Source organism: Erigeron canadensis, chromosome 2 (assembly GCF_010389155.1).
Source record: "Erigeron canadensis isolate Cc75 chromosome 2, C_canadensis_v1, whole genome shotgun sequence".
NCBI lineage: Eukaryota > Viridiplantae > Streptophyta > Magnoliopsida > Asterales > Asteraceae > Erigeron > Erigeron canadensis.
The window spans coordinates 32,916,595-33,038,490 of record NC_057762.1 but is presented as its reverse complement, the minus strand read 5'-3'; the positions used below and the strand labels follow the sequence as shown (position 1 = coordinate 33,038,490).

Sequence of the window (121,896 nt, the reverse complement as noted above, 5' to 3'; positions counted from 1 at the left end):
ATTTGTAGGTTATACTTACCCATGTGTAATTTATAAATACAACAGTTCTTAAGTATGTGTACGACATTATTTTTGAACATTCCCCTACCACATCCCGCTCTAGGGTTTAGGGTTTGAAGGTCGAGGGTTAGCCGATAGGCTCACCCTCGGGCTTCAAACCCTAAACCCTAGAGTGGGAACCCTCATCCGTTTTAGGTTTTTTAGGATTTAGCATTTAGGGTTTAGCATTTTAGGGTTTTAGAATGCGTCATTCCCCTACCACATCCCGCTCTAGGGTTTAGGGTTTGAAGGTCGAGGGTTAGCCGGCTAACCCTCGGGCTTCAAACCCTAAACCCTAGAGTGGGAACCCTCATCCGTTTTAGGTTTTTTAGGATTTAGCATTTAGGGTTTAGCATTTTAGGGTTTTAAGTAACTTACCCATGTGTTATTTGTACTTATCCATGTGTAAGTTATAAACATGCCAGTTCTGGTTAACAATTTTGAACTTCATAAATAATTTACCCATGGGCAGGTTGTACTTACCCATGGGTAGGTTATATAACTCACCAGTTTCAGGTCTTTCCTACACATGTGTAGATCGGACTTACCCATGTGTAAGTTATAAACATGCCAGTTCTGGTTAACAATTTTGAACTTCATAAGTAACTTACTCATGGGCAGGTTTTACTTACCCATGGGTAGGTTATATAATTCACCAGTTTCAAGTCTTTCCTACACATGTGTAGATCGGACTTACCCACAACTTGCACATTGAAAACCTAAATTTACATTGAATTTCATTCAAGTAACAAAAGTAAATCAAGTAGCTAGAGTAAATCATCCTATTACATTGCTCACACAAGTTCTTAAGCATGTGTAGGACATTATTTTTGAACATTTGGAAAAAAGAAAAAGAAAAAATTATCAATGAATTACATCTTTTTTATATATTTATCTATCTTCTAATTCAAACATCCAATTGATTACTTCTTTTCAAGTTTTTCAAGAGCTTGAGCCACCGCCTCTGCTTTAGCTTTTTCTGCTTTCTTTTTTTCACAATTCCTTGCGTCGTGGTCACTTGTCAATGTCCCACACTTTCTGCACTTTCTTTTTGGCTTTAGATATTTTTCAGTCACCTTTTCGTTTAGAGACTTAAATCTGCTGTCTTTTCCGCATCCCTTGTATGGTAAAACAGGTGGATTTTGAACATCATTGTTACTTGGCTTGGTAACTCCTAAGAATCTCTCTATTGCCTCATCATGATCGTTTGATCTTGAGTTTGAATGTGCAGCCTCTATCTCATCTTTTAGCGCCCTGACTTTTTCAACAAAATGAGACAGCTTTTCCTCATCCTTCTGCAATATATCTACACAAACATCTACCATAAAATGCAACTCATTTCCCATCCTCTCACATTCTTCACTTGACGCACCTTCTCCAATATATCTTCGTGTTCTCATTCCTGGAGGTATCAAATCCTTTTTCCACCTTCTTAGGATGTATTTTTCTGGAATTTGTTGAACATGCAAGCTCTTGAACACACAAAATATGTGTCGGCATAAAAATCCATATCTCGTGAAAGTCATGCAGCTACAATCAGTGGTTCCATTTTGCTTGTTATGTGTCACCTTAATATCACACAAGAGAATAGGACTTGTTGTTACATCTAAAAAATTCTAATAAACTGTCTTACCCATGCGTAGCATATATTATCAGATGTACCTACCCATGTGTAAGTAAATGTGCTAAGTGAGTTTTTTAGTAGCATACCTGGAAAGTATATACTTTTTCCACAGTTTTGGTTGTGCTTCCCATCCCTGTTTCATTTTCGGTTTCATCTTCAGCTTCTTCTGGATCCACAATTTTGATGTCTTCAACCACTTCAACATTCTTGTCTTTCTTTTTGCCGACCACCACTTTTTGTATGTTTTTCTTAACTTCCCTAATCTCTTTAACCACAATCACATCACATCCTTGCATCCCTGAGGTTACGGAATGCCGAGAACACCGCCAACTTCCCAAATATATTTCTTTTTGCACTAACAAGAAAATGGTACGCGTGTAAACATTGCAAGCGTGTTCTTCAATAAGAAGAGGGGTTTGAAGCGGTGGTCTCTTGTTATGCGTCTGGTGGTCGAGAACCTCTAGCCTACTCCCCTGCCTCTCCATGGCAGACTCATATGACATCATAAATTGAATCAACATTGCTCCACCACTTGTGAAATTGCTGAAGAATGAGTTTTCGCTTTCCGATCTTGAGGTGGTTCTCATCAAACCCGACATCGGTAAGTCTGTGAAGTAAGCTGGTATCCATGTCGACCTGATATCATACATATGCATGAACCATGGATGTTCTTCCAACTTGAATTCCTTCATTATCTCTGCCCATCTTTTCTCAAACGTCTTTGTACTCAATGATATGTTCCAAACTATGTCATTGAACTTCTTCTTGAAATCAGTATTATCAAACATGCGTTTTCCTACCTGCATAAGAAAATGGTTAGCCTACCTACACATGTGAAGGTTGTGCTTTTTTTTTAGAGGTCCAGGCTGTATAATATCGTCCTACACATGTGAAGAATGTCACATTTTTCCATTTTGTACCTTCATAGGCAGCTTCTAAGTGATGTGCCACATGCACAGTCGGTGCCTTGATTCCGTTAAGACGAGTGCAACGGCTTTCTTCATTGCTGCATCTTGATCTGTGACGACCATCTTTGGTTGACTTCCAAATGTATCCAAAAACGCTTTCAACAACCACACATAAGAATCTGTTGTTTCATCCCTAAGCATACCAGCTCCGATAGACACAGTCTTCTTATGGTTGTCTATCCCAGTGAATGGGACAAACATCATGTTGTACCTGAAATTGCACATTATGGCTGTTATTTTACCCCTTGTGCAGGGTACGAATAAACGACACTTTCACACGTGTAAATACAATAATATGATTCCGAATAAAAAAATCATACATTATGACTGTTATTTTACCCCTGTGTAGGACTGTAGGATACGAATAAACGACACTTTTACACGTGTAAATACAATAATATGACTCTGAATAAAAAGATCATACACTTGCCTGTTTGTCCTGTAAGTAGCATCGAATGAAATGATATCTCCAAATTCTTTAAAATTTGCTTTTGTTGTCTCATCGGCCCAAAACATACACTCTAACTCACTGTTATCTTTTACCTTGTATTCGAAGGTAAAATTTGGGACATGCTCTCGTCTGTTTTCCATTCTATTTACCAACATCTGCGCGTCACTTGAGCTTATAAAACAATTGATTTTGTTCTTGTAGTTCTTGAAGTCGTTCACTGTGCCGTGTGTGTTCTTGTAAGAACCTAGCATATTGCTGTAGATATGATGAGCTCTTGTCGCTCCTATATTCGAAGTTGAAACCTTATTAATAAACGTCATTTCAGAGATTCCCAATTTTCTTTGTCTTCTCGACAAGTGTCTATGCTCCACCGAATTCAGTTGATGATTGTGTTTTTCCTGAAACTCGTCTAATATGTACGATTGTCGGCCTTCGATCAGCTTGAATATGACATGTGCTTCACATCCTGTTACTTGCAGTGACGAAATACGTACTCTTTTGCCACTGTTTTCGTGATTCAGTGTATCTATGCTTACACCTTGTGGTTTCCCTTCTTTATTACACAAAATGTACTTCAATCTAACCACTCCACTGTTTGTTTTTTTCTGTGTGGATAACCTAGTGTCAAAACCCGCTTGGTACGCATATCTCTCATACATTTCAATGCAATCATCTATTGTATCAAAAACTTGACCCTTAACTGGTCTTACATCTTCCTCTACTTCCGGTATCCAACATATTTCACCTTCATCTGTTTCTATCATCCTACTGTTATACCAGCTACTACATGGCTTGTTAACCGAACCTGCACGACACACAACATTTAGATATGCACATGTTCTACGTATGTGTAGGACAGACCTTTCTAGTGATATTTTCAGTTTTAGGACTAAAATGATCATATGTAGCTACACATGTGTAAACGACTAATCATATCTAAAACATGCTAACACAAAAGGTGTCCTACTTATGTGTAGGATGAACTTTTTATATCGATAATTTGGAGCTTCAAAACTAATACAATTGTATCTACTTATATTCATATCTGTTAACTAAAACACATCCTACACATGAGTAGACGACTAATACAACTTGGATTTTCATACATACATCTGCTACACGTGTGTAGGATCAACATACATTCAATTTCTAAGCTGAAACTTTGAAAATACGCATACATACATCTGCTACACACGTGTAGGATCAACATACATTCAATTTTAAGCTGAAAATTTGAAAACTTACTCGATTCAGCTTCAAAGAGGTTACTGAACACACTATCTTCTTCATGAATCGTTGAATTGACTTCGTAATCATTCATAGTTGAATCCTCTTCCATATTCACCTGTGTAATTAAAAAAATTTCATATTAAAAAAGTTATAAATAAAAAAAAAACTACTGCAATTGATGATAATCGAATTGATGATTACTTAACTGTTATAGTTCGATCGGACATTGGATCTGAATTTCACAAAAACTGGAATATGAATTTTTAATTGAATTTATGAATTTTTTTTTTTTAGAAATTGAGATCTGAAATCGAATCTAATCGGAATTAATGGAGGTTTGATCGCGATTTCACATAGGATTGATCGGATTATATGAATATTTGAGCGGAATTTTGTAGATTTTGATCGGAATTTTGTTGAGAGCAGAAGGTGGGAAGGTGTGTGTTTTTACACACACTTAAGAACGCGAATGAGGAGAATTAACACGTTATATACTCGTAATTACATGTTAAATGACTAGAATACCCTTCCTGATTAAAATTTGATCTTGATAAATGGATGGCTAGGATTCGTTCTTGGGTTCTTTTTTTTTTAAGGGTTCTTGAAATAACCCACCCCCTATATATATATATATATATATATATATCACAACCATATGACAAAATATTTAAGCCCTATTTACCCAAAATAGTGTTTAAATCATCACATTCCGTCAACGAAACCTAACTAAAATTGGGGAACTAATCACTTTTTACATGATATTAAAGTGTAATAATAATGCCAGTTTTCAACTTATAGTTGATTACAAGGTACTGGGTATAAAAAGTTCTGGCTGGAGAATCCTAATTGAATTATATGCATGAAACAGAAAAAGGTTCTCTATCAAAAAATTTCCCACATGCGTCTAAAGACGCATAGCAATCTCAACGAGTCCGTAGACGAAAATATTTTTAGGATGTTATCATCATTCAAATAATGAGAATTGTGTAACATTCAAGGTATTCTAGCTAGAATAATCATGGTTTTAAAAAAAAAACCCAGTCTGCTATCAAGTTTCCAACTCGAAACTTCATAGTATTATAGCCAACTGCAAAAGTCTATTTGTCTACCTAATGATCAACTCTACTTGCAGGAAACGGTTACAAAGATCGATAAGTGAACTACAAAGTCCATATGACATTAGTCGATCTGTCCATATCGCATTTTACAAGAAGTATCGAGAAGCCGCAAGAGTTTGATTCTGTTTGATTAGGCAATCTTTATAGCTTAATAATCACATTATCATGAAGCTGTCATGTCATTTTCTTCTATCTATCTACATCTACAATATTATAACTTAAGCATTTATATCAATTCTTCATCGTCACATTATACCGATACAATGCTCGTAATCTAAAATAACATCTCATAAATAAAACTGAAAGTCAATGTTGGTTTCTCACATTCAAGTGTCCCAATCAAACTTTAAATACAAAAAAAGAACTAGCCAGTCCTGATCAAGTTATGGTTAAGTAAAAATGATGTCAGTTTAAATGTCACATTCTTAACATAACATGTGGCTGTTGGGAATAATAGCAATGGCATTTTTTTAATGTCTTTTATTTGATCTCACCTCATCAATCAAAGTCTTTGCTTCAAGAAACAGATATAGAAACAGAAACCTTAACAGACAAATTTATAAATCACACAATGAATGTCAATCCCACATGTAGTCTGTATCTTTATGTATATATTTATATAAGCATATTAAACTTCAATATCTAACAACCAGTAGGTAAACAATCTTGTACCTCTATAACAATCTCACACCCAAGACAAAGTTGTGAACTTGCTCTATCCTGGAGGGTGAATCTTTTGTGGGTTTTGTGTTTGAGGTTTTGTTTCAAGAAACACGAAACGTTAGAATGAAGAGTTTTATATGTGCTTGTGTCATTCTAGCATTATGTTCTTTTTCAGGTATTGTGCTTTCAAGTTCATAAAGACTGCATAAGTGTGTGACCTTTTTTGACAATTTGATTGTTTCTGCAGTTGCATTTGATCCTCTAGATCCAAATGGAAACATAACGATCAAATGGGATATAATGTCATGGACTGCGGATGGTTACGTTGTAAGGAACTTAGCATTTTCGAGATTCTTTCTTCTCGACATCTTTTTTAAATACCTGATGTATTTTATGGATTGTCTACAGGCAGCGGTTACAATGAACAATTTCCAGATGTATCGCCATATCCAGACTCCAGGTTGGACACTAGGATGGACATGGGCTAAGAAAGAAGTGGTATGGTCCATGGTTGGGGCTCAGACGACCGAACAAGGAGATTGTTCAAAGTTCAAAGCGAATGTGCCACATTGCTGTAAGAAGACTCCTACGGTAGTGGACTTGCTACCCGGTGTTCCATACAACCAGCAATTCTCTAACTGTTGCAAAGGCGGGGTTGTAGCGGCATGGGGTCAAGATCCATCTGCTGCAGTCTCAGCCTTCCAAATCAGCGTTGGGCTAGCTGGAACGACAAACAAGACAGTCAAACTACCAAAGAATTTCACGCTTTTAGGTCCTGGACCAGGGTATACATGTGGACCTGCAAAGATTGTTCCTCCAACAACTTTTCTCACCCCTGATCGCCGAAGAAAAACTCAGGCATTAAGTAGGTGTTCAATTCCTTCTTCTGAATAATGCATAGTTTGACTTTTACTTTAACTTGAGGTCAAAGACTAATGGGTGGCTGATGTACTATGCAGTGACATGGAACGTGACCTGCACGTATTCGCAGTTTTTGGCTTCAAAACATCCAAGTTGCTGCGTGTCTTTCTCATCATTCTACAATGAAACTATAACGGCTTGTCCTACTTGTGCATGTGGTTGTGAAAATAAGAAAAAATGTGTCAAGTAAGAAACATTTCTCAGGCATATATTTGGGTTTTATCTATTTTAAAAAATCCTAACAGGTTTATTACTGATTATAGGAGTGACTCTAAGCTTCTAAGTGTTGTTGGAGTAAATACCCCGAAAAAGGACAATTCACCATTGCTTCAATGCACTCGTCATATGTGTCCCGTGAGGGTTCACTGGCATGTAAAGCAAAACTACAAAGACTACTGGAGAGCAAAGGTAGCAGTAACAAACTTCAACTACAGAATGAACTACACCCAGTGGACGCTTGTGGTTCAACATCCTAATCTCAATAACGTTACTCAAGTCTTCAGCTTTGACTACAAGCCACTCGTTCCATACGAATCTATAAGTAAGTGGTGCCTAATACATTATCTATTGTTCAGTAATACTTTGAACATTATCTGTCTTCAGCAATCAGATACCATATTCTCTATGCCCCTTAGAGCACCCCCAATGGGTGGAGTGAATACTATCCAATACAGTGCAACATCAACGCCACGTCAGAAAAACCTCTTTCCAATACATTTTCCTCAATTCACACCCAATACCCAATACATCCAATACATACCAATATATATCTAGGACCCACCATTTTAAATAATAAATATTAAACTATGTGAGAGAAAAAAAAAAAACAATCCTCCGTATTCACCACCACAATTCTCCAAATACACTCTCCAATACTAACCCAATACTTAACACTCCCAATGGTATTCATCCGTATTGAAATCCAATACTACCCAATACTACGTACATTGGGGGGTGCTCTTAGCAGCAGGATACATGTGTAAAGCCACATTAAGGAAACCTAGTGACCAAAATACAGTTTTTCTTTTATTCAAGTACTAAGCTGATCTAGGTGCAAAGGATCATAATTTGTAATTATTATATGCAGACGATACGGGTATGTTCTATGGGATGAAGTTCTTCAATGACCTACTAATGGAAGCAGGGCCAACAGGTAATGTACAATCAGAGGTGCTACTACAAAAAGACCAAAACACATTCACTTTCAAGCAAGGATGGGCGTTCCCTAGAAAAGTCTACTTTAATGGTGACGAGTGTATTCTACCTCCACCGGAATCATACCCATTCTTACCAAATTCTGCACATGCATACCCAGTTGGTCCATTAACATTATTGGTTTCTTTGGTTGTTTTGTTACTCATTTAAGGCCAATACCAATTTTACTTTGCACTTTGTTAGTGGTTCAAGCTTTGAAGCTAAAGAATGACACAAGAAACACAGAGTCCAGTCAAGGTATAGAAAGTGTCGATCATATTGAAAGAACACAAGATACTGTATTACAAAGATTTTGTATATTGTTAATATATCCGATTTAAAGCAACAAAAGTTACCAAAGGAAGTTAATAAATTGAGTATTATATTACAAGAGGAGATCAGATAATATGTTCCATTAAACTACAACTTTAGATCTAACAAAACAGTCATGAAACCAGTGAATTCACATGCTTCAATTTCTTTTTAAATTTGGAAAGATGAACTGAATGTGCATTACTTACTCGAAGAGAAGAAAGAAAGCGAAATACATCATCAAGAGAGTAAGTATAGAAAAATTTACACGAGAACCAGAGTTTGGAAGATGCGGGTAGGCGTCAGGCGGCGGCATAACACAATTATCGCCATTGAAATAAATTCGACGTGGAAAAGCCCATCCCTTGTCGAAAGTAAAAGTTGCTTTGTCTTTTCGAAAAAGTAATTCGGACTGAACATTACCCAATGGTCCAGCTTGGTTAAGAAAATCGTTGTAGAATTTAACTCCCCATAGCATGCCAGTATCATCTGTAGAGAAATAAGTAAAAAGTCACCATTAGATGTGTTTTTTAAGTACTAATTAATCAGAAAGAAAATGATCACTTACTTATAGAAGAATAAGGGGTCAAGGGCTTGTAATTGAAGCTGAAAATTTGAGTAAGGTTGTCAAAGTTTGGGTGTTGGACGACTAAGTTCCATTGTGAGTAATTCATCCTGTAATTGAAGTTTGTTATTGTGACCTTTACTCGCCAGTACTCCTTGTAGTTAAGCTTCACGTGCCAATGAACACGAATCGGGCACATATGTTTTGTGCATTGAACCAGTGGTGTTAAGCTGTTCTTACCGGGACCATTAACAACCGAGGCCAGATATGGCGATCTTGGGCTGCAAAACAGTTAGTTGAAGATAAATTAGATATGACAGATAAATACTGGAAACGGAAACGAATCACAGACGACTCAAATTTAAAAGGGAGAGAAAAATTATATTGAAAACGCTTATAGTTTTCTACAACAAAACAGCACAACTTTTTTGATGAAAAAGATACCCTTTCTCCCCACGCTTACAGTCTTATCCGTTTTAGTGACAAAACCACACATGAAGTATATAACTGTAAAAATTGTCGGTTTTATGTTCATTTCTCATCGACTCAAGAATGTAACAAATAATAAAAGAACTGAACTTCCTTTTAAAAAATTTCAAAATCAAATACACTCTCTCTGCCTCACAGACACACACTTAAGGATAAAAAACTTACTCTACACAACTTCCCGGGTGAGTAGCATTGTTTTGACACCCACAAGTGCATGTTGGGCATGGTACAATGGTATCATTGTAAAATGATGAAAGAGACACACAACAGGTAGGCGTTTTCTGAGCCAGAAACTGCGAATATGTACATGTAACATTCCATGTCACTGAAAACAAAATCACAGAAATTAGAAATCTTTGAAGGGTAGCATTATGATTTCACATGACCACTACAAGTTTGATCAAAGAATACTCACTCATAGCTTGAGTCACTCGTCTTCCATCAGCACTTATAAATTTTGATGGTTTACCAACTACAGCCGGTCCACAGGTATAGCCAGGACCTGGTGCAAGCAGCGTGAAGTTCTTTGGTGGTTTAACAGTCTTATTGGTGGTTCCAGCTGCACCAACACTAAGCTGAAATGAGCTTGCATAATTGTTGGGTTCTTGAGCCCACGAGTTGATAACTCCACCCTTACAGCAGTTTGCTATTTGCTGATTGTAAGGAGTCCCGGGTAGCAAATCAACAATGGAAGGTGTTTTCTTGCAGCAATGTGGAGGTGAAGTTTTGTATTTTGAACAATCTCCTTGTTCAGTGGCTTGACCACCCATCATGCTCCATATCACCTCTTTCTTAGCCCATGTCCAACCTAAGGTCCATCCCGGAGGTGAAATGTGCCGATATTGCTGGAAATTGTACATAGTAACAACGGCCTACACACATTATCAAACCGATTAGAGTATAAACAACATTAAAAGCGTATCCATTTCCAGAGCTATGTTGTAGTAAACGGAGGTGTAAAATATTTCAGTATACAATTAAAATTTGAAGGTTTTTGCTCTGGCCTACTAAATAAGAAAAGAACATGGCCATAAACCCTTGACGATAAGGAAATCTAAACCAAGTGAACTTGAGTAAATGATACTTACAACATAACCATCAGGAGTCCAGCTAATAATGTCCCACTTGATTGTAATATTTCCATTTGGGTCAAGTGCATCATAAGCTTCTGCAGGAAGAAAATGATGATATTGACATATGATTATAGAAGGCATTATTTAACAGAAAAGGCCCAAATTGTTCAACAGTAATGCCTCAAAGGTCATACAGGGGATGCACTAAACTAATAGCTCTTTATTCTAATCATGTTACACTAAAAAACATTAACATAATTCTTTCCATTATCTTTATAACACTACTATGCGGCTTCTACAATTAAGCATCCTTTTAAGGATACCATTATAATAAAGTAAGCTAATTTCCTAAACAATGATGATGAAAAATATTTGTTGTTTCCAAACCTTTGTGATTAAATCAGGCTTGGTGTGTTAAACACACAAAAAAGCAAAACCCTACAAATTATAATTTATTAGTATTATATCAGTATTAGAACTCAAACCAGTTCTCCACAAATAAGTTAACAGTAGAACACCCTAGAACTCTACCAATTTATTAGTATTATACTAGTATTAGTATTATTATATCCTTATATCCTTAATATTCTCAAACGCATTAGAAAACCATAAAAAGATCCAAACTTTTTCAATTTTTACACCTTTGAAACCATTTTTGATCAAAGAATGACAATCCCATTTTCACAGAAAAAAAATAAAATAAATAAAAATAAAAAAGCTAAAATCTTGCACACCCATCAGCCACTTAAACTACTAAATTGCAAATCTTCATCAAAATCCCAGAAAGTATAGGGATAAAAAAAATAGTAAATAATTTATTAATATCATAAACCCTTAAGATTTCTCAAACACATTACAAAAACATAAAAGATTCAACCTTTAAGACAATAAAAATCCCATTTTCACCAAGAGCTAAAATCTTGCACACCCATCAGTCAAGTAAACTACTAAAATCACAAATCATTATCAAAAACCCAGAACCCATATTTAGTAAAAACGGCAAAATAAAAATATAAAACCTTAAAATAAAATTGATTAAATAAAAACAAACTAAAATCAATATAATGAGACAAAAAAAAATGCATACCTGTGGAAGTGATACTAAATGTGAAAAGAAAAATGGCAACAAAAATAGTGGAAAGTGATCTAAAAACGCAACTCATATTTACTTGATCAATACTTTTGTAGATTTTGATTGTTTATTTTGTTAAATGGAATGTTAGATTTTGGTGGTGTATTTGGAGGTGTGAAGGAACTTTTAATTATTTATTTATTTTTGTTCTTACAAAAATGAGTGAAGCAAAAGCTTGTTCAAAGACTTTATAAAAAGACAGTGATGACATAAAAATATTTAATATTGAGTATATATAATAATAATGAAATTATTACATAAATCTATCCTGGATATATGCTGTACAAGATGTGTTTTGTTTTGAGCCATCTGACTTGTTCCAAACATTCTTTTTTTTTTTAATCTTGAATCCAAATCATTACTTTATTAAATTTTTATGGTCTAATTGAAGTATGAGATAACGGATTATACAAAATAATATTATGAGTATTTTGTTTTACATAATGTAATTAATCTATTAGGGAAGGGAATATGAGGCACCCAAGTTGGGTAAAAAACCCCTTACATATCTTTTTTTAAAAGGAAAAAATCATGGGAGGCCATGTATTTATTTAAAATATTAAAATATTAGTATGTGAGAGGTTTTTCACCCAAGTTGAGTGCATAACAGCCTCATACTCACTTTTCCCTAAATCTATTACATTTATATGGTCATCGAAATATTATAATTATGTACCAATGTAACTTTTGAGATGGTGCTAAATGCTAATCAAGGACGTTTGAAAGATTTATACCCTAAAAATCCAACTTTGATAACTTAGGGTTATATAGGTTAGATTATTTGATTTTGGGATTTGTTATTTTGTTAATCATACTCGTAACGTTTTAATTGATGTTAAAAAAAAATTTCGTTTTAATTAATTTAGATAACCGGTGATATTTTTTATTTATGTAATATTTACGATATATTTTTTTTCTTAAAGGATCACAATAAAGTCCTCCAATGAAACATGTTTGATTCCTGCAGAGGGGACAAGGTTTTATCCCAATTAAATGTCTTGTCTTCGGTCGTTTAGTTGGGAGGATCTCCTCCTTCTAGGTATTGAGGGTGAGGGGGCTATCTAGCGCGGACCCGGTTAAGACAACGTAAGCTAGATCCCCTGTTGCGAGCAAATGATCCACAACTTTAAAAAAAAAACGTATACTTGCGATATGCAACGAAATGGTGGTAGCGGCGACAGTGTAATGACGATGGCGAGTGTTGATGATGGCTGTTAAGGGTGATAACTACGACGCTTTGGTGGCGACGATAACGATATGATCATTAATGTAAAAGTACTTGATGTATAATGTGGTATTTTAGTTATTTTATGAGTTTAGAGATATAGTATAATATTTTTATAAAACATTTGACATCTGGTATTAATATTTACATTTTTCATTGTAGTAAATTGACTATATTATTCCTTATTATACCATATTATACTTAGTTATATATTTATTCAATGGTTGAAAGGTCATCCGAATATAAGAAATCTTGTGTTTAAGCCTTCGGAAAATATAGGAAGTCTCTTTATAAGGGCTTAACTTGGGTATACTCGGGTTTAAGGCTTGGGTATACTTAAAATTAAACTCTAACTCTTAGCTTATAGATACAAAACACATTATAATCTTATTTGATTGATCGTTTTCTTATTAATAAAATTGTCTCTTTTTCTTTATCAAATCTTCGACTCCTATTATTTATTTTACTTATAATAAGTTAATAACATGAAGACTTCAAAAAATTGAGCTTATGATCCGAAATTACAAAGGTATTTATCATCATCCTCTATGCTTACAAGTTCTGATGTTGATGTGATTTTAAAATTTTAAGGTAAATTCAAAACTTTAACTAAACATATATAATATTTAGAGTCTAATATTTATGAATTCATCATTACTGTTTATTATAATATAACTTCGATCATCGGTTTACTTTAACAACTATTTATTTTATACTCACAAATCATGTATAAGACATATTCGAATTTTTTATAATATAATTTATATAGCTACCATATATCATACGAATATTAGTACTACTTATTATTTCAATAAAGCTCTAGTTTTATCAAAAATCTGGAACCATGTATACGCGTACATCTTTTTGACATTTAATTCCGTGTATTAACGTGTAAGATAGTGATTTATTTTTTCTCACTTTGTCACTTTGGAAGACAGTGCAAAACCAGCACACACTCATGCGTGAATGTGGCCTTTTCGGGAGGCACTTTTTTCCAATTTTTTTTTCCTTTAGAAACTTGTCGCTTAATAACAATTAGTTTATCATAACGTACTCACATAAAATAGCAAACCATGAATTTGTCTTTGTATGATCTTATATATCCACTACAATATATATTTCATTTTCTCACACTTGTTTTTTCTTGGTTATAAAAATTATGAAAAACTTTATTAATTTAGTCACATTTAAAAGTGTGTAGAAATAATTTACATTTAAAAGTGTGAATAAATTTATAAAGTCACAAAATTTCCACACTTATACATGTGGAAAAAAAATTCGCACTTTCAAGTGTGTAAAAATATATCAATTGTTCACACTTAAGCGTGTGAAAGTTAATTTGTAACACTTATTTTCTCCACACATGGAAATGTGAATAAATCACGTGTTACAAATTGACTTTTACACTTTTAAGTGTAAAAATATTTGACAATTGTTCACACTTTTAAGTGTTAACATGTTGTTTACATATTTATAAGTGTGAAAAAATTATAATTTTTGAAATTTGTTCACACTTTTAAATGTAATTTTTTTCTACACATCTTTATATGTAATTAAATTCATAAATTTTTTCACACTTTTTATAGCCAAATGTGAATAAATGTATTTTTTTTTTTTTGGTAGTGATCATTATAATTCTTCATTTGAAATGCTTCCGATCACTATGTGATAATGGTACGCATTTGACTAAGTACCAATGTACCATACCATATCATCATTGTCAAGAACAATTTAACAAAAAGTCATATAAAAGTTCTTTATATCTTACGCAAAAATAAACAAAATGAAGCAATCAATATACAATTACATGAATGAGAAGCAAGATGTGACAACAAAAAAAAAAATATTAACCGGAAGTAGCCGCGGAGTTTTTGAAATGTAAATAAAGAAATACAAATACTAGACTTAACTGGTTTATACCAACTTTAAATCGAAAGGAACCATTCTACCATAAATTTATGTCATTTGGTTGCTAAGTAGTTGAAAAGAGTCCTTAAAATCTTGCTAACTGGCCTCATCAAATATCTATTTTTAAGTCTAATTTAATTTATGAATAACAAATGAAATCAAATATGATGTCACAATAAATTTGTTTAAGGCCGGATATTGGCTCAAGAGAATTATTGCCATGTAAGAATGTTCAAATAAAAGCATTTTTTTAACGACTACATATTTACTAATGGTTTGCATGATTCACAATAGTATGTTTTTTGAGTTTGATGAATTATTGTTTCTTATTTTAACAACAAATTGGAATTACTAATGTACGGTTAGCTTATTCAATCGTTTTCACTTTCCATCTAACATGAAGGTCTAAACTTTTAGATGGAAAATTTAAACTCATAACTTCTATATTATTAAGGTAAAGTTAATATGATGTTGTTAGGTATGTATGTTAGATAAAAAGAAAAAATCACTTGCATAGTAATGTTTTAATGTTTAACAAAACAAAAGCAAAAATCACACGTTTATTTTGTATAATATAAAAGAAGTTAGGCTAAAGTACTTTTTTCGTCAATGAGCACTTTACATTATCGCCGTTAACCTTTGGCTAAAATCGTCCTTGTGGTTTGCATTTCGTCCTTGGATCCGTTAACCCCATCACGCGCCTTGCACGTGAGGGGCATTTAAGTCTTTTCACCCATTTGTCCTATGTTTAAGTGCAAAAATCATCCTTATAGTTTGTTGTTTTTTCATTTTTCATCCTTATATTTAACAAACAAAAATTTAATCAAAAACCAAAACAAATTTAAATCAAAAACCTATATATACATCTACATATGAGAAACTAATTTAATACCGGCCGGCACAACTAATTTAGTTTATTTTAATTTTTAAAAAAATGTTATAAAACTTACTACAATTTAACAAAAATAGTCAAAATATAATTACAATTCACTAAAAAAATATAAAAAAATAGGTACTTTATAATAAAATATAAAAAAGTTCACAAATGACAAAAAAATATAACATTAAAGTATTATAAAAATAAAGTTTGAAAAAATTCAAAAAATAAAAAATGTGAATACCGGAAGTACCGAAATAGTAAAACCGAAAATATCAGAAATAGTTGTACCAGGGTACCCTCCGTACCGGTATTACGGGTAATACTACCGGTATTTAAAACATTGTATGTACGTATTTACATTTGAAAGTGATTGAGCAGATCCTCAAATGTAGGTATATCGGTTTTTGTTTTGTTTGCATTAAATTGGTACCGGTAATTTTTGTTTGTTTTGTTTTGTTTGAAATTTTTCCTGGATTTGTTAACGGCGATGACGAAAAATGCGAAAACAATAAACCACAGGGACGATTTTTGCATTTAACTCTATAAAAAGACAAAAATGCCTTTCACGTGACTTGTATGTGAGGGGGTTAACGGAAAAGTTATAACGGCATGCAAACCATAGGGACGATTTTAGCCAAAAGTTAACAGCGAGAATGAAAAATGCTTATTCGAAAAACCACAAGAATGAAAAAAGTACTTTGGCCAAAAAGTTATCATGCAAATGATTTTTTCATATTCATTTCTCCATTTTCCTATTATTAAAGTCATTTGGATATCTTACCTCAATTATTTGAATTGTGGGACATGTGTGTAAATCTTTAAGCACAGCATAACAAATTGTTCGATGCAAGTTCGATGCTTTGCAAAACCTATAAAATAGTAAACGTAATACGAACGACTTAATATGATTGCAATACGTTTCCACATATAATAAACCTTATACGTCCACATACATTTATTACGCCTTTTTATAGAACACTTCTAGATTTTTTGACGGTGATCTGGAAGTCCGAAGATGTGAGGATGATGGTGTTTTTATTTCTTATTAGATGACTTTAAAATTAGTTGGAGAGATTAATTTTGTCATGAAAGGATATATAAAGAAAAAATGAGGAACATGAAATGACATGGACAAAAGAAGGTAAAAAGATTTAAAAACTATAAATAGATAAATCACAAATTTTTCTTTCTCATACATATATTTTTTTTCACGCATATATTTATTTGAAAACTCACACTAACCTTTTTTCTTATATAAAATCTTTTTCAAACTTTCTTGTCAAACGTACACTACTCATGATATATATTTATGCCAAAAGCTCGAATATGAAATCTCTTATCATAAGTCTAACAATTACTAAAGCGGCTAATTGTCAAATGTCTTGAAAACATCACAAGATGTATCATGTTCAAAACTCCATGTATTTCTCATTTTAGCTCAGTAGTTGAGCACAAGCTTTACATGCTAGAAGTCTCAAGTTTGAGACATGAAAAAAACATTTTCAAGAATTTTCACAAATAAAGTTTTTCAGTGAAGCAGAATGGGCAGAGTTTTATCCCACTAAAATGTCGTGCTTTCGGGCGGTTTAGTTGGGGGTTGCCCCTCCTACTAGGTATTGAGGGTGACGGGACTCTTTAGTGCGGACCCAGCTAAGACAACGTAATTTACATCCTCTGTTGCGAGCAAATGATACACACCTTTCATTTTTTTTTCAAATCTCCTTAGATAAATATATATTTAAAGGAATTCATAGAAAGTGTTTATGAAAGATAATAAAAAAAATCTCAAATATGGACCTAATTTTTTTTTTTCTTAACAAAGATTGTCAAAGATTAAAAGTAATCGAATATTAAAATATGTTGTTATTATAAATTTATAATAAATTTAAAAAACTTTTTACTTTTTGTATGTAGACATTTATTTTAAAGAACAACAGTGTAAATAAGTTGTGAAAGTCTGACTCATATAATCCGAGAAGGTTTAATTTGAGTCAACCTTGAACTTTTTAAGTAGATATTCGAATGTGAAGCTGAAAATGTCTTTTCGAGTCAACTTTTTCTATTTAGTATTGACATTATTTCATTGATTACCGAACCAATTTTAAAAGAGTATTGATTAGCTTTGCGAGTCCAAGCTTAAAATTTAGCTATAAAATTCAAGTCCTTCAAATTTGATAATCAAATCAAACTAAAACCTAATATTTCCCATGATTAATATCTGTATGTGTCGTTTAGCCCCCTTATTAGAGTTTATTTTTTTTTTAACCGTAGTGATGACTGGACTCAACGGCATTAATAAATTTTTTTTTATTATTTTTGTTAAAAAAATAAAACTATAAAACTTAATCATGGAATGTAGAAGTCGTTAGGAGCGAAAGACTTGACTAACTAACTAACGCGCAGCCTTCCTTTCTTCCAGAAAAGAAATACTCCTACTTTTTCTTCATTTGAGACCCAAAAACCAACCTAAATAAAATTAAATCAATCAACCTAAATAAAGGGAAAATAAAAAAAAAAACAAAACAAAAAAAAAAACAGTTGATTTTTCGTTCAACATCCATTCATTGTCATTCCCCCCTTTTTCTTCATTTATTTGGGGGATCCATTTCTTTCTTATGCAATAATAATAATAATATCGTCACAGGGTATTGTTAGGGTTTTATATATTTTTTTCATTATTATAAACATAAACATATACATATATACACACTTGGAATTGGGATTAATAATAATAATAAATATATAAATAAAAATGGAGACGACGATTCGTAGAGATACAGCAGCAGGATCCTTTTCTCAAACAGAAATTAATTGGGACAAGTAATTAACCTCATCTCCTTCCTTTCTTTTATTCATTTCTTTCCTTTTTGTATATATATATCTATAATTATATATATCTGTATCTATATATTGGTTTTATTTATTGTTATTGTATTGACATTGCATATGAATATTCATTTCCAAGGAAAGAAATAAATCCATTATTTATTTATAGTATATTTTGTAGATGGAAATGTTTAGGGTCTTAGTCATGATTAGATGTTGTGTTTATAGAACCTCGATAATTTTATAACAATATCGTTCATAAGTTAGGTTGATATGCTGCACATTTAGGTGACCCACCCCGCCCCAACTTTCGAAGATGCAAAAGTAGTTTCGTTTGAACTGGTAGAGAAGGTTAAGAATTGTGACAGAGTTGATGTGGCATCGGGACTAATTGCTTTTGGTATAATGCAAGATGTTTTGGATTACGTAATGTCACGTTAATTGCAGACTGCTTTAGCTTGCAAACTGTGTTTTATAGTAAAACGTGTTATAACAATTATTGCTTTCAGTTTAGGTCAGATATCTTATAGCTCCCGTGCTTTTTATCTTTTTGCATTTGTATGCATAGTTCTGCGACTATTCTATTAGATATCTAAAAGACGGATGTCTATTATATAGTATCTTAGTTGATTGGGAAAATGTTTAGTAGGTTTAATTATCATATCCATCTTTCGTTCAGACAACTGTGACATTTCCATTTTTATGGTTAGTTTTTAGGAAGCTACTTACATGCCCTTAAACCATTATGAACGCTCGATGCTTTTGGTTTTGGCCTCCTTGGTCAACATATTTTCTATTTGTTGAAGTTTGTTTAAGACATTTGAAACCATTCGTGTTATTTATATTTTTTATTCGGGTTGTTGTGACCTTTAATACTCACCTCGTATCCTTATGCAGGCTTGATAAAACTAAGTTTTATGTCGTAGGAGCTGGCATATTCACTGGCCTTACGGTTGGACTATACCCAATATCTGTTGTAAAGACTCGGATGCAGGTTGCTACAAAAGACTCTACCGAAAAGAGTGCATATGCTGTTATCCGGGGATTGTTGAAAGCAGAAGGCGTTCCCGGTTTATACAGAGGTTTTGGTACAGTCATCACCGGAGCAGTCCCCGCAAGAATTATATTTCTTACCGCATTGGAGACCACAAAGGTTGCTGCTTTCAAGATGGTTGAACCATTTAAACTTTCAGATCCTACAAAGGCTGCTATAGCTAATGGACTTGCTGGGATGACAGCATCTCTTTTTTCTCAAGGTGTCTTTGTTCCGATTGATGTGGTATGCTTTTCTCATCCCTTCTTCAGCTAATTCCTTTTTATCGTGCATATTTATACGTGGATCTGTGTTTGGCGTGTGTGGTGGATGTTCTTTTGTAATATTTTGTGACTAGGCTGTCTATATGTTGAGTGGGGTTAATTGCGTAAAAAGGTAACTAACTTCGGTTGATTTCTGTTTTGGATAACCAACTCATGTTAGGCTTGAACCTTTGAATAAAGTGCCCATTGAAGAAAAAGTTAACATGGTCAAGAGTTGCATACCGTGAATTGGGATTTTTGAAAGCTGGAAGTTCTGAAAGTTGGTCATAAACATGGATGTTTAGCTGTTAACTTTACCTGAAAATTTTGAAGGTTGATTACCTAAATTCAAGATTTTTGAAACATATACTTGTATATTTTATTTTGGATTAAAAATATTGGTTACCAAGAATAGAATCCGGATTAAAGCTGGTTACCTTTTGATGCAATTAGCCATATCTAGGTTTACTTGTGTTTTGCACGGTAAAGGTAGTAAATTTTTTTATTTAGTGCCATATTAGAAATTTTGGATCCGTTATTGTTATTCTGTTAATAAGATCAAGAAATAGTTATAAGTGTAGGCTGGTAGGCTAACCTCTTGAATGTGGAAACTCAACAGATTAGTCAGAGATTGATGGTTCAAGGATATTCAGGCCATGCTAGCTATAATGGTGGCCTGGATGTTGCTCGGAAAGTCTTAAAGCAGGATGGCATTCGGGGCCTATATAGAGGATTCGGTCTATCTGTCATGACCTATTCCCCTTCTAGTGCTGTTTGGTGGGCCAGTTATGGTTCCAGTCAACGTGTTATATGGAGGTGAGGAATTTTGTTTGCTTTCCTTTGCTTAGGATTTATCTTTGTGTTATATGAACGTGAGTGTTTAATTTGTTTTATATAGTCTATTAGGTCATGGAACTGATAGCACTGGATCTCTTCCCACCCAAGGGACAATAGTTTTAGTTCAAGGAGCTGGAGGAATTGTTGCTGGTGCTGCAGCGTCCTGCATCACAACTCCCCTTGACACTATAAAGACTCGTCTACAGGTACATTCAAATTTATTAGGGCATTCTGGGCTATTTACTAACCTTAATGGCCTGCTAACTTCATGTAGATTCTTATAATCTGTTATTCTTGGCTTGTAAGCTTTTGTTTGTTAATTATTTGTAAGTGTAACTTTTTTAATTCAATATTTACAATCACCTGTGGTATGCTCATTCCACTATCAAAGTCATGCTTTTTAATATATTCGGTCATAACAAATGGTTTGAGGGGAAAAAAGAAAAACGGAAGGAGTCGGGGGGCAAAATCCCCAGAACAGAATAAGAGATTTAGGTTCATTTGTTGTTGAAGAAACAACAAGATCTTTCTTTTCTTCAGGCGAGCGGAAAAAAAAGAAATGGTTATGGTTCATTGCATTTGAAATTTGATCATGTGACATGGAAGAAGGGGATGGATGGGATAGTGTCTCAGGGTGTGTATGCTGTTTGAAGTTGCGATCATCAGCTGTTAGTGTTATTGCTATTCTGATTATAGAAGGACCATAGATAGATGTAAATAATCAGATACAAAATCAGTTTCCCTTCACCTAAACAGTAGAAACTGATCATCTGCAAGCTAAGATTTCAATCGCTGGATAATTACTTTCAAAGTGCAATGTAAAAATTCCCCTGAATCTGAAGCCTTGACGGCTTGACTACCATAAATCTATGAATAACATATAAGTTTGTGCTTCCTATCTTTATATTTGGACAGGGCTTGCTTGAACTGTGATACTCATTGTATGTTTTTGTTAAAGGTAATGGGACACGAGAAGCGACCCACTGCACGCCAAGTTATTAAAACATTGATTGCGGATGATGGCTGGACAGGTTTCTATAGAGGGATTGGTCCGAGGTTTTTTAGCATGTCAGCATGGGGAACATCCATGATACTTGCATATGAATATTTGAGTATGGACTTTTCTTTTTTCTGTTTCATTTACTAAAGTATTTCTCTACATGAGCATTATGACGACCAAAACCTAGAAAATAATCACCTTTATGTATACTTTGAAATAAGGGTTTAAGACTTCAAGCTACATTTTAGACATACTTTTACTTGTCTTGATGCAGGTATTGTAAGTTACAAACTCTAAAATATAACTGGTTAATGGCTGTATTCTGTAACTGTTAAAATAATTTTGTGGCTTTTTAAAAATTATTTTGTAATTCTTGGGAAAAGATGCAAATGCAACCTTTATTTGAATGGTATCAAGTATTAGTCTCAAACCATAGGCAAAGTGGATCATTGCTATTGTCATGGGAAATGACTATGAATTTACTTTGTTTCCTTGGTTCGTTTGCTCCTATACGCCAATTATGCATTTATTCATGGTTTTATTTTATATGCAGAGCGGATATGTGCTCAAGATTCATAGTGAAGTCCACCAACGATCGACCAGCTTCTAGCCATGGTCTTTGTTCAATTGATACCAGATACTTTTATCATTCTTTTACTCTTCTAAGATGCATGTATACACATACAGATATAGTGTCTGTTGACACAAGGCCCTCTTGGTTTACATGATGAGTAGGACTAGATCACATAAAAGCAAATGTATGATTCATACATTATTTTTCTAACCATTTTTTGCTTTAATAGAATTGGATTAATTCAAGGCTGTATTCTGTAATCCCATTCTTAGAACAGAAATGATAAGTAGATGCTTTTTCCTTCTCTCCTGCCAAGTTATGATATTTTTGGCCTTTTTTTTATTTTGTTTTTGTGAAAGCTTTGAGGCCAATAATTACTGGTGTTTTCAATTTATTGGTTGGTTAGGATTAGGATGGTTTGAACTTTACCTGAATCTTGTGGAAAATAAGGGTTAATAGATCTAGAATATATAGTTAATTGTTGTTTTTTAGATCATGTTTTTGTTAAAGTTAAAGAAAGGAAAGAAAGATCAAGTCAAGAGTGTTGCTCCTATACATATCTTTTGTATATAAATAGTGGTATGGATTTTTTCTATATAAGTTTGTATATGAAATGGATTTTTTGTATATAAATAGATGCTAGACAAAAGCTCCTAATGATTCTCTAAAAACTTGTACCATGATAGTAATAATCATCAATAATTTTCTAGTTGACTGCCCATGCTTGAAAAATGATACGTGAATGATAAATTTCATAAAATCCCAAAAACAACTTGTCATTTATAGATTAATTATTTTTAAACTAATCATCCTTATCAAACACTACTAATAAATAGAGTACAAAAGTTGTTATTTGCGGTGATACCGGTTAATATTTCCACGCCGGTATTATCGTGTAAGAACAGATTTTTATGGTTTTCATGGTAATAGCGATAAAAAACCCCGATTTTATAAAAACTTGAAAGTCAGGTATTGTCGTATATTTTTAATTTTAAGTATTTAAAGGGGTGTTTGGCCTAGCTTTTGTTTATGGGCTTATGGCTTTTATTTGCTTATAAGTTTTCTTAGTGTTTGGATTAGCTTAATACCCTACAAGTTAGAGTATGTTAGTAAAATGACCGAAAGGGGTATGTTTACATATTGTCACATAACTTATATGTGTTTACTTTGTTTTTATAACTTATAAGTACATAGAAATTGAAGTGATAATAATAAATTGAAACAAAGTAATTGAAGTGATAATAATTGTTTTCGGGGGTTTAATAAATCAAGTCAAAAGTGATAACAAAATAAATGAGAATTTCGATTGGTTTGCAGTGGTAATTTCCTAACTAATTAATGGTAACTTTAGATACAACCAAAAAAAAGTATCATGGGAAGTGCGATTGGCTTATGCGATGGAATATAAGCCCAAAACCGGCTTATATAAGCCCACATGCTTATACTTGCCAAAGACATAAAATTCTAAATGCCTTATGTGATAGAATATAATGTCAATTAAACCTTTTTCTGATTATTATTTTATCTCCGAAAACTTACACTGTATTCTCGAGTTTTTATTAAAAAAAAAGAAAGGAGAAGATTGACTAGGGGAAGAAAGGATAGATAATTACATAAAAAAGAGGCATTCTCGAGTTGAAAGAAAAGAAAAGAAAGTTGATAGTTAAATGTATTCTTGAGTTAGAAGGGAAGAAAAAGAAAGGATAAAAAGATACAATTTTACATTTATAGCCTTGTAGTAATTAAAACCTTTATATAAGTTTGAGGGGTATAATAATAATTTCACCACTTTTCCTTCCAAATCTTGCCAAAAGTGGCAAGAAAGTTTTGGGATCAAAACATCATATTTTTCTCTTTCTTTCCCTTCCCTTTCTTTTAAAACAAAAACTCAAAAATACAAAAACTAAAAGTTTCTAACCCTTTCTTTTCTTATCTCTTCAAAATAAAAGTATTTATCTGCAACCTTTATTTGAATGGTATCAACTATTTTTCTCAAACCATAGCCAAAGTCGATCATTGCCATTGTCACGGGAAATTAATTTACTTTGTTTTCTTGGTTTGTTCTCCTATTCACTAATTATTTTCATGGTTTTATTTTATATGCAGAGTGGATAAGTGCTCAAGATTCGTAGGAAAATCCACCAACGATCGACCAGCTTCCAGCCACGGTCTTTGTTTAATTGATATCAGATACTTTTATCATTCTTTTACTCTTCTAAGATGCATGTATACAAATACAGATATAGTGTCAGTTGACACAAGGCTCTCTTGGTTTACATGATGAGTAGGACTAGATCACATAAAAGCAAATGTATGATTCATATATTATTTTTCTAACCAATTTTTGCTTTAACAGAATTGGATTAATTCAAGGCTGTATTCTGTAATCCCATTCTTAGAACAGAAATGATAAGTAGACGCTTTTTCCTGCTTCACATTTTCTCCTGTCAAATTATGGTATTTTCCGCGTTTTGTTATTTCGTCTTTGTGAAAGCTTTGAGGCCAATAATTAGTGGTGTTTTCAATTTATTGGCTGGTTAGTATTTAAGATGGTTTGAACTTTACCTGAATCTTGGTGGTGGTGCGTCGTTGCTTTACAAGAACCTTGATATCGTTTAGGTCTGGAGCTATGCTATAGAGTAGGCGTTTTGATCTTGTCATTTTTATACTTAGAACCCTGAAAAGTTAGAAACCTAACAACAGATTTTTCTGTTTCAAAGAAGAATCAATTAACCTAGTTATTATTCTGTTAATTTTGATGCCAACCTAGTTATTGTTTTTATCTAAAATTAATTAAAACATACCACAACAGTTAATTCAACATGATCTAGGATTAATTTAAACTTTGTAATCATAACATAACATGTATATGGTACGTAGATTGTACAAAAATATATCGTCGATATCCTATGCAAATAGAATAATTAAGTTCATAAATATAGGTGGCTCCATCTTCTATCAATCAACATTATTCATATTAAGTCCTGGTTGTTGCCGATAACTTGATGGTTATATAGTTTCAGCCTTAAAACTTAACCAGAAAATAAAGTTTTAACCAATTTTGAATGTCTAAAAAACAATATCATTGCATTTACAGTACTTCAGAAAAGAGATGCAACCCAGAAAAACACACAAAATTGGGAATTTACCATTGAATTAGGCATATATATTTAAAGCAGGAAAGACAAAAGGAGGAAGTCATAAAATCACAAGCCAATAGGACGATAAAGTAACGATATATCTCTTTTGCTGAATGTAATTTCTGGTCATTCCTAATGCTAACTTGATCATATAGAAGAACATTATTCTCAATTGACTACTTGGGTCTCATCTTCACTATCATCCTCATTGTCATCGTCTTTGTTTGCCCCTGCATATGCTTCGAGTGACTCAACTTTGAACAGATCACCAGCCTTGTCTTGATTATCTGTTGGATCCTGTTCTTTTGTTTGAGATTTTCCTTTGTTCATCTGTCATAGGGAAATGAAAATATGCATCAAAGACGTTTAGGCAATAGTAGCATCAACACAATAACTTCTGAAAAATACTACATGATTGCCAGTTTGCCACAAAACCTATTACAAATATAGTTTCAAACAATATAAGGAATCAAGATTTTCTGTATCAGCATCACAAAAAACAGGGCATTAGGAAAAACAAAGTTCTAAAAAACAGGTCTCAACATGATTATTCAAAATTGCACTTTCTTGTATATATTCACTTATTTTTGAATGGTTGTCAAACAATTATTAATAAGGTTGTCAAACAATTATTAATAATTTGGGATCTGCAAATGCTATTATTAAACAATTTCCCTCAATACGCTATCTCAAACACCCTTAAAATCACATTATCATTGTGCAACTTCAAATTCACAATCAACGTAACGTTTCTTTCCCATGGATATAACAGAACTAATTAACAATGATTAATCTAAGCTAAGAGATGAACAAAAGAAACTTACGGCACGGAGCAAGGATCTTTTTTCTCTTTCACGGGCATTACTAATAGCCTAAAATAGAAAAACCAAATACTATATCAATATCAAAATCCGACACTATAGACAACCAAAACTATCGTAAACAAAGATTTGAGTCATCACAAACCGCTTCTAGCATCTTTTTCTCAGCCTCTACTTCACTTATATCTCTGCAAGCAAAATCACACGGATTCAAAATACGTGTCATATGATCACAATTACAATTTTAAAACTTGCCAAATATCAAGAAAATTTCTCGAACCTGCCAACGATTCGTTCCACACGACACGAACACTTAGCACAAACATGGTGCTCCTTAGCACAAGCTGCAAATCATTCTTTATATCAAAATCATTCCACACAAAAATCATACCCAAAAATTAATTATTTTTTTTATATATAAAAAACATACTAAATCATCACAGAAAAAACCCAAACCTGTACAAAGATTATGATACGCTTGACGAACAGCACGCTTTGTACACTTCTGACTGTCACAAAATCATCATCATTATTATAAACATATACATACATATATATATATATACACACACATACAAGTTTTTTCTAAAATATTAAAAATAATGATAATACAGTACCATTTAGCGGGTTCAGAAAGGGGTTTATATTTGCCGTATTTGCGTTTCCATTCGATCTGGTCTCTGCACTTGGGGCACACTCCGGTTATCTCGGATAAGGGTCTGAATCTGCCACCGACTTCAGTTTCGTTAATTTTAACGTTGGCTTTAGGTATCCAAGCGAACTTGTTAGGGTGTTTCGGCGGACCTGTGCGCGGCTTGCTGGTCATGGCTACCGACTGCTGTGGCTTTTCTTGGATGGTTAAACCTAGAGTTATATTTATGTTTTATATTTTTCCGTTTTAGTCCTTCTATTTCTGTTTTTTGACCAGCAATCTCTCGAATTCTTCAATCAGCAAGCCCATTTCTTTTTGGCCCACAAATAAGAGTCCAAGTCCAGCAAGTTAATCACGAGCCCATCACATACATCTTCATTCATACATACCCTAGCGACCAGCCTATAAATACAACGACCAATCAAAATTTCAAACACATATTAAACTTGAACCAAAAGATTGAAACTTAATCATACGTTTAATTAACAGAATTAAAAACTTTATATTCTGACAATCATGGCGTACCTTCCTTCCTTTGAATCAATCATGGCGGTTCCCGAGGTAAACCTATTCATCTATCTATCTGGGTGTTTATCATTTCTTCCTATATAATTTCATGCTATCAATTTTAAAATGTAAATAAATTTTTATTATATATATATATATATATATAAATTAAAGTTATTTTTAGTACAAGGGTTTAAAAAAGTACAAAAAGTACAAGGTATTTCATCCTTTTTCTTCCTTCCATCTCCGACCACCACCACCACCACCATGATCATCTCCGACCACCACCATGATCCTCCGGCGACGGCGACCATCTCCGGCGAGAGTTACACATGTGTAACTAACTTACACATGTGTAAGTACAACTTTTTGTTTAGCATTTTAGGGTCTAAAATTTCTAGGTTTTTTCCTTCGCGAGACAATCACCACCAGCCACCATCATCTCCGACCACCCCAACCACGGCGCCGGCATCAAGGGTTTCGCCCGTACCGTAGCAAACCGTCACCATCTCTTGGATCGCCGCCCATCAAATCCATACGATTCCCATATGCGTCCCTTGACGGTCAGCTTAGATAGGATGAGGGCCTCTAGCCCGTACCGTATCCACCCGAAAACGAACCTGATTCTCGCCGGAAAGTTAACTTACACATGTGTAAGTTGTAGTTACACATGTGTAAGTCTCGCCGGAGATGGTCGCCGTCGCCGGAGAATCATGGTGGTGGTCGGAGATGATCATGGTGGTGGTGGTAGTGGTCGGAGATGGAAGGAACAAGCATGTGTAAGTTAACTTAGACATGTACTTTTTGTACTTTTTTAAATGCTTGTACTATAAATAACTCACCCCTATATATATATATATATATATATATGGAAAAGTGAATATAAGTCTGTCCGACACCTAAGCTTAGGTGGGAAACCCTTTAAATACTAATTTTATAATATTTGTTGAATTTTAATTAAATCACATGGCCCCATGAATTTTATGGATTAAAAAAATAATATGTGAGTGTTCCACACCCAAGCTTAGGTAACAAACACCCTAATATTCCCATCCGCATATACCTAAACTTAGATATCGGACACTTACATATTAATTTTTTAAACCATAAAAATCATGGGGCTTAAACATTTATTCATTAAACAATAAATAATAAAATATTAGTATATGAGGGTTCACACCTAAGCTTAGGTGTCAGCCTTATATTTTCTTTTCCGATATATATATATATCAGGCTATAGTGATCTGTGTGGACAACTCAATTTCGATGGTCTCTTCAGAGAACTATGCGAAGCAATTGGAAGCTATTAAAGTCTACTGCGAAGCTAAATTCGGTGTAATTTTCATCCCTGAGTTTGTTTATTTTACATATATTACAACAGTTGTTCATTATTAATAAGAATATTAATATATTTGTATACATATATGTTTTGTTACAGGCTCATTTACATAGTGAGGTGAGCGTACACTTAATGGGCTCGCCAACGCCCCATCTTGTGCTTTTTCCTCCTACTAGGGATGTTCAAAAAATCATGGAATCCATGAAATGTATGTAGCTCCTTTCTAATTAACTAGTGTTAGATTGTCATACATATATATATTAGACTACACAATTCAATTTACAACTGCTCATTTAATTTTAAATCAAATCTTGTTTTCAGTTGCTCATATTGATTCGGGTCGGTTGAGCTTTAAAGATGCAGTAATGTTTGCCCGGTTTGGTATTGATCCCTCATTTCCCAATATGCATCAGAGGATGCTTTTTTTTGCTGGAGGGTATGTAATTCTCTGCTTAAATGTCTTAGACAGTTAGACTCACCATTTCCATCGCTTTATGGTTGCACACAACACACAACACCACACTTTTCTATAATAAATACATACTATTCTATGATCGGTGGATACACGGGATATAAAATATGTTGTATTTTTTTCCTTTTAATTTTGTTTTTAGGGAAAAATCCATAAAAAGGTAACCTATTTACATGAATTTCCTATTAAAGGTAACCTATTTTGTTTTCATCTATTTAAAGGATCCTATTTTCAAAAAGTTCCTAATAAAGGGTATCTCGTTAGTTTTTGACAGACGGAGCTCGTTAAGTGCCACGTCATCGATGCCACGTCATCGATGCCACGTCATCAGTTTGCTGATGTGGCACTTTGACTTTTACGTGGCACTTGACTTGACTTTGACCGGTCAAAGTCAAGTGTCACGTCAGCAAAACTGATGATGTGGCACTTAACGAGTTCCGTCTGTCAAAAACTAACGAGATACCCTTTATTAGGATTTTTTTGAAAATTGGATCCTTTAAATAGACGAAAACAAAATAGGTTACTGGAAATTCGTGTAAATAGGTTATCTGTTTATGGATTTAACCCTTAGATTTTATTACCCTTTTTTTTGTTTCATTCTTATTGTGTTTGGATAAAATTCAGCCGCATAACAAATGAGTTCTACCAAATATAGTTCACCTAAACATTTCATCGAACGTTAATTAGTAAGAAATATATATATATATTTGTAACTCAATTTTGCCATAATGGGGAGAAGTCAGTTTTTGATGTTTAAGAAACCTTGAAGCTTTGAAGATCGATTATAAGGTTATTCAATCTGCACACCATATTTGTAAGTCAATTTAGCCATAATTTTATGTTCTTCTTTGCTGCCATTCTTACAGATTTGTATAGTTCGGCAGCGGAGGTTTACGGAAAGAAATTAAGAGACTCAGATATAGCTATTGATGTTGTCAACTTCTATCTAGAGGAAGAGCCAGTGGGGCCATATGGTAAAGTCAAGCTTGATGAACTTATTACTGCTGTCAACCGTAATGGCAACTGCCACATCGAACACGTTGAACCTGGAGCTTGTATGCGTGAAGTCCTATTCAAGTCTATTTTAAAAGATCATCCGTGTCACCCCAACGAGAATAAAAATACACATGTTCCCATCCGTTTTGGATCACTACCTCTAGTTTTTATACCCGTGGCGTAGGGCAACGGGAGAGTTTGCTGCTTAATCGTTCATGTTTTTCCACCTCAAAATGACAAACCATCATAGAAAAAGCAACAGGTACTGTTGATAATAAACATGTTCCAAAGGTGAGATTTGACACATTATCTCTAGAAAATGTATCCGTGAAGTAGGGAAACAGGAAGATGGTATCTCGTTGATGCATGTGTGATGCTTAATTGTTAACGTATACCGCTGCTGAATCATTGTTAATGTATGTGTACGTTTTATGTTCTTTTTGCTGTTGTCATCATACTAACACACATATCATACCCCCCTTATTGTGTCCCACTATGAATTTGTGAATTCTGCCACAATGTGCTTTGAATGACTTATCATCATCCTACGGTCTGGTCTTCTAGTCCTTGCAAGCAATGAGAGGTCAAAAGTTCAAATTCATATGTACCTTCTTTCACGTTGGTGGTCGGTGTGTCGTCGTTTATACTATGGTCTTCTACTTGTGCTTTGTTACAGAGAAACCCAAACAGAGCGTCTCTTCCTGGAATGTTCGATCTGTTGAAATGTTTCTGGTTAGTTGTTCTGATAACACTGTTATACGTTGTATTAAGTAGGTCTGTTCTCTTTTGGCCCAGGTGCCAACTTGTTCTCGATGTCTGAAGTTAGAGTTACTTTGTTGGGCGTAATTGGCTTAATTACTCTATGTATGATAAAACACTACTCCCTTTTATTTATGGTCTCTAGGCCTGTTGATTTAGCTCGACCTTCTTTTTCTTTTTTGTTCATGTGCTTAATCCTGTGAAACTCAAAATGGTAAAGTGGTTTTGTGTTATAACTCAAAACGCGTCCTATATATGAGGTGTAGAGGTAGTTTCGCTCTAAACTTGAATTTCAAACCTACTTTTCAATAATAGTAGATCACAATCAAGACCCTTTTTCAAGGATAGTCACCCATTGCTTGTTTAAGTTCTGCAACAATTCTTGGTTGAATTATATTAAAAACAAAGAAATCAACAACTTATGTATACTGTTTTGAGCTTGTTTGTGTAGAAATCGTGATTTAACCTTGAGATTGTTAGTTGTTATTTTATTTACTCGATCAGTTCTCATTGTCAATAAATTAAGGATATTGAAGAGAGACGGTGGAGATTGAGAAACAGAGAAGAAAAGATGCATATTGCACAAATTACAGTACAAATAAAATTAAAAGACAATCAATTACAGTATTAATGTACACATGCACAAGAATGAATACAGAAGGTTAAAATTAATTCTATAAGTTCAACCTTTGCATGGATAATTGTTAACAAAGCATCTCCTACCGGGATTTTGCACCCCTTGTCCGGCGCAGTTATTATTAGCACAAATTGCTTTACCATCTTGTAGACCTCCATAAACGATATGTTTAGGCGGATTTGTTGCAAGAATCCGTCTATGTTCAAGGGTATCCATCAGTAACTCTGTCTCTTCTTCAACTAAACCACCTTGCAGGCACTTAGCCATAGTACCATTAACGTTGCATGCTTCAAAGGAAGCGTCACAACCTTTGATGATCAAGAGGATCATGATGATTGATAATGAAACCATTAGTCAACATTTTTTGGTTTGTTTAGTTTTGTTTTGTTTGTTGGATGATATGATATGTTTAATTGTGTTTGTTTATAAACAAGGTGTGAATATGTTACGTCGGTCGGATGATTTTCCATTATAAAAAACAATGAAGCAATAATTGGAAACGGCCGATCGAACAAGTTGGCGGACATATATGTTTTTATCAAATAATACTCGTAATTAATGGCTTTTGGGTTTGGTGGTCCGTGAATCACTTTGTACTTATCTAGACTAGTATTATGTTATCGAGTTATTTTACTGGTAATAATTCCAATTTATATATCTACTAACGGGGGATGAGAATATAAGACTGTCGGGTATCTAAGCTTAGATGTGGAACACTCACATATTGTTTTTTTAATCCATAAATATCATGGGGCCCATGCATTTATTCATTAAACAAGAAATAATAAAATATTAGTATGTGAGGAGTTCCACACCTAAACTTAGGTGCCGAACAACCTTATATTCCCTTTTCCATTTACAATATTATAGTTTCAAATTAAGGACTCTCTTTCTTGACTTATTTTAAATACACCAAGTGTGGGTCTAACATGGAGAATGATAATTATATTCTTAATATTTTTTTAAACTACCACTTATTGTATTTTTTTAACTTCAGGAACAATTGCATTAATTTTCTCATAATTGATAATTTCATTCTATAATCTTATATATTAAATACCATGATCATACTATTAAAATGATTATTAAAAGGATATATTACTTTCATTAGTAGATATCTATAAATCTTTAATAATAATATATCTATGTTAATACGATTAAAACTTAGAGGGATACTCACACAATGTTTCGACGGTGTGATAACGACCACGATGAGTAGTGTAGTTGTAAAGGTGATTAATGTAAAAAAAATCATGTATGTATTTTTAAAGTTCAATAATACATGATGTAAATATGTAAGAGAGATATATTAGTCATTTCACACATCTTAAAAAAGTAAAAATGATTTAAAATTTAATGTATGATTCTTGATCATTCATTTTAATCCAAAAGTTAAAATTGATCCAACATAACCTATAAATTTGGATATGATCAATTTTAGAGGATCTCTATCCATGGTATCATACAATTTGATTAATTTACTATAGACTACAAGTATTATAACATAGTTTACAAACAGTCACTGCATAGTTGTAATAAATTAATCAAATTATGTGATACCGATATCATTTTCCTATTAAAAATGGGTACATTGAACAACATTGATAAAGAGTATTACTATTGTAGGAGAAATGTTCATTTGAAAATTAAGGGTGCATTTAGTTTAAGAAAACTCTCCTGTTTTTCAATTTCAAGAACTCAAGAAATGCGTTCAAATTCTATTTTTCTATAAAAGTTTTTCATGAAAACAGAAAACAGTGTTTTTCACTTTTTTATGGAAAATTGGAAAACACATTTTTATTGTTTTCCACTTTTCATTTTCCATTTTCTAATTTTTCAAAACCTCAAATTGTTTTCTATTTTTTAGTTTTGAACGTGTTTTCAAAATTTTCATTTGTTTTCTAGAGATGAGAAACTCTTTTCATTTTCTAAAAAATTAAAACTGGAAAACTTTGAAAACGTTTTCCACAACTAAACGCGCTCTAAAATTTTCATGAAAACTAGAAACTTTCCAAAAGACATTGTAATCTGAATCTAACACAATGTGTTTTCTAAAAACACGTTGTGTAGTTTCAAATCACAATGTGGTTTTGATAGCCGAAAAACCACGAAAACTGGTCAAACACATTGTAATTTAAAACTTTACACAATGTGTTGTTAGAAAACACATTAAAAACACATTGTCTTAAGTTCGGAGCACAACATATTTTAGCAAGTTTTTTAAGTTTCAAGAAAATTTTAGTTTTCATATTATCATAAGCCACTATTATAGATAACTAAATTAAGAGCTGATTGAAAGATAATTAGTATCAATCACAAATATAAAAAACCCTTAAAAAAAATAAAAGATGTTTTAAATTGCTTTTTGAGATGATCATGTCATCATGTGATCATTGTAGTGGTATGATGTCATAAAAATATGTTTGGAAAAAGATAAAATCAGTTTCAACATATTAATAAAACACAGTTAAAAATAAAATTGTGACATCTTTTACAAACTTAATTCCAAACATACAGTAGATCTTTACTATTATAAAACATCTCCGGTGACAATTTTATAAAGTTTTTTATAAAACTTATAACTATTACAAAAAGTTAATATAAAGACTTTTTATGATCGGATGTAAAATCCTTTCTCTCTCTTTTTTCTCTCTCTCTATCCTCTCCCTCTCCCTAACGGTAACAAATTTCAAGATCTAAGATCTGAATCTGTGATTCAGAGAGTGGGATCGAGTTTGAGATTGAGAGTTTGACATCGAGATCCGGTTAAGGCTTCTATAACGGTGGATCTAACCCTATTTTTCATTTTTGAGCCGAAGGTCCTTCCACTCCAGTGAATCTGGAAGCAGTCTCTCTATCTTTAAGTAGGAGTAAGGTCTGTCTACATCATACCTCCCCCATACTCCAGCTTTTATTGGGATTGGGTATCGTTACCATTGTCATTAAAAAGAAAGCTATCAATATGTGTGCTAACTACAGTGTCGGACTTTTGGCCTCAATTACAATTTGGGCCGCGCAACCCATACATATGAAAAATTATCATACCTTCATGTTTTCACATTTGGTCCAGATGTAATTGTTACATGTTTTCATATTTGGTCATCTTTCAATACAAGATTCAATTCTAAACATTAAATTAACATCTAAAATTAACGCTTACTTTTTATCAACCATGCTTACTTTTTATTAACCCATATATTTAAATCACTCAAACTTTGTTAGTACTTATGTAATGTATTTTTTACTTTCATAACTTAATTTTTTAACAACCAGTAAATATAATATTGATATAAAATAAACTGTATATGTTTTCTTTTTCTTATAAATATTTTCAGATAATGACTTATGTATTATGTGTTCATAAATTTATTTTTTTACAGGGAAAAATAAGTTAATGTCAAGTCAGTACTTCTAACTTTATGATGTGTTTGAAAAAAAAAAAAATTTACATGTAATAAATATAATGTTTCCTTGGGCAATGTCCGGGTGATATATCTCGTTTAATTTAATTGTAAGAATTTTAAGTTATTTTCAAGCTTTTGTTATTAAAGTGAAAACTTTTTAAAAATTTTTTTTTTTTAGAAAAAACTTTTACCCTGAGTCAAAAGAGAACTAGCATAACCCAAAAGAGAATCATTCTTATTCATAATTTTATACGATGATTATTATTTGATGTTAGCCGTAGTATATAAGGTTCACAAATTAACAATTACTAAAAAACACAAGGTCCACTCAAAAACCTGTATATCTATACATCAAAAATTCCTTGTATAACTATATCCTATATAATATATATTTACCTAATATATTATATATATTTACCTAATATAACTATATTACTTTATTTCTCCTCAAATCTCAACCAATCATTTTTTTTTCTCTTCTCCATAAATCAAATATTCCCCTAATTCATTCAAAATCTTTTATCTCATAAACCGTACATCGATAAATCATAAATCTTATATGGGTGTTCTTTAAATTTCATTAGACATTCGATATACTTTCGACGAATTTTTAAATCTAAGGACGGAACTAAGGCATTGCTCTATGACCCATCACCCGCGTACTTACTCTCGTCGAATATACAACGGGAAATTGTACTTTCCGCTGGTCCTAGTGATTGTACTCGAAGGCGACTTTCGATTCCGACCAAATTTTCCGGCAAACACTCTCTCCGAGATGGTACATTATCCTTTTTCCTTTATTTAACTTGTTTAAAATCAACTACATTATGCTGAATGCAGGACATTATATAGTTTTTATAATGATAATCTTAATATGCCATTTGATGTTACTTGTTATGCGTATGCACTCTAGGTGTTCGATGTTTTGTCTCACTGAATATGCTACATTTTGATCTTAGCTTGTAGACGAGAAGACGAGATACGAGTAAGTCTAGTGAGTCATTGGGTCCATCACATATGTAAGCCGCTCTCTAGCTCGTGTGAGTTAAAGATTTAGTCGTTGATTTCTAACTTTCGTAATGTAGGCTTGTATAACGCGTTTTACTTTAGTAAGATGAACATAGCTTGTTGGTTTGATCATCTAGTTGTTTATATCCGTCTGTTCATGAGTTCATGAGTTACATATTTTTAGAAAAAGTCCAAACCAAACATATATAGGTGATAGCGAATCACATTATCTTGATCAAAAGAGTGTCGATTCGGTATTTACAAATAAGTCGTTTACTAATATTTATAAGCAAGACTTGGAAGTCTTTTGTTGTTTCTGTTAACTAAATTAGTTGCAGACTTTTCAAACTCTCTCTTTCTCTTTTCATTGCATTTTCTGGAATCAATAAGCCTACCAGTTTTGACAACAGTTATTGCACGGTCGAGATCATAAGAAACTAACTGGTTACTTCTAATAAGTTTTATGGGGCCCATTTGATTTTCTACTCAAAGATGCCTGCTAAAGAATCTTAAGTTGAGTGAAGCTGAAATCTGTTCTTTAAGATGGCTTCAAAGATATGTCAGTTCATTCAATGTTAGTTTATTTCCAAAACACTTGTTTTGATTTTCATTTCTGAGAGGGTGCACAAAATAAGGATCTCAGTAAATAGGTATTAATCAGTGGAAATTACTACTAATGACAATCTGATCAGATTTCACCTTTTACTGGAATACATAACAATCTTTATACGGCCTTCTACCTATTGAAGTGAAAAGGATGTTCCCCAATTCAATCAAGTTTATAGCCAATATAAAGCATATTAGCATGAGTGAAATGATAACTAATTGAAGCTTGTTCTTCTATGGCCTAAAAAATCAATTTTGTACATGAAAGGATTCATCTAGATTGTTTGAGTCGTATACTTTGTTGCTATCATCAGTTGACGGTGTGCCATGTCTTAGTGCTACTCTAGTTGAACCAAATAACCCCGATTCATCAGTTGTGGTTGGTTCTCCTTCCTTATAAACTGAAACTTCTTGATTTTCTAACATGGCCTCACCAAACATGCCATCCATTTTTTCAGCATCTTCTTGTAGCTGCAATGCAAACTCTAATCCCGAAACTACATCATCCATAGCCGGACGTTCACTTCCATACTTTTTCAAGCAACTATATGCTACCTCCCCGAACTTCATTAAGCACTTTGGTGCAATCTCACCACTTAGGCATGGATCAATTATCTGATGCAGGGTACCTTTCTGATAATGAGACTTTCCCCATTCTGCCAGATTCACTTGTAGTAAGGGCAACTCTTTATTTTTAAGGATAGGAGGCCTTGCACACAACACCTCTAACAAAACAACCCCGAAGGAGTACACGTCAGATTTGTCCGTGATTTGCTCTGTTTGGTAATATTGAGGATCCATATACCCAAGGGTACCCTTCACCATTGTGGTAACATGTTTTTTTGCTTTGTCCTTTGAGCCTAGCTTTGACAGACCGAAATCAGATAACTTAGCGACCCAATTTTCATCCAGTAAAATGTTTGTGGACTTGATATCACGATGCATTATTACACGGCTTGCACCAGTGTGGAGATGTTGCAACCCTTTGGCTGCACCAATGCAGATATGAAGACGTTTTTTCCATGGCAAAGGAGTGTTATAATTCTTGTAGAGATGGTCACGTAGAGTCCCATGAGCCATGAAATCATACACCAGTATCATCTCTTCCTTGTCATTGCAGTATCCAATCAGGGACACTAGCTGGACATGACGTAATTTGGACAGGAATCCAATTTCTGTTAGGAATTCATGCAAACCTTGTTTGGATTTTGAGTCCAGCCTTTTGATTGCAACAATTTTAGTAGCATTGTCAATGTACCCTTTATACACCTTACCAAATCCTCCTTTTCCAATAACACAGTTCTCATTAAATTCACAGGTAGCAACTTTCATCTCCATAAGTGAAAAGCGACGGCAGCGATCTGATTGTAATGATGGATGGAGAGGCTTTGTGGATTTTGATTTATCGGTAGTGGGGCACAAAGATGACTTGTCACCATCAATATCAAAGAATTTGATTTGCCTTTTCCACATAGCTACGAGAGCTAACACGGTAAAGAAGACTAACCCTCCTACAATACCTCCAATTATGGCGGCATATGGTGGTGTTCTCTTTGTGTCAACAAGAGATGGTAGCCTGGGTAGTGGGGCTGCAGGCATAAGTTCTGGGTTGGGACTAGCAAGATTACCGTCCATGCTTAACTTGAAGACTTCCAAACCATTCAAATAAGCATCAAGATATGCTGCAGAACTGGGGTTAGGGTGCATGGCGACCCACAAATCTTGCTTAGTTTGTCGGCCATCTGCGTCATACGCAAACACTAGGTAATCCTTGAATGTAGGATACCCGCTACCCGGAGTCAAGTAGAATAGATCCATTTGTTTCTCAGCAGTTTGATTATTAATGTAGACAGTAAATAGCACCTGACCTGCTTTTGTGTATTGTGGTATAATGTTGCAAAAATGGAGCCTGAGCTTGTAATAGAACCCTGAATCAACTGGAAGTATCCAAGTCAAATTATACAATTCTGACAATTTGCCCATACTCCTTTGGGTAGCGTAAACTAGCTCAGGTGCGGTATAATTTGGTGTCTCCATGGTGTAAATAATTGGAGTATTAGTAACAGGTGTTAACCCATATGCTGCTCCATATATGTAGTTATTATCTTGATTCCATGATCGGTACATACCCACATCGTTGTTAACTGATATTTGTCCTCCACCAACGTTTAGACGATATATATTTTCGAGAGCCACGTCTTCATTAATCACAGGCCCAGTAATTTGGTCGACGTATTTCATGTTGTTAGATTTAAAATACAGATTTTCAGGCATTGAGAGAATTTCAATACCATTGATGAAGCCATATGAGTTGGGCATGGGTGTAAAAGTAACATTTAAGATTTGGGTATCTTTTACATAGAGGACAAATTCTTTAACAATATGAGGAACCCGGGGACCGCCAGTTCTTCCCATATAGGATGCGGTTAAGAAAGCGCTAAAGTTAGATAAGAGAGTATAGCCATTGGATGACACAGAAAAGAAAGATTGGTTTGCATTGAGACCGGAATAGGTGGCTGGATAGAAATAGAGGCGGAGGAATTTGGGACCTTGTGAGACAGGAAATGTGTAGGTGAATGAGGAAGTATTAAAGATTCGGGCTGTGGAATAAGGGATTTGGGGAACTGAAGGATCTAGGTTGTCTGTGGCGGATGAAAAAGAGGTCGTGGTGATGTTTGAGGGTACGAATTGTGAACGATCATCTCCGTCCCACTTTCTGTCGGAGGTCGTGGCGGTGGATGAACCGCAGTCAAGGAGGAAGAAATCGGTGGCATTGTATGGCTGTGCAATTGTGGTGGTGAACAAGAGGACGATAAGCAAAGAAAAGCACAATAAACTGAAGTTGAGCATGATGGTTGATATTTTTGCTTGTATGCTTTAGGCTGGGAAAAGCATTAATTGTTATTGTGCTTTTATAAATCCAAATGTTAGTTACGGTTAGGGATGTTCTGTTTGACTTTAAAAGTCTTCTTAGTCTTTGCCTTAACTATAAGAAATTAAATATATATATAGTGATTGTATATTTTGCAGTAGGAGTTGTACCATGATACATGAGAATATGAGATGCTACTGCTAACTACTTAATTAGACGTCATTTTGGATTTTTTTTTAATGAGTTATAGTGTTCATACAGACAGACAGACAGAAAAACAGTTACGTGTAATTGTTATCATTTAAGCGTATATAATATTTATTTGTTAGTTAGAGTATTTATAGTGGGTGACATTCATTCTCTAAGAACTAGTCCCTGTCAGCACCATATTAGTCTAATGATTAATCTCCAAAAATGCCCATAATATCAGGACTAGTACATGACCCACTATTTATTTAATTTTACCTTTTTAACCCAATAATAATAATACTTATATTAATAATATAAAATGTAAATAATAATAATAATTATTATAATAACATATATAATATTGAAAATATATTTATTCTAGGTGGTTTTTAGAATTATATATAACTTAAGGGTAAAAACTGAAAATTAATAATAATAATAAATAATAAATAAAGTATACAAATATGGACCACCTACTGCAACTTCTTGTCTTCTTCGTTTCCTTTCCCTTCGCAGCCGCCCACCAAACTCGCCGTAAAAAATGGCTATGCCTATTTTTCACGGCCACCACTACACACTGATATATACATACATAACAAATATATACATACAATATACGCATATATAAAATATCTAAAAAGAAAAAAAATGGAGAGGAGGTCGTCTCTGCGGAAACAGACAAAGCGGAACGAACGGAAGGACGACTCGTCCTCCAAGCTCGAACGAGTGTAGGGACGAGCTAAACGAGCCCACTGGGAATGCTCTTGCTTGACTTCAAAAGTCTTCTTAAGATAATGGGAACTTAAAAATAAGAAAGTCATTATACATTGTGCAGTAGGAGTTGTACCATGTTATATGAGATGCCATTTTGGATTTTCTTTCAATGACTTATTAAGTGCTCATACATATATACATATATACATAATATAGAAAAAGACTTGTGTAGTTGTGTGTAATTATTATCACTTAAGCTACTCCCTATTAAATTGCTTCTATGCAATTTTTGTTTGTTCATATCTTTGTTATGCAAAGAATGTCATGTAGCCTTAGCCCTTAGGTATGTTGAAGCACTTTTCGGCATACATTTGACAGAATTTTTTTTGTAGATATGTTATCTTCAATTATTATTAGTCGTAAATACATATGTCCAATAGTAATGTTATGAATATTAAAAACCCGGCGGCTTACATATCTAGGTGCTTAATTTTCAAAACTAGATTTTATTCATAAAAGAATGTTATTTAAGTTAAAAACGAAAAAATAGCACCTATTCTTGGCTTAAATGTATATATACTGCCAATGTAGTTACCTACATTTCAAACCCAAGTGTTGTCTTTTCATGATTCTTCTAAGTATAAAATGTATGGCCATCAACTTTGACAATATTATTGGGTATGACCATCCAGCTTCAAATGGTTTTGCTGAAGTAACATTACTTAACCTCTTTTGTTCTCATTATATTGTTTATACACATTAACATATATATATATATATATATCGCATATTTAATATTATTATATACCTTTTTCCATCCCAACAATGGTATTAACTTTTTCAGTTGATTTACTTAACTTTAGTTGGTTTGCAAATTGTGAGCTAAAATTGACTTAGAAACATAGCAACCACCTTTAAACTCAGTTGACAATCTTGTTGTAATCTGATCAGGTTTTAGCTTTCTACTCGGTTCAGTACAGCCGGGGCTTTGGGGCGTAATAGTTAACTAACACGATAAATGTCACAGACCCGTATGGAATAGAACACATTGAGCCAATTCTTGTCTGTAACTTTACTTGTAAACAAAATAAAGTTTACCAAACTTCATCGGCTTAATTTTGATTTATATTTGTTCTCTATGCTATGCTATGCTATGACTGTTAAAGCACCAATTCTTAAATGAAAGAACAACATTTAAATTCGATATAGTCTAATCAGAATTCTATAAATACAATAATCGAAATCTAAAAATATAGGATAGATAGTCTGACTCTGTAGGAAAGCAGTACCACCATATATCCTGAATGGTGGCTTTAAGTTCAACATTCATATCTCACCTTCCTTCTGGCTTCAGAATTTCTGAGAAAACTGTTTCTGATTTGAACCCTTCGTAGCTGCTACTAAGCGATGATGTGCCATTTCTTACTGCAGTTGATCCCGAGAACAACTCATCGTCCGTTGTGGTTACCTCACCTTGCATCAGAAATGGAAGTTCCTGATTCTCTGGCACGGTCTCACTAACCCTCCTTTCAGCAGCTTCTTGTAGCTCCAATGCAAACTCAAGTCCCCAAACTACTTCATCCATAGTTGGCCGGTCACTTCCATTATCCTTCAGACAACTAGTCGCGACCCCTCCAAACTTCCTTAAACACTCGGGTGCAATCTTACCCCTTAGTTTTGGGTCAACTATCTGTTTCAGGGTCCCTTTCTGATAACATGATTTTCCATACACTGCCAAACTCACTTGTTCTTTGGGCAGCCCAGGAATCATAACAGGTCTTGCACACAACACTTCAAGCAGAACAACTCCAAACGAGTACACATCAGATTTATCCGTGAGTTGCTGAGTTCGGTAATATTCAGGATCAACATATCCCATACTACCCTTCACCACGGTGCTAACATGGTTTTGTGCTTGGTCTCTTGGGCCAAGCTTAGACAAACCGAAATCGGACACCTTAGCAACCCAATTTTCATCCAGTAAGATATTTGTGGACTTGACATCCCGATGAATGATTGACCGCTTTGCACCCGTGTGGAGATAATGCAACCCTTTGGCCGCGCCAATGCAAATACGAAGACGTCTTTTCCATGGCAGAGGAGGTTTGTTTGTTTTATATAGATGTTCCCTTAGAGTGCCATTAGCCATGTAATCATACACGAGTATCATTTCTTCCTCATCATCACAGTATCCAATCAGGGACACTAGTTGGACATGACGTAATTTCGATAACATAACTATTTCCGTGTGAAACTCGTTTAATCCTTGGCTGGAGGATTCATTTAGCCGTTTGATTGCGACAGTGGATGTAGCGTTGTCTATGTGCCCTTTGTACACTTTACCAAACCCTCCGTTGCCTATCACGCAATTGTCATTAAATTCATCGGTAGCAACCTTTACTTCTCTAAGTGAAAAACGACGGCATCGGTCTGATGGAAGTGTTGAATGGGTAGACTTTGTAGATTTTGATTCACTATAAGCAGGACCATAGGATGACATATCGTCAGCGGCTGTGCCATAGTGTTTGACTTGCCTTCGTCTCCGTAAAACTATAAGAATTAATATAGATAACAAAACTAACGCTCCTACGGCACCTCCAATTATTACGGCATATGGAGTTTTGTTCTTGCTCTTATTACTGGGACTTGCAGGCGGGGATGTAGAGCTAGGTTCTGGGTTGGGGCCTGCAAGATTACCTATCCAGCTGAGCTTAAAAGCTTCCAAACCATTCAGATATCCATCATAATATGCTTCCGAATAGGCGTTGGGATGCAATGCAAGCCACAAATCTTGCTTGCTTGGGCGGCCATCTGGGCTGTCGACATGCACAACATAATCCTTGAAAAAAGGATACCCTCTACCTTGGGTCCCGTAGAATGGATCAAAATCTTTTTCAACGGTTTGATTTTTAATGAAGATATAAAATCGCACCTGTTCCCTTTTTGTGTATTGTGGTATGATGTTGCAAAAATGGAGCCTGAGCATGTAATTAAACCCAGAATCAACTGGAAGTCTCCAAGTCAGGTTGTACTGGTCAGCCAGTTTGCCCATACTCCTTTGGGTTTGGTAAACTTGCTCGGGTGCCGTATAATTCGGAGTCTCGGTGGTGTACGTGATCGGAGCCTGGTACGGATAAGGCGTCAACCCAAACGCTCCACCATATATGTAGTTATCATCTTGATCCCAAAACCGGTACATACCTGTATCATATTTACCGGATATTTGTCCCCCGCCCATGTTTAACCGGTATATATTTTCAAGAGCCGTATTGTTATCAATAACGGGTCCATTAATCACACCAATGGGTTTCGGTTTTATAGGATTATTGAAATACAGATCGTCGGGCATTGAGACGATTTCAATACCATTGATGAAGGCATATGAGTTGGGCGAAGGTGTAAAGACAACGTTTAGTGTTTGTGTATTGTTTACATGGATGAGGAATTCCTTGACAAGTTTTGCATCAGGGCGAGTCTCTTTTTGAAACAACACGTGTAGCAAGGCACTGAAGTTGGTTAAAAGAGAGTAGCCATTGGATGATACAGAGAAGAAAGATGTTTTCGTATCAAGGTTGGAGTAGTTGGTTGGATAGAAATGGAGGCGGAGAAATTTGGGCCCTGGAGACACTGGAAAAGTGTAGGTGAATGATGAAGTGTTAAAGATTCGGGCAGTGGAATAAGGGATTGCATCCACATCAGAAGGATCTTGAGATGAAGCTTTAAGTGAAAAGGAAGTGGTGGTGAAGTCGGAAGGTACAAATTTGGAACTTTCATCACCCTCCCATCTCTGATTGGAATTGGAAATGGAAAAGCTGGATGAACCACAGTCAAGAAGGAAGTGTTCGGTCGCTTTGTAAGGTTGTGCGGTGGTGAAGATGAGGAGGAGCAAAGAGAAGAAGAGTGGTAGACCGAAGGCGAACATGGTGGTTAAAGGAGCAGTAAGGATGTTTGATTGCTTGAGTACTCAGAAAGGTGTAACTCTTAATTAGTGTTTTATAAATAATACTAGCAATAATGGTAGTATTTGTCACAGATGCTTGTCTGCTTGCTTCAAGAGTAGACTTGGAAAGTCTTCTTGGGTGGTCCTTATTTGGATTTGTGTGTTAGTAACTTGTGAAATATCAAATATGAGTTGTGACATTAGAAAATGACATCCTCATAACTTGATATTTGGTGTGGAAAAAGGAGATGCCACAAAAATCCATTTGAATGAGTCAATATTCCAATAAAGAATATATATAATAATGAATAAAGTTGATGGCTATGGAGGGCAATGACCTCCACCCTTCATAATATGAGATTACTTAGATAGCTTTATCCACATATTTCTTGGAGCTGTTTACTTGAACTTTATAAACAAGAAGTATGCTAGAAAACCCATACGATTTTGTATGAAAACAACAATATTACTTGGTGAGATCTATTTCATACAAAGCTTACATTTCCAACCAGGGAGATAGTATTTGTCTGTGTCATGAAGACCACCCGAGATAATTAACAAGAAGTGATTGACTTAAGATCTGAATATACATATAGATAAATCCTTGTTAATGCTTAATAAGGAAATCTAATGTAGGAACTTATTATGGGATAGAGTGAATTTAAGAATGATATCTACTAAATTGGTTAAGTAAACCTCTACTAAATTGCTAAGTTCCACCTTAGGTGGGGTGTGAAAGAGAACAACCTTTTTAAGAAGATTAAAGAGGCGATTATTTTCATATATTGCTAAGTTCCACCTCGATATATTTTCATAATTTTTTTTCAAATAAAAAGTCATTTAGAAAAAAAAAATTCCTCGATGATCATACGGTGGACTTCGTCCGGAAGAGTATTAATAAGGTGTAGTTGGTAGAGTAATATGTAATAACGTGATAGATAATAGGAGATAATAGGTGATAAGGCGATACACCTAACGAGCTCCTTTATCCGTCATGGCTCCACTTTGGATTGGTAGGCTTCGTTTGTTTTACGGGTACGCCCTTTAAAATTTTACATATATTCTTTTTGGAATGAGTTCTTATTAAAAAGAAAATTAAAAAAACAAAGTAAAAAAAATGAAAGAAGAAAGGGGAGAATAAAGAAAAATGTGTTACTAAGATTTGTTTTAACTTTCCTCATAAATTTTATGCAAAACTGTAGAATACCTTCGCTAACTTATGTAAAATGTTGCGTGACATCGAGACATATGCAAGTAAACAAAAGGATAGTAATATCGATATCATGCAGTGACGAATCTAGCATTGCACACAAGGTATGTCCTTACTCCTTAACTTAGTTTAGACTGACAAATTAAAAGGTTGGGATGCGTCCGATGATATTGAAAACATAAAACGTAAGTAATGGTAGTATTTAATCTCTTAGTAATTATTCATAAATTTAAAACATTATCACTTTATCTTTATTTATAACATTTTACATGTCTATCCATTTTCATAATACAAACATATCATTCAAACATTATATATATAGAAGATATAACATATACCCAGATTTGCTAAACTATGCAGTTATTAAATATTAAATTAAATAAATATATATCGAAAATACATAAGGTAGGAAAAATTCTAAGGGTATCTACTAATACACGAAAACAGAATTGAGATATTCTTGAAACGACACGTAGCGTATTCCTTGATCGACACGTGTCATTTTAATTAATTTATTTTTTTTCAATTATTTTTTTTAATTCAAATTTCTTTATGATACAATATATATATATATATAGTTACAATATTTGTAACCACGGTTACAAAGTACAAACACCTTCCTAGATCCCTTATATTAAAACCCCAATAAAATATATGAAACAACCCGGCCACTTTGTCTTCTTGCACTTTATCTTCTCCGGTGACATAAACACAGTAGTCGATTTTCTTTTAAAAGCTATATGAAAATCAAAATCATCAAACTATTATCCCTTCACAAAACCTTAAAATCAAAACCTTAATCATATGAAAACTTGATTGGATGAGTTCTCTCTCAGAAACAGATTTTCACGCAAGGTAGGTCTCGTAATTATATTTTAGGTAGTTCTTCGAAAATTTCTGATGTTACTTACATGTATGCTAGATCCGCCCTTGTATCATGTCTTTTGAATATTTGCTATTATCAATTGTGTAAGTTTTGCTGTAAGCATACAGTGTGATAAATTAAATATCTCAAATTAGACTTTTATTCGATCTACGTACGCCTATGGACTATTGAAACTACTAGAACTTTATTCCATCAAGCAAATTAATATTGCACGTACAAATTACAAATACAATTATGACAGTAGTATTATTACATACATATATATGGCTCTACATATACATACATGCATATATAGATATAAAATATACACCGGCCTAATACGCAAGACAAGGATTAATACAGAAGGGTTAAACAAGACCTCATCACCCCCGGTTCCTTTCTGGGTTCAGCAATGACCATTGATATCTATGCATCTCACCTTATTGACATTGTACGGCACCTTTTTTCCGGAGCAGTCATTGGCAACACACATGGGACCGTCTAGAGCTTTATAAGTGATTTTACTATTATAACCTTGAGCAAGGCTGTCGGAATATGTTGTTACAAGAATCCGTTGATGTTCATGCGTATCCATCAGAAACTCCACCGTCTCTTCTTCAACGAAACCCTGCAGGCCCTCTGCCGCCATAGTACCATTGCTTGCCACATGAATGGAAGCATCACAGTCTTTGATGATCAAGAGTAGGATCATGATGATGGTTGATAATGAAAATAAAGTAGTGATGAAGTTTCTTCCTATCTTCAACATTTTCGTTGTTGTCTTGGTGTGTTTTTTTAGGATATATAATAATATATCTATGCTTGTTGTTGTTTATATATATAAAAGCTGAAAATGGCTTTTTGGTTTTGGGGGACAATAATTCACAGTGGATCCAACTAGACTAGTAGTAATTGGTTAATAGGAGTATCTACAATATTATATTTGCGGTTGGAAATATCCTTGGCATCCTTGGCGATAAGTGTTGCTTTATGGTTCATAATTGTCCAGTGTCCCGTCAAAACTCTACCTTATAACATTGTTAAAGTAAAATAAAATGGGTGGGTAAAGATAAGTGGTGATCACCGAATAGTCAAACTTTTATAATTTGTTGATGCTGTAATATTATTTGTAGTTACTCATCAATAGTTCCAATAGGATAATCAATCAATTGTATGGCTATGGAGTGAACCCTTATCCACCTCTCATAAAATGAGATTATTTAATTAGATGGCAAGTTATCAGCTTAAATAGAATGAATTACAAATAACTTTATCATTTTTTAAGTATATATTCCTTTACGTTGAGAAAATCTTAACTCTTGAATTAAAATCAAGGAAAAAGATTCAAAGATAATCTTTAAATCTTGTCCATTGATTTTGATCCAAAAGTCAAGATTGATTTAACTTGACCCCTCAAGTTATTTCTAACTTGAGGGAATCTCTACCCTTAGTCTTTCGTCAATTGCATATATATTATTTTTAAAGCAACATTAAATTTTTTAGTGACTTAATTTTGGGGAATATGTAGTCACTGAAAATGTCCAGCATCCTAGTGTCAAATTTCTACCTACGCATACATACGCACAATAAACAGTCATGTTAATTTTTTTATTTTGTTTTTGAAAAGTATCTTTCCAAAAACTCAAAGTTTTAGGTCAGAAAGTTTATGGAATTTCGCCAAATAGGTTCTATTTGTTCTCCCTTGAATAAGCTTATTGGACTTTAAACTTCATTTGTTGTCTCATGTGGGCAATAGCCCCCAATATGATTCATACATAAGTATGAATGTATGTATATCTATATGTATATGTGTATATATGGATCATGGATGTATGTTTGTCTTATATAATTTAAAAGCTCAATTTCTAGTGTTCGTCTAATTATTGGGCCTATTAAGCCCAATATGTTTACCACTTGTGTAAATTGACCAAATGGGTTGGGGAATATGTAGTCACCGAAAGTGTCCAGTATCCTAGTGTCAAATTTCTACCTACGCATACATACGCACAATAAATAAAAGTATCATTCCAAAAACTCAAAGTTTTTGGTCAGAAAGTTTATGGAGTTTTGCCAAATAGGCTCTGTTTGTTCTCACTCGAATAAGCTTATTGTACTTTAAACTTCATTTGTTGTCTCAGGTGGGCAATAGCCCCCAATATGATTCATAGATAATTATGAATGTATGTATATCTATATGTATATGTGTATATATGGATCATGGATGTATGTTTGTCTTATATAATTCAAAAGCATAGATAATTATGAATGTATGTATATCTATATGTATGTGTATATATATGGATCATGGATGTATGTTTGTCTTATATAATTCAAAAGCTCAATTTCTAGTGTTCGTCTAATCATTGGGCCTATTGGGCCCAATATGTTCACCACTTGTGTAAATTGACCAAATAGGTCGTGTGTATTTGTTTTTCACTCGAATGGACCTATGTGTTTGTTTTTCACTCGAATAGACCTATTGGGTCTTAAATCTAGTTTTGTTATCTCATGTGGGCCTAATAGGCTCAATATGATGCATCGATATGTATGTATGTATGTATGTATGTATGTATGTATGTATGGATGGATGGATGGATAGATGTCTTATAAAACTCAAAAGCTTAATTTTTAGTCTTCAACTAATCATTAGGCCTATTGGGCTTTCAACACTCATTTATATATATATATATATACACACACACACACACACACACACACGTAGATTCTAGTTAAATTAGAGTAAGTATTAAAGTTTAACAAATAATACAATAGGTTATCTTCACTTTAAATCACCGTGCGCATGAAAATCATCATACATCAATCTACATACTTATGTTTCGTGAATCTTCTTGCATCAGTTTTATCAATTTTTCGATCGTTCGCCTCTACCTAATGTGCCTAGTGTGTATATAACGCATGTATTATGGTTGTATGTGTCCGTTCTTCGCTCGAAGGGGCCTGTTGGGCTTATAACATCGTTTGTTGTCTAAGATATACATACATACATATATATATATATATATATATTAAAACAGTAGTTAACCGAGCTTTTTAAAGTCCTTTTCAAAAGCAAAGCTATGTTAAAACATTACCATGAAGGATTTGAGCGTGACATCTACATTTTATTTTTATTTTTACAATATTTATTTGAGGACGACAATGTCGATGCCAAAAGAAAAGTTGACTTTCCAAGTCAAAAGAGGACCTTTTTTGGTTGTTTAGTGGACTGTATATACGTGTCGACAAAATAAACATAACCACACATGGTTAGAGATGAAACATATAAAAAGATACTCGAAGTCCGGGTTTGAATTGCCAGGTTTTATGATGCAGGCCCAAGCGTAGAAGAACAAGCCTTAGTGTATTTGGATAACCTAGATAGTTGGTTTGGTCAGTCTAGCTTGTCACACCCCCAAAATATTTAATTTTGCGGAAACGAAAGGTGTGAACAATTTGAGTAATCACAATCACACATTATAACAAACGACCTATAAATGAGACGTTATTGGATTTTATTTATAAATGAAGCATTTCTTTACAAGCAAAGTGGATACGTTAATAGAACTTGAACAACTACCTTTAACACAAAAAAAATTAACTAATCAAAATGCTCTGTTTCTCTAATGTATGCATATGAGACTCCAAACCAAGCCTGCTCCGATACTGCCTGAATTTTCTGAGAATACAGTTTAAAAGACGTCAATATAAAGTTGGTGAACTCATAGGTTTAATATAGTGTGGTGGATAATAAGGTTTTAGTGATACCCTCACCAGTATAATCCCAATGATATCCATGATCATTGATCCGAAATCCTTTTGGAAGTTTATTTCCATAATAGATAAGTCATAATATAAAGATAGATAGGCATTCTATCGTAATGAAAACTTAATTGATATTCATCCATAGGTTAACTGTTAATACGGAAACTTAACAGATAATTCACATGATAACAATATATAGGTTGCTACTGCAACCACAAGATTTTCTCAGATAATTCTTATCATAATAATACAAAGGTTTGTGTTAGAATTTTAGAACCTTGTAATTTCCATAAGACGATATATGTATATAAGTCTTTACTGCCATCACAGAACCTTAATATATATATACTTCACATCCTAACAATATATAGGTTTTTACTGTCATCACAGAACCTTAATATATACTTCACGTCTTAACAACATAAAGGTTATCACTGCCATCACAGAACCTTATATATATTTCACGTCTTGACAACATAAAGGTTATCACTGCCATCACAGAACCTTATAATTTTATAATTCATATAATATTTTCTCAAATCCAAGCATATTAAGTCATAATAGAACATACCATTTCCTCAACACCGAGATAGTAGTTTAACACATTTATTCCTCAGATTTAAACCCGTGTGTTCATATAAGACTTTCTTTCACGAAATTTTCCCAGAGTGTATCCATAAAAATGATATCCAATTTGTATATAACGTTTTCTCCAAATAGTGCATCTTAGTATAAAACAATTTAGACAATGTATTCTCAGCCCAAAACGTAAAACAGTTAAATAAGGGGCTATGAGTCTCACCTTAGCAGCAATGAAATGAAGTGATGAAAATGTAATGAGAAGATGAGCAAGTCAAGTAGCCAATTCGAGAGATCCTAAACACAATATGATTTATTTACTTTCTCGTTTCAAACCTAATTAAACTATAAGGTTATTTATTAATACGTTTGTCAACGTAACTAGTTTTAGGTCTTTTCAATAACCTTTGTAATTTATTCTTGAAATATTTATAAATGATATCTCATTCATCTTTATAAAATCCTTAAAAAGGTTTTGTTGAAATGCAGATAATAAGCTAACAATTAGCTAAAGATCAGAATGAGAATAAAGAGACACTTGATAGTATTTCTTTGGATTGATACGGAATGTATTCAGAGACGAATACGAGTATGTATATATATTTAATATATAAAGGAGAGATACTTTAAATAGTAGGATTATATTCAATACAAGAATGTATTAATTATAAAATGAAGAGATACCTTAAATGGTAGGAAAAACCAATATTATATTTCAAGTTGTGTTAGGGTTGACGTGGGTCGTGTAGTATCCATACGGTGAACCAAGTTGCGTTTAGAATGTGAATCGCAAACCGTTTGCGAACTACAATCCGCTCCGTTGGTATACCCCAGAGATGCTAAAGGTCAATGGAAATCACGTTTAGAAATATAGTACGGTCAAAAGCGTATCAAGGATATATTCTATGGGTTAAGTATCTAGGAGTGTAAGTAACTTTTACATTTTTCCTATTGTGTGAATGTAACTTTTATTTGGTTCATTGTATGTAACTAACCTGCTAAATTTGAACGATTAATGTAAAATTTTTACGTTGACCAATCAAAAACTTCAACTTGGCAGCTCATATGGTGTGTCACGTATACACTTTTACATTAAGCGTTCAATTTAGTGAGATAGTTACATACAATGAACCAAATAAAAGTTACATTCACACAACAGAAAAAGTGTAAAAGTTATTTACACCTCCAGATACTAAACCCTATACTCTATCTTTAAACAAGAAATCATAATATGAAATAATTCACAGATTGTGAAATACGATTTATATAAAACTAGAATAGTTAAATATACAATTTTACATTTATTTGTATACCATAATTAGTATATAAAGGTATTTATTAAAAGTGATTTACTCATGTATTTCTACAAAAGTGCCAATAATTCAATATTCGTATAAAAACGTTATTTAACGTATTTAAATGTAAATACATATCATTTGAGTATAAACTAAGTTGACAAGCATTTAAATAAATAACATATAGTTTTAAAATCATAGAGCAAAGTATAGTAAGATTTCGTAGAAACACTTACAAGTATGATGAGCTTATGATTTCTAAGATCAAAATAACGACGTATTGAAGAACACCGATTAATATTGATTGAATTCGGCAAGAGCTTGGAATTGAAATCTTGAAGAAAACCTTAATATCTCAGACCTATTTGGGCATTATAACAGCCCCTCTTGGTGATCTTGGAATACTTAAAGATAACAAGTTTCCATGAGAATTTCCTTGCATTTTAAGATCAAAGTGACTTTTCTTTACTTAGAACTTCCATGAGCTCAAGATCATTATTATTATGATTAAGGGAGGGGAATGAGTATAGAGTTGTGGAATACCAATGGAGGGAGAGAATTTTGGGAGGTGTAATTTGGAATGAAGACATAAGGCTTGTATTTATAAGATAGAAATACTTGGAAGTTAATTATGAATGGTGAAAAAGGTGGTGGTGTGGCCGTGGCTTTTGAACCAGTGGCGAAGCTAGAAATTTTTGAGTGGGGGGTCGGGATCTAAATTTTTTTTTTCCTAACAGTATTTTTCAGGTAATATGTTCGGGTCAGTGATTCGATTCGGGTCGGGTAAAAAATTAGATACTATTATTATAAAAAAAGTTTCAATCACAGCAAAACTAAACATTTGTCCAAGACAAGTAAACATTAAAAATGAGACAAACGGTTGGTACCTGGTTCGATTCACTAAAGAAATTAGAGTTTAGTCTTTCGATCTTTAAGAACCTTGAATTCAGTGTGCTAAATTTTTAATTAAGTAATGAGTTTTAGTTTGGGCTAAGTAATTTTGTTGGCTTATGTAAAATGTAATGGATCAATTTTATTGCTTAGTATATAAAAAAATTTTCACAATTAAGATGGGGGGTCAAAACCAAGTATATCGAAATTTTTCTACACGAAAACAATATACCCCCTACATCGCAAAAAAAATTTCGGGGGGTCGGGCGCCCTCCTGGCCCCTATGTAGCTACACCCTTGTTTTGAACAAAGAAAGGAGAAGATTTTTGCTTGGTTAGCAAGGTGATGAGGTGTTAAACTTGTGGTGGAAGGGTTTAGAGAGTGATGTATTCATTTCTTATGGTAAAACAATTATCTAGTTATATATGTTTATATAGTTTGTGTAAGTATATAAAATATATACTAGCTTTTTATAAACTTAAGAGTAATGGTTATAAAAGATGGTGATGTGTTCAAAATGTGGTGAAAGGATCATATGGAAAGTAGTGATGTGTTCAAAACCTAATGGACTAAGAAATATCTAGTAAAACTAACTAGTTAACCTCCTTACTATTCACGAGATTAATTAAATTTTCCGATTTTTCGAGTGTGTTATTTTATGAATTAAAAATCATAATCGAGTGTTGAAACACTGAATATTAGGTTTCCCTAAGTTTTAAGTTCATACGAGAAAGACTCACGCGAAAACTAAACGTTTTACGATTTCTCATGAATTTTAAACTTTTTATTTTCTATTTGCTCATAATCAAGGTTTTTAAACTTGCTAAGGGAGTTTATATATGAGACTAGATTATCAAGATTTCATCATAATAATCAAATAAAAGTTTAACTCATACTTCAATACTTGAGCAAGCTTCACTTAATTTATAATTAGGAAAAGACTAACTTAATAATTAAAAATTTTTGTTGACTCGATTTTAACAATTGTCACAAGTCTTTAGGCCAAAAACGTCATTTTACTATAAGGTATGGGCCTTTTTATAAGTTTTTCGGGTTTTTTTAAATTTTGTTTTGTAATAACTTTCGGCCCACTTATATAATAGGGCCGGTTCAAATTTTGCTTGTCTATTTATATGTATGCAACTATGCAAGCATGGGAAAGTGATCACACTTCCATATATCAAAAATTCATTTTTCCGTATATACATGTGTGTGTTTTAGTGTGAAATTTCCTAATTTTCGGTATTATCTTTGAATCCACGCATTTTTATAAGAATTGATTAATCAAACAGATTCAGTTATTTATCCAAAGTTTATGTCTGCGTCAATTACCACCGTACCCACAACTATACATTTGAACGGGGTTGACACATAGGCAAAGTCCGACGTTGGTAATGTCAGGTTTTAGCTTATTTGGTATATTGCCGTGTTGGCAACGCCCGATATATATCATTTTGGCTAACTCTTTGAATTGGCTGCAAACAGTGGCGAAGTTTCAATAAGAGACTTAGGGGGTGAAAGTCAAGAGGCCCGGAAATAACATTAAACAAAATAATCGGAGGACCGAAAGTGACGGGTAATCATATGAGCAAGATAATCAGGTAACGCTAAGTATGAACATATCGTATATTTCTTGAAAGTTCTTACTACGAGTCTATGAAAGTGTGGTTCATTTATTGTTGAAAACTTGATTTGTGAAGCTTAGTTTTTACATAATTAGATATCCAGTATAGAAACAAAGCTATATCCGGCCCCAATATATTACAACTTTTTGTTACTCCGGATATATGGATGATGGATCCCTTGTTATGAAACAACATTAGTGTTTTCTTCCATCCCATTGCTGTTCATGGTGGCCAGTTTGAGAAATGGAAGTTCCTGATTATCCGACGGTATACCCGGATCACCAATAGTTTCTTCTTCACTCATTTTATCAGCAGCTTCTTGTAACTGCAATGCAAATTCTAGTCCCCAAACTACTTCCTCCATTGTTGGTCGCTCGCTTCCATCCACCTGCAAACAACTATTCGCAACCTCTCCAAATTTTCTGAAACATCCAGCAGCAATCTCACCATCAGCTAGTTTTGGATCAACTATTTCAGATAACGTTCCCCTTCGATAACAAGTCTTTCCCCATTCTGCTAAGCTCACTTGTTCATCGTCTTTCATCTGTTGTACGATGACAGGTCTTGCACACAACACTTCAAACAAAACCACACCAAATGAGTACACATCAGACTTGTCCGTTATTTGTTTCCTTTTGCAGTATTCCGGATCAATATACCCAATACTACCTTTTACCATGGTGCTCACGTGTGTTTGTGATGGGTCTTTTGACCCTAGCTTCGACAAACCAAAATCAGATACTTTAGCAATCCAGTTCTCATCTAGTAAGATGTTTGTGGACTTTACGTCACGATGTATAATCATACACTTTGCACTTGTGTGGAGATAATGCAACCCTTTGGCCGCGCCTATGCAAATATGCAGACGTGTTTTCCATGACAAAGGAGGGTTGTTTGTCTTGTAGAGATGTTCACGTAATGTCCCATGCTGCATGTATTCATACACAAGGATCATCTCTTTGTCTTCGTCACAGTAACCAATCAGGGACACTAGATTCACATGACGAAGATTAGACAACATCAATATCTCAGTCACGAATTCTTGAATACCTTGACTTGATGATTCGTTGAGCCGTTTGATAGCTACGATATTGGTTATATGGCCCATGTACCCTTTGTATACCTTGCCAACCCTCCGTTGCCAATAACAGAATTCTCGTTAAATTCATTGGTAGCACTTTTCATTTCTTTAAGAGAAAACCGACGGCAACGATCAGATGGAAGTGAGGAATCACTAGAAGTTGGACCCCAAGACGGCTCATTATAGTTGGTACCATAATGTTTGGTTTGTTTTCGTTGTCGTATATATATTAGAATTAAGATAAACATAAGAAACACTACCCCTCCCCCGACACCTCCAATTATCGTGGCATATGGTGGTGTCTTCTTATTAACATTGATGGAAGACAACGGGTTTGGCAGTGGGTGTGCAGGGGGACTAACTTCTGGGTTTAGGCCTGCAAGATTCCCGTCCATGCTTATCTTAAAGACTTCCAAACCATTCAAATAGGCATCGCGATATCTTTCAGATACCTCTATGTTAGGATGCAAGGCAAGCCACAAATCCTGCTTGCTTGGGCGGCCATCCATGCTACTAACCAACACAACATAGTCCTTGAAGAAAGGATACCCGGTACCTTGGGTCCAGTAGAATAGATCAGCTTGCTCTTCAGCAGTTTGATTATTAATGAAAATTGTGAAAATCACATGTTGACTTTTTGTGTATTGTGGTATGATGTTGCAAAAATGGAGCCTAAGCATGTAAAAAAACCCAGAATCAACTGGAAGTGTCCAAGTCAGATTGTATAGATTAGAGAAATTGCCCATACTCCTTTGGCTTTGGTAAACTTGCTCGGGTGCCGTATAAGCCGGTGTCTCGTTGGTGTACGCGATTGGAGCCTGGTACTGAGGTATCCACCCAATCCCAGTGTATATGTAATCATTATCTTGATCCCAGACCCGGTACATACCTGTATCATCTTTACCCGAAATTTGTCTCCCACCCATGTTTAACCGGTAAATATTTTCAAGAGCCGTATTATTATCAACAACGGGTCCATTAATCATACCAACGGGTTTCGGTTTTATAGGATTATTGAAATACAGATCGTCGGGCATTGAGACGATTTCAATACCATTGATGAAGGCATATGAGTTGGGCGAAGGTGTAAAGACAATGTTTAGTGTTTGTGTATTATTTACATGGATGAGGAATTCCTTGACAAGTTTTGCATCCCAGAGAGTCTGTTCTTGGAACAAGACGTGTAGGAAAGCACTGAAGTTGGTTAAAAGAGAGTAGCCATTGGATGATACAGAGAAGAAAGATGTTTTCGTATCAAGGTTGGAGTAGTTGGTTGGATAGAAATGGAGGCGGAGAAATTTGGGCCCTGGAGACACTGGAAAAGTGTAGGTGAATGATGAAGTGTTAAAGATTCGGGCAGTGGAATAAGGGATTGTATCCACATCAGAAGGATCTTGAGATGAAGCTTTAAGTGAAAAGGAAGTGGTGGTGAAGTCGGAAGGTACAAATTTGGAATTTTCATCACCCTCCCATTTCTGGTTGGAACTGGAAGTGGAATTGGTGGATGAACCACAGTCGAGAAGGAAGTGTTCAGTCGGTTTGTAAGCTGGTTGTGGAACTGATGTTGCGGTGGTGAAAATGAGGAGGAGCAAAGAGAAGAAGAGGATGAGTGGTAAAGTACTGAAGCTGAACATGGTGGTTAAAAAAGGAGTACTTATGATTTCTTGAGTCCGATACTTAGAGAGGAGTAACTCTTTATAATTAGAGTTTTATGAATAATAACAAAATAATGGTAGTAATGTAAGTTGTCACAAATGCTTGTCTGCTAATTTGCTTCAAGAGTAGACTTGGAAAGTCTACTTCTTGGGTACGTTGTCCTTATTTGGATTTGTGGCGTTAGAAACTGACATGCTTTATAATATAACTTGATATTTGGTGTGGAAAAAGGAGATATATATGATGCTTTTATACATGACAGAATTCCATTTGAATGAGTCAATATTCCCATTGGGATAATGAAATAAAGTTGATGGGTGTACGTGGAAGGTAACGAATTCCAGGTACCCTTCATAATACTCTATGATCGAGAGATTATTTAGATGGCTCCATCCACTTAATTATTTCTTGTAGCTGTTTACCAAAAACTTCAAAATCAAGGTTTAATTAAAACTATATAAAAACTCGTACAACAAAGCATATATGCATGCTAGAAAACTGAAATAATACGGTTTTGTACGACAACAACAACAATTTTTAAAACTTAATTGGTCGATTATATCTAGCTATTAGTATTGCATATTGAACTTTCAACCAGGGAGATAGTAACCCGGGTTACCCTAGTAGGTAATTACGAGTAGTTAAACTCTTTCTCTAGCTTTTACCTCAAAAGCCTGGTATACTTATGTAAAGATACTTCCATCCAATATCATTTAAAATAGACTAATTAGTTCAATGACAGAGAGCTAGCTCATATATATCTACCATTCCTCCATATGTATAAAAGTGAGTGTAGGGACTTCCAACTATTCAAACTCATACCCTATATAGTCATTAATTAAACTCTTTCTCCTGTATGATAGGAGGTGCTATTATATGTATTCAACTTTGGTTAATTAAGAGGTTAAGTAGTACGATTTGCATAAGTAGCTGTTGTAATAGATTTGAAATAGTTTTTCCATCATCTTCAAGAATGAAGAATATGAGAAGAAGAAAAATGAAGAATTTTAATACAAAACCAAGTATAGCTAGTATAACAAGATATATAGAACAGCCAAAAAAATACCACTAATACACAAGTAGCCATAAGGATTGAAACTATATATAATCATCACCCTAGCTAGCCTCGTTGGCAATTAGTATATATATTACATGTGCGACCAGCAACATTATATGGACCAGCACAATTGTTGCCACAGAACGGATTAACCGGTTGTAGAGCGTAAGTGACAATATTAGTGGTTGTTGCCGCTAGCATCCGAATATGTTCTTCTGTATCCATCAAAAACTCTTGCTCTTCTTCAACGAAAACCAGCTGGCAATCTGTGGGGCTACTGCCATTGCAAGCTGCTGTCGATCCGTGACACTCTTTGACCATTAAGGTTATCATGAGGATGATAAGTGATAGTGATAAGAAAGTTCTGGTGATATACTTTCCATGGGACATTTTGGCCAAATTTCTTGTGATCAGTTTTGCAAAAAGGATCGAGGGACATATAGTGGATATATAGTGACAAATTAAGAGCAGCTAAATTAATTCAGTATTGAAGTGGACTAGTAGTCGTAAATAGTTGGGGGAACATATACGATTAATTTGGAATCTTCTGTGATCGATATCTTCCTATTAATGGTTGTTTTTTCAATTGCTTATGTATCATCCAATTAAACAATGGATTTTAACTTTAATTGGAATTAAGTACTTTCTTCATTTATTTTACACACCTTACTTAGTTGAGTTTTATCAATTTTAACCTTTTTATATATCGTTAATCTTTCAAGTTTAATTGGATTTACAAAATATATCTTTCAAATGTGACTTAAAAGTATGTACTTCGTGTTATTAACACGGGACATAATCTTGTTAATTTGTTAGTAAATTAATCTATTCACTTTACATGCAAGACAACCTGATATACATGGGCGGTACTAAAGGGGGGGCAAGGGGGTCCAATGCCTCCCTCCAAATTTAAATTTTGTCATGTGTTTTTAAATTTTTCATAAAATTTTAAAAATTTTCTATAGGTTTTTAACATTTTGCCCCCTTTTAGATTTATTTTTCATAAGTTTTCTAAGTTTGTCCCCTTTGGAATTTTTTCCTGATACCGCCTCTGTTGATATAAAGTCTTTACTAAAAGAAAACGAGGGACAACATAAATAGTTAAATATTGAACCTTTTTTGTGTAAAAACTCTTGTGATATTATTTCATGTAAAGAAACCCCATTTAGCAAAACAGAATTGATATTAATATCACACTATTTGATTGTTTTATCACATGTATGAAGTGAATACTTATACAGTCTGTAATGATATTTGTACATTGTGATAAGAATATACAAGTAACATGAAGAAAAAAAATGATACAAATATCATTCCCTTTAGCAAAATCTTTCCATTCAACGGCTCATAAAACCTTCTGATCAAATTTGCTAATTAAATTATAAGTAATAACAAGCTGATAAAGTATCCTAACTAACACTCTTAAAATCCTTTCAAACATAAAATCAAACCACATAGAATATTTAGATCTGAGTTAATATGATGCAGAATTCCATTATATTATGTGCAGGTTACATGAGTTGTCAGGGAAAAAATCTGGCTTCAGCAGGGCCGACCCTGGTGCAGGGTGGAAAAAGAAGAAAGTGTTCGGTTGGTCTGTAAGGCTGTGCACCTGATATTGTGGCGGTGAAGATGATCAAAAGGAGCAAAAGAAAAATAGGATATGATTAGTGGTAAACTAAAGCTAAACATGGAAAAATGAGTACTAGTAAGAATGTATGATTTCTTGAGTCCGATCCTTTGAGAGGAGTAATTCTTTATATATAAATTTATTTAGAAATTAACTCTTTAATATATAGTAATTAGTGTTTAATAATAATACGAGTGATGTTGATAATAATGGTAGTAATTGTTAAAATTATTGTTCGTCTGCTTACTTGAAGAGTAGACTTGGGAAGTCTTCTTGAGCGAGTTGTGACATTAGAGAGTCAGATGTTATAACTTGATATTTAGTGTGGAAAAATTGAAGTAGATGAACAAAAATCCATTTGAATGAGTCAATATACCAATTAGGATAATGAATGAAGTTGATGGTTATGGAGGTGCAATGACCTCCACCCTTCATAATATATGAGATTATTCACATGGCTTTATCAACTTATTTCTTGTAACTGTTTACTACAAACTCTTTCTCTGGTAAACCTTGTCCGGGGCAGTTGTTATTATTAGCACAATTTGCTTTACTATCCTATAAACCCTGATCGATATGATTAGATTAAGAATCCGCCTATGTAAATCATGTGTATCCATAAAGTATCCTAACTAATACTCTTAAAATCCTTTCAAACATAAAATCAAACCACATAGAATATTTAGATCTGAGTTAATATGATGCAGAATTCCATTATATTATGTGCAGGTTACATGAGTTGTCAGGGAAAAATCTGGCTTCCGCAGGGCCGAACCTGGTGCTGGGTGGAAAAAGAAGAAAGTGTTCTGGGCCGACCCTGGTGCTGGGTGGAAAAAGGAGGGTTGTTTGTGTTGTAGAGATGTTCGCGTAGAGTCCCATGCACCATGTAATCGTACACAAGGATAATCTCTTTATTTTCATCACAGTATCCAATCAGGGACACTAGATGGACATGGCGTAATTTAGACAACAACTGTATTTCTGTTTTGAATTCTTGAAAACCTTGTTTTGATGATGGACTAAACCATTTGACGGCTACAAGTTTCCTAGAGTTGTCTATGTGCCCTCTATAAACCTTACCGAGTCCTCCTTTGCCAATGACACGATTTTCGTTAAACTTATTGGTAGCAACTTTCGGTTCTTTGAGTGTAAAGTGACGGCAGTCCTGATCTAACGCTAGTGATGGGTTATGGTTTCTCGTACTATAATGTTTCATATGCTTATACTTCCATAAAAGAATAAGAAGTAAAACACTCAGCAAAACTAATCCTCCCCCTACACCTCCAATGATTGGGGCATACCTTGGTGTCGCCTTCTTGTTATGCAGTGGGTGTTCAGGACTAACTTCCGGGTTTGGGCTAGAAAAATTACCGATCATGCTCAGCTTAAAAGCTTCCAAACCATTCAAATAAGCATCTGTTAAATAAGAATCTCGGTATAATTTAGACATGGTATTAGGATGTAATGCAAGCCACAAATCTTGCTTGCTTGGGAGACCATCTAGGCTGTTGACAAATACAACGTAATCCTTGAAAAAAGGATACCCACTACCTTGGGTCCAGAAAAATAGATCAGCCCGCTCTTCAGCAGTTTGATTATTAATAAAAATCGTGAAAACCACTCGATGACTTTTTGTATACTGTGGTATGATGTTGCAAAAATGGAGCCTGAGCATGTAGTAAAACCCAGAATCAACCGGAAGTCTCCAAGTCAGATTGTAGTTTTCAGACAAATTATTGCCCATACTCCTTTGGGTTTGGTAAACTTGCTCGGGCGCTGTATAACTCGGTGTCTCGGGGGTGTATGTGATCGAAGTCGTGTTAAAAGGTGTCAACCCATGCGTTGTGTTGGATCAGGGATTCGCTGAGGAACTCAGCGAGTGGCTCATTCAGCGAGCTGTCAGCGAGCTCACTTATCTGCAAGCATATTCGATCTTCAAAGTCTAAAGGATATGTTCAATGACTCACCGTCCAGTATTTGTTAGTCAAATATGAGCGGGAATTTGAAGATTAGAAGAATGGTCCCAAGGACACGTGTTGAAAAGATCAAGATGAAGACATGTGACCTTGTACTACTTCATTGCAGTGAAGTTTCTCTTTCATACCGTTTTTGGAAACAAACAAGATGAAGGAAAGAGGCTTCTGCAGATCTGAATGATCCACCAATAGATAGTTGACAACCTTCATGTGTCAACATCTACCAGAGTAGTCATGTGATTCCTTATCTGCCTATAAAAGGAATCACTTGACCTAGCCACCTAAAATAGTTGGTGTGTTCCACTGTTTTTACTTTATTCTCTCTAAGTAAATTTGTTAAGTTTTTGTGTGTTCAAAAACTTAACATATATTTTATGTTTATTGTTTATTGTTGTTGTAAAACAACCATCCATTTTTTCATCGTTTAGTTTGATATACACATAACTAAACAAAGTTCTTTACTTCTCATCTCTATTCTTGTTATTTCGTATTTACTTTACAAGTTAGTTAATTAAAACACAAGCAGTGCATTCGTGGACCATTAAGTGGTATCAGAGCCTCCGTTCCTAAATTATTGGAACAAGATCTGTTTGCCTCTTGTGTTTATATTATTTTCTTTCGTTTCTTTACATTTAAATCTAAATTTTTCTTCTTTTCTGTTACTAAAAGATGTTGTCTGTACCCACTCTTGTTAACACACGTGACTTTGGTTACGTTTCTATTCCTCCAAAATTTGAACCAAAGGACTTTGGTTCATGGAAGGAACGAATGTTACTACACATAGTGGATGTAGAACCATATCTTATGACCATTCTAAATGAAGGTCCTTACATTCCAACATATGTTCAAAGGACACCAGGTGCTACACCTGATGCTCCTGAAATTGTAACAGATCTAGTCAAGCCTGAAGTCCAGTGGACTGAAGAAGAGCGAAAGCTCGTCAATCTTGACTCTAGATTGAAAAACATGATCATCACCACCCTTCCCACTTAGGTGATTAAAACCAAGGAAAAAGATTCAAAGATAATCTTTAAATCTTGTCCATTGATTTTGATCCAAAAGTCAAGATTGATTTAACTTGACCCCTCAAGTTATTTTTAACTTGAGGGAATCTCTACCCTTATTCTTTCGTCAATTGCATATATATTATTTTTAAAGCAACATTAAATTTTTTAGTGACTTAATTTTGGGGAATATGTAGTCACCGAAAGTGTCCAGTATCCTAGTGTCAAATTTCTACCTACGCATACATACGCACAATAAACAGTCATGTTAATTTTTTTATTTTGTTTTTGAAAAGTATCTTTCCAAAAACTCAAAGTTTTAGGTTAGAAAGTTTATGGAATTTCGCCAAATAGGTTCTGTTTGTTCTCCCTTGAATAAGCTTATTGGATTTTAAACTTCATTTGTTGTCTCATGTGGGCAATAGCCCCCAATATGATTCATACATAAGTATGAATGTATGTATATCTATATGTATATGTGTATATGGATCATGGATGTATGTTTGTCTTATATAATTTAAAGCTCAATTTCTAGTGTTCGTCTAATTATTGGGCCTATTAAGCCCAATATGTTTACCACTTGTGTAAATTGACCAAATGGGTTGGGGAATATGTAGTCACCGAAAGTGTCCAGTATCCTAGTGTCAAATTTCTACCTACGCATACATACGCACAATAAATAAAAGTATCCTTCCAAAAACTCAAAGTTTTTGGTCAGAAAGTTTATGGAGTTTTGCTAAATAGGCTCTGTTTGTTCTCACTCGAATAAGCTTATTGTACTTTAAACTTCATTTGTTGTCTCATGTGGGCAATAGCCCCCAATATGATTCATAGATAATTATGAATGTATGTATATCTATATGTATATGTGTATATATGGATCATGGATGTATGTTTGTCTTATATAATTCAAAAGCATAGATAATTATGAATGTATGTATATCTATATGTATATGTATATATATGGATCATGGATGTATGTTTGTCTTATATAATTCAAAAGCTCAATTTCTAGTGTTCGTCTAATCATTGGGCCTATTGGGCCCAATATGTTCACCACTTGTGTAAATTGACCAAATAGGTTGTGTGTATTTGTTTTTCACTCGAATGGACCTATGTGTTTGTTTTTCACTCGAATAGACCTATTGGGTCTTAAATCTAGTTTTGTTATCTCATGTAGGCCTAATAGGCTCAATATGATTCATCGATATGTATGTATGTATATATGTATGTATGTATGTATGTATGGATGGATGTTTGGATAGATGTCTTATAAAACTCAAAAGCTTAATTTTTAGTCTTCAACTAATCATTAGGCCTATTGGGCTTTCAACACTCATTTATATATATATATATATATATACACACACACACACGTAGATTCTAGTTAAATTAGAGTAAAGTATTAAAGTAAAATAAATAATACAATAGGTTATCTTCACTTTAAATCACCGTGCGCATGAAAATCATCATACATCAATCTACATACTTATGTTTCGTGAATCTTCTTGCATCAGTTTTATCAATTTTTCGATCGTTCGCCTCTACCTAATGTGCCTAGTGTGTATATAACGTATGTATTATGGTTGTATGTGTCCGTTCTTCGCTCGAAGGGGCCTGTTGGGCTTATAACATCGTTTGTTGTCTAAGATATACATACATATATATATATTAAAACAGTAGTTAACCGAGCTTTTTAAAGTCCTTTTCAAAAGCAAAGCTATGTTAAAACATTACCATGAAGGATTTGAGCGTGACATCTCCATTTTATTTTTATTTTTACAATATTTATTTGAGGACGACAGTGTCGATGCCAAAAGAAAAGTTGACTTTCCAAGTCAAAAGATGACCTTTTTTGGTTGTTTAGTGGACTGTATATATGTGTCAACAAAATAAACATAACCACACATGGTTAGAGATGAAACATATAAAAAGATACTCGAAGTCCGGGTTTGAATTGCCAGGTTTTATGATGCAGGCCCAAGCGTAGAAGAACAAGCCTTAGTGTATTTGGATAACCTAGATAGTTGGTTTGGTCAGTCTAGCTTGTCACACCACCAAAATATTTAATTTTGCGAAAACGAAAGGTGTGAACAATTTGAGTAATCACAATCACACATTATAACAAACGACCTATAAATGAGAAGTTATTGGATTTTATTTATAAATGAAGCATTTCTTTACAAGCAAAGTGGATACGTTAATAGAACTTGAAGAACTACCTTTAACACAAAAGAAATTAACTAATCAAAATGCTCCGTTTCTCTAATGTATGCATATGAGACTCCAAACCAAGCCTGCTCCGATACTGCCCGAATTTTCTGAGAATACAGTTTAAAAGACGTCAATATAAAGTTGGTGAACTCATAGGTTTAATATAGTGTGGTGGATAATAAGGTTTTAGTGATACCCTCACCAGTATAATCCCAATGATATCCATGATCATTAATCCGAAATCCTTTTGGAAGTTTATTTCCATAATAGATAAGTCATAATATAAAGATAGATAGGCATTCTATCGTAATGAAAACTTAATTGATATTCATCCATAGGTTAACTGTTAATACGGAAACTTAACAGATAATTCACATGATAACAATATATAGGTTGCTACTGCAACCACAAGATTTTCTCAGATAATTCTTATCATAATAATACAAAGGTTTGTGTTAGAATTTTAGAACCTTGTAATTTCCATAAGACGATATATGTATATAGGTCTTTACTGCCATCACAGAACCTTAATATATATATACTTCACATCCTAACAATATATAGGTTTTCACTGTCATCACAGAACCTTAATATATACTTCACGTCTTAACAACATAAAGGTTATCACTGCCATCACAGAACCTTATATATATTTCACGTCTTGACAACATAAAGGTTATCACTACCATCACAGAACCTTATAGTTTTATAATTCATATAATATTTTCTCAAATCCGAGCATATTAAGTCATAATAGAACATACCATTTCCTCAACACCGAGATAGTAGTTTAACACATTTATTCCTCAGATTTAAACCCGTGTGTTCATATAAGACTTTCTTTCACGAAATTTTCCCAGAGTGTATCCATAAAAATGATATCCAATTTGTATATAACGTTTTCTCCAAATAGTGCATCTTAGTATAAAACAATTTAGACAATGTATTCTCAGCCCAAAACGTAAAACAGTTAAATAAGGGGCTATGAGTCTCACCTTAGCAGCAATGAAATGAAGTGATGAAAATGTAATGAGAAGATGAGCAAGTCAAGTAGCCAATTCGAGAGATCCTAAACACAATATGATTTATTTACTTTCTCGTTTCAAACCTAATTAAACTATAAGGTTATTTATTAATACGCTTGTCAACGTAACTAGTTTCAGGTCTTTCAATAACCTTTGTAATTTATTCTTGAAATATTTATAAATGATATCTCATTCATCTTTATAAAAATCCTTAAAAAGCTTTTGTTGAAATGCAGATAATAAGCTAACAATTAGCTAAAGATCAGAATGAGAATAAAGAGACACTTGATAGTATTTCTTTGGATTGATACGGAATGTATTCAGAGACGAATACGAGTATGTATATATATTTAATATATAAAGGAGAGATACTTTAAATAGTAGGATTATAATCAATACAAGAATGTATTAATTATAAAATGAAGAGATACCTTAAATGGTAGAAAAAACCAATATTATATTTCAAGTTGTGTTAGGGTTGACGTGGGTCGTGTAGTATCCATACGGTGAACCAAGTTGCGTTTAGAATGTGAATCGCAAACCGTTTGCGAACTACAATCCGCTCCGTTGGTATACCCCAGAGATGTTAAAGGTCAATGGCAATCATGTTTAGAAATATAGTACGGTCAAAAGCGTATCAAGGATATATTCTATGGGTTAAGTATCTAGAAGTGTAAGTAACTTGTACATTTTTCCTATTGTGTGAATGTAACTTTTATTTGGTTCATTGTATGTAACTAACCTGCTAAATTTGAACGATTAATGTAAAATTTTTACGTTGACCAATCAAAAACTTTTACTTGGCAGCTCATATGGTGTGTCACGTATACACTTTTACATTAAGCGTTCAATTTAGTGAGATAGTTACATACAATGAACCAAATAAAAGTCACATTCACCCAACAGAAAAAGTGTAAAAGTTATTTACACCTCCAGATACTAAACCCTATACTCTATCTTTAAACAAGAAATCATAATATGAAATAATTCACAGATTGTGAAATACGATTTATATAAAACTAGAATAGTTAAATATACAATTTTACATTTATTTGTATACCATAATTAGTATATAAAAGTATTTATTAAAAGTGATTTACTCATGTATTTCTACAAAAGTGCCAATAATTCAATATTCGTATAAAAACGTTATTTAACGTATTTAAATGTAAATACATATCATTTGAGTATAAACTAAGTTGACAAGCATTTAAATAAATAACATATAGTTTTAAAATCATAGAGCAAAGTATAGTAAGATTTCGTAGAAACACTTACAAGTATGATGAGCTAATGATTTCTAAGATCAAAATAACGACGTATTGAAGAACACCGATTAATATTGATTGAATTCGGCAAGAACTTGGAATTGAAATCTTGAAGAAAACCTTAATATCTCAGACCTATTTGGGCATTATAACAGCCCCTCTTGGTGATCTTGGAATACTTAAAGATAACAAGTTTCCATGAGAATTTCCTTGCATTTTAAGATCAAAGTGACTTTTCTTTACTTAGAACTTCCATGAGTTCAAGATCATTATTATTATGATTAAGGGAGGGGAATGAGTATAGAGTTGTGGAATTCCAATGGAGGGAGAAAGAATTTTGGGAGGTGTAATTTGGAATGAAGACATAAGGCTTGTATTTATAAGATAGAAATACTTGGAAGTTAATTATGAATGGTGAAAAAGGTGGTGGTGTGGCGGTGGGTTTTGAACCAGTGACAAAGCTAGAAATTTTTGAGTAGGGGGTCGGGATCTAAAATTTTTTTTTCCTAACAGTATTTTTCAGGTAATATGTTCGGGTCGGGTAAAAAATAAGATACTATTATTATAAAAAAAGTTTCAATCACAGCAAAACAAAACATTTGTCCAAGACAAGTAAACATTAAAAATGAGATAAACGGTTGGTACTTGGTTCGATTCACTAAAAAATTAGAGTTTAGTATTTCGACCTTTAAGAACCTTGAATTCAGTGGGCTAAATTTTTAATTAAGTAATGAGTTTTAGTTTAGGCTAAGTAATTTTGTTGGCTTATGTAAATGTAATGGATCAATTTTATTGCTTAGTATATAAAAAAAATTTCACAATTAAGATGGGGGGTCAAAACCGAGTATATCGAAATTTTTCTACACGAAAACAATATACCCCCTACATCGGAAAAAAAATTTCAGGGGGTTGGGCTCCCCTCCTGGCCCCTATGTAGCTACACCATTGTTTTGAACAAAGAAAGGAGAAGATTTTTGCTTGGTTAGCAAGGTGATGAGGTGTTAAACTTGTGGTGGAAGGGTTTAGAGAGTGATGTATTCATTTCTTATGGTAAAACAATTATCTAGTTATATATGTTTATATAGTTTGTGTAAGTATATAAAATATATACTAGCTTTTTATAAACTTAAGAGTAATAGTTATAAAAGATGGTGACGTGTTCAAAATGTGGTGAAAGGATCATATGGAAAGTAGTGATGTGTTCAAAACCTAATGGACTAAGAAATATCTAGTTAAACTAACTAGTTAACCTCCTTACTATTCACGAGATTAATTAAATTTTTCGATTTTTCGAGTGTGTTATTTTATGAATTAAAAATCATAATCGAGTGTTGAAACACTAGATATTAGGTTTCCCTAAGTCTTAAGTTCATACGAGAAAGACTCACGCGAAAAATAAACATTTTACGATTTCTCATGAATTTTAAACTTTTTATTTTCTATTTGCTCATAATCAAGGTTTTTAAACTTGCTAAGGGAGTTTATATATGAAACTAGATTATCAAGATTTCATCATAATAATCAAATAAAAGTTTCACTCATACTTCAATACTTGAGCAAGCTTCACTTAATTTATAATTAGGAAAAGACTAACTTAATAATTAAAAGTTTTTGTTGACCCGATTTTGACAATTGTCACAAGTCTTTAGGCCAAAAACGTCATTTTACTATAAGGTATGGGCCATTTTATAAGTTTTTCGGGTTATTTTAAATTTTGTTTTGTAATAACTTTTGGCCCACTTATATAATAGGGCCGGTTCAAATTGTGCTTATCTATTTATATGTATGCAACTATGCAAGCATGGGAAAGTGATCACACTTCCATATATCAAAAATTCATTTTTCTGTATATACATGTGTGTTTTAGTGTGAAATTTCCTAATTTTCGGTATTATCTTTGAATCCACGCATTTTTATAAGAATTGATTAATCAAACAGATTCAGTTATTTATCCAAAGTTTATGTCTGCGTCAATTACCACCGTACCCACAACTATACATTTGAACGGGGTTGACACATAGGCAAAGTCCGACGTTGGTAATGTCAGGTTTTAGCTTATTTGGTATATTGCCGTGTTGGCAACGCCCGATATATATCATTTTGGCTAACTCTTTGAATTGGCTGCAAACAGTGGCGAAGTTTCAATCGGAGACTTAGGGGGTGAAAGTCAAGAGGCCCGGAAATAACATTAAACAAAATAATCGGAGGACCGAAAGTTACGGGTAATCATATGAGCAAGATAATCAGGTAACGCTAAGTATGAACATATCGTATATTTCTTGAAAGTTCTTACTACGAGTCTATGAAAGTGTGGTTCATTTATTGTTGAAAACTTGATTTGTGAAGCTTAGTTTTTACATAATTAGATATCCAGTATAGAAACAAAGCTATATCCGGCTCCCAATATATTACAACTTTTTTGTTACTCCGGATATATGGATGATGGATCCCTTGTTATGAAACAACATTAGTGTTTTCTTCCATCCCATTGCTGTTCATGGTGGCCAGCTTGAGAAATGGAAGTTCCTGATTATCCGACGGTATACCCGGATCACCAATAGTTTCTTCTTCACTCATTTTATCAGCAGCTTCTTGTAACTGCAATGCAAATTCTAGTCCCCAAACTACTTCTCCATTGTTGGTCGCTCGCTTCCATCCACCTGCAAACAACTATTCGCAACCTCTCCAAATTTTCTGAAACATCCAGCAGCAATCTCACCATCAGCTAGTTTTGGATCAACTATTTCAGATAACGTTCCCCTTCGATAACAAGTCTTTCCCCATTCTGCTAAGCTCACTTGTTCATCGTCTTTCATCTGTTGTACGATGACAGGTCTTGCACACAACACTTCAAACAAAACCACACCAAATGAGTACACATCAGACTTGTCCGTTATTTGTTTCCTTTTGCAGTATTCCGGATCAATATACCCAATACTACCTTTTACCATGGTGCTCACGTGTGTTTGTGATGGGTCTTTTGACCCTAGCTTCGACAAACCAAAATCAGATACTTTTGCAATCCAGTTCTCATCAAGTAAGATGTTTGTGGACTTGACATCACGATGTATAATCGTACGCTTTGCACTTGTGTGGAGATAATGCAACCCTTTGGCCGCACCAATGCAAATATGCAGACGTGTTTTCCATGACAAAGGAGGGTTGTTTGTCTTGTAGAGATGTTCCCGTAATGTCCCATGCTCCATGTATTCATACACAAGGATCATCTCTTTGTCTTCGTCACAGTAACCAATCAGGGACACTAGATTGACATGACGAAGATTAGACAACATCAATATCTCAGTCACGAATTCTTGAATACCTTGACTTGATGAATCGTTGAGCCGTTTGATAGCTACGATATTGGTTGTATGGCCCATGTACCCTTTGTATACCTTGCCAAACCCTCCTTTGCCAATAACAGAGTTCTCATTAAATTCATTGGTAGCGCTTTTCATTTCCTTAAGGGAAAACCGACGGCAACGATCAGATGGAAGTGAGGAATCACTAGAAGTTGGACCCCAAGACGGCTCATTATAGTTGGTACCATAATGTTTGGTTTGTTTTCGTTGTCGTATATATATTAGAATTAAGATAAACATAAGAAACACTACCCCTCCCCCGACACCTCCAATTATCGTGGCATACGGTGGACTCTTCTTATCAACTTTGATGGAAGACAACGGCTTTGGCAGTGGGTGTGCAGGGGGACTAACTTCCGGGTTTGGGCCTGCAAGATTCCGGTCCATGCTCAACTTAAAAGCTTCCAAACCATTCAAATAAGCATCATAATATGCTTCCGAATAGGCGTTGGGATGCAATGCAAGCCACAAATCTTGCTTGCTTGGGCGGCCATCTGGGCTGTCGACATGCACAACATAATCCTTGAAAATAGGATACCCTCTACCTTGGGTCCCGTAGAATGGATCAAAATCTTTTTCAACGGTTTGATTTTTAATGAAGATATAAAATCGCACCTGTTCCCTTTTTGTGTATTGTGGTATGATGTTGCAAAAATGGAGCCTGAGCATGTAATTAAACCCAGAATCAACTGGAAGTCTCCAAGTCAGGTTGTACTGGTCAGCCAGTTTGCCCATACTCCTTTGGGTTTGGTAAACTTGCTCGGGTGCCGTATAATTCGGAGTCTCGGTGGTGTACGTGATCGGAGCCTCGTACCGAGGCGTCAACCCAAACGCTCCACCATATATGTAGTTATCATCTTGATCCCAAAACCGGTACATACCTGTATCATATTTACCGGATATTTGTCCCCCGCCCATGTTTAACCGGTATATATTTTCAAGAGCCGTATTGTTATCAATAACGGGTCCATTAATCACACCAATGGGTTTCAGTTTTATAGGATTATTGAAATACAGATCGTCGGGCATTGAGACGATTTCAATACCATTGATGAAGGCATATGAGTTGGGCGAAGGTGTAAAGACAACGTTTAGTGTTTGTGTATTGTTTACATGGATGAGGAATTCCTTGACAAGTTTTGCATCAGGGCGAGTCTCTTTTTGAAACAACACGTGTAGCAAGGCACTGAAGTTGGTTAAAAGAGAGTAGCCATTGGATGATACAGAGAAGAAAGATTTGTTTGCATCAAGGTTTGAGTAGGTGGCTGGATAGAAATGGAGGCGGAGGAATTTGGGCCCTTGAGACACTGGAAAAGTGTATGTGAATGAAGAAGTACTGTTAAAGATTCGGGCAGTAGAATAAAGGATTGTATCGACAGAAGAATCTTGAGATGAAGCTTTGAATGAAAAGGAAGTTGTGGTGATGTTGTAAGGTACAAATTTGGAAATTTCATCACCCTCCCATGTCTGGTTGGAACTGGAAGTGGAATTGGTGGATGAACCACAGTCGAGAAGGAAGTGTTCAGTCGGTTTGTAAGATTGTGCAACTGATGTTGTGGTGGTGAAGATGAGGATGAGGAAGAGCAAAGAGAAGAAGAGGAGTGGTGAAGTACTGAAGCTGAACATGGTGGTTAAAAAAGGAGTACTAGTAAGAATGTATGATTTATCTGAGTCCCATCCTTAGAGAATAAAGAGGCCTAACTCTTGATATATAATTATTGTTTAATAATAATAATAATAATAATAATAATAATAATAATAATAATAATAATAATAATAATAATAATAATAATAATAATAATAATAATAATAATAATAATAATAATAATAATAATAATAATAGAGTAGACTTGGGAAGTCTTCTTGAGTAGTGAGTTGTGACATTAGAAAGTGAGATGCTTATAACTTGATATTTAGTGTGGAAAAATTGTAGATGAACAAAAATCCATTTGAATGAGTCAATAGTCCAATTAGGATAACAGAGTTGATGGTTATGGAGGTGCAACAACCTCCACCCTTCATAATATGAGATAACTCGGATGGCTCTATCAACATTTCTTGTACGTACGTAGCTGTTTACTGAAAACTTCAAAAAAACAAGGACTATGTAAATCATGTGTATCCATGCATAAAAATCTCATCCGTCTCTTCTTCAACGAAACCACCCTGCTGCAGGGCTAGCTAGCCCCTCCGCCATAGTAGTACCATACTACTTACCATTAATGTTACACGTATGATTAATGGAAGCGTCACAACCTTCAATTTCTATTCTATGTATTGATATGATTGCATGTTAATGAAATAGTGATAAAACATTGTTAAAAAAAAAGGGGGGGAGACTCAGATATATGTTTTCATGTCGGGCCAGCTCCAAAACCCATCGCACTGGCCTAAAAGAAATGGTATCATTTAAAGATAATTTCTCATGATACATTGTAATTTGCTATGTGAAATTTATATGTTATATAACTAAGCTATTCAATGAATACAGTAACTTATACCCTTATTATAATATTAACTACTTACACTTGTCGATAATTCGATTATTTTGGACTCCTCAGATTCTTTGGACGATGCAAAACTTCCCTCATCTTCTGTCCCGTTGTTGTGTGTAGTGTCATGTTCTTGCTTTTTTAACATTTCCTTGCCAACACTTCCATCTATTTCTTCGGATGATGCTTGTAGCTGCAACGCACACTCTAGTCCGCAAACGACCTCCTCCATAGCTGGTCGTGCACTCGCTTCTTCATGTAAGCGACTATTTGCGACCTCTCCGAACTTCCTTAAACACTCTGTTGCAACCTCACCACTTATGTTAGGATCACTTATTTCAATGAGTGTTCCCCTTTGATAGCAAATCTTTCCCCATTCTGCCAAACTCACTTGTTCGCCGCTCACCCATGGATTGATAACAGGTCTTGCACACAAGACTTCAAACAGAACCACCCCAAACGAGTACACATCCGACTTTTGCCTCAGGTGCTGGCTTTTGCAATATTCTGGATCAATATACCCGATACTACCTTTTACCATTGTGGTTACATGTGTATTTGACAAATCATTGGAGCTTACCTTTGACAAACCAAAATCAGACACTTTAGCAACCCAGTTTTCATCGAGTAAGATGTTTGTGGACTTGACATCGCGATGAATTATTGTAAGTTTTTCGCTTGTGTGAAGGTAGTGCAATCCTCTGGCTGCTCCAATGCAGATATTGAGACGTGTTCTCCATGACAAAGGAGGGTTGTTTGTGTTGTAGAGATGTTCGCGTAGAGTTCCATTCACAATGTAATCGTACACAAGGATCATCTCTTTATTTTCATCACAATATCCAATCAGGGACACTAGATGGACATGGCGTATTTTAGACAACAACTGTATTTCTGTTTTGAATTCTTGAAAACCTTGTTTTGATGATGGACTAAACCGTTTGATGGCTACAAGTTTTCTAGAGTTGTCTATGTGCCCTCTATACACCTTACCAAATCCTCCTTTGCCAATGACACGATTTTCGTTAAATTTATTGGTAGCAACTTTCAGTTCTTTGAGTGTAAAGTGACGGCAGTCTTGATCTAACGCTAGTGATGGGTTATGGTTTCTTTTACTATAATGTTTCATACGCTTATACTTCCATAAAAGAATAAGAAGTAAAGCAGTCAGCAAAACTAATCCTCCCCCTACACCTCCAATGATTGGGGCATACCTTGGTGTCGCCTTCTTGTTCTGCAGTGGGTGTTCAGGACTAACTTCCGGGTTTGGACTAGAAAAATTACCGATCATGCTCAGCTTAAAAGCTTCCAAACCATTCAAATAAGCATCTGTTAAATAAGAATCTCGGTATAATTTAGACATGGTATTAGGATGTAATGCAAGCCACAAATCTTGCTTGCTTGGGAGACCATCTGGGCTGTTGACAAACACAACGTAATCCTTGAAAAAAGGATACCCACTACCTTGGGTCCAGAAAAATAGATCAGCCCGCTCTTCAGCAGTTTGATTATTAATAAAAATTGTGAAAACCACTCGATGACTTTTTGTATACTGTGGTATGATGTTGCAAAAATGGAGCCTGAGCATGTAGTAAAACCCAGAATCAACCGGAAGTCTCCAAGTCAGATTGTAGTTTTCAGACAAATTATTGCCCATACTCCTTTGGGTTTGGTAAACTTGCTCGGGCGCTGTATAACTCGGTGTCTCGGGGGTGTATGTGATCGAAGTCGTGTTAAAAGGTGTCAACCCATGCGCGACACCGTATATGTATTTATCATCTGGATCCCATGGCCGGGACATACCCGTATCATCCTTATCGGATATATGTTCCCCGCCCATGTTTAACCGGTATATATTTTCAAGAGCTATATTGTTAAGAATATAGGGTCCTGAATTCATACTAACGGGCTTTGGTTTTATAGCATTATTAAAATACAGATTGTCGGGCATTGAAACGATTTCAATACCATTGATGAAGGCATACGAGTTGGGCGATGGTGTAAAGACAACGTTTAGCGTTTGTGTATCGTTTACATGGATGAGGAATTCCTTGACAAGGTTTGCATCAGAGCGAGTTTGTTCCTGGAACAAGACGTGTAGGAAAGCACTGAAGTTGGTTAAAAGAGAGTAGCCATTGGACGATACAGAGAAGAAAGATTTTTTCGTGTCAAGGTTGGAGTAGGTGGCTGGATAGAAATGGAGGCGGAGGAATTTGGGGCCTTGGGACACTGGAAAAGTGTAGGTGAATGAAGAAGTGGTAAAGATTCGAGCGGTGGAATAAGGGATTGTAGCGACGGAAGGATTTGGGGATGATGAAGTAGCTTTATATGTAACGGAAGTGGTGGTGATGTCGGAAGGTACAAATTTGGAATTTTCATCACCCTCCCATCTCTGATTGGAATTGGAAATGGAAAAGGTGGATGAGCCGCAGTCGAGAAGGATGTGTTCAGTCGGTTTGTAAGGTTGTGCAACCGTGGTCGTGAAGATGATGAGGAGGGGGAGCAAAGAGAAGAAGAGGATGGGTGGTAAAATGAAGCTGAACATGGTGGTTTAAAGGAGTAGTAATTAGCTAGGATGGATGTGTGCCTGAATACTTTGAGAGAAGTACAGTAATCTTAATAATAATTAGTCTTTTTTATCCTTTATTTATAATTTATAAATAGATAATATAGCACTTGTCACAAATGCTTCAAGAGTAAACTAAAAAAAAGGACTTTGAAAGTCGTCTTGCCCGAAAAATGCATATACCCAACAACAACAAAAGGACGAAAGCCTATAAATTAAATCTATGAAGACAAATTAGTCTTCATAATATGAGATTTTTTAGATGGCTGGATTTTTTTTAGCAACTTGTATCATATCGCATTGTAGCTGTTTACTAAAACTTCAACAAACAAGGTCTGAAAATAACTAGCTAGTATATGATAGTAAAAGTTACACAAGCAGCATGATACTAGGCTTGTTTAGAATCAAATTTCGGACAATTTTGATGAAACTAAAAAACGTGACGGTATGAATTTAATGAGAAATTTTATTATTTACATCATGTGTGTATATATGTTTCTTTGCAAACCTTCAAATTTCAAACAACGTGTGCCTTGAACACAAATGTTTTTGAATCGTGCTTGCATGTCTATTTTTGCAACTAGTTGACCATTTTATTATTGACACTATTAACGGATCCTTTTACTTGAATTTATATTCACCTACTTCATCCAATATCAAAAATGTACATTTTTATCATTATTATTTCTATTATCTCATTACTTTCTACAATCCCACCCTCCAAAACACTCAATAAGATGTGTCTTAATCCCCTCATTTTTTTAGTGTTCATCATCAATCTTGTTTTGGGTGTCAAAGGAGACTTACCAGCTCCTTATTACCCGATAGACGACATCGCAGTTAACTGTGGTTCGATTGGGAACTCGTCTGCACTGGATGGGCGGGAATGGACCGGTGATGTTGATACTAAATTCAGGCTTTCAAGAAAGCAAGCTGGGAACTCGGTGAGCTCGAGAGCAGTCCATACATCTCTTTCGGGTGATCCAGTTCCCTACTTAACAGCTCGAGCTTCCCATTCTGCATTCTTCTATACGTTTAAACTACAACCCGGTCCAAAGTTCATCCGGTTACATTTCAACCCTGCTTCTTACATTGGGTTTGAAATGTCTAACGATTTCTTCAATGTACAAGCTGGACCGTACAAGCTGCTACACAACTTCAGTGCTTCGTTAACTGCATGTGCACTGGGCGTGATCTCTTTCTCTAAAGAGTTTTGTGTGACTGTTGAAGAGAATAATGACTTGACCATAGCAATCTCCCCGTCTTATAACAATGCATACGGTTTTGTGAACGGAATTGAAATCATTTCCATGCCTTCGGGTCTTTACTACACACGTGAAGGTGAACCAGGGGCGGACGTAGTTAGCCCTCACAGATACAAGTTCTACATTGACAACACTACTGCACTAGAGACGGTTCATCGGTTGAACATCGGAGGAAGCTCTGTTTCGCCAATAGAAGATACGGGAATGTTCAGACGATGGTCAAAAGACTCAGATTACCTGTTGGAGAAAAACAACAATGTCCAGGTATATCATGCTACTAATATGATCAAATATATCAACATACCAACATTCTCTGCCCCTCTTAAGGTTTATCAAACATCATGGTTAACAAGATCATCTTACACCAAGAAATCGATTACAATTACTTGGAAGTTACCTGCGGATTTAGGTTTCAGGTACCTGGTTCGCCTACATTTTTGTCAGCACGGAAACAAGAAGAAAACCAAAACCGGTCACAACGAATTTGGGATTCTCATCAACAATCACATAGCTGAAACAAATGTTGATGTTACCAAATGGAGTGGCGGATACGGGAATGCTGTTTATAAAGACTATGTGACAATAATGAGAGGAGATAAAATGAATGATAAGGCTGATCTTTTGATCGTTATCTTTTCAAAGAACGGGTTGACGGAAGGAAAGTTGAATGGGTTAGAGGTTTTCAAACTAAGTAATCCTGATGATAGTCTTGCAGGTTCGAACCCTGAAGTTCGACCACAATCGTCATCAAGTTGGATGCCAAAGTTGCCAGTTTTTGGCTCCCTAAACGTGATTGCCACCAAACTGATCGTTTTGATTACTACATTGAACATCATCGTGTACATTCAAAGATGGTTTTGGGAGGAAAAGCTCGTGAAGAAGAACGTACCATTACCATCAGCTTCAGTATCATCATCGGATGATTCGTGTCGTTGTTTTACACTTGCAGAGATCAATGCAGCAACCAGTAACTTTGACAACGCGTTGGTGATAGGCATGGGCGGATTTGCAAAGGTGTATAAAGGTGTAGTCGATGACGGTACCAAAACTGTTGCTATAAAACGAATGACTTCAAGATCACAAGAAGGATCTCTCGAGTTTTGGATGGAGATTCAAATGATTTGGCGGCTTCGCCACAATCATCTTGTTTCTCTCATTGGCTACTGCGATGATGGTACAGAGATGATCCTTGTCTACGAGTATATGCCTCGTGGTACCCTCGCAGAGCATCTTTTTAAGCCCGGTCTAGATAATCGAAGCAGCTTTGAGCCACTCTCATGGGACCAACGGCTCAAGATTTGTATCGGTGCAGCCCGTGGACTAGACTATCTACATACGGGTACTAATCACGGAGTTATTCACCGCGATGTCAAGACATCCAACATTTTACTAGACGATAATTTCGTTGGTAAAATTTCAGATTTTGGATTGTCAAAAGTGGAGAACACGAGTCAATTGTTGGCGAAATCATACGTTAGCACAAATATAAAGGGTACGGTTGGATACCTGGATCCCGATTACTTTTTGTCCCGTAAGCTGTCAAGGAAATCTGATGTTTATGCATTTGGAGTTGTGTTGTTTGAAGTTTTATGCGGAAGACCAGCAGTTGATCCTGGGCTTGAGGAAGAACAGCGCAGCCTTGCATTATGGGCACGGCAGAGCATCCGAGAGAGAAAACTCGATCAGATTATTGACCCATGTTTGAGGGGTGAAATAACGCCTCGTTGTCTGAAGGTATTCACTGAATTAGCGGAAAAGTGTTTAGAAAATCAACCGAAAAGAAGACCGAGCATGGCTAACATAATCTCAGGGCTTGAATTTGCACTTGAACAGCAGGAAATAAAAGAGTGGTTCATACCTGAAGAGCCAGGATATGGTGGTAACCTTTCAGTTTCTAATTCACCAAGATCAGAACAATCACCATCAAATGTGAGTAAAAAGAGTCTGAGGCCTAAAAGGTTGAAGAGCTGGAGATGGGATTTGCTCTGGAACGGAGTGAAAACCGTGAAAATGGACTCATTTGTCTCTATCAGTAGTTCAAAGACGTATGAAGATAGCTGCAGGCGCTTTCTTCTTTCCGAGATTCACTCAGCCACAAATGATTTTGATGAAAACCTCATCGTGGGAACTGGTGATTTTAGCATCGTGTACAAAGGGTACATAGATTACGGAAGTAGAGTGGTTATCATGAAGCGGTTTAAGAAGTTCATGATAGAGAGCTGGTCCAGGAAAACAAACTTTGCATCTGATTTTTGCAAAGAGATTGAGATGTTATCCCAACTCCGGAATCCCCATTTAGTTTCACTTATCGGATATTGTTATCATAAATCAGAGATTATACTGATTTATGAATACATGGTTAATGGTAGCCTACGCAGTCATCTTTATGGCAGCCAAACCATTGATCCGCTCACTTGGCAACAGAGGCTACAAATATGCATTGATGCCGCTAAAGGCTTGGAATTCCTTCAGGCAGGTAATGCCCAAACCATTCTTCACCGCGACGTTAACCCAGGAAACATTCTTTTGGACGACAAATGGGTTGCAAAAATTTCTGATTATGGACTCTCAAAAGTCGGCCCGCTGTATGCTGTTTCAGATAATCTCACCACTGCTCTCGGCAATTGCTTAGGGTACTTAGATCCCGAATGTATGTTCAACAACGGCAACAAACCAACAGAAAAATCCGATGTCTATTCATTCGGTCTAGTTTTACTAGAAGTATTATGTGGTCGAAAACTAGAAGATCACATGCTTCAAAGAGATCAAGTGTTCTTAAGAAGCTGGGTAAAGAGCAACATTGCCAAAGGAACAATTCATAGGATAACTGATCCATTTTTAAAGGGGCAAATCACTCCCGATTGCCTGAAAGAGTTCATCAAGATTGCTGAACGTTGTTTAGCTGACCAGAGTACCAAACGACCATCGATGACCGAAGTAGTTAAAACCCTTCAGTTTGCAGCACAGCAGCAAGGAACTGCAAAACAAAACTAGAACAGTTTCGCTTCTAAAACATGTAAGTTTTATTGAATCAATTGTAGAAACCATTTGGATCAATCTTCCAATTGAGTATTATACAAACCCCTATAATACAGATATTGTTCTCATCATATGTGTATATGATCTTTGTGTATGGTGTACATGTGTAGTGTGAAAGTGTGAAATAAGAAGGTTACAATGAGCACTAGTACATTTCATGTAAAAAAACTCAATTCATAGCTCTTACCCTTCCAATAGGGTTACATTCTGATTATCAAAACTACGAGTCCACATTTTGTGGAACTTGTAATTGCCTCCTTACAAGTGCAGTGTAAATTCCATCCATGTTAAGAAGTTCATCATGATTTCCACTTTCTGCAATCTGGCCATCAGATATCACAGCTACAGTGTCTGCACTCTTTACAGTCGACAGCCTGTGTGCTATCACTAGAACTGTTCTTCCTTGCATTAGAGAATCCATTGCGTCCTATTTCACGCCAACAAAAGAACACATCAGAATCAACTCACAGCTCGGTATATGTTAAGAATAGTGTGTATGTCCATTTCCAGACTTTCAGGTGCACCTGAACAAGATATTCACTTTCAGCATCTAAAGCACTAGTGGCTTCATCCAATAGCAAAACTCTGGGGTTCATCAAGAGTGCCCTAGCGATAGCTATTCGTTGTTTTTGACCTCCCGATAACCTCAACCCACGTTCTCCTACAACAGTTTGATATTTTTCTGGAAATGAAGATATAAAATCGTGGGCATTGGCCATTTTCTGTTGTATTCCACTTCAGTTAATTAGTTCAACAGCATAATTCAGAAAATATAATATCATAGAAAAAAGAAAAATACTTACAGCAACATTCTCTATATCAGAAGTGCTGGCTTTGCCATCAAACCCATATGCAATGTTATCTTCTATAGAACAGTTGAACAAAACAGGCTCTTGGCTCACGATACTCACCTACAAAAATGGAAAAGTCACGGTCAAAGTCAAAGTCTTTACGGAAAGAAACTGAGGGACAGTATAAATTCGTAAAGTATGGTACCTTTTTGTGTAGAAACTCGTGTGATATATCAGGTAAAGAAACCCCATTTAGCAAAACCTTTCCATTCACTGGGTCATAAAATCTTTCGATCAAATTTGCTATGGTGGTCTGTGAAAAAACACACATGTCAAGTGTTAATGGCCCAAACATCTCAAAAGGCACCGAAATAGTGATCTTTAAGATACCTTTCCACCACCACTTGGACCAACGAGTGCTACTTTCGAACCAGGTCTTAGTTTTAACGTTATCCCCTAAACATAGCAACAAATCTTAACATTAGGACAAGATCCATAGACCAGCTTTGTGTTGACTTTGACCAAACAAAGAAGATGGTAATTGGTAAATTAATTTTTCTGAATTTATTACCTTAAGTACCATATGGTTGGGACGAGACGGGTAAGCAAACCAAACATCATCTAGTTCAACATCACCATCCGGATCACTGCAATTAAAAACCATAATTAAAACATTGAATAATTGTTTTATGATTGGTTTATGCAAAAGATAATAAAGGAGAGACCGACCCCACAGGGCACTGGTTTCCCGCTTTTGCCATGCTTGACACACGATCTAGAAGCTGAAAAACTCTCCTACTTGCACCTGCAGCTTTCATGGCGGTTGTATATAATCCCGATAATGAAGATATCGAAGAACCGACTGCACATCAGAAATTCAAGTAGTGTTATCACGGGGAACTTAACAGTAGTTCAAACTTTTTTGGTTTACTAAGGCGTAATAGCACTTCATACCAGTAAGACTGTAGAGAATGAAGGACGTTAAAGAACCAGCAGTCATGGAGCCTATTATAGTTAAATAAGCTCCATATATCACAACTGTAATAACAGACAAAGTTGAGGCTCCACTCATACCACCAGAAAAAACACCCGTGAGTTTCTGTCGTGTAAACATAAAAAATTTTAAAAATTTTTGTTAAGAAAAAGATGGCTTATGCTTAAATAACACTTACCGCTTGTCGGAGCCCGAGTTTTAACGTCTCATCAACCTTTTCAGAGTAGGTTGAGATAGCATAAGATTCTTGTGCAAACGATCTCACTGTTCGAATAGCCCCAAAAGATTCCTGTATGTAAATTGTCAAACGTTGAGACCTAACAGAAGGACATAGTAGAGGTGGCAATTATGACACAATTACTTATAAATGGGTTGAATATCATTTCAAACTAGTCAAATGGGTCGAATCAGAAGTAGAACGGGTTGGAAGTCATCTAAGGTCAAATTTTGATGCATAAAATCCTAAACGTATTATTTATTGTTGTGATAATATTGGTAATAACAATCGATAGACGAAAACTGACCCGAATTCCCCCACCTGACACCTAAAGATCTTGCAACCTCTAGACATAAGTACATTAAAAAATAATAATAATAAAAAAAAAAGAGGCTGATAAAAGTAACAAACCTCTGCAATTGAGGCAGCAACTGCGGCTGCAGCTTGTGTTGCATGTGATAGTTCTCGAAGATACCTTCCAAAATAGCGTACGGCTACGGATATTACTGGTACAACAATAAGAGCCAGCACTTCACACAACAAGAAACAAGAAATTGTTATTAACTGATAAAGGGTACTTTCTTATATTGATTGGAATCTTATAAATCAATTTACACACAAAAACTTACGTGTTAACTTCCAGGAGGACGAAAACATAAAGCCAAGACCAATAAATGCAGTAGTCACATTTCGTAGTGCCTCAGAGAGATTAGTGGTTGCCGCATTCTTAATTATTTGGGTGTCTTCAGAAAGTCTGCTAAGTAATTCCCCTGTTCGAGTAACATCATAGAATGCTATTTCCTGCATAATTGGCAGTATAAGTAACGGGTCAATATGGGCCATGCTGACCCATAGTTGTCTATACAAAATAGCTTTTTCTTCAAGAATAATAGATCAAATTTCCATGATCTAATGCCCAAAAGAAACTTTTTCTCCAGAAAATATATACAAAATAAAAGTCAATAAACTCACCTGCTGCATAAGATGGCCAAACAATTCCTTTCTTAAACGAGCAACAACCCGCTCACTTGCAGAAGAAAACAGCCATGCTCTGATTGCTGTTGACAAAGAACTAAGACCAAAAGATTATTATAGAATCCTACTTGCTATTCTCAAGTTATTCCATTTAAGCAGCGTTATTCATCGGATTTAGAGAGAAAATAAACACACCCAACAACCACCACCAACACGACGGCTAAAATAGTATCCTTGACGGCGCTCAGAGCTTCACTTTGCTCTTCTGGAGTCCTTATATCTCTTGATACAATATCAATGATCTTCCCACCAAATGATGGCTGAACACACAAAAGAGTCAACATCAAACTTAATAATTCATTAAAACCAAGTTTACATTTTTCAATGTTTTCCAGTTCAGCTACCAAATCAGAAATTGCATACGATGAGCAGACTGGATGTGGAAGCGATCAATAATGCAACCGTTGCCACGATGAGCGTCCCTGCATCAGGCTTTGCCTGTGGTAAAAATTTAAGAATATTATTGTTCAGGTTACAGTAAAACGCAATACAATAATATGCAATCGGCCCATACTCACCAAAAGTAGAACCCTGGAGAATCCAACATTTGCTGCCTAGATACACATACAATACATTTTCTCAGCAAAAAACTTCTTGATGAAACTATACAAATACAAAACCAACAACGATGATCACCTGTACAGCATCTCCATACTCGAGATCATTTGCTGGAGTATCAGATGAACCGGTTTCATTGTCATTTCTCTTTACCTACAATCAAGACATACTAATTTTAATAAAGTACTACTAAAACGACATAGGCCAGCACACCATGGCTCAGTAGTTATCCTACTAACCATCAAATTACCGCAGAATCATATGCTTGATTAAGGTCACACACTAGTAATTCATATATACCCTAATCGATAATTTGCATGTAATTAACCATAGTCAAGATACCCTTTTCACTCCAAAGAAAATTAAACAAAAAACTGGCCCATCAATGACAAGCTACCTAGGGGTATAAAACTACTTCTAATACATTATATAAAGTCCTAAAACATTACAAAAAAACATGTTATCTTCTAATATCATCAAAAAGCCTACAACTTTCAGTTTGACATGAGTTATGTAAAGTTGTGGAGTGTGACATTTGACATCATCAATCAATTAAAGTATATTACTTCACTCAAAAACTTAACAAAATATAAGATTAAAAGAAGGAAAAGGTTACATTTTTGCTGATTAAAGGAGCTCTAGAATCACCTCCAGATGACATGATTGATCTGCTTGTCCAATCCAAATGTTTCTTCTTTCCCATCTCACAATTTTTCAATAAACCCTATACATACATACATACAGTTTTTTATATATATATATTGTTTAAGGAAGAAACACATTGATGGAACAAAACTAAAGTCAGAATGTTGGAATTTTTTATTTGGTCATATATGTACCAAACCGAACCGATTGAAAAGTTGTATTATTTAAATCTGGAAGTGACGCTAATTTGTTATTTTTGTCCTTTTTAGTCTTTTAATAAAAACAAAAATCAGTTACGAATATGTAAACAAAGAAAAAGTAGTTAGGTCTACTGACGCATTTATGTGACTTTCTAACAATTCCTTTTTTCTATCTTATCGAGTCTTGTATATATGGAAAACCAACAAAAAGGATTGAAAAAAGAAGAAATGAAACCGATATATAAATTTTTTAAAATGGAATCTCCATACGTTTCATATATTAAGAAGTTTAATCAATGATGAGTTGGTGTAGTGGTTTGGAGTTTCTTTAGTGACCTACAGGTCTCAGGTTTGAATCTCTATTCCACTAACTTTAAGATATATGTAGTTCCTCTATGAGGGCTTGACTTGGTTATACACAGGTTTAAGTCTAAGGGGACAGGATTTACCCTTATTAATCGTCGTGCATTCGGGCGGATTAGTAGGGGGTTTTCCTTTCATTGGGTATTTGAAATAGGCATTTCTACTTCGATGGAGCTCTCTAGCGCGGACCCAGTTAAGACAACGTATGTTAGACCTCTCCCTGTTGAATCGCGACACGAAGTTTCAAGCGAAATTCACCTTTCAAATATGTATATATATATATATATATATTTGTATGTATATATATTAAGAAGACCGAGAACGGTATCTCCACGTTGCGGCGGTGATGGAGGTGGCGGTAATGTAATGGCGGCGGTCGGTGACGGGTGGTGGGGGAGGCAGCGGCGGTTGTGGCGGCGGAAATTGATGGTGGTGTCAGTAAATAGTTAAAGTTATTGATGTAATGTGGCTATTATGTATGGTACATCATGCATTAGATAGTGTACATTGTTGTAACTTAAAATCAATATTGAAATTTATAAGTTCAATGTTGAAAATTAAAAGTGAATTTGCTTTATAATATACGAAAGAAAGGTATCCGCACGTTGCAACGGTGATGGATGTGATGGCAAGGTGGTGATGTAATGGTGGTGGTGGTGGCGGTGGCGGTGATGGGGTGATCTACCAATCTAACTCAAATTTTCACTCTAACTCACAACCCAACCTAAACTAATTTTTTATTATATTAAAATGAATTTATCTAAATCAAATAGTTTTATCTAAAAAAATATGGTTTTTTTTTTAAAAAAAACTCTGTTATTAATAAAATTTATGTCAAAATATTTGTAATTGAAAAATAATTCTATGTTTTTAAATTTCTTCAAAAAGTTATAGAACGTAAGATATTAAAGAAAAACCAATAAGGTTTATAACTAATTATATATATTATATTATTATTAAAGCATCTATCAAAGAGGATACAAGATTGATGACACAATCTTAGATTGTTTTGTAGGCTGGTTTGATAGGGTTCGTAAGGAATCTTTCACTATTATTAATTTTTTAATCCACAATATTAATTGAAGTTCACGAATAATGATAGTCTAAGAAAACTTGATATTGTTAGTCCGTGTATGTTTAGAGTTTTTTTGAAAAAAATTGTTATAGGATATATACTCGATTGGTTACTTATAATCAAATACTCGGTTATTTACACAGACTAAAAAAAATTGTATTTATAAATTTTATCTAAAAAAATTGTTATAGGATATATACTCGGTTACGTATAATTAAATACTCGGTTACATACACCACCACATCGTCGTTGTCACGACTACCGCCGCATTGTGCAGGTAACGTACTAGTCCACATTAAAACAAAGGGAAATGATATTCTTACAACACTTTTTACCCATATACAACAATTGTACATGTTTTACTGCACAGTATGCAACTCTATGAAGCATGAATAGTTGTATATGGCTAAAAGGTGTTGTAGGAATATCACTCTCCTAAAACAAAACATACTTAAACTACATTGATAATATTTCAACTTTATTATTACCTATATATTACGAAAAAAACAGAAAATATAATCGATCAATGACTTAAACCCAATACTTTACATTGCATTCAATTCTATTGAGATGAAAATGTTACGATTTCCAACTGATATACCGTTGATATATTAGATTGCAAATTACGAGACATTAAAAGGGTTACGTTAAACATTATGACATCATTATGATTAAGAATGCGAATTTTGACACCATCGTTAATTATTTGTTGACAATTAGCAATGGAGCCTCACATACAAGCAAGCATGTGATGCGATCATTTCTTATCATCACCAAAGAGGTAACCAAGTGAAGAATTTCCGCCTGGAGCAGCATGGACCTTGGTTGAAGGCCGATCCTGAAACAAAACACACCCAAAAAACAGAACCCGAATCAAAATATCAAACAAGGCAAGCTAGTACCCGGCCCCTTAGAACCCATTGGTCATTTTTCTAATATTGTCAAACCCAAGGCCCGTTAGTGTAAAATACTTAAAACATCATATGTACATAGTTAAAGAATTCTTTTTTTTTTTTTTAAATGGTCATATATATACCGTGATAAAATTGCCACAATTTTGTCCATCTGCCCTATGGTAATTATTTGTTGTGCTATCATGAACAGGAGCATTTGCATTATGGCTTATTAGATTGTAGGATTCAGAAGTAGGCTTTTGTAAAGACTCATCATTGGTTCCAGTGTTGGGGTCATTATCAACAGGAGTTTCCAAGGAGGGTTCGTTGGTTGCAGCCTCATCAGTCGGGTTCTGGGGTGGTGGTTGAGCGTTGCCATCCGTGGCCTCTCCTCCAGTATTGCTTCCCCCAAACAAGTAGCCTAACGAACTTTGGCCTCCACCACAACTTACACCGCGGCCCATTCTCTGATATATCATTTTCAAGTTATATATGCTTTAATCACAAAACACGTATAATTTATTTAAAACTTATGTTATAGAGAAAGTTATGCTATGTACAAATATGGAAAAGTACATGATCTATCTATCTATCTATATATATACTATACGTTCATATAGATTGGTCCATTTATGTCACATATGTTAAATACAAGCAAAATTCAAAGAAATATTATGGAATTTGAGGAGAGATTGAGAATGTTCTTTAACATACCTTGAATTGAATATACGTTCTAGGAAGGATAGAAGTAAATTGAGGATTTGACGAAGGAGAAGAATGATCGATTTAAATATTAAAATTAATGGATATATGGGGGAAGGAATGTTTGATGCTAAATTTACATGCGGTTATTGTTAAATTGGAATGGTAACTTGTTTGGAATATTAATACCCTTCCTTAGATATCGCATTTTGAAGTAAATTAATAGCGGTCTCGTTTTTTTTTTTTTTTCCTCTTATATATGATGATATCTTTTGAGGATTATAGTAGAGGGATATAGTAGAGAAGAAGTATGACTTTTATTTTGAATTTGGTTTTCTTTTACCTTTGTAGTTGGTTTGCTTACGAGCATAAATAGGCCTAAGCCAAAAGGAATAACTCTAATGTTTGTTTTTTTAAGTGGCATTATTATAATATTATATATAAAAAAATGTTAGTAAGAAACTAGCCATATACAATAAAATACTCCATTCGATCAAGAACATGTAACAAGAATTCTCACATGACTATAAAATAAGCTAGTAAACACGAAAAATCAAGACAACTACTAAAATTAGAAACGAGAGTCCAACGTGACGGAATAAAAACGACCTCCCATGGACTAAATCGAAAACCAGTTGTACCAATCCACAAATGCAAAGGGATCTAACTTGCCTAAATTTTGATTGTGTGATCCATTTGTAGCATTATTAACTATTGCTCGCCTCATTAAAACATAATGTAAAAGCGTACTTTCTTTTTCGGTACAAGCAATACTCTAAATCTTATGATCATTTGAAAAATACCCTTGTTGACTCCACTTGTGTAACGGTGCAAGAGAGAAATGACCCTGAATTTTCCAGTAAGGTCCCTATAACTCCAAATATTATCATAATCTAACTCAGCATTTGTTGAAGTACCAACATATTTAGGTCGTGAGGAGGAACCTTTATGATCCTTAATAGCAAAAGTGTTGGGTTACGATTTTAGTAAATATTATAAGAATCTAACTCAACATTTGTTGAAGTATCATCATTTGTCGAAGAACCAACAACATTTGTTGAACGACCTATTAACCAATCAAAATACTTGATTTTAAAAATAATTATTATTTTAGACTCAATATTTAATATGATTTGCAAAAGTGTTCGGTTATAATTGTTACATAATTCTATAACTTTTAAGTTAATAGTTCTTTTGTTTTAATTTTATTAACTGATAATTCACTAACTAATATCAATTTTCATTTATTTGTATGTCAAACTTTATCTTTTAATTCGATCATGAATTTCAAATATATTGTTTCAATCAATATATTTACTTTTTAAAATTTAAGTTTAAGATTTTATTATTTCAGCAAATTGATATAGTGTTTTGAATAAAACTTAATGGGTATAATGCTCATGTAAATTGTTATTAATTTTTTTTATCAAGAGTTGGTGAGTAGTTACAAGTTAGTGAGTTACAACATCCAATTTTTAAGTATGGACAATTGTATGTTATGATATCTCAAGTTAAATCGGAACGTATAATAAAGTAATGATAAACAACAAATGTCACATAAAAAATATAAACAAATATTGTCTATAAAAAAGTATTAGAATAGATAAAATACAATATAAACTTTCAAATGTTTTAGAATTATATTCTTTTAATTTGACTTTATCTACATAATTTTTATTTAAATATACATATTTAACAATTTATCTTATGTTAAAAATATAATAAACAATCAGTGTATTTGATGCAGACATACATCTAGTACTCTTTTATATACTTAAAAAGAATCTCAATAAACTCGTCGTTTTTATATATTCTCGAGAAGGATTGTTAATCCCAAGTTGTATACTTATAAATCAATTTATTAGGATTATATTGACATGATTAACGATAATATTGTGTTGTTGAGTATTTCTTTTTTAATTTTTGGATAGGAATAAAAGATAGAAAAATAGGGTTTTTTTTCATTTTTTAGGCTTTTTAATACAAATTTTTTCCTTCCAATATTGACATGAGTTTCAAGGAAACGGTTTTTTTCTTTTACTATCATATTCATACGTTTTTTTTATTGTTTTATACACGACAATGCAGTTTTAGTTAGGCCTCTTCCTAAGGAGAGCTTCGACCATGTGTCGATGGCTCTTCGATGGGGACATCTTAGGGAGTGACCTCGTCGATGGCTCAATCCTTCCACTCCTTTCGATCGATCGATGAATGTTGATGAAGAAGAGTGGGGCCACTTTTGATTTTTTTTTTATGTTGGCTATATCACCGATCTATATATATATGTGAGTTGCAGGTATATTATATACATATGATAGTATATGTATATATATTGAGAAGATGAAGACTTTTGACTTTTTACCAATTTTCGCTTTAGCCCAAAACTTTTATAAGTTTTTATTATAAACCCTAAAGTTTTTTATTAGGGTTATTTTTTAAAATTAATGTGATGGTTTTGTTTTTAGTTAAGTAATATTGTTTTATTTTAAATAAAAGTAAGTTTTATTTATGGATAAATATAAAATAAAATAAATAGACGTTGTGGAAAAGGTGTGGAAGAGGGGTTATAGGGAGTGAATGTAGAAGAGGTGGATGAAGAGAGAGAAAAGCCGATGTGGCAATGTAGAAGAGGTGTGGGGTGTTCTAGCTTAGATAGAAGCCTTAGTTACCTAAAGACCTTTTAACTAACTTATGATATAAATCCAATACTTATGATATAATTGTAAAATTATACTCGTATTATTTTTGTTCCTATATTTTCCTTCTACCTCAAAAATATAATTAACATTTTAGTAAATTTTTTTCATTTTTCGTTTAACTCAAAAGTGCTTTTTCTATCATTTTAGTAAAAGAGGATTAATGAGCCACTCAGTCCACACAATTTTCCTTTTCTTATATCTGTTATGGAACTATAAAAACGAATGATTAATAATAGGGTCAACTAGGAAAAGTTCTCGTTATATAAATTATTTAACTTCCTTTCGTATCTTATTTACACCAAACCTACTGCATGTCTGCATAGATTGGGTTGTCTATCGTGGCAGCATCTATCTCTTATTTGCATCTTTGCAATGGTGGATGACTTGTTACATGGTCTACAAAATAAGAAGTTGTGGTTTCCATGTAAATTCTTCATCTTAAATACTGCTTTTCAATCGATTATATCTGTTTCCATGGCTAATGCCATGGACAATATTACTATTGGAATGCCCGGTGTAGTTGACAAAGCCACAAAGCTTGGAAGCATGGCCTTTCTTTGCACCATTATTATGGCTGAATTATTGTCTTCTTTAGCCACCATGAATGATGAGTAAAGTCTTGCAAACATTATTAGTCTGGGTTTTTTGATGATCGTCCTGTTTTATGATCTATGCATTCAAATTCGAACTGATGTTATATCATATGAGGGAATGGATCGATCGCTTACTTCAATATATTCAGCTTTTAAAAGAATATTTTCCTCATAATTATGATTTTTTTTTTAAATGTTCATAACTATGATAAAGTTAAGCTCATGAATGATAGAAACAACAACAAAAAAATGGTGGTCGTTTATTTGGCTTTGTTATTTGTGTTGTTGATGACACGTCTATGTTCGCCTGTTCGGAATAAAAAATGGAAAAAATTTACTAAATTGTTAATTATATACCTTTCTTCTCATATCTTTTATTTTAAATTAAAATTAAAAAAATGGGAACAAATACACTTCTAAGGTGGATTTATATGTACATATACATGATTTATAAATTGTATTTAATGAATGTATAATCCCAAAATCTTGGCCCACATTCATCCCTTTTCCTCCCCTTAAATCCTCCACACATTAGAAATGGATGCGCAACTTCAAAAAAAAAAAAAAACATGTCAACACAATCGATGTTGTTGACAATGAGTTTCGCAAGAATTTCGACGACGATGGACGCGAAAAACGAACCGGTTAGTGAATTCATGCAAAACTTATCAATGTAACATGCATGTCATTTATTTTATATTTGTTATCATAATATATAGTTTTGATACTTATGTGATGTTTTTAAAATTATTAAAGGAACTTTGCTTACGGCAAATGCCCATATCATAACGGCTGTTATAGGATCTGGGGTGTTATCTTTAGCATGGGCTATTGCACAACTGGGTTGGGTTGCTGGGCCGCGCCGGCTGTTCTCATGGTGTTCTCCTTAATTACTCACTTTACCTCGATCTACATTGCTCGCTGACTCCTATCGGACACCTGACTCTGGCCAACATAACTACACTTATATGGACGTTGTTCGGGCTAATCTAGGTATTCATACATCTCTTTCTCCAAATCTATGTACTTTTTTAAAAAGTATACAACAAAAACGGTACTCAATCCCTGTTAAAAACATACTTAAATTGTTTTATAATCAATACATGGCATAAACATTTTCCCCGTTCATAACTTAAAAGTATATATACATGTCCATATATATACTCGGTAAACATTTTTTTTCATTTACTATACGTACATATTTGCACAAATTAAATCCACAAATTAGAATTTGCTATTTTTGTCTATTCGAATATGAGTACATGTAAATCTAATTATTTTTCAAATTTGGATATGTGTTATTTTTCAGGAGGGAAGAAGGTGCAATTATGTGGTATAGCTCAATACGTGAACATTGTTGGGTCCACCATTGGATATATAATTACTGCTTCTGTTAGTATGGTGTAAGTAATCTTATCTTACACTATATTAGTAAAAGAAATTATCTAATAGTACTTCTCATTATAGTTAAGCGGTTGAAAATATGTTGAAAGTTTCGAGTTCAAGACATTTGCACAAAGAAACTATCTAATAATATTATTAATTTGTTTATTTTTGAATTTTGATAGGGCAGTAAAAAGGTCAAACTGTTTTGATGACAAGGGTCATGAAGCTAGTTGTAAAGAGTCAAACTATCCGCACATCTTGATATTTGCTGTCATTCAGATTATATTAAGCCAGATTCCAAATTTTCATGACCTTTCATGGCTTTCCATTCTTGCTGCTGTTATGTCCTTTGCCTATTCTTCCATTGGTCTTGGGCTATCGATTGCTAAAGTTGTGGGTAAGCATTCCTTTTTTTTTTAAGAGTTATTGTTAATCCATTTTTGATAATAATTCTCAAAAAATATACTACTTAGCATATGAGCGTTGTCTTGATTTCTAAATTTTGACACTTTTTGCATTAGAAGTATTATTGTTGAGCTTTTCTGATAATATATATCATTAACATATATAGTGATTTATACATATAGTAATTTTGGCATTTGAAACAATATAGACCGTTATACTTGAAATGTTAGGTAGTGGTCATGTAAGAACAAGCTTAGGAATAGATGTGTCTGGACAAGAAAAAGTTTGGAGGACTTTTCAAGCAATTGGGGACATTGCCTTTGCTTATAATTATTCTCCTGTTCTTATTGAAATTCAGGTACAACTTTACCCATTTTACTTATGTTTTTAACTTTTTAATTTTTCAATTTCTTTCCAGGCCATATAGAAATTGAATAAATATATATGGCTGTGGATTTCATTGACTTGTGTTTGTATAAATATTTCATTGACTATTTGATAAATATCTTCATAACTTAAAGTGATGATACAATTTACTTAACTGTTGAAATGCGTTTGAGAACGTAAACTTTAGAAGGAGAAACAAATTAATTTACATTATACTCATAAATATGTTATATATTTATCGTCAATTTGTCATTCACTATTTCACACAATTGTTTACCCTTTCAACATTTGGTCCAACCTGAGAAGCCCAGGACCCAGACCGAACCCGTCCAAGCCCATACCTGTCCGGGCCTCGGGTCTCATTTTAGATTGTTGTCATTGATATTGAATGTTATAACCTAATGTGCAAAATAGTGGTTGACATATATGTATATATATGATTAGTGATCTGATGTAAAGTTATACTTGAAATGAATGCAGGACACTTTGAAATCATATCCACCAGAGAACAAGGTGATGAAGAAAGCATCACTAGCAAGAGTTTCGACCACCACCATTTTTGATGTCCTTTGTGGGTGCATTGGCTATGCGGCTTTTGGAAATGACGCAGCAGGAAACTTTCTCACTGATTTTGGCTTCTATGAACCTTTTTGGCCAATTGACTTTGCCAATGTGTGCATCGCTGTCCACCTAATTGGTGCGTACCAAGTTTATTGCCAACCTTTATTCAGTTTCATTGAAATCGAGGGTAGAAAAAACTGGCCCGATAGCAAGTTCATTACGACTGAACATATTCTAAACGTGCCCTTTTATGGAGAATACTATGTTAACCAGTTAACCTTTTTAGGTTGGTTTCAAGAACAGCGTATGTGATATTGACTACGGTCATAGCCATGATCTTTCCTTTCTTCAACAGCTTCTTAGGGTTGATAGGGGCGGTTACTTTCCACCCATCTACTGTGTACTTCACAATAGAGATGTACTTGGGTGTGGTTAAAGATTCTTAGTTGGGTTTGCTTGGTAGCGTCGTTGGTTGCAGCTATCGGGTCCGTTCAAGGACTGTTGACAGATGTGAAGAAATATAAACCGTTTGAGAGTTGAGACAGTCTAATTTATGTTTGGTCTTTAGAAATTATAATAAAGATTTTTGCAATGTTTTGGTACTAGACATCGTATAACAACTAATACGACACATCATTGTCTATTTTTAGTACACAACGCAAAACACCACAACTAGATGAAGCATTTTCAATTTTTACAAACACTTGTAGAATGAAACTAGAAAATTTCTGTCTACAGTTACACATGGAACCACATTTCTATTGTCTGGCCATTTAGCATAGCAAATATGCAAACTGCAACCAATACTTTAACCCTTAAGATGGTAGAAACCTGCATTTTCAAAAGAGTGTGAATTCGATCCACAGGGGAATTACTGCACATTGTAAAGAAGGCATGTGTTAGTGTGTAAACTAAACAGTCGGTCCGTTTTTCATAGAAATCGGTGTTATCACTTACATGGAAATCCAAGTGTTTAATCGAATAGCCAATAAACGAATTTTGAAATTTTATCACAATATAATTGCCAATTTCATCATAAACAAGTCAAAACAAGCAAGACCCAATTCCATAAAAGTAAACAAATAAAATAAAAAAAAATTAAAAAGCGAAACAGCCTCAAATAGGCATTGTTCATTATAGCAAAACAAGGAAATGCATAATGCCATCATTAGAGTTATTTGTGCTTGGTTTCATCACAGAAACTTGAAAGATCATGAGCAAATAAGTTTCACTGATTAACCAGATTATCCACACTCTATAAGCATATTATCCTAGATCTGCCACAATATAATATAATCATCCATAATCATAGTTCCAGGTAGTGTAATCATTAACAAAATTAAGATTTGGAAACACATATTACATAACACTTGTTTGACAACATCTGGTCCATGAATCAAAATCATAGTTGAAACAAAATGAGTTTGGGGATATTATCTGAGCAAGCTTCAATTTTTATTCCAATTCTCAAATTTCGTGCTACTAAACACTAACATAGATTTTAGTTTTTAGCACAAATAGAATTGCAAAAAGTCATGACTGAACGAGAAGGAAACACCTTTTAGTGGCGTATTCTCTCAGCTTTTGGCTTTGAGATTAAGGCCAGTAAACGCACTTTTAGAGATGGCTGAATGAATCAGTTATTGAAAACATTAAGCTCCTAAAACTCTAGGTAAACATTATCAAGATCGCCGATTTCAATAGTTATATACAGCTATGTTATTGTTGCAGCCTATCTATAAAGGGCAAATTCCTAAAAAAAGGTAAGATATTTACATCATCAAACGACTAATCTTGTAAAATTTTTGGTAAACATCATCAAGATTGTCACTTTCATGCATATGGTTTTATATTGAAACATATTTGATGTAGTCTGCAATCTCATAAAATGACATATTGAATACAAATAAAATGACACATTGGATAAATAAAATAAAAACTGCTTGTTCTTTGCAGCAATTTTTGCATAGATCATTGATATATTAACATTATATGACAGATATTAAATCAAAATGGATAACATTTGTACTACTTGTTGACAAGTCGTACCTCACACAGACACACAAACGCGATGATATCATTTCTTGTCGCCACCAAAGAGGTAACCAAGGGAAGAGCTGCCCCCAGGAGCGTAATTGACCTTTGTTGAAGACCGGTTCTGACACAAATCAAACACAAAAAAGAAAAACATAAGATAAGTGGAATCGTACTATCTAACAGCTAATAGTATGTAACATATAACGACATACCGTGACGAAATTGCCACGATTCTGTCCATTTTCCCTGGGGTAATTGTTTGTCGTGCTGTTATGAGCAGAAAACCTAGGATTTTGGTTGATGACACTGAAAGGCTTAGAAGCCGGCTTTTGATCAGGCTCGTCGGCAGTTGTTGCAGTAGTGCCATTTTTTTCAACCGAAGGTTCTGCAAAGCAATTCTTAGAGGGCTCGGTGGTGGCACCGTGGCTCAGAACCTCTGGTGTCGGTCGTGCGTTTCGACCCTTTTCTTCCACATCTCCCCCCAACAAGTAACCTAAAGAACTCTGGCCTCTGTTACAACTAACACCCGGACCTCGGCCCATTCTTTGTTATTCCTCCTATACCATCATTTTTTCTTATTATATTATATGAATTATTAATACAAAATATATAATATATTATACATACACTCTCGCAAAAATACATTCATTTATTCCAATTTTGAATTATTGTATGTAACATATGTATAGATCTAAGGCATTAATATCTACATTTAGGTGAGTTCATCAAGATAATAACAGTTCAGTGAGTAGATCTATGTATCTACGTAGGATTAAAAAAAAATGGAGGTTTTAATTATTAATATGAACTAAATAAGGACTGAATTTCGATGTATAGATATAGAAACGCGAATATTGAAAAAAATATATTAGAAGAGAAAATAATGCAGTACCTTTGGCGTAGAGTGAAATCAGGAGAGAAAAATGTGAAGCAGAATTGGGGAAGATGAATTCAAAATTTGAATGGAATAGGGAATAGGAATGGAATGTTTGTTTCTAATAAGTTTTACTAGTGCTAGATGATTAAGTGTTTTATTAAAAATTTTAAATTGAATTTACATTTTAGTTTTTTTTTTTTTTTTTTTAAACAAGATATTTTTAAAGTGTTAGGAACCAGATATTTCTGGACCTTCAATTCTCTCCTTATAAAAAATATCTTAGAGATAGAAATGCAAGGCTCGAACCCGAGACCATGAGTAAACTCATCTTCAGAACCTACATAGTGGATTTAGAAGATATATCTAGCCACTAGAGTTTAAACAAACTAATAAATCATCTTTAATGGAGAGTTAAGCAATAGCCGCTTTTCTATAAAGAAAAAAAATGATAATAAAAAAAGTTTTTTCTGTTGGGATTAAAGACGTTTTTGTTGGATAAGTTGAGTCGTTGAAACACGTTAAGCATACTCCGTAAAAGTCATTGGTCCTCAAAGCAATTATTTTTTTTAGAACAGTAGAATATTTATTAATACAAACACCAACTAGCAAGGAGGCAAGGAGCTAGAGGTCAAGATGTACAAAACATACAACCTAGAATACAACAATTCCAAATGTAGATCCTACTCAAAAAAATTTATGCTAAGTCTGTAAAAAAGGTTGAAAAAACATCTTCACTAGTCTCCACGTCATTCTCAAATACGACGTTGTTTCAATGCTTCCACAAAGTCCACCACCAAATAAAAAAAATTGCCTCAATTACCCTCTTGAACTTGGAAGTTGCATGGAATGAATATAGTCATTCTAGCATCTCAAAAGGACCAGCCAAGGGGATATCAACTAGTTGTAAATTTGCCTTCACACGACCCCATAATACTCTAGCAAACTCACATGAACTAAACAAGTGCGAAGTAAAATCCAAACCTAAAGGGCATACCGCGCATCTAACCGTTGGAACATCTATACCACGTGCAAAGAGATTCACCCTTGTAGGAATAACATCTCTTAAATGTCGCCAAACAAAAAGATTTATCTTCTTGGGGACATAAGAATTCCATCTAGTGGGACCGTGAGAACTGATGTGCGTTTTTATTATTGATTCTAGCTTTTAAATTTATAATGTTATACAAGTAAATTATCCTAAAACTAACACACTTACGAGCTGAGAACCTGGTCTGTGTAGTATAGTCTAGTGGTAAATTACAGGATCGTTCATAGGGACACTTGCACTACCTAATCTAATAATATGTGTAATTTTAGTTTGTTTTGGGGGTTTGTCACTAACTCCTAATAAACTACTACCTAACAGTAACTATCCGGTATTACCGGGGCAAACTGTGTCAGAAGACACAACGTAAAATATTGAAAAAGCAAATAACAGTAATTAATTTAAAATACTTGTTTGGCATCTCCGATCTCATGGTACGACCAAATACTATTCTACCCGTTTGTTAGACTGTTGGAAACTTAATCACGGCTCAGATTCTCGTTAGATTCACTTTGCCTAATTACTAGTGTTGTTGTTAGACTCACACCACCCTATAAACAAATTCTCGCTAGATTCATTCTTTAAGCATTAATGACCTAAAATTTGTGTTACTAGTTCATCTTTTAGTTACCCAGCTCTTAACTCATGACCAGATAATAATTCTCTCTGGTGACCACAGTGGTCAGTTACAAGTCACTGGATCGCGTCTGACATTGTTAAGCATCATGTTCAATTCATCCTAGTTACTATGGTTTTGGATCCCTCAGTTACAAGTGAATAACTTTTTACTCCTAGTTATAAACCGACTAGTGTTTTCCGTCCTAGTATATTAGTCCTAGTGTATGATCATAGACAACCATCAGAATTAAACTAATATATTCGGATATAGAACTTATAGCATAATGAATTACTAATAAACATGGATCTACGATAAACAGTAAAACACACTCCAACAGATTCCAACAAACAAAGTAAAACAATAAAGGTCTACATGATCACATTGATCTAAACAAGTATTCAGCCAACTAGCCTAGCATTATTAAATGAATAACAAAGTCTGAAAAGATAAAAGACATTGTTTGATAATATAGAGTAAATAGAAAAGATAAATCTAGACCGCGGATGAAGATCAGAAGGTGCCAGAAGCTCCAAAACCTTCTTGGAATCTGCAACTACGAACTAGGGTTGATACTGGCGGCTAGGACTGCTGAATCGACTCTCTCTCTCTAGGTTTTGAGGGTTAGTTCGGCGTAAATAGTGATTTAAGTCGGTTTCAGATCTGACCCGCCCAACGGCGCTGGGACTGGGTTTCTTTGGGCCAGCGGCGCTGGTGATCTGGGAGCGGTGCGGTGACTCATGCTGCAGCTTGTTCTTCTTCATTCGGCTCCCGAATCACTTCCTTGTGTCTTGTAACTTCATAGGCTTTCTTCTTGAGTCACTTGATGTCATTTACCCTCTCTCGCATCTTCTGCGAACCTGCATAAACATACAATTCCATTAAGTATCAATAGTTTCGGAATATTAACTCATTTATACACTGAAATGAAGCCTTTCGATATGGGTTTTTATCACAAAATGGACGCTCATCAAGAACCTATGACTAATGTTTTATCAATGAAGAGCCACTAGTTTCTGACCGTAAATTAGGTTGTTCCGTCCAAATCCCAACTCCAACTATCTTGTTTACTTGATAACTTAGTCCCTTCAATGATCTGGCACAATTCAGAAAATTGATTATGTTCATGTCCACTTCTTAACGGTCTTCGCCACTCCCATACCCATTGATCATTGACACGACGTTGAGCAAGAGTGCAAGTTGGTCGCTTATCTAGAGCAAAAACACGAGGGAAGCTAGTTGCTAGATTTTGGTCGGCGACCCATAACTCTTTCCAAAAGCCAATAGTGTTTTCGTCGCCCACCTTGCGTTTAATAACCGAGTTGGGAAGATTATAATTGCAATGAACCAAGCCAAAAGCTTTACAAATTTTTGACCAGACACCTTGTCCTTTAGCTTTAAAGGTGTGAAAAGAGTCTGACCCATGGATAGCATTTACTACCTGAACCCACATCGAGACTGGCCCAAAAAGAGCCCGCAACCTCCATTTGTATAACAAGGAGAGGTTTAATGCCTCCAAGCTACCGACCCCGAGGCCTCCCATCTCTTTTGAAGCCAAGACCGAGTCCCATTTAACCCAAAACATCTTTTTTGAAATACCATTTCCTCCCCAAAAAAATGAAGCCCTTTTATATTCCAAAACTTTACTAACTGATTTTGGCATGCGGTGCATGGAACATATATATATATATAAACAACTAATAATAAATTCTTGGACATATAAGTCTAGGTTGATATGATTAAGTTTTTTATGTTTATTTTTTATTGTAACGTGAGGAGATCTTGGCATCAACGTTAAGTAAAAATTCATTTTGGTTTTATATCGAAGTTTTTCTTGAAGAAAATGATATAACTTTTTCTTCTTTTTTTTTTTATAAATTAATATTTAAAGACATATGAAGATATCTTCTTAAGCATGGACGGAGACAACATGGGGGCAGTGGGGTCACCTGTTCCCACTTCAATTTTAGTATAATGTAATTTTCACAATTTAAATGGTATATTTGTGATTATTTTTTAAAATTGAGAAAAAATAAGTAGGAAATAAATACAAATATTACTTTCGTTGTTATAAGCTTATTCTTTAAAAGTCCACTTATCATCGAAATGTTAATTTTGAAATAGATTTTTTCATTGGAGAATAAAGATTTTTATTAAAAGAATAAAGAAAGGTTTAAAAAAAAGTTTTTTCCATTTGAGTATGTAAATGTGTAATACATTAATAGTGTAACTATTTATGAAAAAATTATTTTCTTTCAATATTATATATATATATATATATTTATAATAAACAACTAATAATGATAATGATAATAGTTATGTAGAAAAGATATTTTTACAAGCTAATCATTTCCTAAAAAGTATATTTTTGGGTTTGGTATATTATGATTGAATATGTTTTCATTTAATAAGATCTTGTCTGACAGTGGTCTTTATTTATTAAAAATAATTTGGTATTTTTAAATGTGAGTGTTACACCCAGTGCGAGAAATAATTTATTTGAGGGTCAATTTTGTATTCTCAAGCTAGGGTCCATACTTTTCCTTACATTATTAAATATGTCTCTTCTAAGTATGACAAACAAATTTTAAAATTGCTCCCTCACATAATAATTTATGGCTCCGTCCCTGTTCTTAAGTATATCTAATCTACGGGCATGTTTGAAATAATAACACCACATAAAATAGGTTAAGCATTTAGAAAAGATGTAGTCAAAATAGAAAGTGAAAGAATTTAAAAACTGTAATAAAAAAAATATTATTACGTTAAAACTGTACTGTAAGTAAATATTGAAAAAAATTATATAAAATATGAAACTCTAAAGTTAAAAACCAAAATTTTACAAAAGCTGTGGTAAGGAAGACACTATTTTTAAAGCAGCATGTCAGATTTGTTAGGAAATATTTCGGTTCATACACAAAAAAATTTATCAAGCGTTTTTTTAAAACTCTTTAAAAAATGTTTGTTTCATATATTGTGACATGCATAACACCATACCCAAATACTTAATGTGAAACGGAAAGCATAGATAAACATAAATTAATTAAATTCAAGATTTATCATTGTCTATCTTTTTAAGCAAATATATATATTTAATTGTTTTTGAAATAAAAAAATCAACCGACCTTAGCTTAACTTGATAGAGCGTCGGACTGTAGATCCGAAGGTTGCGGGTTCGAATCCCGCAGGTCAGATTTTTTTTTCCTCCCTCCATACCAAATAAACAGCCTTTATCAATTAGGTGACGTGCAATTTTAAAAGGTTCATATACATGATTGCATTAACAAATTATAGCGCAAAACGCGAGTCTTTTTATAACTAGTTATAGGATGATTCAAGATGTTCCGTTAATCACAAAATTCTTAGAGAGAAAACTCATAAATTTTGTTTTTAGATCACTCTCAATCGCCGCTGCTACATATCCTTATCTAGTCAGTCGACCATCCCCAATCTAGTTTGTTTTCTTTCCCATTTTTCATTTGGTATGTATTTCAAGGAACATGTTTAAGCCAATCAAGTAAACTTCAAAGTACATCTATTTTTCAAATGGCATTAACGTTTAATATTATTAAAACGAAATCATATATTATATTTACCACACATATACCCGTATCAAATAAACGGCTTATTTATAGTTATATGTATACGAATACACACAAAACATTACATTCTAAAAACATTATAAAATTTGATATTACATCAAAACTCCATATAAATTAGATGAGCTTTATTAGATGTTAAATTATTGCATGTTAACGTATTGTTTGTTAGATTTTAGTTATGTATATACGTACATTAGGGTTAAATAATTATATTAAATGTTTTAAAATAATTTTATACATAACTATATTCTTGATTTATAAATAATTGAGAATGTTAGTTGTAAATTAGTGAGATTTTAAATATAACTTTTGATATAATTAATAACTAAAGTTTTTATGTGCTCATATATTCTGATTTAAAATCTTAATTATGACATATGCAAAACTAAATGTCAATATATTTCTAATTTAAAATATTTAAATATGATATATGCAATACTAATTATAGGTTAATTAAGTGTTTTGATTGTTCAATAAATGATTGAAAAGGTAAGTTAACGTATAGTTTCAATAATAATTCATTAAAAAAGAAAAGGATTATTAAAAGATTTTGAATTTTTTAGGTGAAATTAATATTTTGTTTTTCCCTCAAGTTGAAGAGTACAAAGTGTATTAATTATATTTAAATTAAGTATTTTGTAATTTTTATCATTTTATTAAGATTATTAAACTTACAGTCGTGTCAAATATAAGAGATGTTTACGATATGTTTAAGATAAGATGAATTATAAAATATATTTAGCAAAAAAACTATCTAAATTCGGGTGTAAATTCAAATTAATTAGTAAGAAACTTTCAACTTGTAATTGATTATTAAAAGAGTGCTCGCGCGTTGCAGCGGTAACGTTATATAACGCGTGAGATGCCGTAACGGTAAAACAGGCTATTTAGGTTAGTTTCATAAGATGCAACGAATAGACATCTAACCATTGTTATCATTCTAAATATAAGTCAAGGATTATATGAAAAAAATAATAAGGTTCAAAAATACCTTTTTAATTATATTTGTTAGGTTATTTAGAGGTAGTGTGAGGATATTGAAAAAAGTTCTGAAATTTTTAAAATAGAGAGACAAGTTTGTTTTGTAAGGAAAACAAATAAACGACTCAGTGTCGTCTTCCGCGGGTGTTGAGCCTCAATACCTCGATGGTGTATGAGGGAGGTTAAGATGTATGCAAACTTTACCTCTACCTAAGTAGAGAGAGGTTGTTTCCATTTACTACCTAAATGATATAAAAATGTTCTTCAACCTTTGCATGGGATGAGAATCGAAGTCATGACCTCTGTATTCAGAGGCTAGGATGTTTACAAATGATCCAACCATATAATTCCCTCCGTCCTAATTTAAATGTCCAAGTTTGACTGTCTCGGTCTTTTTTTCGCAACTTTGACCATTAATATAATTGTTTGTGTTTTATAATACTTGGTGAAAGTTATATCAATGTAAAATACATTAAAAACTCAACCGATTCATACATTTTACATCAAGTATTACATAACACAAATCAAAATCTAGATAGTCAAAGTTAAACAAGATTGACCCAAAATGTCAAACTATGACATTTATATTGGGACGGAGGGAGTAATAATTATAGAAAAACCAGAGTCTAATACGATGAATGTAAGCTTCAAAACTTGTAGATTCCTGACAAGTCAATATATGTAAAAACATCAACCAGTCATTCAACAAACAAAAGTTATTTTAAGTTATTAAATACATCTTAATGAAATAGCACATACATGTGTGTATGCAGCCGTTCAAGATAAATACATAATACTTCCTAAAATATTGTAAACGTCTGTGCAGGCACGGGTTTGTGCGGGTTTTGTTTGAATCATGTAAGTTAAGTGGTAACTATACAGGAAGGAATGGTTGGCAGAAACTACATATAGTTTATTGTGTGATTTTGCAATTTCGAATAGTAACTTATGTAGGTAAGAATTTTTTTAAGAATTACTCGTACTATTAATCCGTGTTTATAATGATTTTCTAAAAAAATACTACTTAGCAAACGAGCTTTTATTAATTAATAGGTATAGACACTTTTTGTAATAAAAAGCATTATATATCGTCGAGCTTTTCTAACCATATAACATGCTATAAAATTGTCGAGTAATACTCCAGTGAGAACACTTTTAAAATAAGAACACGGTAAGAATACTTAAAATATCATTTTGATGCATTAAAACCAACATAGTGTAATTATCATTAGTTAAATGTTTAACAAAATTGAAAAAATCACGTTTTTTTTTGTTGGATGTATCCATTTTCATGAATATGCATTAAAGAGGGATGCATAAAACAAAAAAATGATTTTCTCGATTTTGACACACCAATATGTTGTTAAACATTTAAATAATGATATTTAGTTATACATTATGTTAGTTTTATATACTTTTAATGCATCACAATGCAATTTTGAAGTGTTCTCACCGTGTTCTTATATGATTTGCCCTCTATAATGCGGTATCCTTCCATAGAGTGAAATCAACTGTGAAGCAAAATTAAGGAAGATGAATTCAAAATTTGAATGGAACAGGGAATAAGAATGTTTGTTTCTAATAAATTAACTTATTAACCTGGTAATATCCGGATATTGTTATGAGTTTTTTAATATATTATCTTTATTAAAGTTAATTAATAGAAAAAGTGATAAACTAAACGTTAAAACTTCTAAAAAAAACACAGATATGAAATGATATAAAGTACTAATTAAACTAAGTCTCTCATTTATACATGAATAAACTAAATATTTATCGTTGTATACTTGTATATCTTTATCAATGTTAAGCAGAAACAGGATATATTTGATTGTTTCCAACGTATTAAATCAACCGACCTTAGCTCAGCTGGCAAAGCGTGGGTGAGTGCGTCCCATAGGCGCTGGTTCGAATCCAGCAGGTCGGGGGTTTTTCTTTTTTCCCTTTCATACCAAATAAACAAGCCTTTATCATTTAGTACATGCAATTTTAACAGGTTCATAAAAAATGGTGGATTAACAATTTATATTATAAGTCTTTTTATAAACTAGTTACTACGGAATTCTTATATTGTATGATAAAAAAAATTATTATTAAAATAATTTCGAACATAATAAAATTTAAATTGTTCATATGAGTTCATCTAAACTTATCAAAAAAAATATATATGAGTTCACCTAAATTACGTGACTAGATTTTGAAAAATTATTGCTATAACAATATTTTAATATTATTTAAAATTCCGAAATTATTTAGAAATTATTTATGGATTACAATTATGAAGTTTATAAGTGAGATAAAAGTTAATTTACGGACACTTTTAAATTAGGGATACTAGAGACACTTCTTAATCATTCATTTTTCACCATCTCCGACCACCACTACCACCACCACCATCTCCGACCACTGCCATTATCCTCCGACGAAGGCGACCACCGCCACCACGACTTACACATGTGTAAGTTACAACTTACAACTTAAACATGTGTAAGTTATACAACCACCATCATCTCCGACCACTATCATGATTTTTCGACGACGGCGACCACTGCCGCCACAATTTACACATGTGTAAGCTACAATTTACATATGTGTAAGTTACATGTCTCTAATGGTTCTAATTTAAGATGTCCCTAAATTAACTTACCTGATCTAATAAAGATATGGAACATTGAAATTATTACGCAATGTTTTTTATTAAACATATTGTATCAATTATTTAAAGTCACTTAAAATAATATTGATATTATAACTTTGATTATAGATATGGAATTTGTTACGCAAGTTTTTTTTTTATATATATAAATCTATCATTTATATTAATGTTGTTTATAAAAGGTCATTTAAAATAAGATTAACAAAATAAATTTGATTATTACATTGTAGTAAAACTGACAAAGCCAAAACCTCAATTTGTCTATAGGGCTAAACAATCCAAGGAGACAGGAGGTGGTTCGAATTTGAATGGAGCTTCGACTTCAGGTGAAAATGTAGAAACAAGGAATTCCTTTTCAATATTAGAGAAAGATGTGCGAATTTGGGAGGATGAGTACCCAAGTGATATCCTGGTGGAAAAAATAGAAAACAAAGAAACAGAAACTAAGATTTCAAATTCTTGTTTTGAAGAAGATGACTCAAGCGATGATGAAGTGGAGAATATTTTTGATGAAAAAGAAGCTCAGGGGAATTTTACAGGGGCAAGCACTCCTTCTACGGGTTTAAATGTATAATATAGCTACTTGGAATATAAGGGGATTAAAACCAATTATAATATAACTTATTGGACACATGTTGTTTAATTAAAAGACTAGGTGTCCATCAGACCATTAAACTATACCTTAATCTGTTTTAGTATTTTAGTAGAGAAAATAATTAAAATGTGAATGTTTTAGTATATTAGTATGGAAGATAATTAAAATGTGAAGTTTATTATTTAGGGGTATTATATATTTATCCGCTTTTTCAACAAAATAAAATAAAATAAAATGTGAAGTTTATTACAATTTTTTATTTATTTATGAATACTGTAAAAACTCATAAAGTTTTAGTTAAATCACCTCCTTATCTTTTCTTCGATCACCCCAATATTCTAGTTTGTTTTCTTTCTCATTTTTCTTCCTTTATAGGATTGACAATTACATTAGCAATTATCATTTGGTATGTATTTCAAGGAACATGTTGAAGCCATGCAAGTAAACTCCAAAGTACATACTCCGTATATCTTTCGAATGGCATTAACCTTTAATATTATTAAAACAAAACCATATATTATATTAGAAATATATCAAATAGACGGCTTATTTATAAATATATGTGCGCGAGTAAACACAAAATCTTACATTTTAAAAACATTATGAAAAGTTGATATTAAGTTACAAATTTCATATATATTAGATGTGTCGTATTAGATGTTAAGTTACTAGATGTTAAATATTACTCGTATTTGTTAGATTTAAGTTCTGTATTTATATACCGTAGGATTAAATAACTACATTAAATGTTTTCAAATAATTTTATGCATCATGATATTCTTGATTTATAAGTAATTGAGAATGAAATTTGTGAAATAATAGTGACACTTTTTCTATAATTTTTAATATAATTAATAACTAAAGTTTTTATATGGGCTCATATATTCTGATTTAACTTTTAATTTTGGGATATGCAAAACTAATTTTATGTCAATATATTTCTAATTTTAAATTTTTAATTATGACATATGTAGAACTAATTTTAGATCAACTAATTGTCTTGATTGTTCAATAAATGACTGAAAATGTAAGTTAACATATAATTTCAAATATTTGATGAAAAAAAAGAATTATTAAAAATATATTGAATTTTTGTTAATTAATTAAATAGTTGAATTTTTTCATTTTCCCTTCAAGTTGAAGAGTACAAAGTGTGATTATTATATTTAAATTAAGTAATTACTAATTAGTATTATTTATTATTTTATTAAAAGCTAAAAAATAAGCTAATAACAATTAAATTAAGATTACTTGATTTAGATGTTTAGGATAATTTTAAAATAAGCCTAGATTGGTGCCCGCGCAATGCAGCGGTAATAACAGCGACGATGATGATATGGTTATGTGATGAATTGTTGTATGGAATACGAAAGGGGGGAAGACGGGGACGAAGTTTGAGTTAGGGTTTCTGCTATGTGTTTCTGTGTGCAGGAGAGATAATGGTTGAATTTTTTTAAGGGTATTTTATTCACAGTCTATAAAATATTAAAGATGTATTAAGATGAAGGGTAAATGTGTTATTTCAGCTTCTTAAAATTAAGGAGGGGGAGTTTGTTTCATAAAGGAGTATAGACATGGCCGGTCTATAGGGTGGACAAAGTGGGCGACGGGCCAAGACCTGTTTTTTTAGGGAGCCCGATTTTTATTTTTATTTTTGTAAATATTATATAAATATAAAATTAAAATTTTTTCCGTTTTATAAAGGGCAAAAAAAAAAGTCTAAGCAATCGTAATAATCGAAGTCAAGCGACGCTCTCATTCTGTCAAAGTGATCACAAATTGTCCTTGTCCCCACCTTTTTTTTAATTTGCAGGTCATACTTTTCTCTTTGTTTTTATTTTATGTAGATAACGATTAATTGCAAACTTTTATTTTATGATTTTGATTTTTTTTTAGTTTTTTGAAGAATAACTTGTTATGTTTATTGATACAACATTTATTATCGTTTTTAAAGATTAGCTTATATAATATAAACTCGTTCAAAAAATATATACACATATAATTTGTTGCGCTTAGCTTATAGACCCTTTTTTGACATTCGGCCAACACCTATAAATCTTCAGGGAGGGCCCTGAGTATAGATGAATTATAAAATATATGTAATAAAGAAACTATCCAAATCTGGGTGTAAAAATTATATGAAAAGTTGAAAACACAATGTTATAATTCAAACTAGTAAGAAACTTTCAGCTTGTAATCTATTAAATTAGTTAGTAATTCTAGATGCTCGCCAAATCTGAAAAAACCCCAAAGTTATTTGTATTCCTCGGAAGCTCCTACCACCACACGCATCACAATGCATTATTTATGAAAACCATAATCTAATATGATGAATATTTTCAACCAGGACCAGTCATTCAACAATCGAAATTTATTTTAACTTTATGAAATAAATGTGAATGAAAAAGCACATACATGTGTCTATGTAACTGTTCAACATAATACTACCTATGAACCTATAAACGTCTGTGCAAGTTGCTTGACACGATTCTGCATCGGTTTTGCTTGGATCATGTGATTAAGTGGTAACTAGCTATACAGGAAGGAATGGTGACTTTGAGGCCGAAAACTACATGTAGTTTATGTGATTTTTGCAACTTCGACTAGTAACTTATGTAGGGCCTGAGGTTTTGAGAAAAATGGGGAGTGATCTGATCCTTTGAGACGGAAAACTTTTTCTGGTGGGCTTTCGTTTATCATGCGCTCTTGTAGTGTGATGGGAATGGCATTGTCTTCTGGTGTTTCAATGTAGAACCGTCTGACTGATCCATAGTTTGACTCGGAAAGAGAGAGCTTTTCTAAAACAGGTGGAAATGGAATTGGTCTCATTGAGACGGAAGCTAATGCTACATCCTGAAACAGATAAACGTGGGCGGTATCATAAGACAAATGTCAAAAAAAACAGAAAATTTTAGTACAAATTTGTGTTTTTGTTGTGGGTTTGACCTTTGCAGGACTGTGATTGAACAAAAGGTCCTTCAAGAGCATTTTGTCAAGATCTATTGCAGTGGGAGGCAAATTGTTCCCATTTGTGTAGAGGAACTTTTGAGCTTGTCGCATGAGATCGTTTGTATTTTCCTGCAATACAACTCTTAAATTGTTCATGATTTTTTTGAATATTATAAATTGTTCATGCTATATTATTTCGAGATAAGCAAAGATGTCAAACATTATGAAGTCAATGTATTACCAATTGCCCATACAATTCGATTATTCTAAAACTTATTACTTGCAGGAACCTAAAGCATTCAAAGAACTTTAATGACTTTGAACTAATGGTGTTTGGCAATGTTTGGCTTAGCTTATATTTAGGGCTTATAGGCTGACATTGCTCATTCTGAATGAGCTTATTACTTATTTAAGGCCATATTTAGGACTTATCGGCTTATATTGCTCGTTTTTTTTTTCCCATCAATGGTGGAAGTGTGGAACAACCACCATTTACAATTTTCTCTTAATACAAATGTCTACACCTGCATACATTTACTATACTACATTCTAACTCAGAAGCATTACTATATTGCTCGTTCTAATATGCTTGAGCTTATTACTTTTTTAACCCCACAGCTGGAGTCCATAAGGTCATCGGCTTTTATAACTATGCTCATTTGCTTCTTACAACTACAATAAGGTGATAAGTCTTGAAATAAGGTAAGCCAACATCCAAGCATTGGATCCTTGCCGGCTGTAAGTTGTGGATTCAAATCTTTTTTCTTAGATATTATCTGTTTATTTAAAAAGTTTTCTTAAAATGAGCTAGATTTCTATGAAAAATTTATTTTTTAGGAGAGTTAATGCACCAGAGGACTGAACTTCCATATGCACCATGATTTGTTTTCTTCCAACTAAAGAACATGAGACTGCATTTAAAGTTGCTACTCAACAACTGCTACTTGCTCAATTATAAAAATTCATTATTTTCAGGTGCAGATGTAAACACCCACCCACCTGATGTATCTGTTTATTAACTTCCTTATAAATGCTAACAAACTAACTGAGTAATATTCCGTGGAAGTTCTGTCTCTGCAAAGCTTACACTTGTATAGCTGCAGGAGTTGAGCATTTTCGTATTATGGAGAATTAAGTATCTTAAGACCCTGCTGCTCACAGGAAGGCTGCGACGAAATGGTAAAAATATTTATGGATAGAGGGCCAAACCTTTTGGGAGAACATCTCGAGGGTACTTTGTCCACTTTTCAACATAGATGCTGCAATAAAGATAGCTTTCGCTATTTTAGAAGGAAATAGCTCCATTGCATACGATATGCAAGCACCACCAAAGTCATGACCTACCAAAATCACCTGCGAGAATTTTGATTTGGAATAAAATTTTAAAGGTGTGAAACATATATGTAGTGAGGATTGAAACGCCAACTAAATTTCACTAGAGCTCTATATACAGGTTATCAAGTTACTTGCTTTGACCATAATACTAAAACCAGTTACTATACCAATTCGAATAGAGCAAAATAGAAGTAATGTCTAGCATGAAGATCAAATCTAATGAATGATGCTTCTTCAACAAACGAAATTAATTGTCAATCATCAAGTACTTTTTAAATATTCCTACATTGATTCAGGTCATTTCTAGATCTACATTTATGCACAAATTTAGTTTGATCTCATCTTCATTTAACCATTTTCCAAGGACACCTACAATCATAACTTATTTTAGCTCTCTCTTAATTTCTTTACTTTTCATTCTTACAACATAAACACAAATTTTTAGGGCCTAAAATCAAGACAGAATGGTAAAATAGTAAGATCTCACAATAGCAGTAAAGTAAACAAAAAATACATGAAAATTATTTATAAAAAAATAAGGAAAAAGTAATAACCTTTTCCCCATCTACAAGCTTTTCCATGAAATCTGTGAGTGGTGTCACATATTGTGAAAGACTTGCAATGCTATAGGTGTCAAACAGATCAATTCCAGAACCAGTTAAATCAATCGCGGTAACTTTGAATTTACATTCTTCTAAAAGCGCAATTGTTTTGTACCAACACCAGGCTCCAAACCCGCCTCCATGAACTAGAACTATATGTTTCGTCTCCAATTCGTCAAGATTTACATCCTGGTAAAATTAAAGAAGGTTAAACATCAAAAAAAAAAAAAAGCCTTCAGTAAAACAGTGTCAATGTGGGGTTGTTATTTATTGTCGAAAAAATGTATTCCTAACAAAATTACTTAGACCCAAAACCGACAACCTTTTATGGGCCACGCCTCAATAGTCAACACCATATTTTCTATCATTAATTTCACTATCATTTTCAAAACTCTAAATCTCCAATCCAAAATCCAAAACATCAAAACATATACAAATTAAAAACAAACATAAACACTTAATTAAAGAACCTGAACAAGAAGCTGTTGAGGAGGAACCAAAGGATCATTAGCCGATCTAGCTCGAGTACTTGAACTTCTAGGAAACATATTTTTTTTAGAATTTGGAACATGTCGTAATGAACTTGAACGATCAAACACGCCACCATTTTGTTGTTGTTGTTGTTGTAACAATAAAGCAGCAGCAGCCATAGCATGTTCATGAATTATATCATTTTCACCATTCTTATTATTATTATTATTCTTACTAGAATTATAAGATAATGATCTAATACGTGACCATGTTGTACTTGACACATTATTATTATTATTATTATTTGTTACACGTCTTGAGTTGGTTTTTGTTTGTGGTAATTTTGTTGATAAACATATTCCCATTAGATAGATATAGTTTTAAAATTTCGTTCTTTTGTGTATGGTTTTTTCATATGCTGAGCAATGAGAGAAAATTATGAGGCTGGCAGTTTACTATACGTATATGTCAGTATGATATATGAAAGCAAAAGATGGAGAAAAAAGTGTGGAAGTTCGTGAGAAAGTGGGACTATAATTTAATTCATGATGATGATGATGGGGTGTTCCTTTATTTTTCTGTATATATATATATATATATATCCATTTTTTATTTTTAATAAATGTTTGTCAGAATAAAATACTATGATAAGTTAATTTTGATGATACATGGAACCTGATTCCTCAACATAATAAATATTGAATTGTACCTTCGATTTCATTTGACGTTATGTGTTAACCTTTAAATTTATGAGTTTAATGCATTTTTCAACTTTTTATTTATAAGTTCACCTTTCAAATATACATCTGAAGTCAACCCGGTTAAATATTTTTTTAGACCCGATCGATTTGGTTTCATAGAGTCGATCGATCTGATTATAATTTATAAAACATTGAATAGGGCAGCATTTGGCAACATCGATTATATATTCCTGCCTAGAATCAAGGAAAAAGCAGAAATATAAAAAAAATTAGCATGTTTTTAATATTATTTCTTTAGATCGTTATTTATTGCTGGAAAGCCTTGAAAAACGAAGAAATGATAAGCATTGCCTACGGAGAATTAACAATACGAGTAATATGTAAAGTTTCCTAGAATCTTTACAATAAAAGTGAGACCCTATTACTGCACCCCTCCCTCAACAGATATATAGGTGTTGGACCATGTATAGTAGAGTTGAGAGTATTAATTTTCTCTATTTTATTATTACGGGACATATTCAACAGTCCATACTTTTCTTAAGTAAACACTTTAGTCATTACTTTCTTCAAGAATTTTTTCACTTCTCTCTTTTGGATCTTTGATCATTTTTCAGTTTTTTCAAGGATCTATCACCCCATCCATATATGTATATATATTAAATAAAAAAAACATATATAGTCATCATCCACAATCACAAGATTCGATGGTGTCAGATCTTCCCATGAAATTGAGTTAGAAGTGGTGGCGAGATCCGGAAGTGGTGGAGTGGTGATCCGCGGTGGTGATGCGATGAAGAGATCAGGCGAGGTGATCCGACAATTAATTGTTGTTGTTTATAAGTTTTTGTTGACAAAATTCTTTGGTTGATGAACATCTAGTAAGATCCATGTAGCAATATGTTTTTTTTTGTGTTTGAATACTTAGCAATATAAGACGTGATAAATGTTAAAAAAAAAAAAAGAAGTAATTGTACATTATGTATTAAAAACAGTAAGGGATGCATAGATGTTTATATTAAAGCCTTGTCTTGATTTGGGCATGTTATTGTAAAACAAGTTATCAGGTTTGTGAGAGGAACATTTTTCTTGAAAAAATATAAATGATCGTTAGGACCACTATACTTTTAATTTCAAGAGGGGTGCAGATAAAATATAACTAAAAGTGGTATATTGTTCGGGGAATATTATCGTTTGATACGGGTACAAGTTTGGTGATTATATGCGTTCATAGAAAAGGGCAAATTGGTTTGATATTTTGCGGAAAAAATAAAAAGTTATTAATAGTTATATAAGGGTTGGGTATTGTAAAACAAGTATATTAAAGTAAAAAAAATAGGACAAGATCTTGACCCTTAGATCATGGTTAGGCTATCTCCAATGCCAAGGACGAGGCGTCCTTGAGCTGCCACATCATATCATTACAAATCCTTAGGCTATCTCCAATGGGGTGTCCTTGGATGCCCTTACTTGTCCTTACCTAATATATTTTTGTTTTTAGTAGAGGTAAAAGGATATATAAGGATGTTTGTATGGTTGGAGATAAAATTATAAGATATGAAGGATATGTAAGGATGTATAAGGATTTGTAAGGATATGATGTGGCAGCTCAAAGACGCCTAAGGGCGTCCTTAGCATTGGAGATAACCTTATATATCCTTATAAATCCTTCAAATTCTATAATTTTATCTACAACCATACAAACATCCTTACATATTATACTAACTAAGGATAAGTAAGGGCATGCCCTTAGATAAGGGCATTCTTCAAAAAATCCTTAGTTTTGGACAAACTTCAACGGCAAAGGATATCCAAGGACATCTAAGGCCGCCTAAAGACACCCCCATTAGAGATAGCCTTAATTTGATGCATGAAGATTTACGAAACAATTGTTTTATTTGTTTTACATTAATATTTATTTTATTTAACCTAAAACTTAGTTATATATATAGTATAAAGTTTAAACTAATTAGTGAACAATGTAATTTTCCTCTTCCCGCATTTAGCTTATTCTACATTAGAATCGTCTATGTCGTACCCAAGTTTGTCACGACTAAAGGACCCATCGATATCGAGATATCAATTGGTAACATCCAATCCTTTTTCATTTGAGATTATTTGATACTATTTTATGTTATTTTCTTCCTATTCACATTTTTGTTGGTGTCACCCATCACGAAACAATTGTTTCCTAACTAACATGTCTCATTCTCTTCTAAATCTTTACAGCACCAATTTCCACTAGTGGTTTACCAATAGTTTCCTAACTAACATGTCTCATTCTCTTCTAAATCTTTAGATGGTCATTATAGGTTGTAAGACCAAAAATTCTATAATGATAACGAGAAATTTGGATATCTATTATGTTACACACTATTGGGTCTCTCTCGTGCAGAAAACAATAAACAAAGAAGTAAAAAAGAATGGTTTGGTTGGTTGGTTGAAAAGCAAACTAAAAGGAAATGAAAACGGAAAAGGCTTGTCGGACAATTTTCATATAAAGGAAACGTGTTGCAGGTAAAACCAAGCCATTACTTTTACAACTGTTTCGCACGCATTTTCTCATGTACAGCATAATAAAAGGGTCCAACTTTCATGATTTTAAAAATGTTAAATCCCATAAACTTTATGGGTTGAATTGAAGTTCCTCAAGTATTTTGAGGACCTGTTAAACTTTCATTGACAATTTATGAATCTTGAACTTATATGTACGTTGATTTTTTATTTTTTTGTTTGGAATAGCTGATTCATTAACACCAAAAGATTATACAGAGTAGGGGTGAGCAAAAACTGAACCGAAAAACCAAAAACTGAAAAAAACCGACAAAACCAAATCGAAAAAACCGAAAACCGAACGAAATCCAATGGTTTGGTTTTCGTTTTCTAAAAACTGAACGGATCGGTTCGGTTTTCGGTTTTATATGCCAAAAAAACCGATCAAAACCGAACCGAACTAAACTAAATATATTTTAATTTATTTTATTTTTATATCATATTACATTTATATTTATTACTTATAATTTATAAATATGTTAATAATTTAATCTTTTTATCTTTTTATTGTACAAATATATACAAATAGTATATTTTTAATAAAAATGTGCAGTAAAAACAATTCGTTTTATAAAAGTTATACAAATTTTAACACCTAAAAAATATAATTACTTAATAAAAAGCTTATCTGTATTTGAATTTTTATATCATATTTTTTTCTTAACAATTGAAAGTTAAATTAATAACATAATATTTAAAAAAACCCGAAACTGATCCAAAACTGAGCCGGAAAACCGAGAAACCGAACCGAACAAAAACCGAATCCAATGATTTTGATTTTCTAAAAACTGAATGGATCGGTTTTTGTTTCGGTTTTAGGCAAAAACCGAACCAAACCAATCCATACTCACCCTAATATAGAGTTAAGACATGCACCAGTTGCACGCCAAAGATATCTACAACACAAAAAGAGACTAATTGCATAAAGGAAAAGTTCTCCAACGTACAGATACATAACCAATGATTAAGCAGCAGAATTAAAAACGTTAACAACTAAGTAGAGCAATTTCATATTATAATATGCTTTGCACACAAACATAACCAAATTCAGCAACGTAGACATACATTAACAATGATTCAGCGCTGGAAAAACATGAACGATTAAGCAGGAAAACTTGCATCAACGAGCCACCACTTTCCCGTTGCCCTACGCCACGGGTATAATATCTAGATCTGATATTCCAAAACGGATGGGAACATCTTTATGTTTATTATTCTCGTTAGGGTGACGCGGATGATCTTTTAAAATAGACTTGAATAGGACTTCACGAATAGAAGCTCCAGGTTGAACGTGTTCGATGTGGCTGTTGTCATTAGAATTGACAGCAGTAACAAATTCATTAAGCTGGGGATTCCCAAATCGGCTAATTCCCCAAGATTTGGGCTCATCCTTTAGATGGAAGTTGACAACATCAACAGCTATTTCCAACTTTTTTAATCTCTTTCCACAATTCTCCGCTGCCCAACTAGTCAGATCTGCAAGTCTGGCAGCAAAGAAGAACACAAAATTAATTGGTAAAACACACACACAAATTAAAAGAAAAACAATAGCTTTCATCTAAAACTTTCTTAACACTTTTCCAATCATTGAGAACTTCCAATGATCTATATCTGCCCACCAACTTCAATCCTTTAATCCATTGAATCTTTCCTTAATTTGCAGTTCCATCTTCAAGTTTGTATCAATATAGGGGTAAGTTATTTTAAGAACTAAAAAAAATAATTTCAAGAACCATTCTGGACTACACATTTTTTTTTCTTTTTTTCTCTTTTCAATTAAATAATATAACTCACCCAAATCATTCAAAATGTTTTATCTCACAAACCGTAAATCGTTATACGAAATAAAAAACATGGGTAGTTTTAAAATTTCGTCCTCTTTCATTAGAGATACAATTCGATATACTTTTGACGACTTTTTAATTTTCGTTTTCTTTTGGGTACTTATACATAACTTACACATGGGTAGGTTGAACAAAAATTATGATTCGGAACGGGTTTCGCCCTTAAGGATATTCATAAACCAAAGCTAGTGGGGGTGATAGGTCATTGAGGGTGATAGGTCATAAGATGATAGGTCATAGAGGGTGATAGGTCATAGGGGGTGACCGGTGATAGGTGATCTACCTAACGGGCTCCGACCTTAGCCATTATGGCTCTGCCATGGACTGATGGGCTCCGTCCTTGGCCACCATGGTTCCGCCATGGATTGACGGGCTCCACCTTTAACCTTCATTGTTGTGTACATATGTTCATTTACTAATTTACGTGTGTAACACCCCAAAGATTTTAAGGTAAAAGAAATTAACCTCTTTTTATAGTTTTGACATTAAATTAATTTCCTAGTATTTTATTTTTGGATATGGGATTAATTTAGTTGGAACTTTAGCGGATAGTGGATAAAATACCCACAATTTTTGAAGTGGGTCGTGGCACCCCCAAATGTGCCAGCCACATACTCTTTTCTTCAAACTCATAATTCCACTACCTTCATCTTCATTCCCTCATGCAATTTTCTTTCTATTTTTTCCAAAATCAAGTGTTAATCCTTCGAATTCAAGACTAGAAATCATCCTAACAATCATCACCATCAATATATCTCCATTCAAGAGTTTGAAATTTAGGGCTTTGGTGATTTTAGGTGGTGGCCGAAATTTAATAAGAAAAAGAGAGAAATTTGGGAATTAAAAACCTAAGTTATTATCTTCCAATGTTGAGGTATTGATTTCTATTTCATTATTTCTATTGTTATTGAGAAATTAGGGTTCATGGATGAACCACTTTGGGGGGTTTTTTACTAGAATTTGAATTATGGTTAATTTTTCTCCAATTCCTTGGTTAACCTAGTTGTCATTGAGTTATATGATGTATTTGATTATGAAATTGATAAGGTTATGTGATAATTTGAGTTTATGAGAAAATATGAGTTTTTGCTAGTTAATGAACTATGGATGAAAATGGTAGGTTGAACTACCTAATGTTAATCTTAAGAATGGAAGTAACTCAATGACAAATGGGTTGGGTTTGGGTTTAGGAAAAGGGTAGTGATTGAGTGTGACTAGGTTGAACTAGTCATAGTTGTGAATGTAAGCTTATGCATTTTACGGTATGATCATAGGTTGAAGCTTGCTTGTGCTTGATCGTTTAGCGTTATTGTCTTTGACACGGAGGAGGTGAGTATATTTGCATACCTTTATGTATACGTTGGGCCAATTACCATGAGATGTGAATGTTCCAAGCATGGTAATTGGTTTGGCGTTAAGCCCATGTGGGGCATAGTTTATGAGGCCTAAGAACCTCCGGGACCTAAGAACCCCGATAGTTGATTGATTGAGGCCTAAGAACCTCCGGTGGCCTAAGAACCCCGATAAATGATCATGATTATGTTGTTTAGCTTATATGGATCCATATATGTGTTTATAGTATGCAAAGTGAGCATGTAAATGTGACATGACGGTGTCATAGGTTACATGTGAAAGTGTTTGCACTTGCCTTCCTTCGTGTTCGTAAATGTATGCAAGTATATTCACTAAGCCTTTGCTTATATTTTAGTTGTTTACCCCTTTTATAGGTAGTTCCGGAAGAAGGAACTAATGTGTTTGAATTGGAAGAATTGGTTAGAGCTTGAAGTTGACCTTTGCAAGACATTTGAAGGTATTAGGTCATTTTGGTTGAATGACACACTTTTGTTTTAGAGGCTTAGTTCATCCCACCTCTTTGGCTCTTGATACAATCTTGGTGTTTTGAATCTTGTGGTTATGTATCATGTTCATTTTGGGTGATGGTAACTAGTCTTGTTAAATTTGGAAGTCAAATAAAAGTTTTGGGTTATGTGATGAAATGGGTAATATGCCCTACTTATGTTGAAATGTAAGCTTATGAAACGTTTGTTCGCTTGATATGATCTTATTTGAGTCAGTAATAGTGCTTGGGAATGTTTGGAATTGAGTCGAAATGTTGAAAAACGTCAAAAGGAGTGTTTTTGGTGTACAGCAGAAAAGACGGGCTTTGTGCAGAGGACGACTCTTGTGGACGGCCTCTGCAGGACACAAGAGTCGTGCTCCTCTGTAATTTTTACACTTTTTTTTACCGAGGCTTCGTTTGATCTTTTCGGGTCCTAAAACTCGCATAGTAGTCTATTAACATCATTTTAAGAACATTCCAAGTGTCTTTTCTTGAATTGGAACATTCTGATTTTTCGCGAAAATTGGCCATATTTTTCTAAGTATAATTTAACTAATTTGCGTTTCTTTTCTTTTATGTTCATACTTTTGGGACTAAATTGAGTCGAGGCGTTTCAACGTGTGAAAACAATAATCGTACACATGTGTAGGTACACAAGTACAAGAGGAAAAAAACGAAAATTAAAAAGTCGTCAAAAGTATATCGAATTGGATCTCTAATGAAAGAGGGCAAAATTTTAAGACTATCTATGCTTTTTGTTTCGTCTAACGATTTACGGTTTGTGAGATAAAGCATTTTGAATGATTTGGGTGAATTCTTTTATTTAATTGAAGAGAGAGAAAAAAAGAAAAAATGTGTGGTCCAAAATGGTTCTTGAGTTCTTTTTTATTTGTGGGTTTTTAAGTAACCCTTACTCTATCTATATATACGTATAAGAACCCTAAACATACTTTATTACAATCGATCTAATCCAACTTCCATGTCCATCAAAATTTGTATACCTGGCATCTCCAATCGATCTTCCATGCCAAGTCTGTATCTATCGTAGGTTATAGATTTTATTAAATCATGTTATAAATATATATTTCTTACTAAATTTTAAAAAAAGTGTTGTGGAAATTACCGTTACAGGGTAAGAAATCAATAACCGGATATCTCTTTGTATCATGATATCACTTTCCGAAAATAACAATTCGACCCTATCTGCCTGGATTACACGAATTTTGTTTTGGGATAATACAAAGAGTAATGTTCTAGATTTTAGCAGAAATCTAGAACCCGTTCGCTAGAGAGTATTTCGTGTTTTGTATATATTTTCTCACATATCTTTCTCTTTCTGAGACACCCAAAGAATGTTATATTCAAAGAGAGAACAAAAGTTCACAACGTTGTGTTGTTACTCGTACTTCTTCCATGCAGCTCATGTATGCATATATGCATATATATAGTATGGCAAGCTCTAGTAATAGCATTGATGGCATAGTTCATCAAATGACTTTTTGTATGTGAACTGAAAAATGAAATTGACAGCATGACATATTACGTGTGAATTCTAGAAATGAAATGTGTGCAGACTTTCCAAATCACTATTGATTTTTCCATTCTAGTATTGCACATGATAACTTTATTTTCAAAACAAGTAAAGGTTATTTTTCCATCATGTCAAATTTGTCTAACACCATTGCCATTTCATTTTCAAATTCACAATCATTTTCAAAGTTTTCATGCTTGTAAATTTCATGTATAAAAACGTTTTTATTATGTTATCAAAGATTATCAATCAATTATTACAAAATCATTATTGGCCATCAATTATCATAATGCTTTTGGGTCTGGGATGTCATTCATTTAATGGGCGTACACTCCGTACCTCCAAACCCATATCCAAGTGTCATAACCAAATCCCTCAATTACACCAAATAACAATCCTCCCTAATTTAGTGCAATTCCGTTACGTGAGAAAATAATCAAAACAAAACTTATGCGTAAATGAAAATGTCCTGGGGATTGAATTTTCACTTTAGTATATTACACATTCCAAATATTCGAGAATTAGGGTGTTCTAAAAATTGAACCCTTCAACCCATTTGAATACTTGAAAATAATATACATAGCTTTCAAATATCCACTAAAGCTATCCTGACGTTATACAAGCCATACGTCCATATCTATTCATGAATGTATCCAAAGCTAAAAGTCCAAAGCTTTCTTGAAGCGGCAAAACTTCACATTCATATAGGTAGTTCTACTTTATTCATGCACCTACTATTTCACCTTTTCAAATGAACTATTAAGAAGCTATACTTCAACTTAATCATATGTAGGTCCGAGCACATACCTTGGGATGATATGTAAAATCATGTGCTCCAATTTCTAAATGTAAGCTTTACACATTGAATTCAGCTTCTGATTAACATCAGAAGGGAATTGGGTATCTCACAATCAGAAATTTAAGTGGACTTTAAACCCATCCCTTCAGCAGACTTATTAACCAAGTCTCTAGCCAACCCCTTCGTTAAGTGATCAGCTAAATTTTGTGGTGACCTTACAAACTATGTCTAACACCTAAGTGTCTAGACTTCCCATTGTACATCTGGCTATAAGCCTTTGCCAATGTAGCGGCACTATCACAATTGATAGAAATGGGTGCTATAGGTTTAAACCACAATGCGACAATGGAATCTCATAAATCAAGTTTATTAGTCATTTTGCTTCCTTACTAGTAGCAGTTAATGCAACAAACTCAGATCCCATTATTGAGTTAGTGATACATTTTTGCTAATTGGAATCCAGGAGGTATCACCTCCCCAAGCAAAATACCCAACTAGATGTTGAAAATTGATTTTCAACATTGGTTATCCAACTCGTATCAGTATACCTTTCTAGAACCGAAGAAAACTCCGTCTAAGATAAACTATAATCCATAGTTTTCTTTAAATACTTTATCAGAATAATCAAATATGCTATATACATATTATGTTTAGTATTCTTACTAAATGTTAAAAAGTGACTTCAATATGGTGTGCAGATTGAATAACCTTATAATCGAGATCTTCATAGCTTCTTAAATATTAAAAACTGACTTCTCCCAATTATGGCAAAATTGAGTTACAAATACAGATATGTCTTACTAAACGTTCGATGAAATGTTTAGGTAAACTATATTTGGTAGAATTCATTTGCTATGCGGCTGAATTTTATCCAAACACCACGAGAATGAAATAAAAAAGAGGTAAAAACAAAATCAAAAGGAAAAAATACAACATATTTTATATCCCTTGTATCCACCGATCAAAGAATAGTACATATTTTATAATAAAATAAAAAATAGCCAATTTACAACTGATGCAAATAATAACATATAACTTATAAATAATATATATCAAATATGTTAAAACATGACTAATGAAACGTAAATAAATCATAATTTTTTATTTTTTTATGATCTATA

At 33.8% G+C, this 121,896-nt stretch overlaps 16 protein-coding genes, 1 non-coding gene and 2 pseudogenes across 17 annotated transcripts; 5 read left to right on the top strand and 14 right to left on the bottom strand.

Annotated features, from left to right (window-relative positions):
* Nucleotides 1–962: 962 nt before the first annotated feature.
* On the bottom strand, nucleotides 963–4,421 carry LOC122588117 (protein FAR1-RELATED SEQUENCE 5-like). Its single transcript, XM_043760252.1, has 5 exons — nucleotides 4,328–4,421; nucleotides 3,062–3,887; nucleotides 2,647–2,842; nucleotides 1,750–2,463; nucleotides 963–1,511 (listed from the first exon to the last, which is right to left on the bottom strand). The coding sequence occupies exons 1-5, from the start codon at nucleotides 4,419–4,421 to the stop codon at nucleotides 963–965; spliced, it is 2,379 nt and encodes a 792-aa protein (XP_043616187.1).
* Nucleotides 4,422–6,070: 1,649 nt separating this feature from the next.
* LOC122586608 (COBRA-like protein 4) lies at nucleotides 6,071–8,596 on the top strand. The gene is made up of 6 exons (XM_043758586.1): nucleotides 6,071–6,268; nucleotides 6,341–6,420; nucleotides 6,502–6,958; nucleotides 7,053–7,200; nucleotides 7,278–7,555; nucleotides 8,102–8,596. The coding sequence occupies exons 1-6, from the start codon at nucleotides 6,217–6,219 to the stop codon at nucleotides 8,377–8,379; spliced, it is 1,293 nt and encodes a 430-aa protein (XP_043614521.1). The 5' UTR covers nucleotides 6,071–6,216; the 3' UTR covers nucleotides 8,380–8,596.
* Nucleotides 8,561–11,946, bottom strand: LOC122586607 (protein COBRA-like). The gene is made up of 6 exons (XM_043758585.1): nucleotides 11,735–11,946; nucleotides 10,663–10,742; nucleotides 9,990–10,446; nucleotides 9,740–9,899; nucleotides 9,089–9,366; nucleotides 8,561–9,009 (listed from the first exon to the last, which is right to left on the bottom strand). The coding sequence occupies exons 1-6, from the start codon at nucleotides 11,808–11,810 to the stop codon at nucleotides 8,726–8,728; spliced, it is 1,335 nt and encodes a 444-aa protein (XP_043614520.1). The 5' UTR covers nucleotides 11,811–11,946; the 3' UTR covers nucleotides 8,561–8,725.
* Nucleotides 11,947–18,486: 6,540 nt separating this feature from the next.
* LOC122588883 (solute carrier family 25 member 44) lies at nucleotides 18,487–22,629 on the top strand. Its single transcript, XM_043761102.1, has 6 exons — nucleotides 18,487–18,612; nucleotides 19,516–19,897; nucleotides 20,534–20,730; nucleotides 20,813–20,957; nucleotides 21,710–21,863; nucleotides 22,305–22,629. The coding sequence occupies exons 1-6, from the start codon at nucleotides 18,545–18,547 to the stop codon at nucleotides 22,328–22,330; spliced, it is 972 nt and encodes a 323-aa protein (XP_043617037.1). The 5' UTR covers nucleotides 18,487–18,544; the 3' UTR covers nucleotides 22,331–22,629.
* A 2,822-nt stretch (nucleotides 22,630–25,451) lies between these two features.
* Nucleotides 25,452–27,150, bottom strand: LOC122589132 (uncharacterized protein C9orf85 homolog). The gene is made up of 6 exons (XM_043761375.1): nucleotides 26,904–27,150; nucleotides 26,743–26,795; nucleotides 26,567–26,630; nucleotides 26,432–26,474; nucleotides 26,290–26,337; nucleotides 25,452–25,795 (listed from the first exon to the last, which is right to left on the bottom strand). Exons 1-6 carry the CDS (start codon nucleotides 27,110–27,112, stop codon nucleotides 25,634–25,636), a joined length of 579 nt encoding a protein of 192 aa, XP_043617310.1. The 5' UTR covers nucleotides 27,113–27,150; the 3' UTR covers nucleotides 25,452–25,633.
* Nucleotides 27,151–36,727: 9,577 nt separating this feature from the next.
* LOC122587436 (receptor-like protein kinase FERONIA) lies at nucleotides 36,728–39,615 on the bottom strand. The gene has a single exon (XM_043759603.1). The coding sequence runs from the start codon at nucleotides 39,514–39,516 to the stop codon at nucleotides 36,916–36,918; it is 2,601 nt and encodes an 866-aa protein (XP_043615538.1). The 5' UTR covers nucleotides 39,517–39,615; the 3' UTR covers nucleotides 36,728–36,915.
* A 1,980-nt stretch (nucleotides 39,616–41,595) lies between these two features.
* LOC122586512 (receptor-like protein kinase FERONIA) lies at nucleotides 41,596–44,430 on the bottom strand. The gene has a single exon (XM_043758496.1). It carries the CDS (start codon nucleotides 44,361–44,363, stop codon nucleotides 41,775–41,777), a length of 2,589 nt encoding a protein of 862 aa, XP_043614431.1. The 5' UTR covers nucleotides 44,364–44,430; the 3' UTR covers nucleotides 41,596–41,774.
* Nucleotides 44,431–54,765: 10,335 nt separating this feature from the next.
* On the bottom strand, nucleotides 54,766–57,332 carry LOC122588570 (annotated as a pseudogene).
* A 3,442-nt stretch (nucleotides 57,333–60,774) lies between these two features.
* LOC122588114 (receptor-like protein kinase FERONIA) lies at nucleotides 60,775–61,776 on the bottom strand. The gene has a single exon (XM_043760251.1). It carries the CDS (start codon nucleotides 61,774–61,776, stop codon nucleotides 60,775–60,777), a length of 1,002 nt encoding a protein of 333 aa, XP_043616186.1.
* An 8,367-nt stretch (nucleotides 61,777–70,143) lies between these two features.
* On the bottom strand, nucleotides 70,144–72,507 carry LOC122588950 (receptor-like protein kinase FERONIA). The gene has a single exon (XM_043761169.1). The coding sequence runs from the start codon at nucleotides 72,505–72,507 to the stop codon at nucleotides 70,144–70,146; it is 2,364 nt and encodes a 787-aa protein (XP_043617104.1).
* Nucleotides 72,508–73,395: 888 nt separating this feature from the next.
* On the bottom strand, nucleotides 73,396–75,915 carry LOC122588113 (receptor-like protein kinase FERONIA). Its single transcript, XM_043760250.1, has 2 exons — nucleotides 74,510–75,915; nucleotides 73,396–74,479 (listed from the first exon to the last, which is right to left on the bottom strand). Exons 1-2 carry the CDS (start codon nucleotides 75,913–75,915, stop codon nucleotides 73,396–73,398), a joined length of 2,490 nt encoding a protein of 829 aa, XP_043616185.1.
* A 758-nt stretch (nucleotides 75,916–76,673) lies between these two features.
* On the top strand, nucleotides 76,674–80,195 carry LOC122588112 (receptor-like protein kinase FERONIA). Its single transcript, XM_043760249.1, has one exon. It carries the CDS (start codon nucleotides 76,674–76,676, stop codon nucleotides 80,193–80,195), a length of 3,522 nt encoding a protein of 1,173 aa, XP_043616184.1.
* A 53-nt stretch (nucleotides 80,196–80,248) lies between these two features.
* Nucleotides 80,249–84,670, bottom strand: LOC122588696 (ABC transporter B family member 27-like). The gene is made up of 17 exons (XM_043760865.1): nucleotides 84,452–84,670; nucleotides 83,914–83,988; nucleotides 83,796–83,831; nucleotides 83,641–83,715; nucleotides 83,413–83,537; nucleotides 83,215–83,314; nucleotides 82,872–83,043; nucleotides 82,654–82,772; nucleotides 82,204–82,314; nucleotides 81,986–82,130; nucleotides 81,761–81,893; nucleotides 81,603–81,678; nucleotides 81,422–81,487; nucleotides 81,237–81,344; nucleotides 81,044–81,151; nucleotides 80,765–80,962; nucleotides 80,249–80,667 (listed from the first exon to the last, which is right to left on the bottom strand). Exons 1-17 carry the CDS (start codon nucleotides 84,536–84,538, stop codon nucleotides 80,461–80,463), a joined length of 1,941 nt encoding a protein of 646 aa, XP_043616800.1. The 5' UTR covers nucleotides 84,539–84,670; the 3' UTR covers nucleotides 80,249–80,460.
* A 2,195-nt stretch (nucleotides 84,671–86,865) lies between these two features.
* LOC122590152 (protein SPIRAL1-like 3) lies at nucleotides 86,866–87,475 on the bottom strand. The gene is made up of 2 exons (XM_043762489.1): nucleotides 87,155–87,475; nucleotides 86,866–86,956 (listed from the first exon to the last, which is right to left on the bottom strand). Exons 1-2 carry the CDS (start codon nucleotides 87,473–87,475, stop codon nucleotides 86,876–86,878), a joined length of 402 nt encoding a protein of 133 aa, XP_043618424.1. The 3' UTR covers nucleotides 86,866–86,875.
* A 4,071-nt stretch (nucleotides 87,476–91,546) lies between these two features.
* LOC122588111 lies at nucleotides 91,547–94,284 on the top strand (annotated as a pseudogene).
* Nucleotides 94,285–94,358: 74 nt separating this feature from the next.
* On the bottom strand, nucleotides 94,359–96,785 carry LOC122587234 (protein SPIRAL1-like 2). The gene is made up of 4 exons (XM_043759345.1): nucleotides 96,674–96,785; nucleotides 95,994–96,338; nucleotides 95,794–95,902; nucleotides 94,359–94,618 (listed from the first exon to the last, which is right to left on the bottom strand). The coding sequence occupies exons 2-3, from the start codon at nucleotides 96,321–96,323 to the stop codon at nucleotides 95,822–95,824; spliced, it is 411 nt and encodes a 136-aa protein (XP_043615280.1). The 5' UTR covers nucleotides 96,324–96,338; nucleotides 96,674–96,785; the 3' UTR covers nucleotides 94,359–94,618; nucleotides 95,794–95,821.
* A 4,654-nt stretch (nucleotides 96,786–101,439) lies between these two features.
* On the top strand, nucleotides 101,440–101,513 carry TRNAY-GUA. The gene has a single exon. It is a non-coding gene; the product is annotated as a tRNA-Tyr (tRNA).
* Nucleotides 101,514–108,509: 6,996 nt separating this feature from the next.
* On the bottom strand, nucleotides 108,510–111,875 carry LOC122589225 (putative methylesterase 11, chloroplastic). The gene is made up of 5 exons (XM_043761483.1): nucleotides 111,510–111,875; nucleotides 110,992–111,228; nucleotides 110,312–110,455; nucleotides 109,100–109,231; nucleotides 108,510–109,006 (listed from the first exon to the last, which is right to left on the bottom strand). Exons 1-5 carry the CDS (start codon nucleotides 111,873–111,875, stop codon nucleotides 108,734–108,736), a joined length of 1,152 nt encoding a protein of 383 aa, XP_043617418.1. The 3' UTR covers nucleotides 108,510–108,733.
* A 3,831-nt stretch (nucleotides 111,876–115,706) lies between these two features.
* Nucleotides 115,707–116,399, bottom strand: LOC122590234. The gene is made up of 2 exons (XM_043762565.1): nucleotides 116,336–116,399; nucleotides 115,707–116,245 (listed from the first exon to the last, which is right to left on the bottom strand). The coding sequence occupies exons 1-2, from the start codon at nucleotides 116,347–116,349 to the stop codon at nucleotides 115,909–115,911; spliced, it is 351 nt and encodes a 116-aa protein (XP_043618500.1). The 5' UTR covers nucleotides 116,350–116,399; the 3' UTR covers nucleotides 115,707–115,908.
* Nucleotides 116,400–121,896: the final 5,497 nt, after the last annotated feature.

What these genes read in the sequence shown, in the direction of transcription:
- LOC122588117 (XM_043760252.1), bottom strand. Translation starts at nt 4,421, where the DNA reads ATGGAAGAGGATTCAACTATGAATGATTACGAAGTCAATTCAACGATT. An exon ending in CCTCTTTGAAGCTGAATCGA is followed by an intron (nt 3,888 to 4,327) that starts GTAAGTTTTCAA and finishes TGTGTCGTGCAG; the next exon opens with GTTCGGTTAACAAGCCATGT. An exon ending in TGAAGAAAGCCGTTGCACTC is followed by an intron (nt 2,464 to 2,646) that starts GTCTTAACGGAA and finishes TTTCTTATGCAG; the next exon opens with GTAGGAAAACGCATGTTTGA.
- LOC122586608 (XM_043758586.1), top strand. Translation starts at nt 6,217, where the DNA reads ATGAAGAGTTTTATATGTGCTTGTGTCATTCTAGCATTATGTTCTTTT. An exon ending in GGACTGCGGATGGTTACGTT is followed by an intron (nt 6,421 to 6,501) that starts GTAAGGAACTTA and finishes GATTGTCTACAG; the next exon opens with GCAGCGGTTACAATGAACAA. An exon ending in AAGAAAAACTCAGGCATTAA is followed by an intron (nt 6,959 to 7,052) that starts GTAGGTGTTCAA and finishes TGTACTATGCAG; the next exon opens with TGACATGGAACGTGACCTGC.
- LOC122586607 (XM_043758585.1), bottom strand. Translation starts at nt 11,810, where the DNA reads ATGAGTTGCGTTTTTAGATCACTTTCCACTATTTTTGTTGCCATTTTT. An exon ending in ATTTAGTATCACTTCCACAG is followed by an intron (nt 10,743 to 11,734) that starts GTATGCATTTTT and finishes TTCTTCCTGCAG; the next exon opens with AAGCTTATGATGCACTTGAC. An exon ending in ACGAGTGACTCAAGCTATGA is followed by an intron (nt 9,900 to 9,989) that starts GTGAGTATTCTT and finishes TTTTGTTTTCAG; the next exon opens with TGACATGGAATGTTACATGT.
- LOC122588883 (XM_043761102.1), top strand. Translation starts at nt 18,545, where the DNA reads ATGGAGACGACGATTCGTAGAGATACAGCAGCAGGATCCTTTTCTCAA. An exon ending in TCTTTGTTCCGATTGATGTG is followed by an intron (nt 19,898 to 20,533) that starts GTATGCTTTTCT and finishes GAAACTCAACAG; the next exon opens with ATTAGTCAGAGATTGATGGT. An exon ending in ACTTGCATATGAATATTTGA is followed by an intron (nt 21,864 to 22,304) that starts GTATGGACTTTT and finishes TTTTATATGCAG; the next exon opens with AGCGGATATGTGCTCAAGAT.
- LOC122589132 (XM_043761375.1), bottom strand. Translation starts at nt 27,112, where the DNA reads ATGACCAGCAAGCCGCGCACAGGTCCGCCGAAACACCCTAACAAGTTC. An exon ending in GTATCATAATCTTTGTACAG is followed by an intron (nt 26,631 to 26,742) that starts GTTTGGGTTTTT and finishes AATGATTTGCAG; the next exon opens with CTTGTGCTAAGGAGCACCAT. An exon ending in AAAGATCCTTGCTCCGTGCC is followed by an intron (nt 25,796 to 26,289) that starts GTAAGTTTCTTT and finishes TCCCTATGACAG; the next exon opens with ATGAACAAAGGAAAATCTCA.
- LOC122587436 (XM_043759603.1), bottom strand. Translation starts at nt 39,516, where the DNA reads ATGCTCAACTTCAGTTTATTGTGCTTTTCTTTGCTTATCGTCCTCTTG.
- LOC122586512 (XM_043758496.1), bottom strand. Translation starts at nt 44,363, where the DNA reads ATGTTCGCCTTCGGTCTACCACTCTTCTTCTCTTTGCTCCTCCTCATC.
- LOC122588114 (XM_043760251.1), bottom strand. Translation starts at nt 61,776, where the DNA reads ATGGGCAATAATTTGTCTGAAAACTACAATCTGACTTGGAGACTTCCG.
- LOC122588950 (XM_043761169.1), bottom strand. Translation starts at nt 72,507, where the DNA reads ATGTTCAGCTTCAGTACTTCACCACTCCTCTTCTTCTCTTTGCTCTTC.
- LOC122588113 (XM_043760250.1), bottom strand. Translation starts at nt 75,915, where the DNA reads ATGTTCAGCTTCATTTTACCACCCATCCTCTTCTTCTCTTTGCTCCCC. An exon ending in CTTCTTATTCTTTTATGGAA is followed by an intron (nt 74,480 to 74,509) that starts GTATAAGCGTAT and finishes TTATAGTAAAAG; the next exon opens with AAACCATAACCCATCACTAG.
- LOC122588112 (XM_043760249.1), top strand. Translation starts at nt 76,674, where the DNA reads ATGTGTCTTAATCCCCTCATTTTTTTAGTGTTCATCATCAATCTTGTT.
- LOC122588696 (XM_043760865.1), bottom strand. Translation starts at nt 84,538, where the DNA reads ATGGGAAAGAAGAAACATTTGGATTGGACAAGCAGATCAATCATGTCA. An exon ending in AGTATGGAGATGCTGTACAG is followed by an intron (nt 83,832 to 83,913) that starts GTGATCATCGTT and finishes ATGTGTATCTAG; the next exon opens with GCAGCAAATGTTGGATTCTC. An exon ending in CATTCTCTACAGTCTTACTG is followed by an intron (nt 81,894 to 81,985) that starts GTATGAAGTGCT and finishes TCTGATGTGCAG; the next exon opens with TCGGTTCTTCGATATCTTCA.
- LOC122590152 (XM_043762489.1), bottom strand. Translation starts at nt 87,475, where the DNA reads ATGGGCCGCGGTGTAAGTTGTGGTGGAGGCCAAAGTTCGTTAGGCTAC. An exon ending in ATTGTGGCAATTTTATCACG is followed by an intron (nt 86,957 to 87,154) that starts GTATATATATGA and finishes GTTTTGTTTCAG; the next exon opens with GATCGGCCTTCAACCAAGGT.
- LOC122587234 (XM_043759345.1), bottom strand. Translation starts at nt 96,323, where the DNA reads ATGGGCCGAGGTCCGGGTGTTAGTTGTAACAGAGGCCAGAGTTCTTTA. An exon ending in ATCGTGGCAATTTCGTCACG is followed by an intron (nt 95,903 to 95,993) that starts GTATGTCGTTAT and finishes GATTTGTGTCAG; the next exon opens with AACCGGTCTTCAACAAAGGT.
- LOC122589225 (XM_043761483.1), bottom strand. Translation starts at nt 111,875, where the DNA reads ATGGGAATATGTTTATCAACAAAATTACCACAAACAAAAACCAACTCA. An exon ending in AGCTTGTAGATGGGGAAAAG is followed by an intron (nt 110,456 to 110,991) that starts GTTATTACTTTT and finishes AAATTCTCGCAG; the next exon opens with GTGATTTTGGTAGGTCATGA. An exon ending in TCAATCACAGTCCTGCAAAG is followed by an intron (nt 109,007 to 109,099) that starts GTCAAACCCACA and finishes TATCTGTTTCAG; the next exon opens with GATGTAGCATTAGCTTCCGT.